General features: G+C 39.9%; 6 protein-coding genes across 15 annotated transcripts; 2 read left to right on the top strand and 4 right to left on the bottom strand.

The window, feature by feature from the left end:
• Positions 1-1738: 1738 nt before the first annotated feature.
• Positions 1739-3245, bottom strand: LOC108601473 (segmentation protein fushi tarazu). Its single transcript, XM_033294243.1, has 2 exons — positions 2390-3245; positions 1739-2289 (listed from the first exon to the last, which is right to left on the bottom strand). The coding sequence occupies exons 1-2, from the start codon at positions 3243-3245 to the stop codon at positions 1739-1741; spliced, it is 1407 nt and encodes a 468-aa protein (XP_033150134.1).
• Positions 3246-12391: 9146 nt separating this feature from the next.
• LOC108603188 (putative transcription factor capicua) lies at positions 12392-49126 on the bottom strand. Of its 8 annotated transcripts, none has more exons than XM_017991754.2 (18): positions 49030-49126; positions 23998-25348; positions 23783-23920; positions 23048-23694; positions 22735-22947; positions 22476-22600; positions 19729-20592; positions 18073-19457; positions 17793-18012; positions 17402-17710; positions 15235-15386; positions 14674-15175; positions 14275-14608; positions 14053-14216; positions 13894-13986; positions 13646-13842; positions 13416-13584; positions 12392-13284 (listed from the first exon to the last, which is right to left on the bottom strand). In XM_017991754.2, exons 2-18 carry the CDS (start codon positions 25141-25143, stop codon positions 13160-13162), a joined length of 6783 nt encoding a protein of 2260 aa, XP_017847243.1. In that variant the 5' UTR covers positions 25144-25348; positions 49030-49126; the 3' UTR covers positions 12392-13159. The 8 variants fall into 8 exon arrangements, with proteins under 8 accessions (XP_017847243.1, XP_017847244.1, XP_017847248.1 ...); XM_017991755.2 differs by having other exon boundaries at positions 13646-13830; XM_017991759.2 differs by having other exon boundaries at positions 13646-13830; positions 14674-15163.
• On the top strand, positions 43018-43616 carry LOC108601474. The gene is made up of 3 exons (XM_017989373.1): positions 43018-43032; positions 43087-43410; positions 43464-43616. The coding sequence occupies exons 2-3, from the start codon at positions 43207-43209 to the stop codon at positions 43614-43616; spliced, it is 357 nt and encodes a 118-aa protein (XP_017844862.1). The 5' UTR covers positions 43018-43032; positions 43087-43206.
• Positions 49127-55493: 6367 nt separating the features above from the next.
• Positions 55494-89890, bottom strand: LOC108603728 (neuroligin-4, X-linked). Of its 3 annotated transcripts, XM_017992771.1 has the most exons (12): positions 89541-89890; positions 85729-86139; positions 85445-85662; positions 84670-84819; positions 84146-84579; positions 83351-83710; positions 81118-81563; positions 80561-80679; positions 78035-78334; positions 70901-71908; positions 60924-61392; positions 55505-55586 (listed from the first exon to the last, which is right to left on the bottom strand). In XM_017992771.1, exons 2-11 carry the CDS (start codon positions 85956-85958, stop codon positions 60965-60967), a joined length of 3693 nt encoding a protein of 1230 aa, XP_017848260.1. In that variant the 5' UTR covers positions 85959-86139; positions 89541-89890; the 3' UTR covers positions 55505-55586; positions 60924-60964. The 3 variants fall into 3 exon arrangements, with proteins under 3 accessions (XP_017848261.1, XP_017848260.1, XP_017848262.1); XM_017992772.1 differs by lacking the exon at positions 60924-61392 and having other exon boundaries at positions 55494-55586; XM_017992773.1 differs by lacking the exons at positions 85445-85662; positions 85729-86139; positions 89541-89890 and adding an exon at positions 85000-85336.
• LOC108603730 (uncharacterized oxidoreductase YjmC) lies at positions 86328-87892 on the top strand. The gene has a single exon (XM_017992774.2). The coding sequence runs from the start codon at positions 86382-86384 to the stop codon at positions 87804-87806; it is 1425 nt and encodes a 474-aa protein (XP_017848263.1). The 5' UTR covers positions 86328-86381; the 3' UTR covers positions 87807-87892.
• Positions 89891-110818: 20928 nt separating the features above from the next.
• On the bottom strand, positions 110819-115086 carry LOC108601942 (myophilin). The gene is made up of 3 exons (XM_017989922.1): positions 114983-115086; positions 111093-111413; positions 110819-111010 (listed from the first exon to the last, which is right to left on the bottom strand). Exons 1-3 carry the CDS (start codon positions 114986-114988, stop codon positions 110828-110830), a joined length of 510 nt encoding a protein of 169 aa, XP_017845411.1. The 5' UTR covers positions 114989-115086; the 3' UTR covers positions 110819-110827.
• Positions 115087-122868: the final 7782 nt, after the last annotated feature.

Here is a 122868-nt window from a genome sequence, read left to right as displayed (position 1 = left end):
ATGATTCGCGAATGAGTTAAAAGCGACCTTTGGGATTTCAATAAAGCGAAACGCAACGTTCGTTAAAAAATAAAGGCTACACTTCTGCGAAGGATATTGAAGAGTTAACGTAACTCTTTCGCAACTTGCACGTAAACCTTTTACCACTCGCGCAGAAGTTGTAAAAAATGACGAAAGCAGATAAAAAACAAAAACTGACTTTACAAAAAATTCTTGGTTTTGATTTTAGGCATAACTCTAGGTAGTAAACGGGTAAATGCGGTACATTTTAGTGAGAAATGAATTTATATTTGTGTTGCGAAATATTGACAGGAGTTTTAAGAAAATACAGAGAAGCTTAGAATATTTTCATGAGCAGCAAACTATCCTTCATGGTCAAAGGATTCTTTTGTTTTTTGTATACTATATGAAACATAACGAACTTGTAGAAATTTTGTTGTCATAGTTTTTGTTTAGTTTGAAGTAAAGAGTCAAGCTACAAAAATTTCTTAATATATGCTTAGACTTAGTAGATAAATGTGTGTTTTGCGTCGTCCTTTGATATTCAAACACTGGCTTGGAAAATTCTAATTAAATCATCATTTTTGGTATCTGTGAAGTACGCCAGGACTAGAAAATGTGTTGTTTACAATTAATTTACAAAAGAATTTTTTTTGTAAGTCGACAGGCTTAAAAAAAAGCATAGCTCAGTATGTTTAGTATTTAAACTTTTCTGTTGCTCATAGAGCTTTTTTTTGTAATTTTTTACTAATTTAATCATCAATTTATTAAATAAGCAACAAAAGTCATAAATACTATACCAGACATTTTATTGAATCTACTTAAATGCGAATATTTTATATCGAATGTTTTTATTGTTTGAATTGAAAAGTCGATTTTAAAATGCGCAGTGTCCAGCTTTATCTAATGGGTCGTATAAATGCCAGCTGGATGGAATGTGCGTTGGGCACATGGCTCTTGGATTGCGTTACCGATAACTGTCAATGGGTGGCAATGAAAAATGACCAGTCAATGTCTCACTTGAATGGCTGAGCAAACAGCGCAAGGCGTAAAGGTTCGAACTGGTGTTGGGGTGGTGTCCTGGTGGTGGTTAAAAGCAGCCAAAAGTCAACCAAAAATGTGACGTTTTTCCACTGCGAAAATAGTGCAATTTTATAGAAAAATCTTTCAGAGAGTGGGGAGGGGAGAAACCCAAAATGCAGCTGCTTGCATTAGCCAAAGAAGAATTTATGGTGGTTGCCCGAGTGTAATTAATGAATCAAAGACAACTGTCACCAAAGAGATTATATAAAGCGTAAAAGACTTGGCTTAGATTAATATTTAATATATATGTATATTTGAAATAAATATTTTACTAGTATGTATACACTTAGAATTTAGTTTGCTTAACAAAAACGTAGAATAGATATTTGCATATTTGATTTCAGTCTAGTAAAGATCATCAGCCAACAGTTTTGCGATAATCGAGCGCTACGGGCGTAGGGCATACCCATGGCCAGCCACTGGGTTAGTTAACGTCCTCACTGCAGGAGTTGTCTCTGTCTAATGCACAGCGTGCACTCGCCTTAAGCAAGCAAAGGAGAGACAGACAGAGAGAGAGAGAGAGAGAGTGAGAGTGAGAGTTACGCTTAGCGTGGGTTTTTGGTTGTTGCCTCTCGTTAAACATTTGCGTGTTGCCGTCAAATGGTCGAGAGTGCTGTGGCGCGTTTGCTACGGTTCTCTGCCTGAGTGAGTCTGTTTAAGGCAGCGGCAGTTGGTAGAGCGCTTGGTTGGAGTTGCTGCTGAGCTCCTGCTGTTGTTGTTGTTGTTGTAGCAGTGGAAGTGGCAGCGACTGTTGCTGGTAACTGCACTGCTGCTGTGTCTGTTGATGATATTGCGGGTTGTACTGCGCCTCATACTGTTGGCCAAAGTGTGACGAGGCCGACAGCGCTGGCAGTGGCGGCGACTGCTGTGGATAATCATAGCTCGTCGGGACACTGGTGTTGCTGCTGCTGCTGATGGCGGCGGCGGGCAAGTAAGCGGGATAGGCGGAATAAGGCAGGGCAGGCTGCGGTGAGCCATAGGCATTGCTGCAGTGCTCCGGCGAGGCTTCCAGGGTGCGATCCTTCTTGGACTTCATGCGGCGGTTCTGGAACCAGATTTTGATTTGACGCTCGCTGAGGCTCAAGGCATGGGCAATGTCAATGCGACGACGGCGTGTAATGTAGCGATTGAAATGGAACTCCTTCTCCAGCTCGAGCGTCTGGTAGCGTGAGTAGGTTTGGCGTGTGCGCTTGGAGTCTTTGCAATCTGGAAATGAATAAAGCAAATAATTAGTACAAGCTATTAAATTGTAGTTGGGGTGCAGAGTCTAAGAGACAGAGAGAGAGAGCGTGAGAGGGATGCCTACCTGATGCGAGTGTTTCTTCAATGTGCGACCAATTGAATTCGTTGTTGCTGCTGGCAGCTGTCAACAGGCGTTGATTGATCTCTGGCTGCTGATTGGTTGGCTGCTCGCCGGGCGATTGGGGTGGCGTGCTAATGCCAATGTTGTCCACCAAGCTGCCGGGTGTGGGCGTTGCAGAGCTGGGCGTGCTGCTGGCTGGCGGCGGTGTGGGAATCATTTGCTTGGCATGCTTACGCGGCGTGTAGGCATCCAAGTAGTCGACATCATCGCTGTGGCTGCGCTGGGGTGACATGTGCGTCTGCTGTGTGGAGGGTGTGGGCACAGCCAGATAGTCCTGTTCATAACAGGGCGACAGCTCACCGGCGGAGCTGCTCTTGCTGGGCTTCTTCACGTGCTCGAAGGTGGTGTAGAAATAGTCGGGTGTGTACTTTAATTTCTTGACAGGATTGGTAAGCAGTGCGCGCAGTGTACTGGGGCGCTCTTCCACGGCGGCAATGATGTCAGCAGCGCTGCTGTCCTCCGCCTTGCGTTTCAACGTCTTGACAGGAGTGGGTGCGGCTGCTGGTGCTGGTGTGGGCTGTTGGTATTGAGGCACAGGCAAAGGCGCTGCCATAACTTGCTGCTGATAGCTGGCGGCGGCGGCGGAGTAGTAACAGCTCTCGCTGTAGCTCTCCTGGCTGTACTGTGTGCTGTAGTTGGTGGGTTGCCAGCTAGCCATGTTGGCCGTCTGGTAGTAGCTGCTGGCGCTGCTGCTGTCGTAGTATGTGGGTGTGGGCAGAGCGTGGTGTGGATGATGTTGATGGTACATGTTGTACATGCTGTCGGCATAGTAGTGGCTCTGGCTATTGGTGGTGGCCATCTCGTCTTCTCTCTATCGATGTGCTGCTGGGCTGCTGAGTGCGATGTGTGCGCGACGCTGTTGCGTTTGCGAATGAGCTGCTTTCGTCTATGATCCTGGCAAATATATAGGCGCAGACTGAGCGAGCTACGAGCTGAGGGTGCTGATGCGCGGCACACGCTCGTCATAGCGCATAAATATCCGCTGCGCAGGACACTTTGACACATGCTGCGAGCGCATTTACCCCTCACGTCCTTGTGAGGGGTAGTGGCAAAAGTTTATCCGGCTCTGACTGTTTATCCGGCAAGGACGTGCTGCCTACCTGCTGTGCTGCTTATTACCTAGCATCGCGCCCATCATCATCGCGAGTTGCAGCAAGTTATCCGCGAGCATTTCCCCTGCTGCCTGCTGCCGACCTTGAGACGACGTTTGCTTGAGATGCTCGCCTCTACCGAGCTCTACCTCCCACCGGTGTGTAATTAAGTCGGCTGTGCGAGCGAGATGCCAGTCGCTGCACTCCTCTAATTGCAATAATCATAAAGACATAAACAGAACTGTAAACTGCGCTGCGGCACAAAAGGCTTTTCCTAGCAGTAAATTCGGAAAAGTAAAGAAATTCTCCGTTCGCTTGCAAACTGCACTGAAGCTGCTGCCAGGCGTTCCGGGAAAACAAATTGCCAAAGGACTGGACTCGACGGTACGGGCTATGGCTCGTATAGTGAGTACAGGCAGCAAGGCTTGAGCTTGGGCCTGGCCTAAAGGAAGGCTGCGAAAGGATAACATTACGCGTGCTCACACGGCTGCTGCTATACGTAACCAGCTCAACAGTATTCAGCTATTCAACGGCCCATTGTTAGCGCTCTACTGTTCCCTCTGTTTGCGTCGCGTGTTGCGCTTTTTGTTTGCTAACTGCGGCCGAAATCCAGAGCAAGTGCCTCTCGCTCTATTTGCATAGCGCAATCCTTAAGCCGCTCAAGTTATATTGACTGTGTGTCCAGCTAAAACAGGCCTCCTTGCTATTTACACAACTTTCTCAGCCGCTTAGCCGCCGCTCAGCCACCCCCACCCACCCCTACCGATATCGATATGCCCACCCTTAGCCATTTCGCATTCTCTGGCATATGTGCGTGCCATTGTTATTGTTGCCTTTTTGTATGGCGCACGTTCGACTGTCAACTGAGCAACAAAATTTATGGCGTTTTTCAGCTTGACAGCCCGGACCCACGACCCGGCTCAACCCACTTTACAGAGTCTAAGCGTTGCATCCACTATACAGACTGTGACTTTTATTTATATTGATTAGCCGATGCGCACAAATTTATATATATTGCGATCTACTATGGCAAAACATAAAGCAGTTCGTTAGACCATACATATTTCCTACAGTTTGCCTTTTTCGCTATGAAACATCGCCTCTTTTTTTATTGGAGTTGTTACTGCTTAAAACTGTCTACTATCAACACTTTTAGAAAGTAATCTGATCAGATTTGACTAAACAAAAGAACATTATAAAATTTTGATTGCATTTATAATGATTAATTGATTTATTCGACTCATTCGACTCTAATAACGGTCTTATTCAATGCAAATAAATATTTAAAGCCTCATCATATATAAATAAATAATTCAGCAATTGCAATTGTTAAAGCTTCAATATTTATATTATCCCTTTGGCAGATTGCTTTCATAAATTTAAATTTTTTACTCGTAGCGCAATAAATCATTTTTAAATAATTATCTTCAATTTTTTGTGTATTATCAATTATCTGTAAGTGTTGAATATAAATAATACATTTTTTAGTATATTATAGTTACAATACTATTTTTATTTATTTAACAATACACACAAATTATAAAATTCAGCCAAATTTTGCTGACATATGTATAGATTTAACAATTTAATTTTCCAAAATTTGCCAACACTTGGCATTTTCAAATGAAACTAACCACAGACACTTAACTTTTAGTTTCCATGCGACTGAGTTTCGCACTCAACTGATTATCAAATGCCTTGGGCTAAAAGTTCTTTGAATTGCAGTGATATTTCTATTGTGAGATAATTTGGACTTTTTGGCAAAAATTTAATTGAGATGTAAGGCCCACATGCGATTGCCCGACCACAACACGCACCCTATGGACAGCAAAAAGGGACGCAGGATTCGTGCGATTTTATTGCCGAATTAATAAATTACCTTGACAGTGCAACGGGTCCAACCCAGACGCATCCCATTGTCGTTGTGTTGTGCGTTGTACGTCTTCCCCTCCCATTCAGCTGCGCAGACGGTAGACAGGACATCCCTTTTGCCGAGTTTTTGCACAAATGCATGAGGGTTAAGTCTGCCAGGGGAGCAGGAGGCAGGCAGCAGCCAGCAGGCTGGATATTATCCTTGCTAGGAGAAACAGGCACGCGCCTAATGTAGATCAATGTGTTAATTCCCAAAGCTGATGCCTAAATATCAACAGTCGCACATCATGATGCATCTACGAGTAGTGCAGGTGTCATTGCTGCAAAGGACATACAGCTCCAACTTGAAGCAATGAAGCAATTTACAGCTACGGCTACTAACTTTCTCAGCTCATTTTGCATGGCTCATTCGACTGTCTGTGAAATTTCACTGTCCTTGCACAAATATTTTGGCTGCGAGCTGTGCTTCGAGGTCACTTCATTGCTTGCAGCGTGGGTGAGCTGCTGTCCTTGAGCCTAACTCCTCGACGGCAGCAATCAAAGTCAAGGCAAGTCCTAAGCACGGCTCCCTGGACACTCTCAATGTGTGCAAACATGCTCAATACGTCACGCGTAGTCCTGTTGGTGACCTTGTCAACAAAATAACTAAATGCTCAATGTGCATGTCGTCACTGGCTTCTGTTCTCTTTCTTTGACTATCGTTAGCCCAAGGATCTTCTCAATGTCATTTGCCTGCGACTGCCTCGATGTTGACAATAGTTGACAATTCCTTAGCGCATTAATTGCTTCTGTCACACTTATTCGCATTGTTTGCGACTTGTAAACTTTTCTATGACGATTATGCATTTACAGTTAGCACTCCCATTATCTTTATTTATGGCCATCAATATTGAATTGTTGCGAACTGCAATCGCCAATGTCAACACCACCTTGGCCAGTAGTTGATAGAGTATTAAATATTTTATTTGATTTATTATTAATTTGAATATTCATTCATTAAATTACATAAATTCAATGAATTTAAAGTTTATTGAACTGCCAGTTTAGTTTCACTAATAAATAAAGTATGATTGCAAATATTAAAATATATTTAATGTATATTGAAACTTGTGTTGCCTATTGATTTTCAAAGAAGTTGTTTAAGTTGGCTTAACATTTTTTTTTGCTTAAAGTCCATGAAGACTGGTTTAAGGATATATGTGCATATGTAATTGTAATTTGTAAACTAAATATAACTCATGTAGCTGTGCGTATAAAAGGTTAAATGGATATAATGGTAGCTTCTAAACATGAAAATACTTAATACTTAAACTTTAATGACATTCTAGCTAGAACTTAATAAAATTAACATGCACTACATTGTTTTAAAGCGATTATGTTTATTCAAAGTATTTAGAAAGTTAGAAACAAAATTACAAACGTTGGGCTACAACTTATTATAGGTTTGCCAATAAAGATTTGGAGCAGCAACATTTGATAATCAAAGGCCTACTAAGCAGTTCTGACTTGATGCAGTACATTAACAGCTAATAGGGAATGCAAGTTTAAACAATGTTGGGACCCCTAGGAGTTCTTTATAAATGCTCAATGCAATTTCGTTGACGAGTCGTACGCCCGGGAATCGATGTCGCGCGCTCAACTGAATTCAGCGAATTTGCCGAACGGACGATCGCTGTTCGTGTACTGGAGGACTCGAACTCGGGTCCTCTACTGGACTCTTTGGTATGCTTGGGCTGTGCTGCGACCCCTGCGGACAGTTTTATAGTTTTATGACGTGGCAATAATATTTCCGCCTTGGAAACCAATTGCGCGTCGCTGACGAAGGATATGTGCGCAATTAAGACGTTTAAGGACCCATGACACGGTGCATTTACTTTCCATAAACAAATAAACAGACGAGTCGAGTCGCGCGAGTTACGTCCTTGGGAATCCATCAAGAAGACATCATTTTAATGCGAGACACACGCGTCGCCTTGCCACTCCCACCAATCAGGTAGTCCTTGATTCAAGACTCAACACTCAACAAACTCACACAGTCTTTGGGCTCTGTTTACTCTAAACAAAGTTTATGCCCGCTCCCGCCTCTGCCAAGTGCCAAGCCATGGAGGCACATTCAACACCTTCAAAAGTCCAGTTGTGCCCATTAAATTTCGATTTGTAGCTTTGAAAACAGTAAATCTAAAAAAAAATTGTTAAACAACTTTTTTAAAAGGCTAGCAGATTATTGTTTTAAAAGCTGTTTTTAATATTTATAGGATTCCATACGTTACAATCTGTAAAACTTGGTTTTGAAACTGAAAAACTTTTAATTTTTTAAAATTGGCTTTTTTACAATATTTATAGTTATATAAAAAAATTCCAATGTTGTGCCAGCTAAATAGATTTACTTAAATGCAGCTTCGATGAATTGTAAACAAGGCAAACTTCGTTCCAAGAATGTGATTCTTCTAGTGCGAGTTAAGCCACGCTTTTTGAAGATTTTCAGAACCGCTTAAGTTGGTATTCCATAGGAGGTACGTCTGTTATGTAAATATTCTTGCGAGTTGAACCAATTTAAGGTACTGTCTGTAAATAAAAGATGAAAAAAATTCGCAGAACTTTTTGCTTGCAACCATAAAAGGCGAAAGTCTTTGAAACAAAAGTGTAGCAAAAACTGGGTAAGTTTTTAGAAACCATTCAAAGAGCGCGCTCCGTCTGCTGGGCTAATTTAAATTAGAGCAAAAGGCGACAGTGCTGAGCATAATTGTTGGACGGACGTGGCAGCTAATCCTCCCGGATTTAGGCGCACGTTGTCGAATATTGTGTAAGATGTAGCACGAACTACGCACAAACAATGGTCACTGCCACCAACAATGGGCATAATGCAAACTAGAGCAATTTGGGTTCGGCGGGCGGCTTAAAGCAAATTACAAGTATTGCCATTTATTATGCAAGCCCATCCGTTGCATAGACTTGCATAACCGGGCACGTCCTTGAGCTGACGGATTTGCAAATAATGGCAGAGAGCGTCCAGTGCACAGGCCAGCATTGTAGTTGTAGTAGCCGATCCGGATGTGATCTAGAGCGCTGCCCCTGCTACAGTTTTCACGGCTACCAAATAAGGTCTACGGTCGGAAACTCGAGCACCGACGCGACCGTCAGGCAACTCAATAAAATTTTATTGGGACTGCTGGTCGTAAAGCGATAAACTCATAAAAACTTTTGTACGATTTGTCATTTTAAATGGAAGATGCGGAGAAAAAAATTAAGTCGCCGTTGAAAAAAAATGCTCAATTTTTTAACAATGGCAAAAATGCGCGGCACAATGCAAATTCGTTCTAAAACATTTTTATAACATATATTTTTTTGTTTATTGTCTGCATATTACTGTTACCATTTTTTCCTTCTTGTGCGTTTGCTGCTTTGGTTCACACAGGTTTTGTCAAAACTAAACTAGAACTGAAACATTTTTTGTCTGCTTTTTTTGTTTTCTCTTCAAAAAAGAATTTTACAACGATTTTTGTAGAAAATGTGACTTTATGGTAGTCAAGGCTAGACCTAGAAATTTAAAAATTGTCACAATATTTTTTTATTGGACTACAATATTTTTTCTTTTTTCTGCGAAGTCTAAGAAGAGCCAGGGAATTCAAGCAGCGTTGATAACCTGGAAAAAAACCTGAACAAAAAGTAGTAGAGCATTTTTATGAATAAATAATAAAATAAGTATAAGCTAGCACGAGAAACAATTTTAAGGATAAAGCTTTTGGTACTAATATAAGTACGAATACATTATAAAAAATATATTTTAGCTGTACTATTATGCTTATCAGTAAGAAAACTAAGTAGGGCACATGATCGATGCTTGTTATTAAGCAATCATATTTTTTCTTTACATACAAAATTTTCCAATAAAATAGATTTCATAACAACTTTCTATGGTAGTTAATTTAATTTGATAACTGTTTCAATATATTAAACAGATTTGTTTATTGTCTCTTCATCTGAATAGATGTTGTATTCATCTGAGTAGATGCTGTTTCAACTGTTCCACTTAGAATTTTGTTTCCAACCTAGCAAATACCGAAACCAGCAGCAATACAAGAAAAGTTTATGTGACAAGGGATATTTAGGGGAAATTTAGCAAAGCGCTGACCCATTCTTAACGCCTTTATAAATAAAATTCATTTAGTTTTTTTATTCAATCAATTTATTATATGTTATGTATGTATATATATAAACTTTGTGTGTTCTTGTGGTCAGTAAGTATATGTATATGTGTGTGTTTTGTGTATGAGATTTGTATGGGCATATGGCTGTTCAAATGTTGGCTACCCTGTGCATCTAATTATTTCAAATGGATTCGTACAAATGCGAGTATCCTGCGTCATTCTTTGTAGTATACTATATGTATATATACTATATGTATGAATATGCAATGATTTTTGAGTGAAATTTGAAAGCCTTTTCTGAAAAATACTTAGATGTATGTAACGCAGCACACATTTGTTTCTCAATATATATATATGTATGTATAAGTATATATATATATTTGTTTTGTATTTAATATTTGTAATTTGTTTCTTGTTGCTTAAAAATTACGTTCACATTAACTGCTTAGTATTTAGGTTCACAAATAAGTTTGTTTTCGTCATTATTTCATACAAAGCGTTCAGGTCGTTGGCAAACTATAGCTTAAAATCGATATCCTTTATTCGATTAACTACACTACTAGCGCAGAACTCAAACTTCAAATGATTGTGCAATAAATCATGCAAGCACAATTAACAATTAACCAAAAATTAAAAATCGTAAACAACATCATGTAACGACTTGTTGGGGACTAATCATATTCTTTGCAATAAGAGATTGCCACTAGAAATTTGTATTCAAATGTTATACGCTATGTTCATTTTAAAACAGTTTAATCTCAAAACTACTTAAGTACATACACAAATCCGAATTTTAAAAACTATAAAACTGCGATAACTTGTTATACGCGACAGTGTTTATTGTTCTTCTAACGTATTTTGCTTTCACTTTGCACAACTGAATTCTTCACTTTGTTGCTGTTGTTCTTGTTCGTTAGTTACATGCGACATTAAAAGCTTTTTGTTTAAAATTCTTTAAATTGTGTTAATATTCGTTTTGTTTTTTGAAAAAATATATTACATATTTGTGTATAGGGTTAATACCATTCAAAATGTGGTTTCTACAATAGTTTTGTAAAAGCACCTTGTAAATTTTACACAAGCTTATGCGAAATTTTACTCACATATTTTACTTACTTTACTTTTATTTTTACGGATTCTTTTTTTTTGTATTTTCGTTCTTTTTTGTATAAATACCTTATTACGTCTGCAGTTTTTAATTTTAATTCAAAAACTTTAACATTATACAACACTAACTGTTTTTTGTAATACCTGAATTTTAGAATTTTGTATCCGAAACGCCATTTTTGGTTGGATTTTGTCTGAGTGCCGAGTTTCTTTTTTGTTCTCGTTTTGTTTTATATAAAATTTTGTTTTGTCGAAATTTGTTGCAGCCAAAAGGTTTTTGTTTTGTGTCTTCTCCAGTACTTTGTATATATCAACTGTATTTTAAAAGTTGTTTTCAAGTTCGTTTGCGCAAGTCAAAAGTAAAACATTGTTACACTTAACTTAATTGACTTGATTCAATGCCGACAGAGTTATGGAAGGATATTGATTAGGTTTGCTGGAGATAGAATTCTTGCTAAATTGTATATTTACGTATGTTTATTTGTAAGTTTTCGCTTATTGATTTAAACATTGGCACAAATTCGCTTTCAAATTCGTTGCAGTCAAGTGCTACATGACTCTGCCCAAAAGTTGAAACATAAATTAATTTGTGTCTAATTTATATAATTTAGTTTTTGTTTTCGGTTTGTTGTGGTATATTCCAATGCAATAATTTCACGTTGTATTTGTTTTTCACTTATAAACTTTGTTTTATTCATTTTTATATTTTTTTTATTTAAACATTAACACGCTAAAATGTACGTTTATTATATAAAATTTTATTTTCAACTATGTATTGTAAACATAAAAGCTAAATGAAACTATACTAAGAAATTATAAGTAAGTGCGGATTTAAAAACGTTATAATCGATTCAACTAATAACTAGACATTACACAAATTAAAAGAAATTATGTTTGTATGTTTTTGAGTTGATTTGTCATTTTTATAATAATTGCAATGATCAACTAATGGAAAGCAAAAAATGGAAGAGGCATTGATTCATTTGAAATTATTGCAATTTTTAAAATACCATCATTTAATGGTATTCTTTTCATAATATTACGCATACGTCTATACTCGAAGCTTTCTTTGCTATTCACTGAGCAAATTAAATAGAATAGTGTGATAGGCAGGATACATAAAATAATACAAACAATTTCTTGAATTGTTTTTACAGAATTTCAATGCACGAGAATTGATTGTTTAAGCGCTAAGTTCATAATGTATGCATTTTTATTGTTCAAAGCAATCAATTTAAACATCCCTACATAGAAAACTAATTAAAAGTTAAATTTTATTTTTAATTATAATAATAAAAAGATGAAAACAATTTTAAACATTAATAATTCGTATATATTGCAGCAGCAGTGGAAGACAGAGTTTTGTGTTAAAAAATTTCAAATTTCTTGCTGTTCAAATTGCAACTGTGTTTCATTCTTTTTAGTTGTTGTTGTTGTGTTTTTGTTGCTCATCAATAGACAGTTTTGCATATTTACTGGAGTTCTTGTTGTTGTAGTTCATTTTGCTGTTTATAATGACATAAAAATTTATAAAAAAAAAAATATACACACAAAAACAAATGAAATTACAACAACAGTCTAGACTTAACTTAATAATTATATAAATTAAATTTGTTTATTCAAAATTAAATAGACAACAGTATAAAAAGCCAAAATAATTAACTAATGTACATACAGATTAAAATATGCTTGCTTTCACTAAAAATTTCGAATCATTTTCAAAACAAAAGGAAAATTTATAAATAAAGCAGACAATTTAAAATCAATTTCATGTGCGGTTATTCTAATTTTCTCTCAAAAACTTCTCTATAATTAAATGTACAAGTACAACTACCATTTTTGTTATTTTTCTTCTTTTCGTTTTTGTTTTTTGTTTTTTCATACAACTGACAAGCTTCGTTATGTTTGTAATTTTTTCTTGATTTGTATTTTACATTGTTGTTTTTTGTTTCTTCACCTGTGCTAAATACACTTCAAAAATTAATGTGCAATTTAGGATAAGTTTAAAGCTTAAACGCTAATTTCAATAAATTTTTGTTTTTTGTTTCGTTTTCTTTCATATTGTAGATTGTTTGTTTTTGTTTTGCCTGTAAATTAATAACTAAGCCGTTATTACAATGTTTCCATTATGTATGTACTTCAAAAATCTTCTAACTTCCAATTGCTAACTTTATCAACTATTAGACTTATTAAGCAGCTTAATAAATTCAATGGCCTACTCTGTTGCGCTTTCTTCACGCTTCTCACGCTTTCTATTGTAATTAAAAATTTAAATTATTATTACTGTTTCTCGTTTTTCTTTTTCATCAATAAAAACTATTTGTTTTGTTATATCAACATGCATCTCATGCATGTGCTAAATTTGTATGTGTGTGTGTGTGTGTGTGATTGGTAACTGCATTAATTTTAATTGTAAATGTGCGTTTTGCTGCATTTTCTATGCTTTAAGTAATTTGTCACGTCCTGTTGCTGAAGCGCCGTTGCTATCCATTCCATTACTTGTACTTGTTATCATTATCATTTGGTTTATTTAATTGTTGTTGTTGCTCTGAGTGTTGCTGCTGCTGCTGTTGTTGTTGCTGATGATGCATACCTGTCGTATAGTAATATGAAAAAACATCTGAACAATGTTTTAACAACGAAATTAAAATAAAGTTAAAAGTTGACAAAGTAGAAAAATACACTCAATGATGTTACAAAACAAAGAACTTAAACTTGAGTCAGAGAACATAATGAGATTGAGGCATTTACCTGAGGCAGCTGCAGTGGCGTTTTGAGTGTTTACATCAGAAGGTGTATTGGGCTCTGCCGATCGTGGAGTAAGCGCGGGCTTCGAATTCGAGCCCAACTTCTTTTGTCGCACTTCGCGTATCTTCAGCTGCAGATCTTGTTTGCGTGGAAACACATCAATGTGCTTTGTCTGTTAAACAATTAGCAGAACATTGGTTAAATGCTTAGCACTGCATAAGAGCGCAACGCACCTGAAAGGCAATAGTAGCCTCTGTTGTTGGGAAATTGCCATATTCGGTGAGCAGCTGCATCACCAAGTTGCGACGCGTTTCCAGCACCTTGCGATGTCCCTTCTCGCTGGCATCCGACCTGGCGCTTTGTAGCGGCGTCTTCGGTGTCGGTGGCGAGCGACCCGTTTGATCTGCGCTCTCCAATTCTGCAATACAAACTATGCACATAAATTGAAAGTTGTAAACAAATTGAATTCTCAAGTGCATACCACGCAAGTCCTTGTTGAAATCGGCGCCAAAAAAACGCTGTGTGGTGCTTGGTGGCGCCGAAGATGCTTCATCAATGAAATCATCATCGCCAGCTGCAAATAAAGTGCAATTTACAATTAGTAACGGTAGCAGTTACTTAGCTTTAGTCTATAACATACTTTGCTTTTGCACTGGCGGTGGCACAGTGTTCTTCTTGCGATAGTTGGTGCCATAGAAGCGCGGCGAGGAGTTCACAGTTATGGCGCTGGGCGATTGCCAATCCTCTGGTTTATACTGAGGCAGTGCCTTGTACTTTTTCTCGAAATCCACTTTCTTGAGCACACTACAAACACAAATAATATAAATAACATTTGATTATTTGTTAGGAGTCGCTTAATTACTTGTCAATATCATCGCTCTTCTTCTTGTTGTGCGCCACCACAGCGGGCGCTGAGGCTGGCACGCATCTGGGAGATTTGGCTAGGATCTGATTGCTGTTGTCGGCAGTGGGCGTTAACGGCTGCTGCTCATCGCTGTTGGGCGTGGTTGTCGATGAAGTCGGCGTTGGCAATGCCGAGCTAAGACTGCTGCTATTCACATGTCCAATAATGGGCGAAGCGTTGGCTCCATCGCCCATCAGCGTGGGTGAATGCAATTTATGTCCCATTTGCTGACCATTACTAGCGCCGTAGCCAGCACTCGTCACACTCATGCCGCTGTCCGATTTGCTCTGAGCTGCAAAGCATTTAAAGTTTAATAAATGGACTTAAGTTCAGAGTTAAGTTAAGACTGCTACTCACATAAATTCTTGCGCCGCTGCAGCGGTGCGCGTCCCAATTGTGCGGGTGTGGGCGCCAGCACAAATTGCTGACTATCGTTGGCATCGCCACTGACATCCACATCCGAATCGGCCTGCTCAGCATATGCAGCTGCCACCTCGCTGTTGCGCTTGGCTGCTGCCGCTGCCGCCGCCGCTTCGTTTGCCACGCTCAGTTGATATGAGACCGACTTGGGTGTGGATGGCATCGATTTGTATGAGGGCGAGCTGACGGCTTGCTGCTCCTGCGTGGCCAAGCAGCTGGGCGCATAGCCATGCAGCAGCATGGCGGTCTGTGCGCTCACTTGAGGCAGCTGCGGCTGCTGCTGCTGCTGTGGCGTCGGTGGTGCACCCTGTACACCGATGCCGACGCCATTGTGCTTCTTGAAGAAGTAGCCCTGGCCGAAGGCCTCGCGCTGTAAATGCTCCAGGCTGGAGTTGTTCTGCGGATGTGGCCGCGGCATCAACGGATACTGCAGGAAATTCTACAAGCCATAAGTAAATGCAATTCTAATTAGAAGATGCTAATGCTAGAGCTACTTACTGGATGGGGTCCCATGAAGAAGACATTTTGTGCGGAGGCTGGACCGCCGGGACCCAGTATCTGTGCCGGCGCCGAGGCTGGCGGTGTGGCAATGCTGGCCGCATGGCTCAAGCTTACGGTGGCCGGGGAGCTGGGCACACAAGCCTGATGAGCTGCATTGGATGAAGAGGAGGAGGAGGAGGAAGAGTTGGAGTTGATCATGAGTATAGTGGTGGCATCGCTTTTACTGTTGCTATTGCTATTACTATTATTATTATTATTATTATTATTATTATTATTATTATTATTATTGTTGTTATTTTTATTGCTGTTGTTGTTGTTATTGTTGAAATTGGCATCAACAGTGGCTGTTGTTGTTGTTATGGTTAGTTCATTGGCTTTATTATTTTTACTATGATTTGAGGCTGATGTTGTTGATGTTGCTGCTGCCACGCCCTTTGTGAGCACGGTCAGCGTGGGCGTATTGGCTGCCGTTGTTGTGGTCAATATACGTGCATTGGCAGGCAGCGTTATTTTGTTGCATGCATTTATGCTTATGAAGCTAACGGGACGCAATGTTGCCGCCGACGATGTTGCTGCTGCTGCTGCTGAGACAGCAACTTGTTGCTGATTGTAGCTGTTGACATCGGTAATAAGCAACATTGTTGCTGGCTGCTCAACATTCGATTGATGCTGCTGCTGTATGTTGTTGCTGCCGCCGCCGCTGCTGCTGTTGTTGTTGTTGTTGTTGTTGTCATCATCTTCATCGTTGCCATGCAGCGTGTCCAGCACAAGAGCATCGTATAAAATGGCGGCACGTCCAGTGGCCTTGCTGCCATCTTGTAGTGTCAACAATTTACGTATTATGGTGTTAGTATTGTTTGTAGTTGTTGTTGTTGATGTAGTTGTTGTTGTTGTGGTTGTTGCAGCGGCATTATTGAAATTATTGGAAAATTTAATAAGTTGTTGCTTGTTACTGTTACTGTGACTGATTCTGCTTGTTGTTGTTGTTGATGTTAATGTTGTTGATGCTTGAGCTTTGGCGCTTTTAAAAAACAATGGCGGCGGTGTATTGTGTGTAATTGTTGGTGTAACTGTTGTTGTTGTTGTTGTTTGTGATTGTTGTTGGTGTGGCTGTTGCTGTTGTGTGCGTATGATGGTGAAATGATTACGTGGCAGCGATGACGTTGCCGTCGCTATGATTGTCGTTGGCGTTGGCGTTGGTGTGGGTACGCGTGTGATAACCGTTGGCGGCGTCTCGACACGTCGCTGATGCAGATGCTTCAACTGTTGGTGTGGTGAAATTGCCGGTTGCAGCGGTGTCAGCGAGCGCACTATGGTGAACTGTTTGCGCTTTGGCGCCGGCAGCGTCTGCAGGCTGCAACTGCTGGGCGGCCTCGAGGGCGTCACTGTGCGCACGGGCGTGAGCGTGGCCATGGGCGTGGGCGTGGTTGTGGGCGTGAGAATCGCTGTTACTGCTGCTGCTGGCTGGACAACTGTATACTGAGCAATGTCATCAAAGTCATGAGCTACACTAGCCAACTCCTGCATAAACAGTTCGTCGTCCTCTTCGTCATCGTCGTCGTCGTCGTCGTCATCATCGTCGTAATCAGCGTCTTCGTCCAGTTGCTCGTTTCGTTTATGTTGCTCTTCTTTAGATTTTGTTGTACGTGTATTGTCGTTTGTATGTGTGAGATGAGCGCAAGTAGTGTATGTGTGTATGTGTTTGTTATTGAGATGAAATGCGAGCATTGTTATTTTTTTTTGTTGTTTGTTGAGAAATAGAGAGAAAGATGTTATGCATAAAGCTTTAATTAAATAAAAAACTTGTTTTCTTGATGAACGTTTGCTAAAGAAATGGAAATGCGTGGTGAGGGGCGGGGGGGTGACAGGTAGTTTTTATAATTTTGTCTGTGGTGCAACATATAAAATTAATAATTGCGAATCGCATAAGAATAAAACAAAAACATTTCGAACACAACAAATCCAAATCATAGTAAAAATAATGCCAATTGTTCAAGTATGTAAAATTATTAACATAAAAAACAGTAGTATATACATATTTATAAATATATATATATATATATATATATATAGTAGCTAATAAAAAGGCGCAAATATTATAAAACAATAGCAATAATAATTATTTACAAAAGTATATCGATTAGATCTTGGGAATCGCACATACCTCGCAGATCCGTCGGACTGCAGAGCGGATTGGGCATGGCATAGGTATATTGCTTTTGGCTCAGAGCCGTCGCAGTTGGCACATTGAAGTTGAAAATGGCACCCACAGCGCTGTTGGATGGCGGTGCGCTAATGACGCCGCCACCGCCGCCGCCACCGTTGAGCTTATATGGCGATGGTGGCTCCTGTTTAATCTCCTCCTGCTTTATCTGCTGCTGCAGCTGTTGCTCATCCGGTTTGCAACCAGTGGAGCTGCTGCTGCCGCTGCTGTTTGCCTTGGGACTAATGGGCATAGACTTAAAGGCGCCGCCTGTATAAACAAAAGAGAATTTAAGCAAAGCAATCAATGAGCAACTGCTGTTAAATTTGTGTCTGTTATGCTAGTAGCTCGCCTGTTGGTTGGAATGGTGTTACACCGGTTGGATTTTTGGGACTAGTGAAGAGCTGGTACATGGAATTCGTTGTATAGGGCAACATGGTGCTCTCCGGACCGGGATGAGCCTTAATGGCCTTGGGCTTCAGCGTTATCTCGCGCTCACCCACGCTGGAGCTGGCGCTTGGCGCCGCCATGGCCTGACCATTGCAGGCAGTTGCATGCTCCTCCTGGGAACGCTACAAATAAATAAAAATTATGATCAAAAGAAACTCTTTTTAATCAAAATGTAAGCTCACCTGTTCGGCTTCTGCCTGAGCATGTTGCTGCTGCTGCTGCTGCTTGCGATAATCATAGGGTGACTCATCTATATCCGAATCATTGACGCGTTCGCGGCATTGCAAGTCCATCTTCTTAGCTGGCTGCTCATCCTCGACCACCAGCATTTGCTCATCCTCGTCCGACTGCAGCTCGTTCTTGAGCAATTTGCCGCCTTTGTGTGCCTGGCCAGCAATAATCGTGGGCGTATCATCGCAGGCAATGTTGTACTTATCGATTGTCAACGGAATTATATCACCTTGCAGCTCGGCAGCTTGAGCGCCGCTGCTGCCGCTGCCACCAGGCGTCGAGGGACACATGTCATCCTCCAGCGAATCGGAGCCATCAACTGAAACCAGACGCTGTTTGCCGTCACCGGCGGCATTGGCAGCATTTGCTGCACTGCCTGGTGCGCCCTTGCCTGAGGTGGAGGACTTGCGTCGGTCTTTGGAGCACCATTTCCAGCCAGGATTCAGCTGGAAGTGTGCATCCTTTACCGACTTGGCCAGCTCATGGTATTGCGCCTTCTGCTCAATATCCAGCGCATACCAGAGCTCACCCAGGATCTTGCTGACCGTACGATTGTCCTGATTCGGATGCTTCTTGTGCACCATCTTGCGATGCTTTTTGGAGAATATCATAAACGCATTCATTGGTCGACGTATCTTTTTGCCCGCCGGCAGCTGGGATTGCTCCTGTTGTTGCTGCTGCTGCTGCTGCTGCTGTTGCTGTTGCAGCTGCTGCTTCTGCTGTTGCTGCTGCAGCGCGCTCAGCGACTGACTGCGCCGCTTGGCCGCCGAAGTTGTAGGCGCAGCGCCAGCTCCATCGCTGCCATCCACACAGTCGTCCAGTTTGCGTATGTTGCTGCTGTAGGTGGGCAAACGCATTGCTGCCGTGCCGCCGTGAGCTTTCTTGCCACCACCACCACCACCACCATTCGATGTTGTGGCAGTCACTACAGTTGGCTCAAACACATCGTCGTCCAGCTGCTCGTCAGGCTCATCCGACTCCTCTATGCTGGCGCTGGCTGCAGCCGCCGCAGCTGCAGCAGCAGCAGCTGCCTTTGCATCGTTCATTGAACAGTTGAGCGGCTTGCCCGGCGACGCCAGCGGCATGGGCACATGCAAATGATTGTTGTTGTGCGTGCGCGGCAACTGTTGCTGTTGCTGCTGCTGTTGTGCTGCTGCTGCTGTCATTGTTGGTGTCTGCTGTGGCGACAAGTGTTGCTGCTGCTGCTGCATTATGGTCACACTATAATTGCTGTTAGTGGTTGTCGTTGTGACTGCTGCAACTGCTGTCGATGCATCAGTCATGGGCGGCAATTGCGGCAATAGCTTATGCCATAGTGAGCTAGCCGCAATATAACCTGGAAAACGAATGAAAGTTTTAATAACAACAAAAGCGGCAAATTATTATTGCAAACAAAACCTCATCCTGTCAATTGAACATGCTGTGGTAAATTTGCATAAATTTTATTACTACTTTTTCATATCTAAACACAAGCAATCAATTTGCTTCTCTTGTGTAAAATTCTCCATAGCTAATTGATGGTTTCCCTTCAATCGATACAAAATTATCGCTAATCGATGAAAGCGATGCTTAGACACATCCCGCAAAGATTTGATTTTGCCACTCACCGTTTTTTGGCAGCGCCTTGTCCTGTGCTGTTGCCACTGTCATTGCGGCGGATGTGGGCGTCGTAGCTGACGGATGCGCATGAAATGAAACCGAAGTGGGCGGCGCTATTGGCTGCTGTTGCTGCTGTTGGGCAACGGAAACAGGCAATGAGTTTTGAATTTGAGTCGCATTCACAATAACGGGATGAAATGTCTGATGGCCAGGAGTCGACACCACAACATGTTGGTGCTGCTGCTGCTGCTGCTGATTTGGCGTTGGCTGCTGCTGCTGCTGCAACTGTTGTTGGCTGCTTGAGATGCGTATAACGCTGGTCGCATGGCCAACATTGCTGCTGGGCGGCGCTGGTGGCGCGGGCAGCGTATTTAGATGAGCGGCAGGTGGATGTTGCTGGTGTTGTTGCTGATGATGATGATGATGTTGTTGTTGCTGCTGCTGCTGCTGCTGTGGCGGCGGTGCATGCATTACCAACGAAACTGCTGCCGTTTGGGGCGGCAATGGTGGCGGTGGTTGAGGTTGACTGCTGTCCCAGCCATTGTTGTTATTGTTATTGTTGTTGTTGGTAGTGTTATTGTTGTTGGTGTTGTACAAGACCGGACTGGGTGTTGTCTTCCATTTGCTGTCCAGCGGCACTGAAGCGGTCACATGGTGGTGCAGCTGATGTAGCTGCTGCTGATGATGATGATGTTGTTGCTGTTGTTGTTGTTGTTGTTGCTGTGTTTGGTTTGCAATGGGCGTAAAGAAATTCTGCCTATGATTCGACACAGTGACCGGCGAGTGGGCAATGGCGTTAAGCGGCGAGGCGCCGGCATGATTCACGGGTGATGTATACGATGGCGTAGCAGAGCGCGAGCTGCTCAGTGACACTGCAGAAACAGAAGAGAGACAGAGAGAGAGAGAAGAGGAGAACAAGAAAGATTTAGCATAGAATTTAACAAACAATTTACGTTTATATTTTATATTATTTATTAATTACATAAGCACTGTAAATATAACTTAGCGCCCAGCTCAAAATCCTGGAACGCGTTCATGCTGCTGCTTGTGTCTGCAAGGTCTCTTTCTAAATGGGTAGAGCACTTTGATTGGCATCACTGTCTGCACATTATTTTCGTATTTAATTTGGCTGCAGCAACAACAAAAAAAGAAAAACTCTTTTTGTCGTCGTTGTCACATTCGTTTTGTCTGCTGCATTCGCATCGGTATTCACTTTTTTTTTACTCTTTTTATTTATATTTTATTTTTTTGCTTTTACGCCGCGCGTTCTGTGTTCTTGCGCTGCCTTTGACAGTTTTCAACATAAAATGCGACGACACGACGACGACGACGTCAAAAGAACGACCAAACAACTCAACGGAGAGCGCAGAGCCAAAGACAGCATAAGCTGAGCACGCCAAGCGCTCTGGCGCTCTCATCGAACTACAAAGCGCTCTCACCTCTCCGAAATTTGTTTACCTGTTGTTGGTGGCTTAGCTGTGTGGGTGCCTATACAGCGTGTGTGTGTGTCGGAGCATATGCGTGTGTGTGTTAGTGAGAACACGCTCTCTCAAGTGCATTTTTGTTTAGGTAGAAACGATTCAAGAAGCAGAGGGCAAAATAACAAGAAAAGAAGAATCTGTTGCGCTTCACACACACACACAAATCCACAAATACATAGGCAGCACGCTTTTGTTTTGGCTGCGCTGCTGCTGCTGCGGCTGCTCTGCCTGCCCATTGTTCGTTTCAAGTGGCGCAGGCGGCGATCAACGCATCATTTGCAGGTGCATTGGAATGCGTATGCGTCTGCGCCGCAGTCAGCAGCGACGTCGCTGCTTCATTCTGTTATTGCTTGTAAATCTCGTTGTTTCTGCTGCTGCTGCTGCCGCTGCTTGTTCTGCTGCTGCGGTCACACTTTCAAGTGGCTAGCTAACGTTGCTCTTTATGCTTGTCGCTGTTGTTGTTAAATGCATTATTGTTGTTGCTGTTACAGCTATTGCTGCACGCACACTTCAAAGAATAGCACCCCTCAGCGGCCATGGCCCCGACAACACCTTAACAAAACCAACGACCTTTGTCCAAAGGTGATCGAGAGTAAATATGTATGTGTGTGTGTGTCTGTGTGAAATGGTCAGCAGCGGCGCTGCCACAATAAAATTTTATGATATGCATTTTTATAGTGAATTGAAAATGCAGCCGCAGCAAATGTGAAAGTCCAAGTCATATCGATCGTTAATATACCCTACGCTAGACTAATTCGAATGAATTTCAATACCCAATTTCATTCAAAAGTGTCAATTAACAAATGCAAATGCTATAAGCTATAATTATTTAAGCATAGCTTTTAAATTTCATTCATTTTGAGCCTGTAGGGTATTTATGCAGCCTTGTAGGCTTGGTCTGAATTGAGTTTTCTAGAATCAGAGCCAGAGCTGAGAATCGAAGGTTGGTTCAGGCGCTTTTAGCCGCCGTCAGTGTAACTGTGTGGGTAATTGCGTGAACAAAGCTAGATTAACAGCTAAGGCTGGCGCTCATTCGAGGCATTGAGAAAGAGCAGACCAACCCAAGCCGAGAGTCCGTCCGTCCAGGTCAGTTGAGTTCATATCGGGCTGGAAGAGCTTAAGCGACCAGGAATATGAATTGCAGCCAAAGTATGAATAAATTTCAAATCAAATTTGTTGCTTTTATGACAGGGACAGCATAGCAACGGGGTGTCTGTCGTCCATAAGCAGTCAAGAGGTGTGAGCTGTAAGAGTTGAGAGCGAAGAGCACATACCTAACATGGCGGCCACATCGGTCTCTTCCTGATCGTAGCGGCCCGTGACACGATAGTTGGGCGATGTTTCTGAATCGCGTGAGGTATCCTCATCATTCTGCGTCTTGCTGCTCGAGCGGCTATCACTGCAAAGAGAGAACGAGAGATAAATACGATAACAGAGATTGAGGAATACATAACATAAGTGCGTGTTCAACAATGAGAGCATTGAATTTCTTCTTTCATTTATATGTATGTATGTATGTGTGTGTGTATTCACCTGAGAAAACGACTCGGCCCCGTTGATGAGGGCAGAGCATTATTGTTGCTCTTCTGATTCAAATGCCTGGAACAATAGCCGCGCCGCTGAGATTCTTTCGAGCACAGCATGCAGAGACGTCGCCATTGCTTTCCATTGTACTTCTTACGCACGCCGGATTCCGATTCTACAATATCGCCCTTCTTAAAACGATGCGGCGTCGTTGCCTGAGATCTGTCAAGCAAAAACAAAAATACAAAAATAATTGCGTGAATATCTGTATAGATCACTTGAGCTGCAGAGTGAGTGATTTGCCCAGAATCGCGAGTTTTACCTGGGAGTTGCTGGATGAGATCGTGGTGTGAGCCTCTGATCGATTAAGCTGGAGGTACTGCCGCGGCTTTGCATGCTGCTGCGCTTACTACAGGCGCTCATCTTCTCGGCATCGACATCGCCAGCAGCTGGGGAGTAGCCAATGCCAACGTGCTTCAGCTCATCATCGGAGTCATAATCGTCGTAGCCACGTTGTTGTTGCTGCTGCTGCTGCTGCTGCTGTTGATGTGCATGAATTTTCATATGCTGCTGATGATGATGATGTTGCTGCTGCTGCAGGCCATTAGTGCCCGGAGAGATCACAATATCCGGCAGACCATTGGCCTGCTGATGCTGCGACTGCTGCTGCTGCTGTTGCTGATGCTCCACATGGCCCAATGGTGGCGGCGGTGGCACCACAACGCCCTGGAACGGCGATGTTGCAGTCGCGCGATAATACTCATGTTTTTGGGGAGGCGTGGCCGTAGGCAGTTTGCCATCATAGCGTGTGGCGACAAACGCCTTGGGGTACACACTAACGACTGCATCTGGCGGCTGACGCTTAACGCTCGTGGGCGTGGGCGTTGGCGATAGCTCGTTGAGCTCATCCCACCAGGGTGGCAATAGCAGACGCAAGTCTGCACGACGCACAACTCTTTGTTTGTTGGACTGCAATTAAGATAAAAAGGCGAGTGAACAAATGTTGCTTAATTAGCTCAAAATGCAATTAATAAAATAAAGCGCTTGCTGCACTTACAGCTTCATCATTAACCAGTTGCACAGTATATTGCTTGGTGACCTGGTTAATGTCCACAATTATTCCTTCGGCGTAAACACAGTCGAGATTGCAACCCTCCAGATGTTGGCGCACACACACACGCGTCTCCAGCGTTATCTAGGCAACGGGTAAGACGTAATTGTTAATAAGCATACATATTTTAATTAATTGGCTTGCTTGTTAGTGTTACTTACTTCGGTTATGGGTGGCCTTACGTCCAGTATCACATTGCAGCGTCCAGGCTGAAACAGATCCGAATAGGATTTTGGACCAAATTCGGGTGCATCGAATTCAACGACTATTGAGTGTGTCGTCGCCGTGGGCGTGGTCGTGGCCTGATTCACTTGTCGTATTATGCCTGGTGCATAGAACTTGTCAACTTTCGCCAGGACGCGCGTATCAGTCCATTCGCTGAGATCTAGTTGCGCAACAGACTGTTGCTGTTGCTGCTCCAGCACATGCTGCTGCTGCTGCTGATTGTTGCTGTTGTGTGAGTTAAAGCTAAAACGTTGTGATTGTTGCTGTTGCTGTTGGTAGACAGACGCTACAGACGTTTGTGTTGGTGTGCGCGTATAATGATTGCTGTTAATTGCAACATGTTGTTGTTGCTTATAAGTACTGGCCGCTTGTTGCAGCGGCGATGCGATTATAATACGTTGTTGTTGCTGCTGCTGTTGTGGCCTGATATCGTTGTTGTTGCTGGCGCCTGCACCGGCACAATTAATTGTTGCGGGCGTATTCACAATCATGCTGCATGACTGTATACTTGCAACTGCAGCAGCAGCACCAGCAGCAGCAGCATTAGCAGAATTGCCATTCGACAGTGTATCGCTGTTGCCATTTGTATCGGCGGGTTTCTGTTGTTTGTGCAGCGAGTGTTGCTGATGTTGTGTTGCTTGATGTTGTTGCTGCTGCTGCTGCTGCTCAGCTTTATCCAGCTCAGCTGGATCAAATTTACGCTTCTTGGGATGCTGCCGAGGTTGAGCAGATTGTTGTTGTTGTTGTGTTGCTGCTGTTTGTAATTGTAATTGTGGCTGAAACAACACATGTTGCTGTTGTTGCTGCTGCTGCTGGGGAGACTGTGTCGTCTCGATTGAATTTGCTGTACTTGTTGCTGTTGTTGTGGTGGTTGTTGCTGTTGTTATACCGGCGACTGCTGCTGCTGTTGCTGGTATAACCATATTGTTTGCGGCAACAACAAAATGTTGCTGTTGCTGCTGTTGTTGTTGTTGATGTTGCTGATGATGTTTGTTTGTTATGACATAAGTTTCGCCAGCGGCAACTGCTGCAGTGTGTGTTGCTGTTGCTGCGGCTTGAGTTGCGTTTGCAGCGCTGAGCATTTTAGTTGCTGTTGCTCTCCTCGTTGTGGTCGTTGTTTGTGTAGCAGCAACATGTGTGTAGCTTATATTAAATTGCTTGTTGCTAGTGCTAATGGCTAATATTGGTCTCTTTACTGCTAATATTACAGTAGTTGCTGCTGTTGTTGTTGTTGATATTGTGCAACGCTAATGCCCGCAGCATCGACAACATTATTGGCATTGCCGCCTGAAATTAAAAACACAGAGATTTACATTAATCAAGTTGACAACAGAAAATCGTTTCAATTCGGCGCCCAAATGTCGTTTCATAATTAGTATAATCCGCATCCTGACAACTCTTGACATCCTGGCTGCCGCCATTGGTGGACATTGTGGCGGCGCCCAATGAATTTCAATCTCAGACCAAAAATTCATTGCACTCTATAGCAAAGTTATGTCTGTTCGGCTGTCTGCCTGCCTGCCTGCCTGTCTATCTGTTTAAGCGCTGCGACGCCAACGGAAGCATTTTAATTTACACAAGCGCCCAGGAGTGGTCTGAGCTCAGGGCCTCTCGAATGGGCTTCGGCCTCTCAGCTCTCAGCTTACTGCTCCTGGGCGCACTCTTTTAAAGTAGAATAAATGAAAAATACTTCTTTCTGTGATACTTGAAATATTTTATGCCAAAGCTGCTGCACACAGAGCTGCTGTACATAGGTAGGTACCATTTACTATATATACGTACAGTTGCATGCAAAGTCAAAATTCATCTGGCAACCACACACAGTAAATACTCCAAACAATTTGCCAGCAGCATGCCAGACACACAGACGTCTCACAGTGGAGCAAACTTTTGCGCTTACTTTACACAGTTACGTGTCAAATGAAAAGTGTCAGCTGCATACCACTGTGCAGTGCAACGCGGCCAATTTTAGCCTCTACTTTGACGTACATTGAGAGTGCCATGGCGCCCAATGGGAAAAGTCTTTATAAGTAGATTGTTGCGCAGCTCTGAGTCTGTTAAGTTGCACAGTCGGATTGTGATCGGCTTTAAGCTTTCAGAAATGCAATGCAATGTGAGATATTGAGCTGTGTCGGCGACTTAAATGAAAATTTCTTGTGACCTAAAAGTAGGCAACAGCTTTAATAACAAGCCAACATGTTCTAGCCGTGCATTAATCATAGCATACTTAGTTGAGTAACTAGTGCAACTGAATGAACAGCGGATTATTTATTCAAACTGTTTAATCACTTGCTCAATTTTATAGTCAATGCGCATGTTAGTGCTGTAATATTTCTTGCAGTCAGTTTAGTGCTGCCAAGCAGATATTTTTACACTTTTCAGCCAGCATCATAATCACGGTTATCATCATCATCAACTCATTCACTTACTCACATCACATCACAACACAACACAAACTCTCTGCGCCCATTCAATGGGTCCCGTGTGTTGTTGTTGTTGGTTCGTCGTTGTGTGTAGGCGTAATTGCGGGAAATGACTGCCACGCCCATTGTGGGCCACACAGTCATACTAGTGAAATAGCAACAACAATATGCTGAGAAAAAAATATACATTTTTCAGCAAAACGTATATATAGAAAAGGCAAATTGCAGCAACATAGCAACAGGAATAAAATCCTCGACTGCGCTGCACTCAACTCACTCATACAATTGCTGCTGTTGTATTTTTGTTGCACTGCTGCTGTTGCTGCTGCTGCTGCTGTTCGGGACAAGTGCAATGATTGCTTTATTTTTATTTTGACTTGTTTGCCGTTTTGCTTTTCACAACTCTGCTCTTCATTACTGTGGCATTTGACTTGGTTGCTAGGCTCATAGTTACATGCGAATCGAAAGCTTATCTCTCATTTTCTTTCACGCTCTCTCTCGCTCTCGCTCTCTGCGTTCTTAATTCTTTTCAGACAGTTTTACTATTGCGAAGAGAGAACGCGTAATAAAGCACATTTTATACAGTTTTTGCACTACTATTTTATATAAATAAATATTTTTTATTAACAGCATATTTTTAGCTATATCTAAATACTAATGCGAAGCATAGGACATGGCAGTGTGTTTACTCTGCTGTGCATTGTCAGCGATGCGTGCCTAAGTCAATCTGCCATACGCCCGGTTGATTTTTTGGTGTGACCCCCGCTCTCTGCCCACTCTGATTAGGCCGTGTGCATTTCACAGCTTCTAAATTTGTAACACGGCTAGTCAGCAGCGCTATGAAAATCTTTTACATTTCACTAAATCAACAAATATTGGAGTCAGAGTAAGCTATGCCTGTTTGCTGGGACGCTAGTGTAGCACACATTAAATGGAATGGGCAGCGCTATAAGCTCGTGCTTTGGCAATGCACCAAATAGTAATGTTTGTGAGCTTTATTTAACTGTTAACTGTATAATGTAGTCACCTTGCTTTGCCAATAGACACACACAAGCTTAACAGTTTGATATTAGCCTTAATTATAGTACATCATTGAATGTGTGTTGCTGGCATCTGCATTGCTATTGTCTGTCTTTATGGCTGTGGCTTGGTATGGCTTTCAATAATAGTTGCTTTTGTTGTTGTTTCTGTTTATTGGCAGTGTTTTGCTTGATGCTTAAACTCTCTCACGCTCCTTGTGCTGCCTGCGATCGATCTCAATGCAGTTGTGCTAAATATTTTACATCCATACACATTGTCTGTATGTATGTGCGTGTGTGCTGTTTGTATTAATCTGATATTATACGCTCTTCGTTTGCAGCGTAATTAGACTAAAGAGTTCTTTGAACTCTAACGGTAGTTGAGTTTTTCTATGCTGCTGTGTGTGTGTTTTTTTTTTGGCGCCAAATCAATGCAGAAGCTGCTCGCGAGTAAAATAAGCGAAGTAAAAAAGCAAAGCAGAAGCTTAAACATAGATTTTGCGCCGCCTTCATTTCTTGCCTTGCATTCACACTCACATTCATCGTCACCTGCACGCATTTGCATTGACACACACACACACACGAACATAACAGGACGGTAGCAAACTGCCCTCAGCCTGGCTGCTGTAAAGTCAGTAACCCCCACTCGTTGACAGCAGCAAAAACAACAAGAAGTGCAGCAGCACTGAGAGCGCGAGAGTGAGCAATGTATAGAAAAAGAGCGAGAAAAAGAGAGAGAGCGCGCACATTTGCGCTCAGTTCGCATGCAAATTTGTGCGCTGTGATTTTTATGTTGTTGCCAACTCGTCCAAAGTCCTCCCATTCTCCACACACACTACAACTGCAGCGGCAGCAACAACAACCACAGCCAGTCGCTTAGTCATTCAAGTCATAGCGAAAAAAACGTTTGTATAAAATTGCATCGCAGCAGCAGCAGCAGCATCATCATCAAGTGAGAGTGAGTTGTGCGCAAAGATTTGTGTGCAATGGGCTGAGGCTGGGGCGCTGGCAAGGATTTGAGAGAAGGCCAACTCGCTCCACGCCGTTTGCCTCTCCCCCCACTACGTTTTGAAAACCAAAAACGACAACAACGATGCCGCCCATTTGCGTAGAGTAAATGCAAACAAATCGTGCGTTGTTCGTACCGTACGAGAATGCAAAGCTGCAGACGCTTTTACACACACACACACATACACAAGCGTACATACATACATACGCATGAATGCAATTCGCGCCAAAAGCGTAAAGTTGAAAGTTACATACAAATGTATGTTGGGTATGGAAGTGTAACAGACATAGCTTAAAGCTTTGATATAGCAGCACTTTTAAATTTAATTATTCTATTCTAGAGCATACAGTAATATATATTTCTGTGTTTTATTTATCACTTGAAGCCCCACTGTACATATTTTTGTAGCCATCACTGTAATTCAACTCATATGCTGCAGTTGTTGTTGTTGCGGCTGCAGTTGCCTACACTCATTTTTAGCTTTTTGCCTTTGTTGCCGTGCAGGCAGCAGCAGTGCAATGCAATGTGGAAGAATGAAAAGCCTCATGGCTGCGGGCGGGGGCGTAGAGTGAGGGGCAGGCAAAGCTGAGGGAGAAGAAGAACAGATTGGGGGTCGCAGTGCACGTTTGTCTTGCTGCTGGCTGCGGCGGCGGCAGCGGCAGCGGCGATGCTGTTGAGTTGTAAAGACGAGTGAGTGCGAGTGTGTAATTGCAAGTGTGTGAGTAATCATGACTGTGCGTGCGTGTGTCTGTGTGTGTGTATGGGTGTGTATGCTGTATTGCTGATTGCACTGGCCAAAGATGAGATGACGAAGCAAAAAATTAAAAAGGAATGACAGAAAACAATGAAACAACAGCAACAGCAGCGAGTTGAAATAAAAGACAGACTGCAGGGCTGAGAGCTTAAAAGTTTGGAGAGCGCAGCGGCAGAGCTCTGCCCTGAGACTAGGCTTCCTTGACCGGCAGACACAGCACAGTTGTTGCAAACAATGATTTTTTTTTTTGCTGTAACGGTAGCCAACCCAGAGCATGGCTCCCTCACATTAACGCCGCTGCTTGATTACAATTACAACAGCAGCAGCAGTAACAACAACAACAACTACAGCATGTTTGGTGTCGGTTGTTAAGGCGCCATCAGTTCGTAGAAGATGCGCGCATCATCGCATTCACTAGCGTATTCTTTTTATTGTTGCAGTTAGTGCTGCTCGGTCGTTGGTCTAATTGGCTTTAATGCATTTCGATTAATTTGCGCTGATGTTGCTTAACTTTGAAGCGCACACACTAATTAAAAACATTTTTTCATACTCGTCGCTCGCTGGAAAGACAAAAGCTGCAAGCACACACCATCCCTCATTCTCATTCTCCAGCCACACAAACGTCGTCGTCGTCGTCACTCTAACGAATTCCACCTAATTGCAGTTAGTGGCATTTTATGCTTTAAAATCCACAAAGACTCTTAAATTATCGCACTCGAGCATGGCACACTGAACTTTTTTCATAGCTTTGTGTAGCAGTTCATTAACTATACTTTTAGTATAAATTAAGAGCTTTGATAAAGTAATTTCATTAAGTGTTTGACTTAACAATTAATTTTATACGCATTTCTTATGATTTTGGCATCCAAATTTATTGAATTACACATACAGTAGCCGATCCATCAAAATAATTTGAAACCGTTGCAAATTTATTAAAATGATGCCAAAGTCAGCGACAAAGTGAAAAAAAAAATACAGCAGCAAGCACAACAAGCGTTGATGATGAAGATAAGCGAGAGAGAAAGAGAGAGAGACTGAAAGAGCGGGAGTGATGGAAAGACAAGCGCACTGGGCAAAAGTATGGCGCATAAAATTTGCATCGAATCATTTTGTTTCATTTTTTTTACACACACACACACACAAACATAAGTTGCCCCAGCTTAAACGTCAAACGGTAGCTAAAGAACTCAACAAAATGGAATGCGTTGCAAATTTCAATGCAATATGCCCGCAGTTGGAGCTGAAAGCGAAAGAGTTGGGATAAAAGTAGCAAAAAAAAGAAAATATAAAAATAAACAAAGCAAGCTCTGCGCTACGCAAAGAACAAACAAAGTTGGAACTGCTACCGTACTTGAATGCTGGAGCTGAGCTTAATGTGAAGCAAAAGAGAGACAGAGAAAGAGAGCACAAGATAGCGTGCGTGCGAGTGGCTTCCTATGTATGTATGTGTGTGCATATTTTTTGTGCTGATGAAATTGATTTGAAATAGTAAACCACAGAGAGAGACGCAGATTAATTCTCTGTGTACTGCCCGAAGCGACAACAAACAAAAAAACGTAACAAAGTAAGTGGAATAAACCAATATTTGCGCTCAGGCATAATCAATTGGCTGGCTGTGCAATCAAAAATTTTGAGATTTAATTGCTTAAGGTAAGCTACGTAAGTTATGTCTTAATCTCTTAACTTAGTTTGTAATTTTACGATGCCATTCTTTTATGGTAATAATGCATTAGCAACAACATAAAAGTCAACAATCAAACAATTTATTAGGCGCTCTAATTACAAAATTCGAGTAGAGCGTTGCTGCTGCTCGTAAAATAAAAGCAATGTGTTATTAATTTTGTAAATTATTTGAAACAGCCGCGCTAACAGTTGTGTTTTAAATTTTATAGGCTGAGAATTATTTCTGTGTTTCAACTTATCACAATTTGTGCAATTAGTTTATAATTGGCTGCATTTATAATCAATGCACAATTCCGACGCGGCAATAGGTGACAATCTAATTGGAATTATTAACCATGCGATAGTTGTTGTCAGCTAATTGCAAATGCTGATGGCAACCCTAAAGTCAGTCCATATGCATTGTTGCAGTTTTCACAGCACTTGTGCAATGCCCCCTGCCATTAAATATTTATATTATACGCTCAAATCAAAAATACACACATACAAAATATATATAAAAATAGAAATGCGTTGCCCATATACTCTACATTGAAAACATTTTTAAATATAACGCTAAAACTAGTAAGTCAATTGAATATAACAATAAAGTATTACATAAGCACAGCATTCTATTTTTTTTATTGAACTATTGAGTTAGCAAAGCATTCCCTACTTTTTATGCTAGTTTTATTTTTTTTTCGCAATGCATATTGTATTTGATTGAGCTCTAAATGTAAATTTCATGTGCCAAGCGCTGTTTTCGATTTTCATTGTTATAAGCGCGTGTGCGATTTTAAATGAATGTGCCACAGCAGCAGCAGCAGCAGCTTTGAATTATTTTTCTTGCTTTATCGTAGTAACATATGTACATATATATGCATATATAGTTATATTTATATTTGCTGTATGTGTCAGCTGTGATAAGCACCGCTATAATGCCATGGGCATGACTAAAAGTGCTAATGTTAATTAAAGTTCAGAGGAATTATAATATTTCATAGTATAAGCAAGTAAATTTACAGCTGACTTGATTGATGAGGATGCAGCGCAGAAATTTTCGGTTGACAAGCGCTATTAATGCCTGTCTGTCTGTATGAACAGCTTAATCTTAGCAAATATAAAAGCTAAAAGCTTACAAAATGTTTTTTAAGACTTTATAAATGCTAATACAAAATATTGATTATGTAAATAGCGCGCCAGTCTATAAACAATTTAAGAAAACTCTAATACAAAAAACGCCATATGTTTATTTGTATAAAATGAATTTACTTTAATTTAAGCAAACAAAAATGTGTGTCATCCTGGCGAGTCCTGACAGCTGCTTGGCACTTTCATTTTATAAACATTCCGCTTTATTTGGAAATCTTTCATAATTGGATTTATGCAACATCTGTAAAATGTGTGTAAGAAATGAAAACAAGTCTTAAACGCCCACAGTGTATTTTCATTAATTCAAACAATATGTTTCAATTTACGCTCAATAAAAAAATCAATAAAACCCTACACAAAATTGGGAACAGTTGCTGCTGCTGCTGCTGACACGCCCCCACACATTGAATCACGGTTAAAGTTTATTATCAACTTTGACTAACAATGCTAATGAGGCTACTACGGCATCGAAAACTTTCATACTAACATTATGTGGCAGGCGTGGAAAGATGTTTTGTGTGTGGGCGTGAAGCTACGAAAAGTAATAAAATGATAAAAGTTTAGTGCATTTAGATTTGTTAAAATGTTTGCTCGAAATTCATGGAAAACTTGTGCCAGACCCATTCATAAGATTTCTTTAGAAAAATAGTAAATACTTTTAATGCGCAATAGGCGAAAGTATAAAAATCAAACCACAACGTCAATAAAAAAAGCCACATACATATTTGTATATAAGCATAAAAAAATATAACACAAGCCGATATAAAGTTCATGCGAAAGGAACATTTTTTTATGAGACGACACATACCAAAGAAAAAGAATAAATATGAAGCGAACATGTTGTTGGGGTAGCTTCGATGCAAAGAAAAGAAAAAAAGGGACCCCAGCTCTAACAACGAAACCAAATGTATGCGGAGGGGATTGAAAGAAAAGGTATCTTTAGAATTTCCTACTTATAAGTAAACCGCATGAAATGCTTACACAGCAGCTGAGGCAACGGCAAAGGCAAAGGCGGGCCTTGGGGCAGTGTTTTATGCTCTATGATGATTACGATGGGGTTCGCAGGCAGCCATTTGGGTAAACTATTATGACCAGAGCAAGTGTCAAAGGCAGTCCCCGTTTAATATTGGTGGAATGAACTGTGAACTACTTTGCAAGTTTGTTAACATTAATGCTTTGAAACTGATTTTCTCAAACCGTTTGCTATAGTTGAAGTAGGCCAAGTATTTTATACATAAAGGCATTAACTGATATTAGCAAGTAAAGACTTAGCCAGCAATTTTTGCTTACTCAATTTCAATTAACTACAGAATGTGTCACAGCAATGTTTTTATTAAAATGTTGCGTTTATAAATAATAAACAATTATGCTGAGAGCTGTGCATTGGCATTGGGGCACGTGGGCGTGCTAAAGTGGCTGCGGCTGTTGCTAGTGGGTCAACAATACAAGTGGCAAGCTAATTTGCTCAAGCGTTTAATTAATTAGAACGAATTATAATAAGCTGTGGTGGCCAACAGTGGTGCAAAAGCTATTTGCATTTGCTTAATAACCATAAAAAAAAAATCGAAACATAATATTATGCAAATATTTAACAGCACTTAGCAAGTGCGTAAGCCTATTTTTTGTTACTACCAAGAGCAGAGAGTTGAGAATAAATAAAGCAAGGCAAATGCCCTGTACTCTATTTATTTGAGAGTAGAGTAGACAATCTCTGTTGCTTCGATGCTGCTGCTCTCGTCTGTTTATGTAGCCACTAATTGTTTGTGGGTTATCTCAGGTTTCAGATCGTAGCACGAGGCAAGCTTAGAAAAACAACAAACACATTTGTGTTTGCATTTGTTGCTGCCTTTGTTGTGTTGATGAGCACAACAACAGCAGAAAGAAAAAAAAGGGTTGAGAATAGAATCTAGAGCTAGGCTTTGAAAATTATTTATTTCAACATGTAGCCTAAGCAAATACAGAGCCTTGGCTAAAAGCTAGGAAATGTGCGTGCTAACAGGCAAACAGCAGCTAACAAATAAAAAAGGGTTACAGTTTATATTTTTTTTACTTTATCTTGCAGCTGATTTGAGTCATGCAGCAGCCGTGACGATTATTTTCCAAGACATCTGGAAGTGAAAACTCGTTTAACCACTGGGTGAGTCAGTTGTCTGTTGTCTATAATGCCAAGCATTAGCTTGGCCAGGCTATTAGTCTAGGCCAGCATGCGTTTAACGCTGTAGATTTCACAATCTGTGTAATATGTGTGTGGGTCTCATAGATGGGCCACAATTTATGCAGTCTATTTATAAAACTTAATTGCCAACTGCGCAATTTGATCCTTATGCAAAAATTAAACAATAAGCTCAATTTACAAAATAATATGCAGCTCGAAAAGTCTTTTAATTAATTTCAATGAATAAAATTCCCTTCAAGCTTGTTGCAAGCTATGTCAAAGTAAAAAAGAACGCAAAGCTTGTGTAGGTTGCTGGCGCGCCTCGACTTTGGCTTGGCTTTGATCTGGGCACGGGCACGGGCACGGGCCTGAGCCGGTTCATGTGCATGCGTGGGCCGGCCGGTTTACTATATAACACACACATAGATACACACACAACTGTATGCCACACATAACTCGTTGCCATAGTACAAAGCGTAGTAGTCGTAGTCATAGTAGTAGTAAATTCAAAGTGCAATCACGAAAGCCAAGCACGCCGCTGGCAATGCTTTTGTAACTGATTAGCTCGCTAAAAAACAACATACGCCTGATGCATGGGAAGAAGACAAAAAACATAGCAAAAAAAAAAACAAAAAACGACAGCGTCAACTTAAATAAGCTTGGAAAATCAAGGTTGCACTTGAGCAACTTAAGAAACGTGCCGCAAAAAAGTTTCAGCTGCAACTAAATGTATACTTGGCATATAAATAATATATATGCGGGCTATAGCAGCCGATTAATTGATTAGCCAGCATTTGTTTCATTTTACACGTTTAGCTAAATAGCCAAGTTCTAAAAATATGCAAAGCCCTTTCAAAAATCGATTAAACCCACGTTGACTGCAGTTCTTTGTTATATTTACCAAACTCTTCGCTCAGTTGGGAGACTTACCTGTAAAATAAAGAAAATACATTTATTAATTACATATAGAATTGAGTTTTAATTTGTTTTAAATTGGCGACAGTCTGTCGTCGTTAAACAGGCCAAACCGCAAATCGCCTTTTATGGTATTTATTTAAATTTTTCGTTGCCTTTTGTGTGTGAATTTCCAAGAAATTTACCAAATTCAATTTTTTTTTAGCTCATAATTACAGTGTGTGTATTAATGTATTATTTTTGCTTTTTTGCATACTTAAGTGTGTGTGTGTGTGTGAAACTTAACACAGCTTAATGTTATTTGGTCAAAAAGCATTGGCAGGCAATAATAATAAAAACAACAACAACAACAATGTTTGTGGCTTGGCATGTATGAATTTAAGTATTTGTTGTTTAATTTATGCACACACACACACACACACACATTCGCACAGATAAACATGTAAATCAAACAAGAACTTTGACTGATGGCGACATAGCGACGCCTTCTCATAATTGTATGGCGCCAAGAGTGTGAAGGCAGCAGGGGGAGTGGCAGAGAGTTGCAGCGCCAACGAAGGGGTGACAGCCATCAAAAACAAGAGTCGTATACTTAATACACTTTGCGCATTCAAGTTACAAATAAATATGTTAACATTTAGTTTAGCGGAAAGCACACACACACATTTTAACGCATAAACCAAAAATAATATAAATATTTATACTCATTGATGTATTTATTTATGTATTTTGCTGCTTTTTACTCATACGCCTAACCGATATCAGAAGAGCACAGCACACGCGTTCGCCGCATTTATTTACGCAGTATTAAAATGTTCAAAATAATTTCTACCTCTCGCTCTAGCTCTCTCTGCTCACATGCGCTAGGTGGGCGTTTGGTTGGACGCTTAGTTGAATGGGCTGTGTGTACGAGAGTCTCTTGTAGCGGGCTGGAGTGGGTGGGGTTGGGTTGGACGCGTTGAAGTCGTGCACAGACGTCAAAAGCAGCCAAAAAGATTGCGCGTGTGTGTTTATAAGTAAATTTCAAGTCTGCATGTATTTGCCAAAGATATTAAAATACAAGGCGTTGAGGTGTGTGTGCTACGTTTAGCGAATGAATGAAAAATCATACGATCGTTTTTTCTTTTTGCAGATAGTCTTATCGTTGGACAAATACTCTGCAATCAAAAGAAAAGCGACAAGCGTAGAATATTTCAATACAATACAATGCGTATACGTAATCAATAGTTGCGCATTTAAATTGTTAAATTCAAAGTAGCGCACACATTTGTTTTGTCTGCATTTTTTGCTTAGTTTTTCGTTTAATAAGTTGCCTGATTATTTTGTTTAGGCTATAAATAAACTGTTTTCAGTATATTCTGTCTGTATGTTTAAGGTGTGGCGGAAAATTTCAAATTATTAGCAAATGAAATGCATTTTGATTCAATATGATTTCTAGTATTTCTACGCAAATAGCAAGACATCATGTGTTGGGGTAGCCGTCAACATTTTAAATATCTATACATAAATTATAGAAAATCTAAGGTCACTTCTTTAAGTGTGTGACAAAAGTTTATTGTAAGCTAGTTTATTGTTATTAAAATGAAATTTACTTAACTGTCCACTCTAATGCTAAATTTGCATTTTGCTAAAATTTATTTTGGTTTCTTTTGCTTTCGCACTTCTTTGGTTATTTTTATTTTTTTGTTGTCTTGTCTGCGTTCAAAATAATTTTCATTAATTAAAAATTAGCGAAACGTGTTGTACGTTGGCGTTCTGATCTTTTAAGTATTTTTCTTATTTTTTTTTTCTCTAAAACTGACAATGTTTCATGCTAAAAGTATTTATTTTTTGTTGACTTGACATGTCGCTTGAAGACTTATGCTAAATGGTTTTTTATTTATGTATACTTTTAATTATTTACTTACATAGCAACAAGTTTATGGCATATGCGTATATTATATTAATTAATATAGAGTTAGTGTAAATTAGTATAGCTATCATAATGCTGAAATTAATTAACGCGTCGGTTTAGAAAATTCGCAATCAATTCGTAGCTTACAACAAATTCATTATATAAGCAATATATATTTAGCAACAAATTAAGAACTGAGATGACGTTATTCTGCGTTGTCTGCACTTCAACAACAATTGTTGGCAATAACAACAAATTTTATATAAGCAGTGAAAAAACAAATTGTTTCCCATACAGACGCGTTTGTGTCTTTTCTATCAGGTTTGTTTTTTTTTTTTTGCTTTTCTTACGCGCAGTTTACTAAAAAGAATTTTTACGCATCCACGTTGGCGACGCTGACAACGATGAGGATGATGATGAGACGATGATGAAGATGACTGCAATAATAATGAAGTTGAGCAGAGCAACTCACAGTGCCAGTTCAGTTCATTGTGCTGCTCTCTGCTCTGCACATTTTACAGCCACGCCTACCTCTGGGTCACAACAAGGCGTTGTTGTGGAAATGCGTCGCGAGTCGCGACGCGCATGTATCTAGATAAGGCTCCGGTACTAGGGGCAGCGTGCCACAAAATCAAGCGCGAAAATAACGACAAGTTAACGCAGTTGAGATGGTAAGAGTCGACTTTTGAATACACTGCAGGCAAAGCTTTGTGCACAAATCTACTTGACTTTATATTTGATATATTAAAATGCCATTCCAATAAATTTTAGAGCTGCAATTAATTAGTGCAGATATTACGAATTTCTTAGTTGTTTTACTTTTATGTTTATAAGAATATTTGGTTGCCGCATTAGCAGAATCGATAGCAGCACAGAATGAATATATAGACTCTGTATTATAGATAGATAAAAATTAATGATTTTTATATATAATAAAGCAATATATATTTGCTAAAATTATAGCTAAAATTTCAATTTGCTAAAACTGCAATATTGAATTTGCTAATCTTGCGAACTTTTATTCCAATACATTATTGATGTTTGAATTTCTTAAATAGTTAGCATACATTTATATTTTTTTTAAACAGTATAGTATTTTTAAAAGCTCTCTCTTTGCCAAAATACCCATTCAGATTGCAATTTAAAGGGTATTGCAACAAAAAAAAAACCAACGGATTGTTCGCTAGTTCTTTCGACTCTGCTCTGCGCTTTGGTTTCGACTTCATGCACACACACTAACGTTGAATTTCTTGTTGTTATTTCATTAATATCTTTGTTTTTCTCTCTGCGCCTTCTTACTTTTTTCCTTCTTTATAGGCAGCCAATTTTTCGCTGCCTGTGTGTGTTTTTTACGCGCATTTGTTTACTAGAGATACACAAGCAACTGAAAAGATACAAAACACACACACACACACACACACACACACACGCACACATGGCCAGTTGTATATACATAAATGGCCAAAGTTTTTTATATATTTTTTGGTTAAGCTACGTGCTACTGTATCTTACGTATGTGTGTGTGTGTGTGTTTGTATTTTTATTTGTGTTTCTTAGCCATTAAGCTTAAATAATACCAAAAATAAATAATGAAGAAGCAAAAACCAACAACAACAGCAGCAGCAGCAGCAGCATAAAAAGCAGAACGCTTAAGAAAAGTTTAGTATAGCCACAAGAAAATGCAGCGCACTTGTTACACACACAGTGTGTGTTGTATGTCTATGTCCATTACATAAAACCGAAAGTTAAACGCGCAATGGAAGAGAAAACAAGTGGGCGCAACCAACTTTTATATACACTTTGACTATTAAGTTGCTTGCGATTTTTTTAGTAAGATTGTTTTTTTGGATTTGGTGGGGAGAAAAAATTGTTTAAGAAATAATAGCAAATTGTTTTGGTAATAAAAGAGCTTACATACCAAATTTGCTGGTATATATATTATAGTCTCTGAGTTCTTGGCGCTCATACAGACCGACGAACAGAAATTCATGGCAATATCAATTGTTTTGGTAATAAAAGAGCTTACATACCAAATTTAGTGGTATATATATTATAGTCTCTGAGTTATCGGTGCTCATACAGACGGACGTACAGAAATTCATGGCAATATCAACTCTTTATGGCTGCTGCAACGCCTGTTACATAAATTTGTACAACCTAATGCTACCCTTTTTTGTAAAAAACGTCAAAGTGTATAAATAGCAGTGGGCGGGGAGAGCAGCCACTTGGCTTTATTTGATTTTTAGACCCGCGTATGTTTATAAATGGTTTTTTTTTGGTTGTAAGTGTGCCTCACATTGTTTACTTTACGATTTAACAGGTAGCCCAAAGCAGTAAATTTTAATGCGGCGCGCTTAAATTTTCGTTGAACTGAACTCGTTGCCTAATTGGAGAGCAAAATGCTAAAGAACGATTCGATTAAGCTGCCTGCACTTAGAGAAATTGACTAAAGCTGCGTTTTAGTTGCTCATTTCTCTTAATTACAACACTTATTTCAACAGTATAAGGCTGTTATGCGTGTTTAGCCATGGACATTGGGACATACTTTGGCTTGATATATAGGAATTTATTGTATGATTTATGGGGCTATTTGATTGATGAAGTCGTTTTGGGAGTTGATTGCACGATAAGTTTTTAAAGCAATGTGTATGAAGCTTATGGTATTTTTCAATGAGAAAAGCAGAAAAGTATATTAAAGTAAATAGACAAAGTTTTAATATTTAAAAGGAAAAAATGTCTGAAATGATTGTTTAAAGTATTATTTAAATATTAATAATGTGTTAAAGTCAACATACTAGTTGTTTAAACGACTGCTGCATTATAAATAGTTAAATATACATTTGTAATAACACTATAATTTGCATAAGTTAAACTACAAAATATGTAGTTTAGTCAGCAAGCTACAAAAGCATTTCAATAGTCATTAAAATAGTTACGACTACTATATATAACGACTTTATGTGTGTGTGTTCATATGTGTGTGTATTGCAATTGACATCTAAACAACTTATTAATGAATAACTGGCTTGGATACACAACCTGACTGCAGCCAGCAGCAGCAGCAGCAGCAGCAGTCACAGTTTAAAGCTTATTATCGTGCAAAATATATATATGTTATATATTGTATGTGTGCATACTATTGCCGGCTTTATAATAGCTTTTTGTATATGAAATATACACACATACAGTATGTGCAAATGGCAAATGAATGACAACACTGCGTACAAATGTGCGCGACCAATTGACTGACTGACTAACTGACAGAGTGACCCATAGTAAGCAAACGACTGACTGACGACGATTTAGTCTTAAATCAGGCCCCTTTTCATACGCACACACACACACACACATGTAAATTTGTATGCGTGCGTGTGTGTATTTTGAATGCCCATATCAGCGAAAAGAGTAAAATGCTGATTACAAATTTATACATATACTAAAAACACGAGGGTCGCCAAACAAATTGTTAGCAATTTTCTTTGCTTGGCAACAATTATAACAGTGCAGTCCAAGTGCAAGAATTTGTTGTTAAAACTGCAGCAAACAAAGTTCAACGCACATTGTTTTTTGTATTTTATAGATAAAGTAACAGTCGTTGCTATATAGCTAACAATATATATGTATCGCTAATCGAGCAAAGTTGCTGTCAACAAGTTTACGAGTGAACCCAAGAGTGCTTTTTTTTTCTATGTGTGTGTGTGCTTGTGCTTTAAGTTCCACCTCCCCCGCTCCCACACATACACACACACACACACATGCTTGCTTATGTGTGTGTGTGTGTAGCTCTATAGGCATGTGCGAGTTTCTTTTGCTTTTTAAGCATATCTTAATTTCGAGTTTATCGTCGAGTTTCATTTGTATTTAGTTTTATTTTTTTCGATGTCGTTGCGTTTTCGTTTTGCGTTTTGTTGTTTAATATTTTATTTATAAGTATTTGTTGTGACGTGCCGTGAGTAATAACTATAGTTATCGTTGTTGTGCCCATATATACAATTATATATATATATATGTTGTTTGGTATATAAAAACGTGTAGAAAACTTTGCTGGCTCTTCGGTTTGTTCTGCGCTTTGGCTTTAAAGCACGCACAACTCGGCCGAGACGCCAGAATAGTCAAGGAAATTGCTAAACAAAATACACACACACACACACACAAGCAAACAACAATAAATATATATATGTAATCTACTATTTGTATGCACAGAGAAGTCTACGCTAAAAAAAATTAAATGCGGGTGTGTGAAAACCATAATTGAGGTTATTTAATTTAAGGTTAATGCTCAGCTGGCAATATAGAATATAAATTTAAGTAATATTATAGTCATTGATAGTTTAAAACTGTTTTGCTTTATTAAAACATAAATTTTGTGTGAAATTTTATAAAATTCCATAGCAGCTTTTAAATAGATATAATAAACAAAAAGCGAACGAACTACCGAAAGTAATAAAATTTATGAGGCAGGCACCTTTCATTCATTCGGGCTACAAAGCAGATAAAGCTTTGTAACAAATATAAATAAATGCATATGTATGTGTATGTGTATGTGTATGTGTGTGTGTGACTAAATGTTGTGCTTTCCATTAAGAATGAATTTAACGTACAATTTGTTTGTGTGTGTGTTTATTTGCACTTGTTGACACACATACATGCGCATGCACATGTGTGTGTGTGTGTGTCAGGCCATATGCATTCTATTTATCGCACATATATAGCGCCTAGATATAAGTTTATATACAGATAGCACAAACATTTAGTGTCAGTATAGCTATAAAAAAGTAAATAAATAAACAATAAAAGCTGCAAATAGTTTCGATTATAATAACGCATAAGCATTGAAATAATCATATATAATAATATTGAAAATTGCTTGAAAATGTTGCTTTTGTTGTTGATATCTTTAGCTGTCAGCTTGTCGCTATTGCCTGTCTATCGGCCAACTATATCTGTTGTCTATCTGCTGCTACAGCAACAGCTTAAAAGCCCTACAAACAAATCAAGCCAATACACAGCTTGACAAAATAAAAAAAAAGCAGCAACAAATACAAAGCCAGCAAGCACATCAATATAAAAGTATTAAAAGACTAACAAACTGATAGCGCAACTCAACTGTTTGGAATGACTGACTGACTGACTGACTGACTAACTGACAATGTGACAGCATTAACTTGAATTTTCAGTTGTATATGCCTAACGAGCAAACGAATCAATAAAATTCGTTTTTTCTGCTTTTTTTTTTTGTGTATTAAGCACAACACGCGTCACATACACATGCATATATGTATGTGTGTGTATGTCTACCTATAGACACCTTTGCATGCCTGTGCGTGTGTGTGTGTGTGTAGCTTATCAATATTAAATACAAATTTAAATTACATACATACATATGAACTTATCAGCGTGTTTTGCTCTTCATGTTCTTCGTTTGATTGTTGCTTTTATTTATTTTTTTGCTTCACCTCTTCATTTACTTTTCAACTATTGCCTGTCTGCTAAAAAGAAAACTATCAATATATACAACAACTTTGCTTATATATGTATATATGTTTGCTAATCCAACTAAAAATCTGCTAATCTATAACATTTGTCTAATGCATTATTATTGCATAATAAATTACATTGACTTTGTAATATAAACTGCTAGTAATGTCATTTATTGTTTTTGCATATCTATTGCTTCCCTTCACTCCCTTTTAACAAATGTCAGCATTTTAAAATACATTAAAAGCATTGTTGGTTAGCTGATGACAGTTATAACTGTTGCTAAAAATATAATTAAATATATTAAAATTTGATTTGTGATTTGTTCAGCCTCGTTGCACTCTTTAAGCATTTCTCTTAGTTAAAGCTGCCTATTATAATAATTGTCATTGCATTAAAAGGTCAGTAAGATTTTTAAGCCCGCGCAGCAAACGTTACCAAAAAATGAACTTAACCGCTTTTATTTTAATAATATTATTGTCTGCTTACAGACTAAGCGCGCTGCCTAAAAAAGTAAGTGCTGCTAACATTTAAATATGCTACTTATAATAGTTTTCATGCTTATAGCCCAAACTGCGAGCATTCTTTGAAAGTGTCGAGTGTCCTAGCTACTATCCTGACTTGGTGGACATCACTTGTCACATAAATCGCACAGCAAATGCTGAAAATGGCATCTATACGGACTTTATGTTTAAGCAGCGCATTACCAATCTACAGCTTACTATAAATGTAAATATAACATTTGAAAACAGAATATGGCAAAATTATGCCTCAAAGACCATCGATGTGTGTGAAGCTTTAAATGGCATTCAGGATCAGTATATATTACAAATGGTATTCATGCAAATACGACGAAAGTCAAATATTCCTTGGGAATGTCCCATCAAGGAGGTAAGATTACATTAGCTAATATTGATAACTTTATATATATTATATATTTTCAGCATATACAATATTATATCGAAGGCGTCGCTATTGATACAAGCGTCTTACCTCAATTCTTGCCACATATACGCTTTAAGGCAAATTCTGATTTTTATTTTAATAAGCTTAAAATGTTGAGTTTTAAGTCACAAGGACAAGTATTTCGTAATTAGATAACTTGTAAATATGGTTTATGTTCTTTGCTATATTACACATTCATCTGTAGTTCTAGTTTATATGTATGTAAATTTGCACCAACTGTTCAACATTTTTGTCTCTGTATCTGTTTAAGCTTAAGTACAGCTTTTGTTATCAAAACTTAATATTCTCATAGATTTCCGGTTTTTTATTTTGTGATTACAGCATTTTATAGTTGCAAACCAGTTCTAGGAAACACACCAAATTTCATAATTTATGATTTTGCTGAACAAACATTCAATGATTTTTTTTTTGGCGTGTGAGCCGGCGTTTCAAACACGTTTTTATTTTTTATAGACACATATGTAGCTTATTTAAAATTAGCTAAAAATTGCAAATGCAGCTGAGATTTCAAGTCGCTGAGAGAGAAAGTTGAGTGGAGAGCAAATGTAATGCAGCAAATGCTAATGAGGGCGCTTAGTCATCATTATGAGGGTTGGGGGCAGGCATAAGGAAAGGCGATTAAAAATAGGCGCGACGTTATTTATGTATGTACACGCTAGAAAAAGATGGCAGATAAAACAAAAACGAAAAGCCACAGCTGAGCTGATACTGAAAATATGTTGACCAGTGCCGCCTCAAAGTGTTAGAGAGTTGAAGTCGCTTTTTTTTTTTTATTTAGACAAAGAACAGCCTTTGTGCAAACACAAAACATGAGGCGATCGCATTAGAGGCAGACAGACAGCCAAAGAGCGAAAGAGAGAGACACACTCTGTGGTTTGTAGCAACTTTTTGTTTCCTTCTTGAATATTCCGGTTCTGGCCGCCTTATGGATGAAGTGAGAGCGCAAGAGCAAGAGCAAGAGCGAGATCTCCAAGCACAGACGGTGGTAATTAATGATCCCAAAAAAAGGCTGACAGAGCAGCCAGCCAAGAGCTTCGCATGTATCTGAAGTTAAAAGTTTGCTTGGCATACTAAATGCTTTACAGGTGGTGGTGGTGGGGATTAGGGTCAACTTAACATGAAGCGTAGGGAACTGAAAGATGCGTGTATAAGCAGTCACAAATTATAAGCTTAAAAACGAAAGGAAACACAAAATAGACGCAACTATTGTTGATCGAAATGCATAAGATTAAAAAATTGTTGCTCATCAATAAAAAAAAAAAGGTTTATAACTTGGCTAAGTTTCACTTTTACACATAAATTCAAATTAAATACAGCTTAAATTTATTAAATAATAAATAACAATGTTATTTAAAAAAAAAAGCTTTAAATTTAGTTAAGTTGCAGTGTAAAAAGCGAACAAACAAACTCCGCAGACTTTGCAAACTGAATGAGCATAAGCGAGCGAAAGAGAGCGCAGCAGTTTGTGTGAGCGAGAGCGCGCATAAGAAGTTGTACTACAACTCGTTGGCTGTAGTTATTTGTAGAATGCTGTGGCTGTGGCAAGTCTACAGCAGCAAGTTACATGGACTCCAACAACAGCAACAACAACAACAACAACAACAATTTAAAAATAAGAACAACAGCAGCAACTAACGCAACGTTTATATGTATTTATGTATGTGTGTGGAACCGGTTAAAACCTAGCATGTGTAAATAAATGTACATGCATGTGTATGTACGTATTGTATGTTTGTATGTGTGCAGCACAAAAATAAATACAAACAAAATGACCAAAAGGCAACACAACAGGCAGACGAAACGTAGAAGAAAAGCCTACAGCCCCCGCTAGCAACAACAACAACAACAAAATAATCGCTGCCAGCGTCACACACACACACATGCGCCAGCATACCTTAGCAACATGCATATATGTATATATACATACATATAGTATTTAATCGCGCTACCTCTTTTTTTTTGTTGTTCATATTCTTGAACTTCAAAAATAAGAAATTGAACAAAAAACCAACATAAAATAATAAAAAACAATATGTATATATGTATGTATAAGCGGCGAGACATTGTCGGCAGCCAAGCTGTCAGACAGCTACTGGTGTTAAACGTAGTACATACTATAGTCTGTGTAGTAACACACACACACATGCAAGTATATATACAATGCTGCGTATACGCGACGCTGCTGCTTATCGAGTTGAGTTTTTTGTTGTTGTTGTTATTGCTGCTGCTGCTGCTGCAGCTAATGCTCAATAACAGAGTCTTGCCATCCTGTGTTGATTATTTGATGAGAGATCCAAAGCTACGCTGCTGCTGCTGCACTTGAGTCCCCACCCCAAGAGCTGGAGCGCTCGTTTTGCTAAAGAAATTGCCAATGATATACAACAGGCAAGAGAGCCAGACATACAAACATGTGACGACTTATCAGATACACTTTATGCAGCTTATGGCTTTAAAGCTGTGCTGTAGTGTTGAGCCATCAAATAAGCAAAAAAGCTAAATTAAGTTAGCTGCTACTTCAGCTTGCAACTTGCTAGCCCAAGCGTATGAATTTTGTTTATTTATAAAGAGCTAACAATTAATTTTTATTAAGAGCCAAGCATATGAAAGCATACTAAATTGTATGTAATATTTGATATATTTTTGAAACTGCAGTTTTATTTGATTTCACGTTATACGTTACTTTATACGAAAAAAGTTCGAAATCGAAATAAAACAAAACTTTTATATGCTTGTGCTTATAAAATATTTTATTAAAATTGCAAATAGTTTTATATATTAGAATAAGCTTTATTTATATGCTAGATTTAAAGTTGAAAGCTATTTGCAAATTTTTTAAGCTATGCGTCAACACTGCTTCATTTGGGCCTTGGCTGTAGCTCAAATTGCTTTCAATATTAAGTGTACCCCATTTAGTTAGCTCACTGATTCTTTAAGAATGCATCATTTAGTTGATTTACTGTCTGTCGCGTTGCCGTCTGTTGCTCTTGTCTCTTGTCTACGCTTTGCAGTGATCTTCGCTGCTGTTGGCCATATGATGCCCCGTTGGGCATTTGGACAACAAGCGCATTGAAGTTTTTATTTTTTCCTGCTATACAAAACACAGACACATGTATATATCTATATGTGTGTTTGTGTTTGTAACTAAGACCATTACAAATGCTTTTCTTTTCATTTTGTGTTTATATTTCGATCTTGGCAACGCTGTCTGTCTGGCATGCTCCACATGATCTTGGTTTGCTGCGGATTTAGGCAATTTCAAGTTTTTTTTTCGTTTTTGTTTTTGATGGATTGCTATTGAAGTTGTGTGTGTCTGCATATACAAACATATATATGTACATATATACAGCCATATGTTTATGTGTTAGCCGCTTATAAACAATGTGGCTATGCTTATGTAAAGACAAGTATTTAAAATCAGCTTTAAGCACACATTGTTTTCTATAATTTTTGTTTTCTTACAGTGCTTGCAATTGAGAAACTTACACCAAGCCAAAACTAAACGCACTTGTCCTACCATAAAAGGCTCAGCTTACTACACAAGCTACAAAAAATGCTAGAGAAACGTGCCTCGTATAATCATCAAGTTAATGAAAACTATATACGCTATATGTACATACAGTACTTTTTGTTAATAAATATTATGAATGTATTTATTAAATTTCATTTTCAAATTGTTGTTATTTTTAATCTCAATTAGTTGTTGTTTTATATAGGCAGCCAACGACATCGGCGATTGCGCCGAATGTCGCTATCGTGTCTAGCAATGTTATAGATGTACATACATATATATTCTTATGTATGTATGTCCATGTATAATCTTTCAGTGCATGTGCGCCAATTGTGTTTATGTGAAACAAACAGTTCAGATTTTGTTTGACGACGAGCTTCATTAAAAATTCCGAGAAACTCAACCATTGTTGAACGTTCTCCAATTACAATAAAATTACAAATGCAGTCAGAATGGAAAATAAAAAAATCCAATGGCAAAAATTAAATTCATAGCCATACATTTGAGGCTACAGAGAGAGCGAGAGCGCAACTTTTAGTTGATCAATTCATAGACAAGCTTTATTGTTTGTCAAACAATAACGCCTACACACACACATACATATATAGACAGCCACACAAGAGACTCAATCAACATAATTAATATAAAACGAGTAAACGAGACAAAAATAAACTTAAATAATAAATGTCAATTGAGCACGCTTTATTTTATGGCTGTTTTTGCATAAGTATTGTGTGTGTATATGTGTCTGTGTGACGAGTCTGTAAAGTGCGTTTAGTAATTTGCTGGTAATTATCACTCACACATACATACCCTTAAATGTAAATTAGGCAGCTTTTGCCTAGCTGAGGGGCAACTGTGAGGCCAGTGAAAGAGAGCAAGAGCGAGAGAGCGAACGTAAGCTGAAGTTGCGCTGAGCTGCAGTTGCAGCGCAGTAAGAGCGTGCTAATTACACAAGCAGTCACACACACACACACACACACATAAAGAATAGAACGAGCGTGTCGCACAGTGATGCGTGGGTGTGCGTTTCAATGATAATCGCACACTGTGACAGGAAATGCATTTTCTGATAATTTTTTTTTTACATTTTGTCTATTGTTTTTGTTGATGGCTTTGTTAAGCTAATTAATTTGATATTTATTATAATTTATCAATGAAAACTACTGAAAGTTTAAAATGACACTCCTAAAGTAGCTGGAAACTGCTGATATGATCAACACATATTACATATTCAATAATTTTAACAATAACTTGTCATATTAATTTAATAGTTAGTATTTCGGTAGCTGCTGGCGCTGCTCCTAAGCCTCATTTGCAATTCAGCAAATACGTGGTATGCGGTTTTATTATTTTTTTATTGTCACGGCAAAGTAGTCAAGCCGCTGTGGCTTTTGTCTTGTGCACAATATGTTGTGAAAATTCTATACTATAGTTTGCAGTAACAAAAGAGGCAAAAATTAGTATTGTCGGTATAATTTGTGTGTTAATACTGTAGTGGTCTTCACAACAGCAACAATAACAATACCATTGAGCAAAAAAAAATAAATAAAGGCTAGAACAGTCGAGTTCAAGCGGTGTCTCTCTCTCTCTCTCTCTCGCTCTTTCTAGTGGCCTGACCAGCAGCAACAACACAAAGTAGCTGGTGATATGGTCACTCTAATTTAGCCTGAGAGCAAAAGAGAGCACATCGCTTTGCACACATGCACAGCCAGCACACCACACATACACATAGATACATGAGTATGTCGCGTTATAGAGATGAATGAAGCGGGCTCTTGCCGTAAGAGCAAGTGGAAGTTAGAATACAAGTATGTGAGAGAGTGTGAGTGAGTGTGTGAGTAAGTGCGGTCTCTGTGTGTTGGTGAGTAAGAATTTTTGCTTTTTGAAAAACAAAGCGCAAGAAAATTTCCAATTGGCAAGCATACAACAAGAACAGGACACAGCAGCAGCAGCAACAGAACCATCAGCGAGAGTAAAAGAGAGCGCAACATACAAAAGAGAATAAAATGTAAATGAGAATTTGCACTGCTTACCGTTTTGCTTATTGACGTAGGCGTCCCGTATTTGTGTGTGTAGAATTTTTTGTTGTTGTTTCTTTTATTTTATTTTTTTTTTGTCACTTGTGTTATTATTTTTGCCCAGGGGCTGTTTGCGTTTTGATTTTTGTTATGCAAAATGGCATAGAATTATATATATATGTATGTTTTTGTACACACGCAGTACAAAATTTGTTATAAATTATTCTACTCTAAACACACCAGAGACTGCATACAAAACATGTGATAAATAAAATAGACTCGGTTGTATTAGTGATGTTTGTACACACATTTTAGTAATTTAAAATCAGCAGGCTCGTGAGTTTTTTTTATTTCCATGAAATTTTCTTGACTTGTCTCTGAATGCGCTGCGTGCTATTGCTGCTCGCGTAAACGGGAAAACAACACGGTTGCGACTGGCGCAGCGACCACTTTACCGTGAAAATTTTCATTCATTGAGGAAAATTCGAACGAACGACGAGCAAGCGAGCGACAACGACTGCGACGGCTACGACTCCATGTGACTATGTATATGTTTCTGATTGTGTGTGTGTGTGTGTTGGTGTGGCGGTCTCAAAACAGCGTTGCCAACTCAGCAGCGGCTAAATAAAATACTCCCGAAATGAGACAAACATTTCACTTGGCAATGTATGCAATTTGTTTTAAAATTAAATGTTGATCGTTTGATTGCTGAGCAGCGCCGCTGCTGTTTGCTCCCCCGCCCCACCTACAATTCACACACATACAACGACTATGCACATCATCATATACAGACGGCGCGACGACGGCACGTGTATGTGAGTTACGTTAATATGAGTGTATGTGTATGTATGTGCGTGTATATTTGTGCGCTTGTCGTTGGCACGCTCTCTTGCTCTCTCACACGCGCATTTAATATTTTTTCTCTGCCTCAATTCGTTTTTCTTGTTATTATTAAAACTATTTATTTATTCAATATTCTGAAATTACCCACTGTATTTAAATTTACAAGTCGGCTGTTTTTGCCCATTCACATTCACACATACACAACCGCAAATTACACATGAACCAAAAGCGTGTTACATTTTTCACTTGTTTTTCTCTTCTTCTCTCTTTATTATTGTCATTTATTCACGCTGGCTTTTGTTGCCAATACGCCTGCCAGCTATTAAATAATTGCTCAAGCAACTTGGCCAACACGAAAAATTAAATTGTTGCTAACGCCAACTCCACTCCCACACAAGCACACGCACGCATGTTCTTGTTTCACAGCTCGAACGTCTTTCCACTTTGACTACTCGACAAGAAAATGCACGTCCGCACGCTTCGACAACAAATTTTACAATAAAAAATAAAAATAAAAGATAAAAAACAAAAATAATACAGATTTACTGGCCAGTGTGCGAGGAGAAGTTCGAACAGTGTTAGAGCGAGAGATTCGAGTTCGAGTTCGCCTCACATGTATTATTACGAGGTGCGAGTGAATAGAGGCGATGTTCGAACTCTGTTAGAGCGCAAGGTCCGTGTTCGATTCCAGATTTTACTCGAGTTTCGTGAGATTTTGTGCCACTGCTATGAGCTTTTTTTCCGACATAATCATTTGTTATCGAAATGTAGAGCTACCAACCTGCTTGATTATGTTGTTATTCGGCGAACATATTGATATGATTTTAACTGGAAGCTTTTGTTGAATATAAACAACAATTTGTTGTTCAACTTTGGTAGATGCATAAGTTCAATGTAAATGAGCTTAATTGAAGAATACGTCTACTCAATTTAGCAAGGCGTTATATTGATATTTCACCAACAACAGGGCATAACATATATTTTATTTGACTAATAAATAGTTTGAATTGCTGGCTATGTGGTTTGTCCTTTTTTTAAACAACAATGTCCTTACATTATTGTAAAAGTCCGAAGGTGGAAAGCTTACATTTTGAAAGTTTTAGGAGTTGCCACTAAATCCAAGTATAAATCAGCTGTCTTTTAAATTTGCAGGTAAGGTAACACTGAAGCAAGAGTGCGGCAATTTTCAAATCAGAGTCAAATGGATTACCTACATTCTGATGACAAATGCTGTACAAACTTTTAAGTAAAATTTACTTTCTTTCTATTGATTATAAAAAGGATATACAATATATGAAGTTGTCGTATGCGTGCGGTTGCAGCACAGCATCAATCTCTTAACTTTCATAAAATTTTCACACATGATTCATGCAACTCATAAAAACCAATGTACATATATCAAATTTGCGCAAGAGTTTAGAAATATTAAACCGCTTATGTGACCCATACACCTGCTGCCAACGCATATATATTTCACACCACACACACACATACAGAAACTCCTATAACATAAATTACGCATACGTCATGTTAGCACATGACTGTTGTTACACTTGTTGTTCTGCTGTGTGCAATAACTTTTGACTTTTATGAGACTGAAAGTCAAAACAGCAAAAAAGTGGCTAGCCAAAGTCTATATGGAAAAGCCAGGTAAATGAATGGTTGCGGAAAGGTTTAATGAGTCTGAGAAAGTAAATTGAACGCATGTAACTGTAAATTGGATGAGACGAAGCGTATATGACAAATATTGTGCAGCATTTGGAGCACTCAAAGCAAAATATTTAAAGCCAAATGTGGTCATTTAATTGTTGAGCTACTAGCTGTTGCTATTTAATATAATAATCATAATTTGTTACACCTGTCATCAACTTTTTATGGGCTCTCGTTTACATAGCCAATGACAATATTCTGCTGCATAAAAAGTAATTTGTAAAATTTGCAACAATAAAACATTTAGCATACAAACAGGCAGCAAGTGTCACCCAGCGACACCTCCCCCACCCCCACCCCCACCCCATTTGACAAACCAGCGTTACACCCTTATGTATGTAACTAACGCCTTGGCCAAACACATTTTTCGCATTTAGTTTGCTATAAAAAGCGCACATTAAAAACTTATATGCTGCAGAACCGCAGCGGAGTGTGTAGGGGATGCGAATGGAAGAGGACGGAGGGTTGAACTCTTAGGGGTTTGCATTCGTACTTGGGGACTGAGCATTGTGTGTGGGTGGGTCTTGTGCTTATTAGTCGTAGTTGCCAGTGCTAATTTCATAGATTTAATGTGCGATATATTTACTAATTACTAACAGTTACGCCAGGTGGGGTGGGGGAGTAAACCAAGTTGAGCTATGCAAGCATTTAACTTAATTAGTTTTAGCTGTGTATCGTACAAATGGAATTTATTTTTCATCATAGCCAAATGCGAGCGGTGAGAAAAATAATGCACCTGTTACAAAGCTGTAAATTTAAAGCACTTGCAAGTAAGCGTAGGTTTTAGCTATTAAAATATTAAAAATAAATATATAAATCTTTTTGTACTGGCCACGCGTTTTTTCTACAATTTAAATAAAAGCATTTCTGCTACATTAAATATTCAGTTGTATTTTGATTTGATGCGAGCACACAAAACAGTAAAATTAAAATATATTGGTGATAATCCAAGGGTATTGGTTAGTCCAGCTGTTCTTCTGCTTTAAATTGCAATTATTTTTATGTTTTTAAAGCAGAAGTAATCAAGCTAATTAATGACTATAAAATAAGAGAGAAAACCAAATAAATGTACATATAATTTAATGATGTTGCTGAGAGGCAACAGCAGCATTAAAAATAGCAAAAACAACTTGAAAGTTGTTGCCAGTGCGTACGAGAATGGTTTAACATTTTTCAAGTGTGTTTAATTTTAAATTAATTATGCCTGCAAGGAGCGTTCTACGTGCGTGTGAACCACACACATACACAGACTAACACACACAAACACACACACTGTTACACAATTTAAATAATGAAATTTGCGCATAAAACTTTTGCTTTGGTAAAAGCCAAAGTTTGTCAAAAAAAAAGAGAAACAACAACAACAAGAAGCAAAAAACACAATGTTACAACAAAATGTTTGTCGTCTCTTTAGTCGCGTTGCATGCAACAGCAACAGCAACAGCAATAGTAACAGCAACAACAACAACTCAAACAAGCAAGCGGATAACGTGCAACGGGGTGGCAAAGACATCAGGCAACGGCCAGAGCAATAACAACAACAACAACAACAACAACGAAAACAACAACAACAACACCAACAGTTGATGCTGCTGTTGGCCAGCGGGCTTTTTTTGTATGCTGTTGTATTGCATATTTTTTATTTTTATTTTGTTTTATTTGTTGGCAAGTTAATTGGAATAGTTTTTGCCCAGAGCAAAGGACGTGTGGTGTAGTGTGGTGCTGTGTGGTGTGGGCGTGGTGTGTGCAGCTTGATAGTTAATATATGCAAATGCATTTTCATGCCACTGTTGTTTTCGTTGCCCTTGTTGTTGCTGAGCCGCGAGCAAGGCTGTGTGCTCAGCAAGCAGCTCAATAATAATTTTAGTGCCCCAACGCGCAACAGCCTTGAAATAGCGCGCTGTTGAGCTTTTAAACTATCCGAAAGAGAGAGAGAAAGAGAGCTCCACCCCCACCGAAAAATCACTCCAAGCTTCAGCTGAACGCTGAGCTGGAACGCATGTGAGCAAATACAGCCTGACAGCATTTTATTGGGCGCATAAAATTTTATTTAATAACCGCTGCATGCTGAGTACGAACCGCTGCGAGTCCGACCATAAAAAGCAGCCATTAAAATTGCAAAAACCCAAAAGTGTGGCAGAATTATAACTGCAAATGAACGCCGGTTGTACTGAAGCTGAAATACTCTCTCAATGGCAACAGTTAGCAATTAAATCGAAATTGTTAAACAAAATTTTATGCTTGTTGTTGTACTTTTAGCTAAAAAGCAAATCTTTTTGTTTTTATTTTAGCCATGTTCATAGAACTTTAAGCTAGAGTATTTAAGCTTATAATCACAGACATTTAGATTGAAATAAAGCGGCAGCTCTCTCTCTCTCTCTCTCTCCAGCATCAGCCTATGTTTGGGATAAAGTCTTTATTAGCTGTTCATTGCATCGCTCTGAGCCATAAATTGATGCAAATAAAGACATCACAGCCTAAAATTTATATAATGATTTATGCTAATTAAATTGAAATTAAAGAGTTTGAGTTTCCATTTAATAAATTTGTTTGTTTTATTTTCGTTTTAGTCAGTTTTGCTGTTTTATATTCGGTTTGTTTCACTTTGTTATATATTTTTATTATTATTATATTTAGCTTAATATTAATTTTTATTTATTTATTTTTTAACTAGACGATTATAAATTTGTTTGTCTTAAATATTCTCAATATGTTTTCAATTTGATCATTAACAACTCAGCTGAAATCAAAAACAAATTAAGCTCGACTGAAACTTTTGTCAAACAATTAAATAACTTTGTTCAAACAATTATTGTGTGGCATTTACATAAAGTAAATTTAACATAGATATAAATAATAAATATATTAAGTGTTGATTTATAATTAATTCACAATGCTTTAGTTTTTCCTTTTTATTTGAGCATACATTTTGAGTATTGAAATGTTTTTACTTGAAGTAAATAATACCACATTGTTTAAAGTTTTTTGTTTAATTTTTTATTAAGCTTAAGTGCTCGTTTCTTTATAGTTCAATGCTTAACTAATGCGTGTGTGTGTGTATATACAAAATGCCAATTGATTTAACACTTGCAATTCGTTTTTATAGATATTTCTTCACTGGATTAAATATTCTTACTTATAGTACAACTTTAGAATTCCATTTATGAACTATGGCTTGCTAAATGCTTAGAAAAAATCTGTGTGCTACACTTAACATACAATATGCTTAAATGCTTTGCTATTTATATATATGTATATATATTTACTATATAGTTCACAACAGATCTAGATATTAATAACTAAACGCTGACATTCAACTAACCATTTTATGTACAGAGAGGCTTAAGAGTCTACCGAGAATTTGTTCACTACCATGCGCTGCTAAATATTTGAAATATTTCTTTCTCAATTATTAAATGTTTAATGCTTAAGTCTAGAACAGAGATTAGGTGCAGTCTAGTAGTTTACGAGTACGAGTACTTTCGGGGGCTCAATCCGAGAAGTTCTTCTCGTCCGAGAAGCGCACATGATGCTGCTGTTTAAGGCGAGAACCAGAACCAGAACCAGAACCATTTGGTTTTGCATTTGCATTTGCATTGCGTTGTTTCAACGCCGCCATTTTCACAATTCCGTTGCCGTTGCCACTGTTGCCACTTCCGCTGGCATTGGCATTTCCGTTTGGCAGCGTTGGCGACATTGTTGCCGATGTCGTCGTGGATGTGGGCGACGATGAGTTCGTCCATTGCTCATCACAGGAGCAATAGCCGCGCGCCCCATCGCCGCCCTCCAGCGCTAGTGCGTGCATTTCCCGCCTGAATTTCAGTTTCTTTAGCTGCAGCTTGTGGTCAGTGGGCGCGGCAGCAACTTGACCAACAAGCTGGCTGCTGTTGCTGCTGCTGCTGCATCTGGTTTCATCTATGGCATTGAGTTGGCTGTCATCGTGGACACTCTGCTGCTGCTGTAATTGCTTCAGTGCATAGAATTCCTCGGGCATTTCAGCGCGAAGCGTTTCTATGGAGCTGTAAAACAAGAAATTTAAATAAATTATAAATAACAAACTTTAAAGTATACGACAAATGTAAAGTTTTGAGTTATCGACTGAGCAGCTGCTAAGCTAATTTCGCGCGGTTTTAGCTTAAGCTGCTGCCCATCAAAGTTTACGATGCGTGTTTATGCAGCAAAGTTGCCTGCCACGCCCACTTACGAGGCGCCTGTGTGCATCTGTATCTGCCAACTAGCCCATTTGGCATTGCCGTTTTGCATTGCATACTTCATTGCGCTCTGTTGGCATTTTCCATTATGCTATTGTGCTTAGTTTTAAAACTCAGTGCACTGCTCACACTATATACGATATATATGTATGTGAAAGCTTTAGCTTTCGCGCTGCTTGCCACCTGCCACCCATCAGCTGTATGCATATAATATATAACTTTGTGTTGCATTTTCTTCATTTTTTTTTGTATGTGCGTGCTCATTTTTGCTCTACTGTAAACTCGGTTTGTGCTTGGTCGCGAGAAATTTATGCAAAGAAAGCGAAAAGTGCAAACTAAAGTGCAGCTGCAAAATGCGCGTCTGCCTTTTGTTTTGCCACGCTGTCAGAGTCTCTGGCATCTTGGCAGGCGGTGCCACCAACAGCAGCAGCAGCAGCAGCAGCAACGCAACACTAACCCCGCCAGGCGTACAGTTGAGCGCGCAATTTCGGCGCAGATTGCCAGCAGGGGAGAGCGTAAGGCAAGGCAGGGCAAGGCAACATAATGTGGTCGCGCTTAGACTTGACTGCCTGCCTGCCTGCCAAGGGCTCAGCAATGTTTTTAATGCAAATCGCAGCTACAATGTGTGCAAACTTGCTAGAAACCTCGCTCACCAATCTAGCCTTGCACATGTGTATGTGTGTGTGTGCTTGTGTGTGTGTGTGGGCCAACATTAGCGTATTACGCGCATGTTTGTGCTGCCACTTTGCATATCTGAGACGAAAAGTTGGCAAATCCAAGTTTTTTTTTCCAAGCCAATCTTGACAATTGTATACAAAACTTATTAATTAACAATACACATGTATTCAAAGCAATTAAAGTGCAAAGCGTGCAACGCCTGCTTTAATTTTTAAGCTCAACTGGCTTTAACTATGTTTGTTTGCCATTGATAACAGTTAAAGTTTTAAATTACAAACATTGCACGCTGCATTAAAAGCTTAAACATGTAAATCATTTAAATATAGTGTTGGCTGTTTATTTTTATTTTAAGGGTGAGCTGCACTTCTGATTAAATTACAATTATTTTCGGCTGTACTCAATAAGTAATACGATTACAAATAATTAAAAAATAATGCGGATTTATGTGCGATTATTTAAAGGCAATAAGCTTTGCTGAAAGTGTTCTACATAGTGCTCTAAATCTGTTTAATGATAAAAAAAACTAAATTACTAACATTAAATCTGAACAATTTGTTGCTAAGCCAGTTGGCAAAATATAATTCTAATCTAATTACTTACACTCAATCAATTTATTAAACTAGTTTAACCAAGTGAGTGTATAAAAGATTATTATTTAATTATTTAAAATGCAACTTGCCTGAAATTTGTATTCAAACCTTTGCCTTAAAATTTCTTTTAATGTTTTGAATACAAAAAGTCAATAATAATTAGTTACTGAAAATTTATCCCTTAGGCATCATTACGATTTCTATTACTATTGCCAAAATTAAATTAAATGATAATTAAACTAAGCTTAAGAGCTATGATTAAATTACAATTTAACTAATATAAATTCCACGTTAACTGCACAAAATTTTCGCACAGTGTGGTGGGCTATCAATTACTTTGAATGCAAAATATGTCGCCATATTTTCTAAACATCCTCAAATAAATTTTGCAGCATTTTGACGGTATTTTAAGCTGAAATATGAGTGGCAAGCAAAAGTTGACAAGTTTTGAGCTGGAAATGCGGTGAAAACTTTATGTAATTTAGTTAAAAATACATGAGCATGCACACACAGATACGAACACACACACACACACACACATACAGACAAACTGCATACATAGTTAAACACACACTTGTGTAATAAACGTGTTGTGTAATTAGTGCAAAAGTTTCTGCAGCATATTTGCCAACACGCGAGGCATTAAAGTGTGTGGAGGAGATTAAGAAAACTGTTGCTGGGTTTTACAACTGGACTTTTTGGCTTAGTTATATAATTAAAGTGGGCACTTAAAGTTTACAACAAAATGTGTTAATAAATTATAAGCTACGGCCCGAAGCGCTTTAAACAATATCATATAACAATTTAGCAAAGGCAGCAGTCAAGGCATTTAAGCTGCACAAACAAATTTTAATTAGTTTCTTGCCATTCCAATCAGCAAGTTTTATACACTTGTAAATCTTTTGTTATATAACACAATGAATGTTTTTGACCTATTTTGCTGTAGCCAAACATAAAAAAAGAGGAAATATTACTTTGCTGTTGCTGCTGCTGCTGAGATTCAGTAAGCTTTTGATCATAATTTTAAACTGTGTAAAAAGAAAAAAATATCAGGGACCGTAATCATTATAAGTTTTATTTTAAAAATTACGTTATACTGATTATATGTTGATTTTTAAGATTTTTCTCACCAATAATGATTAATTTTGATTAATTTTACTAACTTATAAAATTATTATTTATTGGCCTTGCATGACCAAACAGATTATTTATGATTTTTATTTTTTTTCGTCAAAATAAATGTGTCAACCAGTTTACTTATTATTCTTTGTCACATGTCTTTTATACACATCTAAAGGATAATTTTTTTTAATTTTTGCCCACTAAGCTGTTTAGCTCTTAAAATTAGAAAAAATCAATTATTAGGCGTTATTTAGCTTGCGCTCGAAATGCCATACAGGATGTTGTCCTTGTTTGCATGTTCTTGCAATTTTATCCCTTCGGAATGCAACAAAGGAATATATCAGATAATTTTATGAAATACAGAGTGTAGTAGTTGCAATTTTAAGCGAGAATTACAGTTTAGTTATCATAAATGGTATTTTATGAATATTCTGTTTGCATCCAGGGATAAGATAGCAAGGACATGCAAACAAGGACATACATCCTGTATGTGGGCATTTGAGTCGCTAGCCTGAGATGCCTAATAATTGATTTTTTCTAATTTTCAGAGGGGCGGAAGGTGGGCGTGGCAAAATTATAAAAAAATTGATCCTTTAGATGTGTTATAAAAGGACATGTGACAAAGATTGGAAAAGCTTTAATAATTAGGCTGTAATCAAACAGTGAGTTTTATTTTGGAAAATAAACTCGATTTTTTTCAATTGAATTGCAATTTACAAGCTGCGCCGCAATTTAACTGTGATTGTCAAGTAAATTAATCAAAATTACATCATTATTGTGAGGAAATCATAAAATCGAAAGAGTTGCAAATCATGGTGAATATGCATAGATTATACAAAAAGGATTAATATGACGTTATCCTTTTTTTTCTATGTCGATTTCAAGTGAATGATTTTTTCATTTGAAATTCGCGACAGTAATCATTATTTACGGTCCCTGAAAAATATGCAAAATTATTGTTCATTGCGCTTTTAACACATATACACTTCGGCAGCCAGCCAGCTCACTACTATAGCCTGTATCTTATGTTATATATGTGTATGTGTATGTGAAGCAGGTGTACATTTACATAAAGGTTGCCACTTGCCACTTGCTGCTGTTGCTGCTGCTTTTGCCTTTTACTTTTAGTGGCGAAAATTGCATTTTTTTGTACACACAGCGCCACGAGCGCACAAATGTTAATCAGCTAAAAGTCAGCAAGGTGTTGGGCAGCAGCAACAAAAAAATGATAAAAAAAATGAAAGAAATGCAAATTTAATTGTATGCCAACTGAATTAATGTGCTGCCCACACATACTATGGGACGCAACCCGCAAAAACTTTTCCAACCCGTAGCCGTAGCCGTAGTACTTTACTTAACTCAAAGTGGCTACAAGTGGACAGCGGGCGGTTTGTCTTGGCCATAGAGCAGCTATCGCTAGCTGCATGAGTTCACATTTCAAATCTGTTGCCACTTTGAACGCTACAAGTTTGTTGCGGTTACAGTTGTTGTTGTTGTTGCTGCTGCTGCTGTTTGAGGTTTGTGTGCTTAGGTAAATTTTCGTCTTTGACAACATATGCTTGGGGGCTTAGTTATTAACTCTGGGGCAAATCGTGACTGTCCAGCAGCAAATTTAATTACTTTTTACACTATGTATTGTGCTGCAAACAAAATTACATTACACCAAATTATGCAGCGCTGCAGCTGAAAATTTGCGCACATAAATTAGCAAACTCATTGTTTAAGAGCTGCGCTTAAAGTCGCAGCTGTGTATTTGTCTAAAGCGCTGGGGCTTTGTGCATTTTTTCATGTCAGCAGCGCACACAAGTCCTTTATATCATTTTGTCGCACACATTTTTTATGGCCACATGTTTGACATGCCGTTTATTATTTGTGATCAGCAATGTGCGGACATATTTCATTTTTTACCTTTTTTGATGACCTTCTTTTCTGAAGCGAAGGCTTGACATTTTTGTCATGTTAAGTTATTTAAAGCAAGCATACATTTTTAAATTATTATTAAATTGTAAATATGGCGACGCATGCCACTTATGCAACATATTTGGTGGCGGCTTTAAAGAAGTTGCAGCCACCAAGCAGCTGGTGCGATATACTGGAGTTGGCATTGCAGCAAATTAACTGCAATTGGCGTTATAAGTATTGCTCTAAACAATTGCTGAAAGCGCTGCAAGTGGGTCTTAGATTTGGCATAATACGCAACCAGGCTGACAAATATTATCTGTACGAATATGCGCAGCTAAATGCGCAAGGCGAGCTGAGCTATGAGTTCAAAGCGTTGTCGTCGTCGAGCTGTGAGGCAAGCGAAAGTGACACAGCAACAGACTCGCAGCTCACAAGCTGCAGCAGCGAATCAGAGCAGTTGCAACAAGCTACGTATGCCACATATTTAGTTGCTGCTATGGAAAAACTGGCAGAGCCCAGCTGTAGTGATGAAATCATTGAGCTGGCATTGCAGCTAATGAACTGCAAGTGGAGACTAAAATATTGCACACAGCAGTTGTACAAAGCTTTGGAGCTGGGACTGCGTTTTGGCATAATACGTCAAGTAAATGGTTTGTTTTATCTTTATGAGCATGCCAGCAAGCATTCAACCAACCTAGTGTGCTCAACTCCTATTAAAGCAAGCAACTTTCATTAAATAGCAGTTGCATATGTCAAAGGGACTGATTGACAAGCAATAAAGTCGAAACTTTCATTTTGTTGGGCTGCCAATTTTGTTTTTTTTAATTAATTTAAGCAATTTGCTTGCACCTACCCTGTTGATGACTATAAGTCCAACTCAAAGACCGATACCTATCAGACACGCATCTCATCAATGGCCGCCTGTGGCACTTGCTGTTGTTGCTGCTGCTGCTGCTGCTGTTGATGTTGCACTGCAGTTGAGCTCATGCTTAGGCTTTCGCCATGAGCGTGCGTTATATGGCCATGGGCATGGGCAGCATGTGTATGGCCCTTGGATGAGCTGGGGGCGCTGCTGACACCGCTGCTGCTGCTGCCGCCCGATGGTGTCTGATCCAGCAGCATGTTGCCGCCGCCGGGCATGGAGCTGTTGCTGCTGTTCGTCGCTGATGTTGTCGACGAGGCTGTGCGCAGCGGTGGGCGTGGTCCGCGTATATGATGAGACTGCATGCCAGTCAAAACAGCGCCATTGGCTTGATGTTTGCTATTCTGTTGCTGTTGTTGCTGCTGCTGCTGCTGCTGATGCTGTTGATATTGTTGTAGCTCTGCAATGAGTATGAAGATATAAGTATGTTTAAGTAGTTGTATATACATAAGCTACTTATAACAATATGCATATGTCGGCATATTAACAACAGGCAAAAGTTTATTGACAGCAACCACAACAAAAGTCAATTGGTAAACAGCAATGCCAAACATTAAGCAGCCAACAGCAGCATCAGCAGCAGCATCAGCAACAGCAGCATCATCAACAGCAACAATATTTGTGCTCATTTTTTATGCTATTGCCATACAATATGCATTGTTGCTGCTGCAGTTGCTGTCGCGCTGTCGCTATTACGACTTTCAATGTTCATCCTTCAAAATAGCGCAACTGCGCGCAGTTATTGACGCAACTAATATTTTGATGTTTTCGCTTGCCCTACAACCGCAAACGACACATAATATGACAAACCGCATGTGCATTGTTGTTGTTGTTCTTGTTGTTGTCATAAGTTAGCTTGTTTTGTAAATAAAATGCTGCGTTATTGCCTGTGAAAGTGTCAGGCCATATGACACATCGTTTATTATAAATGTAAATAGTTTGACTAAGCTTATAGAGAGACTGTAGTCAAAGCAAAAATTATAGCACTGCACTTGACCTTTGAGCTTGCTTTCATAGCAAGCTACTTAGCTTTATGCTGGGTAAAGTCTTTTCAAATTTGTTCAGTTGCTAAGCTCAAAGGCAGCTCTAGTGGTGGCTTAAATGCATAATAAAGTGGTTGAGCTGGTCAAAAGGAAGTGCTCATGTGTAATTTGGGCCTCACAGCACAATGGCTGCATATGAAATTAACAACGTTGCGTATGCGTAATGTGATCCTTGTGTGTGTGTCTCTCTCTCTCTCTCTCTCTCTCTCTCTGAATGTGGATGCAATAAATTTGCAATTTCCATGCAATTTACGTTAGTTTTTAACTTATTTTTGGGCATTGGCTGCAGCATAGAAATCTAATTTATATGCACATCACTTATACGCAATGTTGTACAAATGCATAAGCGACCACCCGCATGCAATTACAATGCAAATGCTGTAACAAATGCCCCTAATAGTGAAATGCACAAATATTATGCTACTCACTGCATACACACACACACGCACACACATAGACACACACACGCAGACACTATTGAATGCAAATCAAATGCAGCTGTAAGCGCTACAGATTGAAAGAAAAAAAGTAAAAATTGCTAGAAATTATGTGCTTACATTTTAGCCAAATCCGTTGAACGGATGTTGATTAGTATGAAATGACAAGGCCGGAAATGCAGCTATATAACGCATAACGCTGCAGCGACGGCGGCAGCAGCAGCAGCAGCAAAATTATGGGCTTTGTGGCAAGTTGCAGTTGCAGGCAGCGGCGGCTTGACCACAACCCACAGCACTGAGGCAATAGCCATGTGGCATTTGCGGATTTGCTCGACTGTCCGCAGCTAAGTGGCCCAACACAAGTGCACTCAATTGTGCACTGACTGCCACTGGGACTCTATATGTGTTTGTGTGTGTGCGTGCGTAGTGCATTAATGAGTTTTGTCGAGTTTATTGCACAATTGTGCAGGCGCCTGTTTTTTATACGTTGACATTTGCTGCTGTTGTTGCTGCTGCTGCTGCTGCTGCTATCATCTGATCACAAAAAGCAAAGCGTTGAGTCAATGCAGCTTCAATTGCCTGTACGTGCAATTTATGGTCGAGTGTGGGGTTCGCAGCTGTGCTTAATGAGCAAGCATTTAATCGCATTAATTTAATAGTTTTTGCAACACAAGTCGAGCAGCTAATGCTTAACAAATTAAGTCACATTTAAATAAACTGCCAAAGCGCAAGCAAAGCAAATTTAACTCGTAATTTGTTTAAGCAAATGGTTATAAATGTGTTTATGCCACGCCAGATTTGCATGCAATTTAAAGCATTTCAATCAAACATAAATCACAGCCAGGTAAACTGTTAGTTAAGCTGACCTTAGACTCGAGCTCAATCGCAAAAGGCTGCAGACAAAATTGTGCGTTGTAAATCAGCAAAGGATAGCGAAGCAGCAACAGCATAAAAAGTCTATTTTTCAGAATTGCACTGCGAGCGAGCAAGCAAGCAGTTAAATTTATGTGCGTCTATTTAGCATTGAGCGTGCACGAGCGAGCAAAAATTAAGTATACGCAGCATAAGCACTGCCAAAACACTCACGTGTGTGTGTGGGCAGCACAATTAAATTGGATTTATGGCGCGCGTGATTGCAAAATAAAGTCAGCATGCATACAAATCCAAAATAGTCAGAGATCAAGCTTGCTGTACATACACTGAGAGGATATAAGAAAAATGGTTGTTCAACTTTTTTGTGAGCATACGGAAATCGTACCTTGTTTGTCATGTCATCAATAAGCGCAGCGCCCGTTTGCTTGCCGCCCCCCCCAGAGCAGTTGGAGTAAAAGCAAATTGAATGAGCATATTAAAAAAAAAAAAAAACAGAACGCAGCAGCAAGTGGAGAAATAATAAAGTAAAGCAAACCAAAGTAAAGTAAAGCAAAGTAAAGTAAAGCGTAAGCTGAGCGAAAATAATATAACGTATACGTTGTTGCAAGCAAGCATGTGCCAAGAGGAAATGATGATGGCAGTCAGCACGCCCAGCTGGACATATATTTCAGCTAAAAGCAGAGTGAGAGCACTGAGGCGCATCAATGAAATATTTATGGGTGCGACCAACTCGATTTATGTACGCTGGCTCTACAACTACAACTACAACTCGGGCGAGAATTGAAAAAATATATTTATTAGCTGTATTAGCTGCGCGCGTGTAGCAGCAGCAGCAGCAGCAGCAGCAGCTCGCTGTCTTTAAGTTATGCGCTTATTAAAGCTTAAATCACAGCCAATACAAAGTGCCTCTTGTGTAGTTTTATTTGCCTTGACGAAAGGATTTACTATCGTAAGCTTTGCGCTAAGCAAACCAATTTTATTTGTCAGCCCATGTTAAAGCTGACCCCAACACGCCAGCGAAAGTGACCACATAGCCAAGGCAATAAAATAATATTGTCTTATCTAACTAGCTGCGCAATGCACAACAACAAAAGGGGCCAAGTGACATTTGTATGCCCGCCTGGCTGCTGGTTGCGAAATCATCAAAGCGAAGTCCAAATAATAAAACTAAAGAAAGCGGCGAGTGCTAACAACAGCAGCCACAATGCGACAGCAACACAACTACAGTATCGATGTGGTAACCCCCCCACCACTCCGCTACCAACAAAAAGAAAAAAAAGAAAACAGCAAGAAAATTTGTTCATGTTGGGCCCACAGGATTGAAGGCAAACATATGCTGTTGTCATAGCCATAAATAAAGCCAAGTTGCTGCGCCTGAATGAAACAGCGATAGTTTATCTCTTTGTCTGTCTGCCTGTCTGTCTGTCTGTCTGTGGGCAAATAGATTTTTCATCATTTTTGGTTAGTCTAGTACAAATATACAAACAAAGTCGCATACATGGCGTATGTGTAATAAACGCTGTGTGCTGAAATTTCAATAATAACATTTGTATGAAGCTGTTTATGTTCAGTTGCTGGTTGTCTGTTTTTGGTCCTGTGGTTGCTGCTGCTGCTACCCATGGTGACAATGTGGATGACAATCACGTCACGTCAAGCGCTCTCTCGCTCTCTTGCTCTCTTGCTCTCTCGCTCTCTCGCTCTCTTGCTCTCTTGCTCTCTCGCTCTCTCGCTCTCTCAGTTGTACTTGCTTGTACTTGGGCTTAGCAGGCGAGTCGCGTTTGCCTTTTGTTTGCTGCTTTATTTTTATTATATTCAACGGCCCACACACACACACATGCGAGCACACAGACATATACACATGTCAGCAAAAATCGTTTACGCTTCATTGTTTTACTCAATTTGGTTGATTTTTGCTGTTGGCTTTGCCTTTTTTGAGACTTTTTGCTGCTTTTTTTGAAACGTATTAGCTGTATTTTTTGCGCTGTTGTGTGTGTTGCCACGTTTCAAATGAATTGAAAAATAGCGCAATACAAATATGAAATAGCCTGATAGATCCCCGCTTTGTGTGCTTAACTCGAACTGGCGGCTGCCTCCGCATTGGCCAAAATGATTAAAGGCCAAACGGCTGACTGCAGCATTATATCGATTTTGTGGGGCTTTGTATTAAGTCTCTAATCAACAAGGCTTGCCAAAAAAAATTCGAACAAATTTCGCTGGCATAATGCAGCAGCAGCAGCAGCACCAAATGTTCAATGGCCCCAAAAATGAAAGTAGGTAATATTTGTCGAACGATTTGCTTATGCATATGTTGTGTGTGTTGAGATATTTGTCTGTTTGGCAACAGCATTCAATCAATCAATCAAATATTGACAGACAGCAAGTCTATGAATGCATTGTCAATCCGCTCTGCTAAGATTGTCTGCCCTGCTGACAGGGTTATAAGCCTCGACAAATGTACAAGAGTGCAAAAGGTAAATCAGCTTTGCTGCTCAATCTGCCATCAAATTGTTTAAATTATTAACAAATTTAGCTACAGTTTTGCACTTGTACATTAAATACATTTTATTAAAGCGTCTTACAAAAGGCTGAACAACTAAACCTAATGAGGCATTAAACTGCTCTTAAACAATGTAAGCATTTATTATTATCCACAAGCGTCAGACAGCAACAACAACAACAAATATTAATGTGCCACTTGAGTGCACAGCAGCTTAAAAATGAAGTAAAGTCGAACAAGCCTTCAACTGCAATTTGGAATTCAATAACTAACAAAGCTAATAAATAGCGTTTGCCAAGTTACACATTTCCAGTGCACACTGTACAACTTTTCAGAGTATAAGAGTATGCGAGGTCCGAAAATCTCAGCACATACATTAATTACGAGCGGATTTTCGCACAGACATAAACAGTAGTTGACTTTAATATTTATAGTCTGTGTGAGTAAGAAAAATGGTGCTGCTTAAATAAATAACTGAATTGCTGTCGTTGCTCTGTTGCTGTCGACTGGCAACAGCAATAGCAGCAGCAGCTGGGCGTTTGCCTTTAAGTATGCCCACGCATAATTATATGAAAATTCGCAATAATTATAAATAATGCAAAGAGCGCTGACAATGCCAACGACAGCGAAAAACGAAACACTCTGCGCTTCCGGCAATGCCTGGCACCTGAAGCGAGGACAACAACGTCCTCGTTCTTATGCTCATCGTGGCAACGACAGCGGCAATGCGATAATGTCGTCGAGTGATGAAGCGCTGCTGCTTGCCACGCCCTCTCTACTTAACCACTACAAAATTTCCGCTTCCTTTAAGACATACCGCCCGCCCGCCCGTCTGCCCAGCACGTCACGTCAGCCCAAGACGCGTAAAATTAAATCAGCTACAGCGTGAGCAACAACAAATTCTATATAAGTGAAAAATACGCTGATTACACTACCCCTCACCAACCAGCCAACGTCTAACGCCTGCTAAGCTCAGCGTGTTGCAGCATGGATAAAATTCTATTTTGACTTGACAATTTGCCGCCAACTCCAGTTAGTGCAAGCGCTATTGAACAGCAATTAGAGCTGACGCATAAAGTGCATAAACCTGCTCAAGTAGCTGACAAATTTGTGACAATTCCTTTGACACAAGCATAACAGCAGCAAATGCAATGCAAAATTTATCACACAGATAATTGCACTTACTCGAGCTGGAGCAATGCACTGCCACAAATCTATTTTGTATGTGTTTGGGTAAGGGTTAATTGGTTGAAGCCAACGCCAATCTCATTGATGTGGGATACACGCAACTCTCATCAATCGCTTTATAGTAAATTTTAGTTACAAATTGAGTGTAAAGTTAAGCATACGCAATGGTGCACAGCTGAATGTGAAGCGAAAATGTAATGGAGCCCATTATGATATTTATATAAAGTATACTAACTTGTAATCAAGTGCAGAAACAATTTCAAATGTTAAATACTTTAGCGTGTATATTGAATTGAATCGATGCTTATTAAGATTTATGAGCGTAAGTGATCAACCTTTAACGATTCTTATGTGTTTATGGACGATTTCGTTTCTAATGCTACTTTTTAGCAAATGTAGTCAAGTATGTGCTGGCATATCTATTTATAGGTATATACAGTTATGGGCAATAGTAATGGGGGAGATAGAAAGATGCAGTTAGTGAGAATTTAATATCTTAATATAGTTAACTTGCAAAGAAGTTGTGTGCTAAGCATTTGCTGGAACTGCGAGTTCCAGCCACTGATATATGTAGAGAGACTTAAAAAACAGTCGGTCGTCAGCGATCATGAGAGCTGATGCTGATGCTCTCATTTGTCAACAGAGCTCACTCTTGCTCCACTGTCGCCTATCTGCAGACAAAGAACGATGCTAATCGGGAGCGTCGCTCTCGTGTCTTTGCGCCTAAGCAGCGCTGCTGAGCGGGAGAAAAAGTGAGAGAGCATGCAGGGCTAAGCGTATGTAGTCACTAATTGCAAGATATAAAGAAAGTTCAGTCTGACTTTGGCAGCCGAGCTGACATGACGTGCTTGACTAAGAAAATGCTGGCTAGCAATATTTTCCATATTTAATCATTTTATGTCTGCAACAAAATCTATTGTAATAATAAAATATTAAAAAGACAACAAGTAAATTTAATTGCTATCTACAATTGTTAATTATTTAATGCCCTTTAAAGCTTAAGCAGTAAGTCTAATGGTTAATCTTGCCGACACACAATATGCATCAAGAAATATGTACAAGTAATTTTAGCAAGTAACCCAACTTGTAATCCAAGTTCCAACATAATTTGGTTGCTATTCCACTTGAATTATTATTTATGCAGTTATTCATGTGTTGCCTACATAGCGGTGTTGGTGTTAAAGAAGTAAAAGCAAGTTGAGCTCTATATAAATTATAAACTATCATCAATGTGTTTCGGAGCTAATCGATTCAGATTTCAACATTTGCGCCACTAAGCCCAGCAGACATGGCTTTGATTGCTTTCACCCTTACCATAAAAAAGGCACATATCATAAAGAATTATTGTACGTGACTCATTTGGCTTTGCTGATCAAGAATAACTCAATGTTAACTGTTTGCCTGCATTTGCAAAAAGTTACGCGTTTAAATTTCTCTAACAAAACAATGACAAATTGCATGGGAAAAAAACGTAAATAAATGTTTTGCCGTTAACAATGTAACAATTTGTGCACAGTTTTAATAAAATTTCACGCAACAGTGCGCTGAATGCAGCTGATATTTTACAATAATTCAATAACAAAGTAACAAGCCAATTGGCAGCGAACTGAACTGACAATGGCAGCAGTGGCAGCAGCAGCAACAGTGTATGAAAAACTGTTATTTAGTTTACTGTTTTGCTTATCAAAACATAAAAACAAATTAGCAAAAAAACACGTTGGGCTGGCTGCACGTTGTTAACCTGTTTTGTTTGTTTATGTGTGTGTGTTTGTCGTCCGTCCCTATCGATTGCTAAAAAATGTTATTTATGAATGGAAATGTCAGCGACAGTTGGCCCGGCCCGCCCGGCTCAGCGCTAAACACAAACTCAATTGAACTTACTCAACCTGGCTGGTTGGGGCGCTGCGGGTGCTGCAATAAAAATAACATAATTCCGTTGAGCCCAGAATGCCCTTTGACCCCCAACCATGGGGACCAGCGACCACGCACGCCGCAGGCGGCGGCAACAGCAGCAGCAGCAGCAGCAGCGGGTAAGCTTTAGTTAATGTTTTCATTTTATTATGCAAGTTTCCGCGGCGCATTGGACCAGCAATAACAGTTTTATGCCATTTTTATTGTTCTTATGCGAAATACGTAATAACTAGCAAACTGTAAACGTTTTATGGCCAACTGCAAGACATTCGATTTATTTGGTAGCACAATAGTCTGTGGCAAATTATAGTTTATGCCAATTGTTTTGGAAATTGAAAATCTTATCGCATAAATCATATCGTGACTTGCGACTGACTCAACATATTTATCGTTACAATCAAATTCACTCAAGATATGACAACTCAACTGAAAATTTATTATTGTGGGCTTGAAGTGGCCTTTTATAGCGTGTGCTGGCTAAAACTGTCAATAGCTTGTCACAGCAACAGCAACAGCAACAGCAAAAACAACTGCAACAACTTGAGATTCACATTTGCCATTTAACAGCTCATCAAGCAGCAGCAGCGGCTAAAAAGGAAATCGAAGCTCAATGGTCACTTGACTCGAAGTTATGACTGCCTCTTCTATTGACACTCGAAACACACAGACTTTGCCTATATAGAATAGTATACCCGATGCGCGCTTTCAGTACAGCGCATAAATTTCGTTAAAACCTTGGCAATCAGTGAAGCATAATTTGTAAAACAATTTCCGTTTTGCTCGCCAGCGAGAGGGACTTTTGTATTGGACATGGCTTGAGCGAGAGCAGACCGGATGCGTAGCTGGAACTGTTGGCTTTTGGCATTTGGCATTTGGCATTTGGATTTGCCGTCTGCTGTCTGCGGTCAAAAGTCACAGCGAGCGTTGAACTTCTAACGAAGCGTAAATGTTATTTCAACCTCGTTTTGATTTTTGTTTCCAAAAACCGAGCCAAAGCAAACCTAAGTCCTGCGCCTATGGCCAGCTGTGTGGCTGATTAGTGCAGTTTCAATTTTCACGCGGACATATTTTCCGGCGCCAGTTCGCTCGCATATGCTGTGTAGTGTTTGCTGTCAGACTTGGGGTTGTGGGTTTACAATATTTTTGGCCATGTCAGGCACAGCACGAAGGTGCTTCAGTTTGATTGAGCAATATTTTTTTTGGCTTGCCTGGGGGTGATTTGGCATTAAATTTTGGGCATTGCTAACGTTGTTTGACAATGTTGCCTTGTCATTTAATTTTGTTTTTCTGTGTGTTTATTTTAGTCAAAGATTTCTGATTGTTTGGCAACCTAACAAGCCAGTCAGGCAGCCAGCCAGCCAGCCAGCCAGCACTACCAGCTGTGTTACCAATAGATACAAATATTAAATATACTATATATAGATTTATGTGTGTGTAGTTTAGGCAAGTCATTTGTTTTCCAGCTGCAATTTCAATACAATATTAAAGCCATGCAAAACTCGCATGTGAAGCTTTTAATGCAATTGCCAACCTTTTGATTTTCAGTTGGATTTAGCTGCAAGTGAATCTAGAGCCAAGCTGAGTGCTATTCACACGAGCAGCAAATGAAAGAGACAGAGAGAGCAGCGTACGATGGGAAAACTCAATTCATAATGAAATGAAATCTTATCATATTTCAGCTTGATTGCTACCTGCCCACAATATTGTTTCCTTCCCAGAGCAAGCTCTGCAGCTTGCACTCGCTATTCGGAGCCATATTTTTTGCACAGCATATGTAGCAGAGAGAGCAGATAAATCAACAGAAAAGCAACAAAGCAGCATAACACTTTCAACTTTCATCTTGCTTTTACTGTTTGGCTGGCTGGCTAGCAAAAAGCAATCCGTTCAATTGGATTTTGACTGCAAATTTGTGGTGAGAGCTGTTCATGCTTTAAAGCATGCTTTTGATTTTGCACTTACCTGTTGTTGGATTGTGGCGAGCGGCAGCTGCCACATTGAGATTGCGTGGCAGGGTCATGCAGTCGCCACTGCTGCCTGCTGCGCTCGTGAGCAGTACATTGCCACGACTATCGACGAGGGCGGTGCCACCACCCGCCAAATTCAAGGCGGCTGTGTTGCGCGCATAATTCAGCGTGGCCGCATGATGAAGTTGGCTTGCCTTGGGCAAAGTCATTAGGCCGGGATTGTAGCTGACGCTGCTGCCTGAGACAACAACCGAGCCAGCGCCACCTGCTGCTGTGCCTGGCATTGGCGCATTGCCGGCATTGTTGCCACGTCCAAAGGACTGTGCGCCTTTTATTTGCATATGCTCGCGCTGCTGTTGTTGTTGTTGCTGCTGCTGCTTGCTGCTGGTGCTATAAGTGACATTGGCCATGTTATCTGGCGCTTTGTTCACATCCATGACACTGCCAGAGCCACCCGCCTGCTGTGACTGCATGCCACTGTTGCCGCCGCCGCCGCAAATGTGCGACGGCGGTGGCGCCGCCTTGGATGCCTCATTGGCGGCGGCTGCGGCAGCAGCGGCTGCCTGCAACAGCATTGCCGCCTGACCTGCCTGATCCTGGCCATGACTCTCAACATCCACAATGACATTGGCGCTCTGCGAGTGGCCCATGTGATAGTGGGCATGCTTGATGGGCTCCGGCGGATACGGCACCTGCTGATGCATGCTGCGCTGCTGATACTGTTTCTGCAGCGTCTTCACCTCCAGCCGCGTCTTGTCGCGCTGATAATACACGCCCGCGAATATGAGCACATTCAATATGAGCAGACTGCAGCCGATGGCAATTGTTACGCTCAGTGCGGTGGAGTAGGCTGCATAGCCCGCGGCCTCGAATCCGGATGCCAGCGTGTCTGTGGAGGCGTTCGCGAGTGTTGTGGGCGCAAATACGCCGCCGCCGCCATTCGCCGTGTAGTTGCCGCCAATTGGTATGCAGGTCGTATACATGTTTGGCTCCACGGTGGTAACTGCAACAAAAGAAAACAACAAAAGTGAGTTAGTGGGCTGTCAAAAACTGTGGCAAGGGGTTAGGCAATTACAAATTGCTTGGGTGCTGCGCTACGCTACGTATGAGTAATATGTCAACTGTGTGTGTATATTACTCATACGACGCGTGTGCTTTGTAACTGCAAATTTGATTCATATGCCAGCGTGTGTGCACAACTGTCCAAAATGGCTTGAAAAAGGCTTGAAAGCTTTTTTGCCTCTAAAACCTACAACAATTAGTTTTCCATTGTTCAGCGTGCGCTTTTTAAAAACTTTTTTTGAAAACTATATACTTAGCTTTATTTACTTTACGGCGCGTGTTGTGTGTTGCATACAAAGCGTAGCGTAACATGCAAATGTGTAACAAAAACAAATGCTTTGATGCTCACTGAATTCAACATGTATTTGTCAATGCGCTCAAGTGTCTGTTGTATACTTTGCTGTTGCTTTGTCTGTTTTACTGCTGCTGTGCCTCAAGTGCTACCTACTCTTGGCATTGTTTTATGCCAAGTACACACGTTGAGTGCGTAACTGTCTGTCTGTCTGTGTGTGTGTGTGTGAGTCGCATGTCTGTAAAGTTTTGCTTTTCAATTTTCTGCATATCAAGCAATTCAGTAAACTTCTGCACAAGATTAAAGACTTTGGCTACGTATTTTGAATACATATTTGTATAAAAGCCGTGCAACAATAAATTTCAGTGCTCATTGTCATATTGCTGCTGCTTTGTGTGTGTCTTTTTCTTTGGAATTCGCCTTGTTCTCTGCCATATTGTGTGAAAAGCCGCAGCTGGCCAGTGACGACTTAGAGCTTTATTTTATTTCCATTTTAGTCTAATGCTAAAAATATTTCGAAAGTTTTTGCTTAGCTCAAGGCGTTGAAGCATAGCAGTCAATCCTATTATCAAATTTACGTTGTCCTTTTATACCCTTCATTACATTTAATTGGGTATGCAAAAAGAAAGGGCAATTGTAGCAATTAAAAGTGTTGTATAAATTATCAAGTTTAAGTTAGTCTAGAGCAAAGCGGAGTTTGTAGCAATATTCGTGGAAAATTCATTTAACAACTAATTTTCCAAGAATCCATACTACAACTAATGAAGCACACATTGGCTTTGATTTCTATAAATTTCAAAATTGCTGGAGTTTCATGCTCATAAAGTGAAACAGTAGTGTTTAGAATTCATTTCTATTTCAAATTAATTTTCACATGAATTTTTGGCAAAGGGTGCTGCATAGTCAACTTAGCCTTTCCTTGCTTTGCTTGCCAATTAAGTTCTGAGCATATTTTAGCTATCAACTTGGTTATGCTTGAAGAGCCTGTTGATAATCACCACGTTGGAATAAGCATGCCACAAGCTGTCCACTTAAACGCACCAAGTTTAGTTATGAGTGCTCACAGATTTATTTCTTAGTTACTTACACCACGCATAAGTGGTCGCGTCCGGCTGTCTATGGGAAATTGATGGTGCTTGACGGCGGCCTGAAGTAGCAAATACTCAAGACCCTCGCATATGATAGCGCACACACAGTCGACGTTATGCTAAAATGCCAGCAGGCAGATAAGTTGTTGCCCCTTTGGGTAATGGAAAGTTACCCGCAGCCATGTTGTTCAGCTGTTCGGCTGGGTTGAGCTATTTGCTAAAATATAAGCGCTTTATCAAAACGCTCCATTTTGGCATTTACTGAAGAATACGTTATATTCATGTCCTACCTCTCGTACTCGTTGAATCCGCTCTTAATTTTAATTTCGTTTTCATTTTATTGCAAAAGGCGAGCAAGCGCTTGAGTTAAGGCCAACGACAACAGCAACAAGAACAACAAAATGTTTGGCCCGCATGCGTTCAAGGACCCTAGATAATTATGTACGAGGACACATGGCCAAAAGCAGAGCCAAATAACCAACAGCACAGCGCAGAGCAAAAAGGAAAATGAGCTTGCCTTGGCCTGGTCGAGTACCTAGCGTGCCCCCGAATCTCGTAGCCTACTGCTACTGCTGCTTAATGTGCCTTTAATTAGTGGAATGACAAAAAACCCAACCATAAAATCAACTTAGCTTGCAAATGCTCATGCTGCCTGCTCTGCCACTGTCTGTCTACGTCTTTTCGAATGCTTGGCATGCAAAATGTTTTGCAATGTTGGGCAGCCCTCAATTAAATGACCTTGCATAAATTAGATATCAGCGCAAGCAGCAGCAACAGCAGCTGATGCTACCTTCCCCAACCCATCCAAGCTTTATGACAGAGCTGCCAAATAGCCAAGCATTTAATAAGTGATTACCCAGCAAAGCTAACTGACTGCCTGGCTAGGGGCTTGGGGGCTGGTGGTATTTCAATTTGCCCTCGACTTATTTGTGGCTTATAGTTTATAACATTCCATCACCGGTGACTGTTTAAAGCTACTTGCACCTAACTTTATGTAAATTTTCGAAGCAAAAAATGTTGCCTGAGCTGCCTTGAGTTACGAGCAGAGTCCACGTGTTGACTTAGCATAGCTGCAAGCTTTTCATTTTCAACCAAATTCAGGTCAGTTTAAGCTTTAAGTTATGAGCTGCATCAAAGGCATTTGCTGTTAATATTGGCAGCTTTAGAGACTTGCAAAGAAACAAGACTGCGTTAATTGTTAGAAAACTTTAAACGTGTCGCAGCTGCTAGCAAACTGTGCGTTAAAATAATTTGTAGCAAGTGCTGTTCGTTTTTTTTTTTAATTTGAAAGAAAATAGTTGTAGCTTTTATTGATTTTCTTGCAAAATGCAGAGCAAAAATTTCATTTTAATTGCAGAGCCAGCAAACTGATTTCCCATTGAAACTAACTCATTAGAATTTCCACTCTTTTGGCTTCACGCTCACACACATAGACAGACAGACAGACAGGCAGACAGACAGTGGAGCACAAGCTGTTTGAGGCATACAATAAACAATGAGTAGTAGCTGTTGTATATCTACTACTGGCAGCCGCCACGCCCTTCAATAAACAACTTGAGCGATTTACCAAAAACCAAACGAGCACAACAACCCAACAGCAACAACACTTCAAAGTGGGAAATAAGTTAGCGTGGGTATCATACAAAGGCAAACGAAATCAACAACAACAACAAGAGCAGGAACAAAAAGTTGAAAGTTTCTGCAAGGCTGCACGACTTTTTAATGCTCTTTGGCAACAACAGGCAGTGAGTTGCATGCAACATCAAACTGTTAGTGTGGCATACCTCGCTGCCTCTGTATTTTTAACTAGATAAACTCAAGCTAAGCACTTGAACAGTTTTTCCTCTGCTGACCGACTTTAACTGCAGTCTTTCAACGCTTTTTGCTCTGCTTCGCTTTGTGCTGTGGGTTGCGTCTTCAGCTTCGATTTCTGTGGTTGCTTTGTTTACATAGACTTGGCTTTTGTATGGTTTTTTTTTCGGCTTTTAGTTGCATACTTTTGTGCGTTTGGCTTGCTTTTTACTTATTTTCGAGCTTACAGACTTTTATTCTTTTACTTGGCTCGTCTCGGCACTACGAGGTGACAACAGCGCCCAGAGAGTTCCAATGGCGCACAGTTGGCAAAGTCAACGCCAAAATGAAAAACATGCCAAAGTGTGTCGAGTTCATATGACACGAGGACGCAAAGTCGGTCTGACTGGCTGCCTGCCTGGCCTCGACTGTCGTCGGCATGACAGCTGTTTGTCGCATCTCAGCTCGCTCGCTCGCAGTGCTGCGCTTCCTTTCACAGTGGTTTCCTTTCAAAATTTGCTACCCAACTCGCAGCTCGCACTTGTCGCCCAACTCGATGCCCTTTGCCTGAGTTTTGTTTTTTGATGGGCGCTCTGCTCTTAGTTTTGTAACATTGCTGGCTGGCGGACTAATTGAAATGAGCAGATTGTTTGCTCTCCCGACAGCTTTGCTCAGCTGTTTAACTTGCTCAGCTATGCCGCTTGTGTATGACTTGGCTAACAGCAATGATTAGTTGGGAGTTCATTGGCTTGGCGGCAACTTCAACTTGGCGCTAGCATAAGTGCATGTATTTTATAAATATTGCATTGCAGTTCAATTTCCAACTATGAACTTTCGTAATGGCATTTACTTTCGTAATACTTCGAAACTTTAGCTTTAAATTGACAATTTTCCAGCACTTTGTGTGAAACACCTGCAAGCTGCTTTCATGTGCTCTCTCACACAAGTACTTTGGATTGCAGCAAAGCCAACACTTCAATAACTTTTAATTTACACTACTTGCGCCTGCCATACCCCCGCCCCCACTAAAGCAAAGCCACGCCCTCACTGCTGCCCATAGCTAATGCATTTTGCATTGACCAACTGCAACTGCTCTGTGCGCTGTGTGCTCTGCTCAGCGCTGAGCTGAGTGCAAGCTAAAAGTTTCGCTATGAAATTGACTGTCTTACTTTTGACTTTGAGATAAGCGCAATGTTAGCTGAGGGTTCGGCGCTTTTACAAGCATTTGGTGTTTGTGTTGCATGCAACGCGCTAAGGGGACGACTAGCGACTAGCAGCTGTGTGTGGGACAGTTTATGAAAAAATTACAGAAGGCAGCAGCAGCAGCATCAAAGTTTGCTGTTAATTTAGGGTAAGTGTTGAAAAACTTCTACAACGAGCTTTATATAAACTGGCTTAATGAGTTTTTTGAAGCTCTGCTTAAGTGCATGAAAAAAAAATAATAATAATGCTAAGAATGTGTAGAGTTGTCATTTGTGTTAAAGCCCCAAATGCGTCTTAAGATGAGAGCTCAAAGGCAAAAAGCAAAAAGTGAACGACACATGGAGCATATGAGCATTAAGTTAAAGCAAAAAGGTTACACACAAACGTACACACACACACATGCGAAGAGAGACAGACTACAGTTGAGTGCATTTTCAAAAGTCAGCACTCGACACAATATAAATTCAAAAGCCAAAAGCAGCACGAAATTTCAATAAGCTGAAGCTAAAAGCGAGCTGCGGCACAGCTGGGGGCTCAACTTAAGGTCAGTTGGTCACACAAAATGGAAACGTCATGGACCCGGGACCCCGGACCCGAGCACAAAATGCCAACTTTGCAATTTGCAATTTAACTTGAAAGACCACTAACTGTAACTGTAGCAAACAGCAAAGCAAAGCTCAAGTAAAGCGCAGGCCCATAGCCAACGCCAAAGCCAAAGCGAAAGCCAAAGCAGCTGCCAAGCATAAGTAAACAAATATTTTGCAAGGCGCAAAGCCCAGCCCCAGCCCGTTCCTCCTCAAACTCAAGCCTACCACACACTGAGCCAAAGTGTTGATTTGGAGCGTAGTCTATGTGCTTAAGCCAACAAGAAAAAACCCCTAAAAATATATATATATAAATAAAAAGTAAAGAAAAGCAAATGTACTTGGCAACAGCATTTGTAGTTTTTGAATTGGCAGCCCTTTTTCGAGCGAACATGGCGTATGTGTTATATTTTCTATTTGTTGCCTTGTACCAAATTTATTTGCTGGTTGCACATGTGCGTGCTTAAATAACTAGACTTTGATTAACATTATTTGTATGCATAAACAAAAGCATTTCACACACACACACAAGCAAAATTTATAATTTAATTAGAGCTGCAAAAACTTTTCAGCACTGCATTGATCTAATTTTCATATTCAGCACATTACAAATTTTGCAATTAAGGCAAACTCTGACTGCTTGGCCGTAGGGTCTGACTGCCCAAAAGGGAAATCAGCAGTGGTTAACGAAAACAAATTTCAGCTGTATGCTGCTGCTAAGGTGAATGTTAAATTGCTGAGTCTGTCCTGAGCTTATGTACCTTTGTCAAAAACACAAGCACATAAGCCGACAGCGACTCAAGAAAATGTAATTAGAACTTGCTACACAAATGATGAACGACTTGCAAATACACTATAGTAAATAAATAAAGCGCACAAAGTAAATCAAGTCAGTTAAGGTCAAACCTAAAGCTGGGCGCCACTGTCTGTTTGTCTCTCTCAGCACCCTGGGGCGCGCTCACTCGATGTGAGCTTACAATTTGAGCATTCTGACGTTGCCTGTGCCTGTGCCTGGCAACTTTGACTGTTGGCCTTTTGGCATTTGCCACTGTCAGCTACGCATTTTGGCATTTGTTGCATTTGAATTGTTTAAATATTGTGCTACTTACCACCCAGTATGCCATTCAAATAGGCCGAGGCGTTCAGGCCGCGTCCCTTCATCAATTGCTCGTCGATAAGCAGCAGACGCGACGAACTGGATGAGGTGGAGCCCGTAGCGCCGCCTGCTGCGAGACCGAACGGGTCTGGCTTAACGGGTCCCTCGTACAAGTCCATATCATCATGATTGCGAAATAGATTGTGCCGTGCTATAACATCCTCCATCCCAGCACGATGTAGCTCGGGTATCAGGCGCAGCCAAATCGACAGTTGATGTGCTCGAAAGTGATTCTTAATGCGCGGCTTCATGCCTTTTAGATATATACAACATTTTTTTTTCGTTGTTGTTCAGTTCGTCGTCAATGTGAGTAGGATTTTTATGTTGGAAAATATACATGCAAAGAAGTAAACAAAAGCGTTAATGTAAACATATTTATCTATATATGTGTGACAGGCGGCATTCAAGCATGCAAATTGCCACCTTGCCAACTATTTTAGCTGTTGCTGCTGCTACTGCTGCTGCTGGTTGACTATCATAGCTCTTGCTGCTGTTGATGTTGTTGTTGTGCTGAAACGCTTTTCAGTTATTTGCATGCCAAAAAAGGTGAAACACTTGTCGCAATTGAGTAGGGGCTAGCAAATCCCCATACCCAAGTGCTTTATGCTTGAATTCTCACTTTGCCAGCTTGTCTAGTCTAGTCTTGATGTCTTGTTTGCTTAAGTGACAGAGCGATACACAACTGTTTAATATTTGATGCCATTAGCTGGGTCACGTTGGGTGGCGCTTCGTTTACTTAGGGCTGAAACAATGAGGCCAAGCCTTTGCTTGCTCAAAATGTGAAATAGATTTAAGGCCAGCAACAAGTATACGACATGTAAAATGCACACTAAGAAAAAATTGAACTGAAAGGCAGCAAATCAATTGAAACCTGCCAAGCGCTCAATGACAACACGTCGCTTGAAAATAATTCACAGCTTATTATAGCTAACTACTAACTACAATATAAATATGAGCTTGTCATGTATTTACTGCTTTAAGTCTATTTTATAAAATTGCCAAGTAGCTTTATCAAAAACATTAGCTGCGCTGCAAGGTATCGCTTTGAACTCTCAGGCACGCACAAATACGCTTAAATATGGATTCCAATTCTGAGAACTCAGCTAAGCTTTGCTGTGTGCGTTCGAAAGTCAAGTGAATACATAATCATTGCATTCACTTGAGAGCTGCATAATTTACGCAACAGAACTTTTTGAATTCAATCTATCTAAAGAGCCTTAACTTGCATATTTATGTGTTAGTTATGCTTTAGTATGTGTGGTGTACTTCAACTGCAAGTACGAACCTTTTGTGCGCACAGATGTGTGTGGCTGAGATTCTGATATAATTTGATTCGTTTCATTTCAATTTTGATTTCAAATCAAAGCATATACGAGCGTATACAATGCCTTTTACAACTACAAGCAAATATGCGTGTATTGCGTGTCAATGGCGCGTGTGTGTGTGTGTGTGTGGGCGTCAGCTGTCCCTATTGCCTCTGTGTGAATCTTTTCAATTAAAATCAAACAAAAAGCACTTTACATAGCAGTTATATACACATAACTGTATTCTCTCAATATGTGCGGCTGCTGCTGCTCACGTGTGCGTTAAGTGCGTGCTGTCAGTCGGTTTATGGCTTACTCAGAATCAGTCAAGAAATTCGTGCCCGAATATCCATTGGCCTCCAAAGGCAAACAGCAGCCCAACAGGGGCTGCAGAACTTATTCTAAATACTCTACTTTAAACAGCAATATTACGCATACGCATTGTTCTCAAGTAAACAGTCATGTTTTTGCAGAGCATACGCGCATCTCGTTCCTTCTTTTTGGCATTTTCTGTTATTGTTAATGCCTGTCGCTGAGCACAAAAGGTGTGCAAAATGTGAAATTAATAACATTTGTATACATTACAGACGACACAATGGCATCATAAAGTTTAATGCATATGCGTATAACATTGGCTGGCTATTGCCTGTAAAATCAAAGACGAAGTGGTGTATGCACGACTAATTTGTATAGCAAAATGACTGAGCGTAAGTTAACCGTTGAGCATACTCTTTTGTAGCTGATAGCCACTTGTCTGTGCGTTAGCTAACCTTCAAAAGTCACTGGAGGGTAACCTGTGCTTACCTCTCACTCACTCACTCACACTTTGCCACACTTCAGTTGTATATAATTTTTTATGCTACTTCAATTTCACAAAATCTACAACCCTCGATGTTGGCTTTGCATATAAGCCTTGTGCCGCCTGCCTGTTGTACAAAAAGCTAAAACATATACAGTCATATACAGTTCATACATATATTTTTGACTTGTTTAAAATTTAAATTAAATTTGTTGCTGCCCTTTTTAAAGCAGCAGCAGCATTCTGTGAAATTGTTGTTACTGTTTGTGTAAGCTAATGCTGTGAATGGCTTTTAACAAAGTGTTTTTTTATGTATGCAGCAGCGGCAGCATTTTAGCCAACTTTTAGCTGTACACAAAACTTGTTTTCAACTCACCTATTTCAATATACTTTTGATGCAATGGATCATAATTCTCCCAGGTGATGCTGCGAAAACGATTGCGCTCCTTTGAAATTGGCAGCACCGAGTCCTGGCGATGATGTTCGTTAGGATTGCTGTGCAGCGAAAAAAGAAGAAGCAGAAAAAAACGTGAACGAGAGACAAGTTAGCTGACAGTTGAGTCTAAAATGCATTTCAAAACAGTTTGCTTTGGCTGCAATTTGTTGTTAGTTTTTGTGCCTGCGCAAATAGAAAATGCTTAAAAAGCAAAAACTTTTGCTTGCTTTATGACAGCTGTGTGAGTGTGGCGCAGGTGTTGTAAGTCTGTTGTACTCACACACAGAGATACAAACAAAAACACTTTACTTGTCGCATTCTCTGGGCGAACAATCAGGCATAAGTGTTGCACACGAGAGAATGGCACAAGAAGAAGAGTCGCTTGGTCGCTTCGTCGCTTGGCTGGCAAATTAGCCAAAGTGGCTTAAAGCAGCGTTGGTGACTCTGAACAATGGGGCGTATGCGTCATGCGCACTCAACCAACCCACTCAACTTACCCAGTGCGCGCAAAATTCGTCCAGTATATCATCACAGCCTCGGACAATGCGGTCTCCGATTTGGTGTAGTTTTGCGGAAAGTGACTAAAGCCCTCGACAAGCGGCGCTCCAAATATATAGGGCAAATCCTCGCCATGCACCGTACCCATGCGCTGTGGATAATCTCCATCCTTGGTCTGATAATCGAACACATAGAAATAACAACGACCCGACGGCTGCATCGAGCCCGCTGAAGTGGATGCAGCCGCATTAACGCCGCTAGGCGTCGCTGAGCCGCCGCCGCCGCTGCTGCTGCTGCTCGCTGGCGGCGAATTGGCGGCCAATATATCTCCAGTGCGCACAATTGGCGCCACAAATTGGGCATCGGATAGCGCCGCTACGGCCGTGTCGCGTGTGTTGATTGGATGCTGCGAGGTGCGATCCCAGTCGGTGTACTCGTTGACAATCTAAACGAAAAGGCAACTTATAAGTTACATATATATTTTTATTTAATTTTACAAAACTTTGGGCTTAGTACGTTTTTTCGTGCTGTGTGCACATGTTTTATGCATGTTCGTGTGTGCAGCAGTCTGCGCATGTATATGTGTCAACGCAAATCCTGGCAGGATTACAAGCGGATTTTTGCGGCTGTTTTCTCGTTTTGCATGCAGCAGCTTTTATTATTATTTTTACGTACTTCAGTGTGGTGGTGGCGGCGGCTACAAAATCGATGCCATGCATATTTTTAAACGCCGCAAACCACTAAACTGACTGCACTGCTAGCTTTATTAAATGACAAAACAAACTACTATAAGCTGTGAAATGTGCATAACATTTAAGGCTCAGCTAGATTAGTCGAGATATTACAGGCAGTAACTACTCGATGTGGCTGCACTTCTTAAGATTACGAGCAACTATAGAAATGCTTGGCGTAATACTATATGACATTACTGAATGCATTATAAACCTCATTACAGTGAGCTTGACTTTTCTCTGTATGTGTGTGTGCACTGAGAGATATTGCTAAGGGCTCGCATAATGAAGTAAAATAAATACGAATGTATGTGTATGCGTAATAATCGTGATATATATGCGTTGGCAATTTACGACTTTCTTCACAAATACGTCGCATGTGTGTATGTGTGTGTGCACTTAAAACACACACACACACACAAATGCACGTATACTTGCGTTTTAATATGGCAAATGGTGACAACGTCGAGCGACGAATAAAGATGAGACCAAGTACGAAACTGAATGTTCTGACTGTTCACAGTTGTTGCTGCTGCTGCTGCTGTTGCTGCTGTTGCTGTGATTTGGGTTAAGTGTAGCCTGTGCGCATTTAAGTAGGTGTGTGTGCCACATGCATATATAGAGAGATCTATGTATATGCAAGTCGCATATATAAGCAACACATACATACATACAAACAAATATGTAAATGCTTGTTTATATGCCTGCGCCAGTGTCCTTGCCAATGCAAACACTGCCACACACTCCTACACAATTATAACACACACACACACACACACATGCAGAGTCACACATTTGCCAAATAAAGCGTGTTAATGTTTTGGCTGCAATGGCGTGTTAACTGCCTTCCATTTTGCTCGCTTGCGCATTACAGCAAAACACAGAGACAGCGCCAACATAAATGGAAAGTATATGCCATATAATAAAATGTGAAAAAACAACATGAAATTCGCAGGACCTTGCAAGCGTTGATCATACGCATACAATTTATAATTACGAGCACAGTTACATATGTATGTGTGTGCCTGTTTGTGTGTGTGGCAACATTTTAATTGACTTTTTCTTCTTTCTATTTGCTGCTTACACTTTAAGACTTGCCTCACTTTCTTTCATGTCTTTTTTTGTTTGCATATCTCAGTGTAAATTTAACTTGGCTTAATTACATAACGTATAAATTTATAGCAGCAGCTTGTTTGCAATTTATTTATTTAAAGTGTTTATGAGCCAGACACGTTTGCCTGTACTGTCTGCAAAGTTTTGCGCGCACATATTGCCTTAAAATTAAATAATAAAAGTTTGGCCAAAGCCCATGACATTTTGCACAGTTATAAAGTAGCCTGACGATAAGACAATCATTGAGGTCGGCATTTTACAATTTATTACTTGCTAAAAAAAGTAACTATAACTCTGTATGCCAATGGTAATCTGATCTAACCAAGATTTATGGCTGGCCAAAGCCACAGACTTGCTATTGTTGTTGCTTTTATATATACATACTTACCGTATAGAATATCTCATTGAGGTGGTAATTGTAAGCGTTGCGCACATAAGTGCGTATTATTTTATCGCGTCTATCGCCCTCGAAGCCATTCTGTATATCGTGTGCGCTGAAGCGCCAAATCGATTCGCCCGTAACGACGCCAAAGAGCACGTCATAGTGTCCGCCAATGTTTGCCGTTGCGGCGGCGCCAGCAAAGTAGCCACTGCCACCGTTGAATGCTGAACCACTGCCAGAGCCACCGCCGCCGTTGCCAGCAGCTGACTGGGCGCCAGCATCGGCTGACGAGCGCTTCGAGTTGCGCGTCATTAAATCATCGATATCGAGATTGGAATGTCCGGGTCGTATGACAACGCCATCAACCTAAATTGAAATTGAGAGCCGCCAGCAAAATGGACAACAGACACACACAAAAGACAGTCGACAAAGACGACGAAGACGACCAGACCAAGAGCGAGAGCGAGAGCGAGAGCATGTAAAAGAGCAAAAAGTGTAACATTAAATTGTTGTTGAAGTACACAGCGCACAAAGACTACTGAAGTAAGTAATAAAGTCCGTTGGAGCGAAAGCCTTAAGAGCCAAAGACAACAACACAACAAAAAAATATATAGCTGATGAACAAGAAGAAATTGTAAAAAAAAAACTCAGACGAACAACAACACAAAACGAAAAGTACACAGAAATTGCTTAAACCTTTGCCCATAGACATTATGAGAAAGCGCACAAAATGAGGATAAGTCTAAGGATAAGCGTAAAATACGCAACAAAGCAATTTCGTTTTTGCTTTCAACTACTCACCGATGGTCCGAAGGATGTTAAAAAATTTGGCGCCTGTATATCGGCAGCATACAAATCCTCCAACGGCACATCCCTTAGACAGTCGACGATTTGCTCATGATTTCGATTTAGATCCTCGGGTATGCTGCAATTAACCTCGCGGGCCAACTTAATGGCAAACAGCACTGGATCTTCGACCAGCGCCCATGAGGAGTATGCCGATCCGGACATGAGTATGGCGCGATGAAATAAACCACGCACCATCGTGGGCGTTGTCATCAGATAATTAATGCAGGCAGCACCTGTGCCATGACCCGCCAGCGTTACCAAATTCGGATCGCCTCCAAACTTTTGTATATTCTGTTGTATCCAGTGAAGTGCCGCCATCTGATCCATTAGGCCATAATTAGCCACACGTGCGTGTGCATGCGGACTGGGATTTGCATTGAGGAAGCCTACGTGTATGTGTGTGTGTGTGTGTGTGTGTGTGTGTAAGGCATAATTATGTATTTGTATTGCGTGCGTGTATTTGAGATGCTGCTTACCCAATATGCCCAGACGGTAATTAAGCGTTACGACCACGACTTCGCCGTAGCTGGCCAGAACGCTGCCGTCGTAGGGATTGCCACTGCTCCACTCAAAGGATTCACCATGTATGAATACAATAACTGGCAATTTCTTCTCGTTGGCACCAGCTGCAAGTAATTAATTCAATTATTTTCGAGACGGCCTTAAACAAATAAAGGAATGTTTCTTTAATAAATATTTATATTTTTTATGTTTGCTTTTAATCTCTTAAGCTCTATGAATTTTATGCTTCGCAATAAAAATTAGAGCTGTTGCTAAAAAAAAAAAGGCAGCAAGTTGCCACGCACCTTTGCGGATTAACACTGCACATGGCATTTTAGAGCAATGTACCACCTTTCTTTACTTTCTACATTCCGCACTCATTATGCCATTGCTAGGGCCTCAAGTCGCTAAAGCTCTTAAGCACCATTAAATGTTTCCGTTTCGCGTGTAAAGCTGATTTTCACTTTAGTGTTTCCTCGCTCTCGCACTGGCACTCGCTTTCCGCCCTGGAGGGCAGCAGGCACTCTGCAGCATTGCTTTAGATTACTAATCTGCTGCTATTTTCTTATATTTTCTTTTAGCCCATGCCCTAATGTGGCCACATTGCTTAGCCATTGGCGCGTGCTTAAGAGTATTTCATGTATATAGCATAGTATATTGTTTTAAGCTTAAGTTATGGCCGCTACGTGGGGTATGATTAGGACTAATTAATTGATTTTATGCCGCTGCTCTTTGGCATTTTACACTTACCATTTACGGGGGAAAATATATTTAGATATAAGCAATCCTCCGATTGATTCTGCAGAAATGGCAACAACCTCTTCAAGTACTCCAGCCGACCTTTGGGCATCTTCTCCAGCGCTGCCGTCTCATTCTGTATGTTGGGTAAGCGCTGCGGGCACACCGGACTGTATTTATCAGAGATGCGTATGCCCTCCCAGGGCGCTGGTGCTCGCGTCGGACTAAATCTGCAAGTCAAGCTCGTATGTTATTAAGGCTAATCGTTGACTTGCTAAAAAGCAAGCATGACGCACCTATTTTGTTTGGTGGGTGGCGTTGCATAAGGCACACCAAGAAAAACCTCCACAGAGCGCAGCACTCGAATGTTATCCAGCGGCAGTATGAGCCCATGTAGGCGTCCGTATCTTGTCTGCACTATGCGATGCCCCAGGCGCGCGCCCTTGTAGATGTCCTGCGTCGCTGCCTGGGCGCAGCTGATCAGCACGGCCAAGAGCATAAGACACAGCAGCTGGCATTGGCACATCGTCAACCTGTTCCACTAGCCGCGCACCAAAACTTAATTATACTTATTCTTCTGGTTTTTTTCAATGCGGCGACTGCTGTGGCAGAGTTCCTTGCCGATTCCACTATCTGTTTATGCAAGTAATGCCAGCTTCACATTGATAGTTACTTCTCAATGGCGTCGAGCTCATCTTGATGTGGCCCTGCAAGTTGCAAAATAAAATATGCTTAATAAAAATGCTCAAAACTTGACAACGTTTTGTAACTTGCTTAATTTGAAAGAGAAAATGAATATAATAAATTAAATTTAAGTAAAGAATCAACTGTACACCTTTATTAAAATGTAAACAAAAATCTTGAATGACAGTTACATAGAAAGTGTCAACATAGCAAACTGCTTAAGTAATTTAATATACTAATACACTTTATATTTTGTTGTTTGAACATGCGCCGCATAATCAAATTCTTAAACAAACTAAGGAAATTTCGTCCGAAACTGGGTAGCCAGCAACAGTTTGAAGAGCCGTGTCGAACCTCAGCCCAGCAATTCAAGAAACGCAGTTTAAATGTTTCATGTACAAAACCCGGCGACAATACAAGAAAAAGAACTCAATGCAGCGAGCAGCTCGAAACTGATTGGAAAAAATCAAACTGCCAATTAGAGAAGCCCTGCGAAGAAGAAGAGGAAAAAGCTGAAGCTGAAGCTGGCAATGAAGCCGTTTGGCCAATATTGAAAAAAGTCCTTTTGATGTGCGCTGGTCAGCAAAAACCGCTCTACAGTCAAGCGGACAATATTGAGGGCAGCCTGGTGGATGTGCTGGAAGTGCAGCGTTTTGTAAGCGATGTATTCATGGCTTTGGAAGTGCCACCAAAGGCGGCCAGCGAAATGTCTGATGTGCTAATTGCTGCTGATTATATGGGACAACGTCATATGGGCATACATCGACTGCCAGCAATAGCAGCGGATCTGCTTAATCTTACAGTCGATCCGCGCATGCAGCCCAAGATTATTTGTGAACGCAAAGCGCTGGCTTTGGTGGATGGGCAGAATGCACCGGGTCCGGTGGTGGCCAACTTTTGCATGGACCTGGCCATGCGCAAGGCGCGTGATGAAGCCATTGGCTTTGTAGCTGCCAGACATTCCAACAACATTGGCATGGCTAGCTGGTATGCCTGCCAGGCTTTGGCACAGCGTTTGATTGGACTATGCATGACGAATGCGCCGCCAGTGCTGGTGCCCAGTGGTGGCATTGAGCCGCTGCTGGGCGGCAATCCCATTTCCTTTGCCGCCTCTAGCACTTGCGAACAATTTCTGGTTGACTTGGGCATGGGTGCGCAAACGATTGAGCAACTGGAGCTGGACTACTGCAATGGGCACTTAACCGAGCTGCCCTCAGCGCAGTTGGCACTGGATTGCCAGGGAGTGCCAACTACTTGTGCGGCCGAAGCGTTGCGTGCGCAGCGACTGCACGCTTTTCAGCCAGAGTACAAGGGCTTTGGCTTAGCTGCCATGGTGGATGTGCTGTGTGGCGTCTTGACTGGCGCCAGCTATGCAACACAGCTGCGACGTCGCGGCATTTACAGCACTCACAGCCAAAGCGCTGATCTAGGTCAGATTTTTGTAGCCATAGATCCCATGCACTTCTCGGCGAGATTCGACGAGCGACTGGCGGATTTTCATCAGCTACTGCGCCAAGGCAGCAGCTGCAATGCGCCACTTGTGCCTGGCGATCAGGAGATGCTGCATATGCAACAGGTGGACAATCAAGGAGGCCTCATCATATCACCTTGTACGCTCAGCGTGCTGCAGGAGCTGGGCGACAGTTTCAATATTGATGCGCTCTGTGTTAAAACTTGTGACAAGCAGTAAGCGTACAAAATAAAAGTGCAAACACTTCATCAAATCAAGTAGTTGCTCCGCTTTGTGCTCTTGCAAAGCTTTGCAATAAAGAAACAAATTTGTCTAAAAATAAAATGCTTTTTACTCATTTGTTTACTTTGCAAACTCACAGAGTTAAGCTAAATGTAATAAAAACTCATACTTTCCAACTCAAATAACAGGAACACAAGTGCAATGCCAGTGGGGATTTTTGAGCCCCAACGAAGCATATTTTATTAATATAGAAACAAATAAAAGAACATGTATAAAATACTTCAAAAATAAGTTTGCACTTTAAAGTTGAAGCTACTCTGTTATTAAAATACAAATTTAGCATCAAGCTGTGATTTGCTTATGCATCGATTTAAGATTGCAATTCGAATATTTTACTACATTTTATGGTTGCAACTGTCCAATCGATAATAAGCGTTATAGTGAATACTAAGAATTGAGCAATAAACAGCAAAGTTTATTAAAGCGCACTGAAAATCAATGCTTTATGGCAAATATCGTGAGTTTAGCATTCAATATAGAGCGCTTCAACATAAATTTTGTTTGTTCGCGTGTTCCTCATAAATAAATACATAGCTAATTTAATGCAGAGCTACCTAAATTTCAAGGTAAATTTACAGAATTTATTCAAAGAGTTGTAAACAAAAAAAAAAAAAAATATAAGCAATTGCCTAATCGCCGTTTTTATGCCATACGCCATAATGAGAATAGCACAAAGAAACGCAAAATATTATGGGGTTAATTTATGCGACTCTATTGTAACTTTGCCACAAGTGAATTCAAGTGAAAGCAAACACCTGGGCCCAACTAAAAATAGCACACACTTCTCTGCTGTCAGTTACAGCAAAGATAGAGAAATCGATAAGGCAAAAAGAAAAGTGTTCGTCGGTGGGCGGTGGGTGAGAGGGAAAAAAAGGCATCTAAATCATTGGCATTATGATTAATTTGATTTCGACACAAGCTCGACTCATCAGCGTTAGTTGTGTGGGCCCCAAGCCCACATGCCAGGCCAGGCCAGCCAACACGGCGTATGAGTAATAAGCGTAAACTTTTTTGACAGCCGCCAACGTGCGCTGGTAAATTATAGCGCCCACCTTGTGACAGTTGCTATTATGTTGTATCAACGAATAGTACTCTAGGCAGCCGAAGTAGCATTGGCAGCAGCTTTGGCGCCTGTGCACGTGACTGAAGCGATAGCAGCAGTTGTATTTATGTATAGACAGATTTACGGCATTATAATCGCTTATTACTTGTGGCGCTGGCAGACGGAAGTGGCAAGGTCTATGTTATTCTCTGAACGCTCATTTATCTTCATTGCATTGATTTTTGTCTTTTGACAGAGTGTCATTTAAAATTTGTGTGATAGCTCGGCTTGAACTGAAATGATTGTTAAATTACGTGGACGACTGACACGGAATTGAAATTAGAGAATTTACTTAGCTAATGAAGGTTGCATTGGCTCTAAAACCAGTCAAAAAAAAAAGGGCTTGTCTTTAAATAAATCACGCACACCTCTACACAAAGTCACACACAGCAGCAGCAAAAGGGTCAAAAATAACAAAAAAAAAGAATAGAAAGCCAATGGTCTTCGACTCCAATCAGTAACGATATGTTTTCTGTTTGTCAGCTTGTTGTAGACATTTCTTTGCTTTTGCAATTGACAAGTTAAGCGCATTTTGTGCTGTTTTATGTTGTTATTTCTACTTGATTTACCTTTTGTAAAAACTCCCCAAGCGTTGATGGAGACGCGTGTGTAATGCGCTCTCACTTTACGCCGCCTTGATGGCCATAGCTGAAGCTGATGTCAGAGTATTTATTTTTATTTGTATTTTTATGATTGCTGGCAGTTGTTGTTGTTGTTGCTGTTGTGTTTGTTAATAATCCTTAGCTTAGATTTGTGGCTGCTGTAGCGTGTTTGACCTTCAGCAGTGGCAGTGGAAATCCTTTATATAAGTGTATATCCCTTTTTTAAACAGCTTGTCATGCTTTTATAAAGACATACAAGCACGTTTCAGCACACACACACACACACATATACACACAACTAAAAACATTAGCTTGTATTTTTGAAACCGTTTTTATACTACATATATGTAATAACTTTTTTTATTTGCTTTTCTTTCACTTAAAGCAATTTAATATTCTGTTTAAGCTTGGCACTTTTTTATTTAACTAATGGGCGCTCGTTGGCTAGCATCGCATATATGTATATTATATTTTGTACACTTTTATTGTTTAACATACAAAGCCTGGGATAACGAATAGCGACATTTATTTAAGCTTGCAGCATTTCGATTTCAGCATTTGCATATGTAAATATTTTTTCTAAAACTTATGTTTAGCACAATGCATGTCATTTAGAGCTAAAACTTTTATGCATTTGCATATGAATGTAACTGACACTAAGTTGGCAAAGCATTTAACACGAAATCTATGCACAAATTTACACGAATTTGAATTAAGTTGCATTTATGGTTGCCCAAAATTTGTTGCACTTGCAGTTGCGAGACGTTTTGGCCGCGGCGTTCAAAATTATAGGCGCGTAATTGCATGCGAGTGCTAACATGCAAGCGTTTGAAATCAAAAACGCAAAACGTCAATGACCGTTAAGTGGAGTATGTGTGAGCTGTTGGCATTGGTATTAGTTGGTAGTTGGCTCTACGCTGAACACAATTTATTGCATACTTTTAAGCGCCACCGACACGTCAAGCCAAAGAAATCGACAACGACAGCCGCCGACAACGCGCCCGGCTGCCAATTACAAAAGGCAGCAGCAGCAGCAGCAGTAGCTACGAGTTAACTGCCGATATGTTATATTTTGCCGGGGCTAGATAAACTTTTGAATGAGCTTAGCAGGCATCTTACGCCTTGATATTAATTACACTTTACTATTGGGTGTTTGGTTACTTTTGATTGCTTTAACCACACACACACACACACACAATCACATGAAGTTATATGCACACACAATCACAATACATATACATTGGGATATATATGCACTAGCCACGTGCACGGCAAATGTTGCGTTGTTTTGTCTGTGTCCACGACGCACGAATGTATTCCAACGACTGAAGCTGACTTTCGTTGTTGGCCAAGCTCTTGGGCTTGCTGCCAATGTCTTCGTTAACAGCACTGGCTGTCGTTATATGTGGGTTAAGCTTTTCCGTACGAGTAACGAGGCGAGAGCCAGAGCGACGAGCCTGGAAGTGGAACGTATTCAGTGGAAAGAGCTTTCGCTCTTGCAAGCGTCTCTTTTGTATGCCAACAGCTGTTTACCCGGTTAACTGCAGGTTACTACATATTTTGTTATTGTTTTTTTATTTGCAACAATGTGCTTACGCTCAGTTTATTTTATTGATAAACCAAAGCGCAGCAGATACTTTGTGTTATTTTGTGTGTTTGTTGTTAGAACTTGTTAGCGGCAACCTTAATTTTTTTTTGTGTTTTTGTGTGATAAAAGTTCAGAGACTGTCGACGACAAATCAACTGCATAGATGGCTGGCTAAGCGTGCGTGTGATTTGACCACAATTTCATTTAAAGGAAACGAAAGCACAAAAAGCGTCGGATAAAATCACAAAAAATGATATATTGTCGAAGAAAAAACTAAAGAGAAATAATTGTGCGACATACATCAAGGCGTGCCGAATTATGGCTGTAATTTAATGATTAATGCGCGATAAATAAATATAATGTATAAATATTAGTAGATGACTGCTGGTTGACTAACAAGCGTCGTCAAAGACAGATAGACAGCTAAAGAGACAGAGAGAGAGAGCGAGAGAGTGAGCGCTAGCTGGCGACAGTGTGACTTGTATAATGAAGACGAAATGTCAGAGAAAGAAAGATAACAACAGCTGTGTCTTAGAAAATGACTTAAGATTACGCATACGCCTTGCTGGACACAGTATGGCTAATGGAATTAGATGATGATGCGACGATTATTGAACTTGCATATTTTGTGCATAAATTTAATGTGCTTAAATATTGTTAAGCAGTGCGACTAATGCATAGGCATAAATCAAATTCTTTTTCTATTTAATTTAAGGCTTTGCTCTCTGTACAGCAAAAAGCCAAGCAGCTTACTAAAGTCTAAAAATGTTGCGACGCATGCACGACTTGGTGTATATGGTTGTGTGTGTGATTTTTATAAGCCTGTATGCGGCATGGCCTTAATTTATGGGCTTATAGAGCAAACATAGATTAAAACTGTGGCATGCCTCAAAAACTGAAACGAAAGGAAAATCAAGCTGCCTTTAACATCGCCATTAAACTTAAAGCTGTATTTGAAGTTTAAGGCATGCACATTTTAGAATCCTCTTATGATGATGATAAATGTATATAAAAACAAACCCAAGGCGCTGAGACTTTGAAGTAAGCTTTGCTTGAACGTTTGATTTATGGCGGCCGAAATTTAAATTGTGCACGCAAATGGAAACAAAATCAGAGCACAAGTAACATAGCAAGCATAACGGGTTTGTATTACAAATTAAATTTTTAATTAATGCCATTAACGAAAAGTTGCCAACACGACAATCAGCCAGACAATCAGAGCCTGACCGCAAAATGGCGACATGGAAAATTAAACGCGCAATTGAAGTTTACAGCTGGAAATTGTAACCAGCCTACAGACTATTTGTTGCTATAAAAGCGTCTCTGTGTATCTCTGTGCGTGTGTGTGTGTGTGAGCCGCAAAACAAAACTTTGCAATTTGCTACAATTTGTAAAATATTTGGCGACTTCTTTATTTTTTGGTTGTTGTCAAACAATATGCACTTAATGCATAGCGACGACTGCCACAAATGGAGACACGCGCGGCGCTTTAATTGTTGATAATACAATTTATTTACTGCCATAAAATATTCAACTTGAAGCGCTTAACGCGTATGCAGCAACCGCAAGCCAGACACCCAGCCAGCCAGCCAGACAGCCAACCAGCCAGAGAACAATACAGGAGGCTCAACAGTTGCTGGCTAACAAACAAGAATCTGACGCATTTTTGCAATTTGCCAGTTGCCACATGAAAGTGTAATTAAGTTCGCGTGTCACCCAAAATTTAATTGTTTTTTAATGAATAGCAGGCAAAAATGATTTTATTTTATATATGACAGCACACAAGGAGCAACCAACAGCTGCAAAGTTGTGTTCGTTGTGTGTCTCCTGCAGATTGCAGGCTCCACTCCTAGTACGTGGTGCGTGTAATCGTCCAATTGAATTATTTGTGCTGACAGCGTTCAGTGCTTTTTCAAGCTGAAATCATGCATTCAATTGCTCATCAGGCTTTTAGTTGGCGCACAATTAATATGTCAGGTTTGCCAGATCAATGTGAGAAATTGAAATGCAACAATCAATTGCAACAGCAACATCATTTTTAAGTTTATGCAGCGCAGCTTAAATATTAATTAGTCATTGACAAATGCATAAAACTGCATAATTGAATTCGTAGATTAGATGTGTCCATAAAGCATGATAAACATCAAATTTATTGACAACAATTTCCTGCAACTATTTAAAAATGTGTAATAAATCAACAGCCAGCAAACATATATATTGGCAATATTAGATGATTTACGAGCTAGACACACAAACATGGGACTTAAGCATATAAACATATATATGTATATATATACAGCGACATGTGTAATTTCCAGCCAGCGCGCTGGCAAATACAAAATTTATGTAAATGCTGTGGATGTAGTGAAGTAAACGTTACTCGAAGGCGTTTGGTGACAAACACTAAAAGAAGTTTCGCTTGGCCAACAAAAAGCAAAAAAAAAAGTCAAAAGGGCAACGTATTTCAGCTTTCAATGCCAACATGACTCCACTCCACTCCACTCCACTCGGCTGCTGCTTCCGTTTGTAGCATTTGGCATTGGTTTTGCTTATTGGGGCACTTTGCTTCTTTTACGGTTGCATGAATTTTTGAGCAGCTTCACTTCCGCTTATAGTAGCCGGAAATTGCAACAGAAAACTTCATATACTATATACGTACGTATGCGTGTGTGTGTGTGTGTAGATAGACGAACTAACACATTGACATTTTGGCGTATGTATGGAATTTGCATGCAAATTCTACGCTTTTTGTCAATAATTTTGCATATGCTTGTGCTCAGCGTAGTAGTCGCTGTAGTAGCATTATTTGTACCACGTTGCGTATGCGCTATGCTTTCAATGCGTTGCCAAAAGCGCTTTTAGTTAGAGATATCTTGGCTTTGCGCTTGCATACCAAATTCTGTGTTGGACCATACACATAGTTGACTTTGTGTCCCCGAGGTATTCACTCAGCTACGTATTGATGTTTATTATTATATTCTTTTTGTGTTTATACTTGCCATAAAAATGCCAAAATTTGTTGGCATGACTTTGAGGGACTTACGTTTGTGGTCACGTGTGCCCTAGAGACACTGAAAACCAGCAAACAGTTGAAGCTAAGCTTAAATTTTAAAATCTTCAATTGCTTGCAATTGTACAAACTGTAATACAGCTGATCAGGCTAGACGACAAATGCTTTCGATAAATAAATAATACGAGCTTACAAATTGCAATTTCTTTTTCACATGCCTTAATTAATACGCCTCCGCCCCAATTCGGGGACGTGGCCTGTTCATCAAGTTCAACTCGATTAACAGACAATCAGCTTAAGCGACAAGTACCGCTGTGTCAGCATTTTTAAACAGCCCTACAAAGCCTTGTATACTCAGCATAATGTTCAAAAAGAAAATTGACACAATTTAAAATGTGATGCCAGCAAGACAATACCCAGGCAGACAGACAGAGACAGAGACAAAGACAGAGGCTAATAAGTGTCCCTCGCCTGTCGACAGAGAGCCAAAACGCCAACGAAATGACAGCGCAAAGCAAAATGCGACAAAGAAAACAAAAGTAATGGCCGAGTATGCGCCTACTAGAGAAGCAAGAAGCGTGAGCCTAAAATGTATGTGGAGTTGTTGGCTGTCAGCATAAAAGTTTTATTAAATGATTAAGCTAAGGCGTCGGTTAGCAGCCAGCACAGGATATTTGTCAAAAATTTGCTTTGCGGGCACACACACTGCCCCAAGTGCGTTTGAATGCTTGATAGTCCTGCCTGCCTGCCCCCATCGCCTCCACCCCCCACCAAGTGTTAGATTTTTTATGCGCTACGCCAGCTAATTAAATATAACACTAGCAGCTAGCAGCGTACCCAAAACGCCGGCGTATGTTGCCGCCGACAATGGTGACACTCATGAATTATTCAGTGGCTCCGTTCGTTGCTTGCTTTTGTCTTTTCGTGTGGGCCACTTGTACTTGCTTTGACTGTGGCTCTTAATTTTTCACGTAAAAAACTGCACTGTAATTTATTTTAATAGGCTTTCTTTTTAAAGTAACAATGGCAATGTCAATGGCAATAGCTTTGCCGGCTTTGTTGTTGTGCTGCTCATAATCTTTGGCTGCTGCTGTGTCCTTTAAATGCATTAAAAATTAACACCAGCCACTTCAATATTGTGAGGCAAGGCCAAGCACGTTTAATTACCTTAAAAGCATCGCATTTAATGCCACATTTTGTGTTATGTCGCATAATTTTTATTGTTAATGTGCCAGATTTTGGTCTTAAAAATGCTTAAGTACATATCATAAGGCCTGCAATTGATTGGCTGTAATTAACTTTGCAACGCCTGCACTCAATTAAGCTTTATTATAAATATAGGCATTATGTAAGCTTGCTAGGTCTTGAATAAGTTAAAGATAAAATGAATAAACATGAATTCTTATTTAACTATTATCTGCATGCGAAACTTTGTGGCTTGAGCTTCGTAGCGTGGGGTGCACCACCCAAAATGCTTGGCTGAGCACACGCAATACCTGAGGTTACAAATTTGAACAGCCATAAATTTTATAGACGCTGGCACGCCTAGTAAATTAGGCGTCTAAAAACTAATACGCTAACGCAGTTAGGAGGCAAGTTGCTGGCTTGAATTAGAAACGATGACTGCATGAAAATAATTCGGCAAACAAATTTCTATGGCACAGTCGAAACAATAAAGCTAAACAATAATTTCCGCAGCGCGCTGAAACTTCCGTTTCCTGTTGGGCCTGGCCAACAACAGCAACAAAAAGCCTAAATACAACAACAAACTGCTCAAGACAAAACAACCACACACATGTGTGAGTGTTGTGCATGTTTTTGGGTTGGGGCGTCGTTTGTGTTTAGTGTGCTTTTGACATTGCTTGTATGCCACTTTTTTTTTACAGATAACCAATGTGTGTGTGACTGGCTGTGGGTGTGGCAACTTAAGAGCTGCAGCAATTGCAGCAGCAGATTGCATTTGTCGCTGGCTACGAGCATTTGATAATTTATCACGTTTATCTGTTGAGGCGGCTCATAATTTATGCAAAGGCTTTTGTGTGTGCATCCCACTAGCTCCCAGTGGGCGTGGCCGTCGAAAACAAACGCTAGGGCGCACGTTAATTGTATTCAGAAAGTGGCCGGAAACGGAAATAAGTTCAAGTTGTGTGCGTCGCGGCCATCGCGACGCTAATCTTGGCAAACGAAACGAGACCAGAAACCCGTTATGTTACACACACACACACACACACACACACACACACAGAGAGAAGCGAGCAACAACAGCGACGCTCTAGTGTCGCATTGACTCTGGCGGAAGTTTGTGAGTTGTGCCGGGCTGGGTTTCCGCTCAGCCAGAGCTGCTTACAACTGTCGCCAACATGTAAAATTAATGCGCATGCCAGAGATTTGTGGACAGACTTTTAAAGTAATTTATAACGCCAGCTTAGAGCACAACTACTACGCTATTTAATAAATAAAACTAAAGTATGTCTTACTTAAATAGACAATGCTGGCTATACTCCGCTTGCCAAGTTTCAATTCTGTTCAAGCAGCTCGACAGCTAGACGTACTGCAATTGAAATGTGTCTCAAACAGTTGGGGACAGCGTTGTACCCAATATGCTTTTTGGGCTAAAAGAGAAGAGCGCACAAGTGAGCCACACGCAGAGCCATTGCCAATTGCTGATGTCCATCGAGGGCTTTAATTTGATTGCCATTACTGAAAACTGAAACTGAAGCTGAAGCAGAACATTGACAGGCAATGGGCGCTGTCTCGCTTTGTGCTGCACAAAATTAATGAACGCTGTGACTGGCGCAACTACTATTAAAAACAATCATGTGCAGAAGCGTACGCTTTACAATATTACGCATACGCAATGTTAAGCCAATGTTAAGCATTGCTTTAAAAGCTTGAGCGCTACTTATTGCACATTTATTTAGCTGGGGAATTCGTTTTCAATTTGCTGTATCACGTTTGTCTTTTTGCTGTGCGTTGTCGTCTTGGCTGTCCAAGTAAAACTGCACTAAATGTGACAAGATGTCCGCTTCTATTTCAATCTGAGACACACGAACTACGTCTCTGGTCCAACAACGAAATTGGCCCACAGTCAACTTGACATTTGCTTCGTGTACACACTGAGCAGCCTGCAATGCTGTTATGTCTCGCTCTCGCACTCGCACTCTCTGCCAGTCAGTCAGTCAGCCAGTCAGCCAAGCCATGCAATTTTACAGGACTTGACATTTAAGCTCGGCACGGCGCAGTTTCTTTCAAGTTGATTTTTTGCTCAGTACGCTGGCCTAAGCCAAGACTGCGCGTGTTTGCTTTACAAGTTAACTTGAAATTGTCTTTTCAAATTTACTTGGCTTTACAATTAGCTTAAGCAACATACACATACAGTTACATAATCTAAAGCTTAGCTCAATTAAAAGCTTAAATCAAATATAAATATTTATTTACTTTAATTCTGGTATGCAGCAACTTATTTATTTATTCAACAATTTTATTTTGCAGTTAGCTCAAGCAACAAGATAAACACACATATTGTGTGGCAGCTGTAGTAACAACATGAAGCGCGCAACAACAAACGCAACACTAAGCTACGAACAGCAAGAGCAACAGCAATCTATTTATATCAAAGCACAAATAAGTATTAACGTTGATATTTGCAACACATAAGCGCATTTGAGTGCGCGTGTGTGGTAAAGTTTAAAATGTCTGCCATTTATTTTGTTTGCCGCACATAGCGTGTGTGTGTGTGTGTGTGGCACACTTTATGGGATTTACCTGCGTCTAAGCTGCAGCGTAAATTCAACAATGCAGCTGCTGACATACAACGATAGATCAACTGCCAGCGCCAGCGCCAGTTGGACAATTTTTATGCAGTACTAGCTATAGATAGATAATTTATGCTGCAAACGCGTGCCCATCATGCTGTTATTAACTATATATGTATGTGTGTGTGTGACCTAAGCTGTGTGTTTGCTTTGGCCAACGACAAATATTGCTTTAGTCGTGTTACAACAACAGCATGAGCTGCCACATTTTAAAATATTGTAAAAATATGAATCTAACCTGGGTAAGCTTGAGCAATAAATTCCAATTTACATGTTAGCTATGCTATGTTAGTTGCCATGACTCTCGAGCTACTGCCGCCGCCAGTCTGTCTTTGCCACGCGCGGCCGCAACACATTCTAACAGCTTACAGGCATGCTGCATACCAATGAGAGCGCACAAACATTTGTTATACATTATCAAGAATGTTAAATTTCTAAATGCTGCGCATTTGTTACCTGGCCTGGCCAGCATGATGTTTCCACCCCAAACAATGTTGCGGTACATGCCTAATCGAGCCACAAAAAATGCTCCAGGGCAATGTGGGAAATACGCAAATTTTATTTCGAGTTGTGTCCGATCGATATGTATAGAATATTTAACATGTTGCATTGATGCTGCTGCTGCTGATGCACATTGAATAGCTTGCCAAACGATTGACCTCTAAACAACACTCTGCTCTACTTTGTTTGCCCCCATGCTCACACATGTGTGCGTGTGTATTTCATTATGTTTATCGTCCCTAAAAAACAAAACACACACATACAAGTTGAAATATTTATTTGCTTGTGCGCTACAGAATGTAACGTAGTATGATTTATGCATTTCTTCAACGTTTTGTGTGCGTGTGTGCCACATTGTTGAAAGCGTCTGATCCATACACACACACACACACACATAGTTGCATGCCAATGTAAATTTATGTGCTGCCTTGGCAACTGTTAATACGTGCTACGCTTGCAACTTTGCAGCTTCACAAAAAAGTCCTGAAATTATTATATTAGCTCAGCTTGCCAAAGTTGAGCTGCCCAGTCATTGATTTGCAAAGTTTGCAGCGAGTTTAATTGCCAATCAGCTGGCTGGGCTATTCTTACGCCTTTTTAAGCTTAACATTTAACTTTTAATTTGAATTAGAGAAGCCATAAATTCAATGCTTTAACTGAATTAAGCGCAGCTTCTTACATATCGCTGTGCAAATGTATGGGCAACGAGGCATCGAGGCAGGCAAGCAATCAAACAAACCAACCGCGTAACTACAGCAGCTGCAGCAACTTTGCCAAATGCTAAACGCAACATGCAACATGCCACTTGGGGGCATGGCATGTAACTATGCGTTGGTTGTGTAGCTACGAGTACGAATGAAATTAAAAGCGAATGTCAGTGCAGGACATAAGCGCTGAATTCAATTTATTTAGTTTTAGCTCTAGCTTAGCTGGCTGCACTAACAATTATAGCAACAGCAACAGCAACAGCCACAGCAACTACTACGAGTTGTAACAGCAGTCGCCTTGCATTTACTGCTGCTCTGCTGCTCAGCTGTCCGCCATTTTGAAGCTAGACGCAAAAGGAAACGATATGGAATAGAATGGGACAGCGAAACGAGACGCAAAAGCGTTTCCATCTACATAATGGGATCAATTCAATTATAAAACGAGCTGTGCACCACGTGCAACACACACACACGCACACACATACACTCTCGGTTATACAGACATACCTACCATACATAGCCCATTTATTTGGGCTACACTCTGTGCGTTGACATTTGATGAATGGCTTGCAATGGATTTGATTCATTTAACTGTTGGCGTTACCAACGCTGTTGTCTGCAATTTGCTAGCAGCAAATCACAAAACATGCATCAACAACAATAGCTTGAGCAACAAAACAAAAGCAGCAAGAGTTGGCAGATAACAATGCTCCAGCTGCTTATGACAATCATTGTGTGTGTGTGTGTGTTCCCTTTATATTGCATATTATTAGCTTATATTGCAGCTGCAGCAATAATTGCAATACACTTTGCATTGTTAGAGCTTTGTGCTAAATACTACTTGCCAATGAATTATGTCTTATGGCTCGATTGGCAACAGTGTTAAGATTAATTAACTTAGTGTCATGCTGTGTTTTCGCTTGTATTGCTAGTTATTGAAATACTGCTTTGAACTGCTAGCAAAATGACATATTGCTCTTGCATAAAAATGTCTGCTGCAGGCAACGCACACACACACACAAGTCGAAGCTCACTATATAAATACACATACATGCATGCTTTAATGTTGCTTGTTCAAACTTAGTCTGCAAGTCTTTTCAGGCAGCAAAAGTTTCTTTTTTGTGTGGTTCTCCAACAACAACAGCAACAACAACAAAAACAGCGTGGGCTGCTTAGAAGCAGTTTTCAACTCAAGCTGCCATTTTAATTGATATAGCTTTGGCACTGTTGTTGCTGCACACACACACACACATACATACATACGCTTACATACTTACATTGTCGCCAGTCAGCTTCATTGTGTGCAGACAGGGCGTATGCGTGTTTTTGATTGCTGACTTGTTTATTGTACAAATTTTTCAGGTTTTCTTTTCTTTTTAGCCTAAGTTTGCCTGCAAACTAAGTTGCAAATTAATTTTGAAAGTTTTTGACCACATTATGGCGCATGCTTTTCCAGCTGTAAGGCTGTGTGGGCGTGGCAGCTTTTGTGCTCTAAAGAAAATACAGTTTGTTGCTGTTTACAGTCTGGTGCGTTTAGCAATATCAATAATAATTGGAAATCATTTAGCTTGAAGCACTTTAAGAAGTGTTGGAGTTAACACTATATTATTATAAGGTTACCCTATATATATTTTAATTTGAATAATTTTATTTAAATCAGCAGTGTCTGCTCTCAGTGCTGCCAGCGTATAAATAAAAATAAATGTATATGAGTTGTATGTCATTCCTTTGAGCTCAATATTTAAATACAACCAACTCCAGCTTGTTTGATTGTTTAATAAAAAGAGCATGCCAGCGCTAAGAGTCAACAAGTAAGACACTTTGACTTGATCTATCAACCAGGCAAGGCAGCCATCCGCAGCTAATAGAAGCGAGCGCCTTACTGGTGGCTTTTGCCACTGCAACCGCTGACAATTTGCTGCCTGGCATTGAAAAGCAATACAAAGAAACTGCCGTACAAGGCAATTAGCGTAGACTTGTCAATCGCCAGTGCGATCCGCACCTGAAGCGCATATTGGACATGCTGGCAAAATGGGAAAAGTTGCCAAAGGGCATTATACGGTGTGACTGACGGGGCTGCTGCCCAATTTCGGATTCCGCAAAGCCAGACGCACTGCCTGCTGACCTGCCGCAAGTCAGTGCTTTGTTTTTGAATGTGGGGGGCGTACATGCAGCGTGTTGCATACAATTGCGACAATTTCAATAGGTCGCCTCCCCGCCCATAACAAACCCAATAGCCCAAAAGGCTGCTGCCTGATTGCCTAAGCCTAAAGGTGCCTGCAAATAGTGAAGCGCGTGTGCGGTCGCTAAAATGCATAAGCGCCAGCTGCGCGTAGTTGCCAAAATGCGGGCTATCATGTTGAACTGTAAGCCGAGCGAGTTGGGCACTAATTTGGTAGTTGCCGCAGAAGTTTGAAGTTTAAATGCAGAGTCTATGCAAAGTGATAATTTAAAGAAAGATCTTAGCATATTAATCAATGAAATGTCAGGCGACCCAACTCAATGCCATTTACGGTGGATTAGCTTGGTTTGTTTAGCTAATCGAAGTCCAGGTTATAGTTGAGCTGACCCGAAGCTGACCTCATTTTTGGTGGCCGGCCCAGCCTGTCGACTAACGAAGCCAATTGTCAGCTCCATGAGAGCGGACTTTTTACACACAAATTCCCACAGGTGCGCTGGGGTTGGAAACGGCTTGATTGTTGAACTAAATGTAGTGCGGGGTGGTGCGTATAGCAACTGCAGTCAGTTGGAAGAGCGCTTGGGTCTCATTGGGCAGCTGGCACATTGTTTGATATGCTACGACCTGCACAGCTACGGGCTGATTTTGATTAATTTGTTTGCTTTCACTAAGCAATTTGCACGGGCTAGAGCTAAAAGCTGCTGGTGCAGACCCACACAAAGACGCACGCAGAGCAGCTGTTGGGAGATAGAGCCATTGCCAGGTGACAGCAATGGACCATAAACGTTGTATGCTTAACACATTTGCTCGAACTGCGATGCGTTTGTTTGCATATTGCGTGCTGGGGCGAACTAGAGAGTTCAGCTCAGTTGGCAGTTGACAACTTTGGAGCGTTTTGTCTATGTGCTTAAGCTAAAGCTTTGGGGTCAGTGTGGTTGAAATACGAATGTGCGTACATTTGTTAACTGCCAGCGCAGCGAATAAACAAGCAAAGCTTTTGCATTAACGCTGCCTTAAGATTGCAACGCTGAGCGCTTTGAATTGCTTAGCCGTCCTGCTGGCCAACTGCCAGGGAAATCACGCTCTGGCTCTGCATATTGTCTAAGCTAACTTTATTAAATGTACCACAAATTAATTACATTTTATAATTTTTTAATAAATACAATTATAACAAAAAGTCACGTTATTATGGCTTGCACATATTTATTGCCAAAGTTAATTACCAACATAAAAACAACAACAAGCTGAAATAAAAAAGTTGTCGCACAAGTTTAAAAGCTAAAAAAGTTTAAGCTTAGTCAGCCAGCTCGACTTTTCACTACCCTGCAGCAAATTCTGAGCAGCCATTTATAATTTTACAGCGCATTTAAAATTGTTAATTGCCTGCTTTTGGGCGTGCTGACATTTTGTTGCTGCTGCGGCTGCTGCTGCTGTTGTTGTTGTTGGCCCCGCTCAAATTGCCAGTCAATTAATTTTGCGCCCATCAATTGCTTGCAACACCTTTTCTATGTTAAATTAAAAATTTTGCTGAAACTTTGACAGGCACAGAAAGTTTGTTTTTTTTTTTTTTTGCTGTATGCCTTTAGCTTAATTTGATTTTGTTTCCTGGGAACAGCTTTTCGTAGCAACTTGTTAAAGTTAATTAAATATATTTAACGAGCGCGCCAGAATAACAAATCAATTAATAAATACAAGCAAATTAAAAATGTGCCTGAATCGCTTTCGCATATTAAATAGCCTTCACTCAAGCTGATCGAAAAAATATATAAATAATCCAACCTTTTATGCTATAAAGCTTACTCTAACATGCACATATGTACTTATCCCTTTGCTTACACACCAGCTGCCCTCCAAATTGTTAGTTTAGCTCCCCCGAGTCTAGCTCAGAGCGCAGAGCATTTGCGCAACCTTTTGTATTGATAGCTACTCAAGTGCCTTGTGGCTTATTCAATTCGCTTCTAATCAGCCGCATAACACAACCCAACTATGCTACAAGCTGTGGCACACACACGCACACACACACAAAAACTAATACTTATGTATGAAGCGTGCAACGTGGCGCAATATTTTTGTTATGGCCAACAACAAATCGAGCGCTAAAATCAATGCAATCAATAAATGTGAGGCGTACCTACGCGCTTCAGCTGTTACACGTGTATTCCCTGCCAATGTTTTGCCAGCAGCAGCACACACACACACACACACACGCAACTGCAGTGCGCTGGCAATTTACACAAGCTGCAGCTCATTTGGCGCCAGCTATGGCAAAGGCTTAGGCTGACGAGCCTGCGGCAAACGAGGCAACGAACTGCGTGTTAGCCTTCGGTTTGGCAAGCCCTATTATAAATGCAGGTGAGACCCTGAATTTGTGTATGTGTGCGCGCGTGTGTGTGTGTGTGTGTGTGAAACACACACATGAGACAAATTTAAGGTAAACACACTTCAGTTGCCTGGCGGCTCTATGGGTTGGCTGCCGTAAAAGCCATTACCTCAGCTGGCGTCTCATTGTGTGCATGCCAAGGACACGTGAAGGATTCAGATTCATTTATACCCGCCGCCAGGAGTCTGTAATGTGTATGCGAGACACCATTAGTAGCTGGCTACATACAGAGAAACGTCAACCAGTTGCCAGTTCATCTATGCGCCTGTTTCCTGCCACAGGTCGCTTGCAACGGCATCTAAATTAAGATAAATGAAACCTTGCCTAGCAGCGACAGCCCCGACAGTCCCGACAGTCCCGCCAGCTCCAGCTCCAGCTCCACTGCTTTGCCATGCGTGAGCTATTGTAAGTGGCACGTGGGAAAAATGAAAATGCTGGCGTGAAATATTTGACGCCAATTTTTCTTAGAACCCCGCAGCTACAGCTCTACACATAGCACCCATTCCCAGCTCCCGGTGCTCATCACAGTCCATACAAATGTTGTCTATTTGCAGCGTAATTTATTTTGTGGTTTAAGTGCCAAGCAACACATTCACACCAAACTAGAAAAATGCCCATAACTGCGCATCTCGATGCAACCTTAAAGGCATTGTGCAATGCCATTTAAGAGGCGACGGCAACACCAGCGCTGGCAGCAGTGGCAGCAGTGGCAGCGTGGCAGCTTCGTACATTCAATTTGCATTTTGCATGTGCAGCGTGGCAAATTGTGCTCTAAGGATTATTTAAATATTTGTTGATTTGCATAGGAAGGAAAATGGCATGCCAACCAACAGCAGCAGCAGCAGCAGCGTAGGTAGCTGGCAGTAGGAGCAGCAGATGGGCATTACTTGCCACAGCGTGGCAGCAAACTAAATATAAATATTTAAAATGTTAAAAAAACTTAATGATGAAAATGGCAGCAAGTGAAAAACAAACCCTTGAGCACACACGTCAATCACACACAACTCAAACTAGCCACGTCTTGTGCTCGATTCCATTCCGTATTTGAAGGCTTAACTTGTTGGCTGACAATACAGTTGACCTCAACTGAGAACTGAGAATCTATATGTAGTATATACACAACAGCCACATGCTGATGATGTTGCAGCAGCAGCTCTTTATTGACTCGGCAAAGATGCTGTGGCATGCAGCAAACTATCAGCAGCGACATAGAAACGTGCACTGGACATTCTATGCAGACGTCCGTATATTTGTATGTGTGTGTGTGCGTGTGTGTGTGTGTGTTAGTGTCTGTCACTCAGCTTTGTTCGATTTTGCATCTAGAATGCAATTTCACAAATATTTTGCATATTTTAAAGTAATTGCAAAATCGTTTTTCTGCAGCAGTGTCCATGGATACGCCAGATTTTTTAATCCTGTCATTTAACAGATTGATTCCTGTTTTTGTATGAGCAAGTTCAAGAGAGAAACAGAGAGAGAGAGCGAGCGAGCGTGTCCCGAAACTCATTTCCCCACAACAATCAACGTCAGTCCCATGAGTTGCGCTTTCAAACATTTCAAACGTAACTCGTTTCGCCGTCAAATGCAAATTGGATATGGGTGTGAATACGAAACTAGAGACAATTCAAGCAATAGTCAGCAGCTTAAACTTAAGCGAGGGTTGCCTAAATCGTTGAGTGTTAACTTCAATTTTCAATTGCAATAACAACGTGTATTAAACTATTAGTAAAGTCAACAACTTGTCGAGCTACCCGCGCTTATATAAAGATGGCCACTTACACATGCAGTTAGCTGTACACCAAATCCTGACAGAAACACACACACAGATACACGCACGCACGCACACATACAAAGACACTTATACGAATGAACAACAAATTTTTGGCATGCCAAACGACTTGCACTGAGCAATTTTGACAGCTGTCATTGCGCCAGACGTCTGAATGAAAAGTCGTGCTGCTTGTGCTATTTTTGTTGTGGTTGTTGCTGCCGTCTCGAGACGCAGACAATTCATTTAAAGCTCCAACACAGCATAGCTGCCCATACAGCTACCTAGGCGCCATGTGTGCGCTTGAGCGGTAAGCTTATGAGACATCAGAGCATGAGGGAGCTGACGTGATGAGTATTGTTGATGTTTTAAGCAAACTGTAGGTGAACGATTTAAAATTGTGTAAAAGCTAAAATCGAAATATACAAAAATGTTGTTTAATTGTTTACCAAAATTGTACTTAACTGAGCAATAAACGCCCGAGCCATGCCCTTAAGCTTATGCAAATGGCGTCAGTACAGCGGCTGCTGCTATGAACTGTTTGAAAATGCGCAACGCATAACGAAATTGCTGATAATGATTGCAATAAAGATATTTGCGCCAGTCCAAAGAATGTCTGTGAGGTCAGAACTTTTCGCAGCCGCAAGTCAGCGCGCGAAAATCAGCGAAAAATATTCGCATGAAGCGCGCAAATGAAATGAGTTCGCGTCTGCTCTCCAGAGGCATTGCAGGTGTAGCAACGCAGTCAGAGTGGGTGGCGCGGCTGGTTGCAGGTAAGCGAGTTTGATTTGTGCATTATGCGGTCTTTAGTCGCACGCCTTCGTTGCCTTTTGCCTTTTGGTGCAGGAGCTGGCGCTTTGATCATAATTGTGATATCGTGCTGCTGATGATGGCGTTGGGCGATGACGATGACGTTGATGTTACAGCCCAGGCGCAGAGAGTGCACGCGCAATTGTGGCATGATGATGTGGCAGCTTGTCTATCGTGGTGGTGGTGGTGCTGCTGCCAGTGCAGTTTGTTGACTGGCGCTAGTGCCGCGCATATTAAATGAGTAAATAGCGCAGTTGAGAACATGACAGCGGCATAGCTGACCCTAATATGCAGCTGGGCAAAGCAATTCAATTGACAGCGCAGGAGAAATGCATTTGAACACGTTGATACCAATTTCCCAGCGGTATATTGCAATGCTTTAGGCTGAGCATAAGAAATTTTAATTAAACAAAAAGTGGCTTACATTTGTTTGCACTCAAGGGTGCAAAGTTCAGGGTGTACGCCCGCTGTGTTATCTATGATGTGGCATGAAAATGCCATCAACGCTTAATGCAAATTACACTTAAGTATTCATTAGCTGCAGCATTGTGCTCACATGCATTTACATATATTATATAGTGTAGCATACACCTTGGCGCTTTCGCTTAAGCCGCCAACATGCAGTGAAAATCCTTTAGCGCACTCATGTCACAAATGCTATTACAATTGGAAATATATGAGCACACACACACACACACACAGGCAAACAGTCACGCCCACAATTGGCAAGCGCTTAGCGCTAATTGCAAAATTTATTGACTGCAATAAATGTCGGCGCTGTCATCATGTTGCATTAAAATGAGCCAAGCATTGCGGCAACAACTATTGCCACTTGCCATGCAATCGGATTTGAGGCGATTAGTTTACTGCGCGGTTGCTCGCTGGCTTTCTTGAACAATTGCTGTGTAATTTGTCACCACACACATGAGCACATACCATTGAGAGTCTAAGCATTGCAGTTGAATTAAATAGCATTGAAGCCATTGCAGTCTGTTATGAAAACCACAAAATGCAGTCTCTGTTGTGAATTGCAGTTGCTGTCAATAATAATAACAATTAACCGAATTGCAACAACAATTGAATTTAATTAAATTGTTACACAGGCCGCATGAATGAAATGTTATTTTTTTTTTGCTTGTGTTCTCTTGGCTTAAACAGCATTTAAAGCAATTTAGTTAGCTTTAAGCGCTTATAACAGATTTGCATTTGATTTATTCCTTTACCTATGCCAAACACACACAGTACTTACCTCTCTAATACATATTAATGAAACCTACCCAGATAAAAAATATCACATGCGGTTGACCAACTGAGAGAGAGCCAAACCAACAGCAAATCTTAGCTAAAAAGCGAGAATATTGCAATGCGCCAGCGCATAAATCAAGCTCTGTGCTATTAATATGCTCAGGTAAAAGTATTTTTCGATGATTTATTGGACCACAAAAAATAGAATTGGCAACGGCAGCAGGCATTGCTCGATAGCACTGCAGATTACGTATTCGACTGGCAGATAGAATTAGTATAGAGTGCTGCTTAAGCCAATCCGCTCAAAGAAATTTGAATTCATGCATAACTTTACTTAACTTTCTCCACAGAGAGTATCTTGTAGTTAGGCTTGAACTTGAACAATTTGCTGTGTACACTTGTAACACGCTTTGCCTGAGGTCATGACAACAACGCTTGCAACTTGTTGTTTAGTTCCGGTTTGGGGTTATGACTCTTGGTTTTTGGCAGTGCTGTAAACTGCTAACAGCTCAGGGCCTTAGCTTGGTTTATGATTGCAGTTGCCAGTTGCCGTTATGGCGGCAATAATTGCAACAGTTGTTGTGGCCAGCAGTCTGCTTTTGCTGCCATTGCTGCTCTTGACTAAATGCATTGGGCTTTAGTGTCATTTGTGCATTGTTTACTGAGCATGAAATATGTCCAAAGTGTTTGTCCAAGAACTTAAGCTGCAATGTGGCTAACACCTGCAGCACTTTAAGCTGTCTTCTAGTTGCTGCTCAATATCAACTGCGTTCGTGGCGGCAACTAAACCACTGCATTGCAGCTATAAATTGTTACAAAGTTTCAGCAATTAGCTAGAAATATGTTGTGCAAGTTTGGCTGCTAACCGCAGTGCTCAGCAAACAAGAACAACAAAATAAATGCCCTTGCATGTTAAAGTCAAATAATAATAAAGCAAACAGCTGTAGCTCTAGCTCTATGCGAGCACGTGTTTGTTATTGTTGTTGCTATTGCTATTGTTGTTGTCTGCAAAAACTGCTTTAGACTATGCTCACTCGCCGGCTATTTGTATTTGAGCATAGCATGCTTAGTTTTTCTATTTGTGGTCCGTTGCTTTTCTATACTTTTCTATTTGTATGTATATCAGTTGCTTGCCTTCCTGCGGAATGTTGTTAGAAATTATGGCGAACGTATAAAGCTCGAGCTTAGAGTTGGCAAACGATATGGCAAAAGGAACTCAAATTAGTGAAACTATTTAGATAAGGAATTTGTGCACAAGCTTGAAAGCAATTACTTAATATGAGGCAACGTTTTTGCTAGATAAATTTTATGATAGCTTCAATTTAAAATATTAACCGCTTGCCAATAGCAGCATCGATAGCTAATTGCTATAGCTGCTGCATGACAAAAGCTCACGTATTTTATTTTAAATGGCGGCCAAAGAATTTAAGCAGAAAACATTGGCAACTGCTTTTTTTTTGTTAAATGCTTGAAAACAAAAACTTGCATACCACAACAAATTGTGAAATAAATCACAACATGATAAAAACTCAACAATTGTATGCTGCACAATAAATTTTCTAAACTAACAAAATAAAAATAACAATGATTTATAAGCATATACCATTCATTCGATAATTACAACAAATTAGTAGACACAATGCCGTAGTATTCACTTTTTGTTGCTTGAAATAAATAATTAAATGTGTAGTCGATAAAATGCAAAAAAAGAGACAAAAGAGAAGGAATTTTTAGACATAGAGACAGCATAAATACAAATAACAATAAATAATCATTTTGACCACCAATAAATATAAATAAAATAAATTCAATGAAAGGCACAAGTGTGTACGCCCCTATTGACCTCGACTGTAATAGCATGGCAAACAATGTGGGAGAGAGAGAGAGAGACCGAGCGAGCAAGAAAAACTCAGCAATGGAGAAAGTCAACAATTGTCATTGTCAACTATGGCTGACAATAAATTACACTATTAGAGCATAGTTTTGCAATGAGGGAGGTGAGAGGCGAAACTATTTGTAATACAATCAGCAGACCCCATGTGTGCGTTTATTTATATCTGTGTGTGTGTGTGAGTGCCTTTGTCTGAGTGTGAACTTGCGTGCGTATTTGTTACAACAATTGTCAACATAAATAAAATTAAATGTGTGTGGCTTTAGCATAGAGCTAAATATACATATACATATACATATGTATGTTATATATAGTGAATTGCACACACACAGAGACATTTAAGGCACCTGTCACTGACTGTCAAAGTGACCATTTCGCTTAATATAATTGAAGCGTTTGCGTTTGTTGTTGCCCACGGCAAGTGCAAATTAAACACATTCTTCGCACATACACACACACACGCAATCGCATCCTATTGTCGTCCTTTTGGGGCTAGGAGCAGCTTTTCGCCAATTTGGCAGCTCATTGAATGAGAGCATTCCACACAGATACACACAGACCACACTAAGAGACAATGAACCCAAATCCAAAACCAAATCCAACATATGACAACGTTTTCCGTTTTCATTCAGTTTGACAGACTAAATTCGTATTTTGCGTTTTGTTTTGTCACCTATGTATATTATGTTTGTAGTTTTGCGGTCTCTCTGTGCGGGCAAATAAACGTTGACAAAGGTGCAAATATGCACAGCGAGAAAAAATCACATCACATGATTTAGATTTGTTGCTTAGTTTATGTGCAAATAATTTTGCACTGTGTAGCAGCACAAAGCGTCTTTCTATGCGGCTCTTTGTGTCTTGTGTCAACATACACACAGAGACAGAGAGAAAGCCAAAGCGTATAAACAAATAGAAATGTCCTTGACATTTCTTATGCTTATCGCTGTCTGTGCAGGCGCTGAAATTGTAATTTGTGTAATCTCAGGTGGGCAGTCGATGTCGTCGACAACAAAACGATGAAGGTAAGCCAAGCGATTGTGTCTTTATTGTGTCCTTGTCTGTGTGTTAACCGCATAATTCGGCTAGCAGCTGCGCCAGTCTGCGGCACGTTGCTTGCCAATTAACAGTTTGATAATGCTAATCCAAGTGCCAAGTTCATGGTGCGTTTGTATTAAAATTAATTAATTTATTTTTTCATATTATATAAATTACATTTAGAGTGGCCTGCGCTTAGCAAAACATAAATATCAAATTATAATGAAATCGATTACAATTAGAAACAAATCAAAATATAATCAGAATTGCTTTGAACTTATTTGCTTTGGTGTTGTTTGTGTGTGTGCGTATGTGTGTGTGTGGTTTACATGTGGCGCGTGTTGCCCATGCCGCCATGACCCGACTGAGAGGCACCCTTGTTGAAGCCCATCTGCAGGTTGAGCTCACCCTCATGGGCGCGCAGCTGCTCTTCGGTGAAGGTGCGCTCGTTCTTGTCGGCCATTTTGGGGCCCAGAGCGGGGCCAGTGAACTCTGGATGCTTTTGCGTCTACAATAGTCAATGCGATGAGTTAATTGTATGTGTGTGTGTGTGTGTGTGGGCGAGTGACATGCCACAAATGATTACTTACAATTCGGCCCAGCGCATAAAGCGACAATGTGACTTGTGGAATATTGCGACGCTCAAAGAGATCGGCAGTTTGGAATATTTCCTCCTCGGGCACGCCGTACTTCTTGACCGCAGCCTGGAAGCGCTGAATGTTCTCCATGAGCTGGAAGTTGGTGCCGCGCTCCTGGATCTTCTTCACAGAGCCTGGGGCCAGCTTATTGGCCAGCTTGCATAGCCAAATGCCGTCCTTCAAAATATCCTCATACTGGCCGCTGGGCACCTTTTCGCCAATCACGGCAAACACCCAGTTGAGCACCTCCTGTTCCTGTTCCTTGTTGCGTGGCTACAAACAAATAAATCCACAAGCAAGGAAATTAGTAATGTGATATCAACAGCTAAGTGCCATAAAAAAAGTAATTTGCTGTAATTGTAGCCGGACCCTCATTGCTTTCGAGTTCGAGTCGAGTCGAGTCGAGTTGTCTAAATATAAACAAGCAAAATCTTACAGATTGTACGCGTTCGGGCAAAGGTCATTTAACGGCGCGGGCCTAATTTGTTATTTATAATTTTGCTATCCCGCAGCAGTGCCAAAGGAAAGCAACAAGGTAAGCTGGTCACAGTTGGTCTTAAATGCGAGTGAAATGTGCTAAGAAAATGAATTCATTTTCCAATTAATTAATTTCGATTTTAAAAGCGCAGCACGTGAAGCTCAGCGCCAGTCTCTGTGTCCCAGCCTCAGGTCGCGGTCAGGCTTCGAACAGGCGTCGCATTTACTGTGACAGTTGACAGCTCGAAAGCCACAAACTGTTTAATTGAAATTCACTTTGGCACTGGCTAACCGACTGGAAGTTGTTGCCCGTCTGTATTTTGGGTCAATTTGTGTCCATTTTAGGTAATGCGACGATTTTGGATACATTTGCTGCGTAATTTAAATGTAATTGGAATGTCTGGCAATATTTCACATTGATGTACTGTTAAATAGCTTAACTCACATGTGCCTTAAAATAATATTATCCCTTTAATGCGTTTGAATTATGTATAATTGTAATTTCATGTGCTTTAGGCAAATATGGCATATTTAGCCAAATATTAATTCTAATTTAGTCAGTAAGTTGTGCTAATTAAAAGCGTTGATATTTTATTTAGAGCGTTTCGCAAAACGCGGCGTATACGCAATCATTGTATGCGCAAACAATGCACATACATATAGTTTGTGATTGAAATCGCCTCAGAGCAATTAATATTTTGGCATACAAAATTTTACTGCGCGGCTTTTGTTTATACATGCGCAAATTAAAACGTGCATCTATTACATGTAGTAAAGCTAAAAATAAATGCGGTTGCCACAAATATGCTTAAAACTTTTATATTCGGTTATGCTTGCAAATAAAAAATATACTTTTGTATATCACACAGCATGTATTTTGTCCTGCTAGATAGTCATTTTATTTGTTTTTCTTATTTATTGTTCAATGCACGCTTCAGTAGCAGCTAATGGTGCAAACTTTTTTAATGAATTATGCATCGTATTGCATTCGCAATGTTTTCATTTTAAATCTCATGCTTGCCATGATGTGCAATCGCATATAAAGTATTGCTACTTATATAATTATATGTAAATGACAGATCAACAATTGTTATTGCCATGGCAATCGAATTGAATTCAATGGCTGTTGTTGCGCTGAAGTTGCGACTATTTATATTACATGGCACTGCTTTAAATATTGCTTAATTACCAATGCATATGCTGCAGAATACATAAAAACAAACACCTGGAGTTATACAGGTTTGTCGAACTGTTGAGCATGCAATTGACTTTGTGACATTTTAAATGCAAAATTATAGTGCATACAAAAAAATTAATAATAAGATAAGGATTTAACTTGTAATTGCAAAAGTTAGAAAAGAATGAAATAAAAGGATAATTAAATTGACTAATAAAATTGTGTATTAATTTTAAAAATTTCTACGCTTATTTAGCGCTTAACTGATCGTTAATTGGCAGCTTCAAAATCTGTATAACCTGCACTTTATACGCCCTGTGTGTTGGCCTCAATAATTTTGTTGCTTATGTTGGCGCTTTCTGGACAGCCGTGACCTTCAAATAACCCACAATTCTAGATGCGGCTGGCGCCCTCTTTTTCAGTTGTCTGAGCAGTTTTTCTGCTTTTTTGAACAGTTTTCTTTTTATACTTTCAGCTGTTTGCCTTTTTCCGGCTGCGCGCATAAATAAAAATTTTCATTTGTACATAAAGATAAAAGTTCATTTTGCGCACATTTTCAGTGTTTCCTTTTTCATACTGTAGCGCAGCAAAGAAAAAAAAAATAGAGTGTTGGCGTTGTCTGTTGTTGTTATTATTATTTCAATTTGTCATTTGGAATACTGCCAATTGGCGGCTGCCGGCTGCCAACATTAACCCGCAAATGAAATGAAAATGAAAATATGCAGGCGGCGGCGCCCACCCGACAAGCATTGGGCAAAGAGCGAACAAAAAATATTAACTGATCAAGTAAACTCAAGTAAGCTAAACATTCTACAAATGTAAAGCTATAAAGTCTAGCAGATCTGCATTACTTTGGCAACTCAACACATCATAAAAATGCAACTAAGCTAATAGCATTTGCCTGTTGCCAAGAATAAGAAATGCTGCTGTTTTTGTTTGTGCTTGAAATGAAAACAAAAGTACAGTTCATGCTATGCAATATTTAAAATAATGATGTCATGTATACAAAGTTGTTTTATTATTTCCATTAAAAATGCAATGCCCATGAAAGCAGCTTAAAAAAAAATGAAAATGTTTTAATTGACGGCAATAAGGTTATGTGGAATGTTGGCAAAAAAAAAACTATTTTTTTTAAATAAAATTTTGCCGCCTATAAAAAGTCACATAAATCAAAGTTTTTATAACTTTTAAAATTTAAATGTGTGGCATGCAAAAAATTTAATGCTATTCAGATTAATTAAAAATTAAAGTGCAATATATATTGGTTATAGCAAATTTACAAAAGTTAAAGCTAACAACAACGTTTGCATATAAAATAGTTGGGCTCAGCATTGCATTTAAACTATTGAATGTGTGCATATATTTCAATATAAGCTAATAATGATGAACAGTATCTATTTTTTCATCTAACGACTGTCTACTGTACTTTTGGGCACACGTTTTTAATTTATTTCAAGTGCGCACGCAGCTATTCAACGAATTAATTCTATAATATGATCGAAATGCTTGAAATAAATTAAGGACAGCTCAAATTTGCTATTAATGCAATAGAAAAAAATCTTTTTATAAATCAGCATTGAGTTATATGCTAAATGTAGCCATAATCAACGCCATGTCGACTGACAAATCGAAATTTATGATGCTCGCTCTTGGTGTGGGGGCAGGGGTATGTGTTTGCTTGTGTGGGTACCCCAAATGTCAACAAAGTGATTTTTTATTTTAATTTACAAAAGTGAAAAAGTAATGTGACTGCAAATACATAGATACATATGCATATATTTGTATATGTTTATGTCGGTGAATGAATTATGACACGAACAGCTGCGAAAAAATCGTACAAGGCCACAGTGCGTATGCGCTATATGTAAATAGATTTGTGCTTCAATTGTTAATTGACTGTTTAAATATTTAATCAATTAAGAATTTTGTAATTAAATTGGCAAGCGTTGTATACTTCATAATTAAATGCTTTGTTCCTTAATTGCTTATTTGATAATAACCAACTGCACAGCGCTTATGAATATCAAAGTTTGTTGGAATTCAATTAATACTATTGACACAATGCCGTCTGCGATAATGTAATGTTGAACAAATAACACGAAAAGTAACACTTTAAATTCGTTTTTGCACTTTACATTTTTTATACGTTCGCCCCATTAATAATTATTATTTCACTTTTTACACTTACAGCCATTTTGTGTTATATTTTTTGAAAAGCTGCTAAGCTGCTTGTGTTGAGCGATCAAAATTCAAATTTCGACTGACGCAAGTTGTTGAAACAGTTTTCCATTTATCCTAAGAGCCCACATAATGTTCTATGAAAATTGCTGAAAATTTGTATTTTAGGTTAACAGCTAATGCCGCTGCTAGCGCTGACGTCGACAGCGAAACGCCAACGCAGCCAGCACATGCGAAAATCGCCAAAAATATCAACAACAAACAAAATTTAGCTGTGGGTAGCCAACGGAAGTCCACAGTGACGTCACTAAAGCCAAAAAACTAAAAACAAATAAAAGAAAATACTTAATAGTGAAAATCTATGATTTCAAAGTGAATATGCGTAGAGAAGTGTGCCTTATGTCAATGCCACTGAATTTAACAAAATGTGTGGAGCACTACAACAATTTACCAGCTACAAATTGTGCGCAGATTTGTATCTTAAAGATACTTATGCATACGGTGTTTAGCTGCCAAGTACAACTAATTGCATTCTGTTAATTAGTTTTGCACGCTTGCAGCTAATTTTACAAATGACGTTGTGCGTCTTCCCATTTCATAAATAATATTTTTTTATATATTTTTTGCACTTCAAATTTTATGCTCGTTGATTTTGTGGGAAATTTGAAGGTCACTACGCTAAATTAAATTGTAATTTCAATTAAAAGTTTTGCTGACATTTTTGAAAAATGTCAACTTGGCAAGCAAACAATTTGTTAAAAGCACAAAATTTCCCACACACACACACAGCGCTACACGTTGCCAGGTAGGGCGTGGGTAAAGTTTGACATTGCTCTTGTTTATTTTCAAGTAATTTAATTATCTAGCAAAAACATTTTGATCAAGTTCAAGTTTAAGTGTTGCCATTGAGCATATTTTGAATTGCTTTGCACAAATAAACAAAAACACAAACACACAAAATGTTGCTGTTGAGGGGCAAGAATGCGTTTGCTTTTTTTCACACCTGAAGCCCATAAATTTCTTCACCTCTGCTGTGTGTACTGCGGACCGCATTTGTTTTTGTTTGACTTGGCCATTGAAATATAAACTAATGAATATTGAAACTTTATCAAGTAAAAAGAGCTTCAAAAAACTTTTCGCTAAAATAACATATTGATAACTTGCTATATCGAAATATTATGCTAACAGCTTAGCATGCTTAACGTCCTTCCATTTGCCAGCTGTAATCTATCAAAACATTTACCCAACTGCCACTTGAAGTTTTTGTAAAATTCTGTCATAAGTATTCCAACAAAATACTAGCAGCGTATGAACTTTACAGTGAACTGCAATAAATTCTTAAATGTAGTATACATTTAGCATAGGCCACTATATATATTAAAAGCAAAAAATGAAAACAAATTTTTATAAAGCTTATGAGGCAAACAGCTGCCAAGGCTGCAATCAAAATTAATTGAGCGACTCTGAGCTCAGTGTCAGCATGTCTTCTCGCTCTATGTGTGCGTGTGTGTGTGTTTGTGTGTCTATGGCCGTGTGTTTTTGGTGTGTGTCAAAGTGAAGGCGTTGGCGTGGGCGTTCCACATATAGCGACCTAGAAAAAAACACGACGCTCTGACAAGTGGCGCAGCGTCTATATACATATATTTATATATATATTTTCATATTCCCAGTCAGCGTCGGCCGAAACGTTTTGTAAAAAGCAACAGATTTATGAAAAACCTAATGGCCTATACATTATTTGCTCTCACATCACAACGAATATATAATGCTCTATCGAAAAAGCAAATTACAGGCAATACCAATGATTTGTCTAATAAAAATTTTTGCTTGGATTTTGTCAATCAAAAATTCATAGAGCATATGAAAAGCCAGCAACTGTTATTTGTGCTTTCAAATGTTTGTCCAGCATAAACAACTGTTGCTCATAAATATAATAAAAATACATGCAATGCATAGAATTTGAGAAAACAAAAATATATTTTTGTTATTTTGGACCAGCCACTCTTAAAGTTGTAGCCAAGCATACAAGTATTAAATTATTTTTATATAAACCACATTTAAGATATGTAAGAAAATTGATGTTTCAGCTGCTGCTGTAATTGTTTTATTTAATGATATTTTAGTTTGTGTATCTACAGCAATTGTATTTTAAGTATATTTGCACTTAGTCTAACTCAGTTGTCTTTACTTTAAGTAGCGTTGCTTCTAACCATGAATGTCCTTGCACTGTGCTAACCACCCCATGGCTTTTTGTGTTTCTGCTCCACGCCATGGGCGTACCAAAGCTGTAATTTAAGTGGAGAGGGTTTACATTTATTTACTTACATTTGCAACAGGCAGCTCGCTGTTCATTCAACTGAAAGTGCTGGTCGCTGCTCTCTTCAAATGAGAAATTACTCACCTTTTATAAGTGTTGTCAGTTGCCCCTCTTTATACTTAGCGCATTACGTCTATGCTCTACTCTGCTCTCTGCTGCTATCTGCTGACTTATGCAGTGTGGTCTTTTCTTTTATGCTGCCACTAAATAATCCCACTCTACTCCCCGCTTTGCTTCTGGGATTGTTGCTGCAAAAACTTATCTCAGCTTGGCGCCAACAACTACTAGACAAACAATTTTCAATTTAAATAATATTGCGCGCATATCTTGAACGCGTTTTATTTTATTTATTATTATCGTTTGCTCGTTCGCTAGCGCCAGCGTCCAGCAAAATTGTTGTTTAAATATTAAAATACAAATAAAACAAAAGAAAGCAGTGAAAACAACAACAAAAAATAGATATGCAAGCTACGGGCAATATGCAAGAAATTTGTAATAAAAACTTATAAAAACCCCAAAAGAAATATATGTATGTATATATATGTTTAAAATTATGCAATTTTCTTTAGCTGTGTGGCACGTTTAACTGTATCTGGCTGCAGTGCGAAACATATTTTGTACCTCAGGCTGTTTTGCTAATAAGTCGCTGCATTTGAATTGTAAATTTGCTGTCTCTTCCTCTTGCTCAGTCTTTGGCTGCAGTGGATAAACAATTTTGTTTTTCGGCTTTATTAGTAAACATTTTTATTGTTTATGTTGAGCAGTTTTAACAACATTTGCGGTGGCTACAAATACAGTAAATTTGTGTGTTATAAAATGTTAGTTCATACATTTAATATACTTTATAAATTGGCAATATCGCGTGTAAACTGCGGCCTGCTCGTTTTTTATGCTCTCATGACAGCTAGCATTTGTTGCTCTAATTGGCATCAGATTAAACAAGTTTTATATACATACATATGTTGCTAATTTTTTGGCACAACATGTTTCATTTTTACGTTCTTTTGTTTTGCTGCTACACCGACATTTATTATGTGGCGCTGTCCATCAATTTATTTTTTTGTTTATAAATAATCCATGCGTGTACATTGTTCCGTTGCTATGCCCCGCAGTCTACGAAGCAGCTACGAAAGACTGCAACATACACTTTAACTACAAACTAGATCGAACTACTATTTAATCCTTGAGGATTAGCTATAAATCCTATGAGCTATGTCTCAGCTTTGAAGTAAATATTGTATAAGCATAATTCCAAACTGAGTAACGTACACAAAGCTGCCAGCATATGTGTTACAATATGTCAAAATATCGTTTAATGTTCATGTCAACAGCAACGAGAGCAAAAACAAAAATAAAGTATAGAGCTTGCTGTGTTTTATGAAATAATATGCGTAAATATTTGACTCCAGCCTCCACTGACATGAGAGAGTATACACAATAAATCGAATAAAGTATAGTACACACACACACACACAAGCAAGGACATATGTATGTCCCATATAAGCTATACATGTGTAAGTATGTAAATGCAAATGAAGTTTGCTTTGCGCCATGCAGGAAAGTGCATTAAAACATAAACATGCATGAGTTGCCCTTTCACCTAAAATACACACACATACCCACACATACGTATAGGTGTTGTTGACTGGGGCCAATGTGCTGCATGTGTGTGAGTGTTTGGGTGAGTTTGCGTCTTTGTAATCACTTTATTTTGCATATGTGAACACAGTTTGAGTTTGAGAGTATGTGCGTGTCATGGTCTACTCAGACGCACTCACACTCACACACTCGCACTCACATGCATACAAGAGTGTGTGCAAATAAATTGCAAAAATATTTTAAAGGTTGCCACAGCCACAGGCCACGTCGCACTCAACATCTTAGCTCTGGCAAATAAAATGCAACGGGACACAAGACAAGCGCTGCATAAGCTCGCTCAAGGATTTGTAAAATTTATCGTAGACATCATTATGCGACAATTTCTCTCTAGCATACGCTCGCAACCCACACACATCTCAACATCACTCGCTTGCCACAGCAGCAGCAGCTGCAACATGCAGCAGCTGCAACATGCAGCAGCAGCAGCTAAGAATTTTGCATTTCACGTTTTACATTGGCAAAATCGTTTTTAAAGTGCTAAAAAAGACTGCTCTAAATTATTCAAAACATAAGCAAGCCATGATGTATGATAACGAAACTGTTGCGATATGTTCAACGTCAGCTGCAGCTTATGCCTGTATATGGAGCAAGGACAAGTGCTTACTCGACATACTTATAATGCTAATTGGCTTAAGCTCAGATTCGGTTAACTAAGTATCTAATTAGTAAACAATGCTGAGAGAGTAATGTGGGTAAACACACATTGAGCCAAAGCGAAGACCTGGCTTATAGTTGTAAAATATAACGCAACATTTGCTTGAGCATGTCCCACCCCAGATGGCCATAAAAAACGTGCAAAATGTATCATTATAAATAACAATAAGCGAGACGTAGGCCATATTTTAGGCATAATAGCTAATAAAACACAACAAAAAATGACCGAACTATGTAGTGGTAGTAGGCCTGATAATCAGGCAAGCGTAACAGCAGCGACAAGTCCCTGTCCGACAACATTTCAAATGATAAAAGCCAGTAGAAAATGAGTTGGCAAAACGAACAAACAAACCAACACACACTGAACAGACAGCAAACAAATGCCGCTGGCTCGAATTGAAGCGAATATGCGTAACGTTGAACGGTAAGATTCGTTCTGATTCATTGAGGTACACGGCGTACGACGTCTTCTGGCCATGTGGCCTTTGGTCAGCGAGTTGGCAACTGTAACTGTGACTGAGACTCCGAGACTCTGTGACTCGGTGACTGTTGCTCATATATTTTATGCTCGAGCGTCTTTGGGGTCACACAAATCCGATTTACATGCAAATAAATAAAATTCATGTCGAACTTCGAGTTTGAGTGCGCTTCAGCAAGCCCACCCCGACCGCATGCTGAAGGCCATTGCCAAGTGAAGCAGCCAAGCATACAAAGTGCAAAAAAAAAAAAAGAAAACCCCTCAGGGCTCAGCAGGGCTTTCACTTTGTTCGCTTTCGCTTATGCTCTACCCATTTCCATGTTTGGTCAGCAGCCGCAACTACGGCGCTGTGAAATTGTATTTATAATGAATCAAATGTGACCAAGCGATTTTCCACTTGCTCAACTGCATAAAGAGCAGTGCCAAAAGATACTACTTTGACTATGGTTCACCTATGAGGGATGCTAAGTAATGACAGCAGCCAAGAGTTGCTTTCGTTTTATAAAACATATTTGAATGACCACTTCAGGAGCCCCTCATAAAGCGCTGAGAGTGCCATAAACGCAAGCAGCAAAATAATAAAAATGACAAAATGCTTAGCTACGCGACAACTAAAACCGAACTGCAAAATAACGAGCACAAGATATAAGTAACGATTATATTTTTATTATTTCAAAATTGTCTAAAAGGTGGCTGCAGTAAAAGGTTTTGTTGTTGTTGTTGTTGTTGTTGTTGTTGCGGCTGCTGTTGTTTTCTTTTCATGCTCGACTGTGTATGTTGTGATGGGAATGTAAATTACCCGGAAAATGCGACACATACAACAACAAGCAACAAGCACATAGCATCAACAGTAACAGCAACAGCAACAGCAAAGGCAACGGCAATGGCAACTAGCTATGTCTGCTGCCAAAGAAGGAGGTGAGTGTAGGGCTGTGTTTTGCCACAAATGGCTGCCGTTGTCAACTAAAGTGTAAAAAAATGGCAGCTTGAGCGTTGAAAGCACCGGAAGCAGTCCACACTGACAAGTCGAGGTCGAGGTCTTGCTCCGGCTTCCTGCCGCCTTCCACCCCCAAACTTCTCCATTCACTGAGCAGGCAACAATGCAAGCATAATGGCGGTAACATTGAGTGCCTACATAAGTCCTTTTAATTTAAATATTTTACGCTCGCAACTTAGGCGCTACACCTGTGCATGTGTGTGTGTGTGTGATTTAAGATGACATTGAAGTGATAAAAAATGTTGTCGCCAGTAGCTGCGCCCAAAATGCGGTAAGTTGCCGAGCACGTGTTGTAATTGTCGAGTGTCAAACTAGATGGCAGGGCGTCTAAGTTCCAACTGCGTGCTCCTTAATATGTGTGACTGTGCGTGTGACAAACGGAAGCGGAAATGGCGGCAATGTGCGCGAATGGCGTCTGGTAATCATCAACAAAAAAAAAAGGACGAAAAAAATAAACTTAACAAGTGGACAGGTTAAAGTGGTGGGGTTAAAGTGGGCCACCAACATTTAAATACACTTTGACTAGCGTATCGCAGCAAACACAAACACACGCATTGCACTACACCCCCCCCCCCACCCCCACCCTCCCCCCAACCCCCCCCACCAACACCTTTTCTTTTCAATTACACACAAAACAGCCAAAACGCGTCACAGCTCGGTTTTTCGCTGTTTAGCGTCAAGCCACGACGCCGCCGCTGCGTCGGCAGCGACGTTGTATGGCGCGTCAGCACGTGCACCCAAAATATTTTTTGGAAAATTAAATGTAAAATGATTCCTAAGTTATTTATCCGATTGTTTTGAAATTTCCACAATCGGTCAAAAACATGACTAGGCAATTTTGTGATTTATTTCAGATTTTTAAAGATTTGTTTTTGCTTATATATCGTTTTTTCGATTTGCGGGGAGGGGGGGGGAATTAAAAAAAATAAAATAAAACGTAGTGTCCTGGATATAGGGGCACCTACATACCAAATTTGGTTGTTCTAGCTCTTTATAGTTGCCCTGAGCAACACGCACTCATACAGACGGACAGACGGACCGGACGACAGGCAGACGGACATGGTATATCGCCTCAGGTTGTCTTGAGCTGATTTCAAGATATATATACTTTATTGGGTCTGCCACGCCTCCCTTCTCCTGTTACATACATTTTGCACAACTTCATGATACCCTTTTCCATTTTTACAAAAATGTCAAAGTGTATAAAAAGAAATTGAAGTTATCGTTGCCACACATTAATGTCATGTCGCTTGGGTTTATTTAAAGTTGTGACAACAGTGCTTATCCAACAGCCCTATGAGGCAGTGCGCTGTTCTATTAAATGTCAAGAGTATACTTTACTTTAAGTTATGTGAAATTAAAAATGTTTATTTTGCTTTTAACCAACTCTCGACATTTTCCGCGATCGATAAGTCGGTGGCATTGGTATTGCCCTAAATTTATTTAAATAAGATTAACAACATAATAAGCTGTTTTTATACTTTCACAAGTCTAAAAAGTCAAAGCTCTAATTAATATGAATTTTAGGTTTATACATTAACAATTGTTTCTTTACCTTGTTGTCTATAAATCTGCTGAATCTTATTCGAGCCTATTTAAAGTCATCAATGCTACAGTGAGATTCAATATAATTTCGCTGAACTTAACAAACTTTGAAATTAAAACACAATTAAGTTGCAACATAGAATTGTAAGTAACTTGATATTTTAAAAACTTTGATATTTTGTTTCTAAATATAATACGCTTTATGGCTATAGTAATTTGCCACAAAAAGCGCACATATGCTAATAG

This window comes from Drosophila busckii, chromosome 3R (assembly GCF_011750605.1).
Source record: "Drosophila busckii strain San Diego stock center, stock number 13000-0081.31 chromosome 3R, ASM1175060v1, whole genome shotgun sequence".
Taxonomy (NCBI): domain Eukaryota; kingdom Metazoa; phylum Arthropoda; class Insecta; order Diptera; family Drosophilidae; genus Drosophila; species Drosophila busckii.
The sequence above is the reverse complement of the archived record's forward strand: the minus strand, read 5'-3'. Positions and strand labels throughout refer to the sequence as shown.

Excerpts from the sequence above, each read along its gene's own strand:
- LOC108601942 (XM_017989922.1), bottom strand. Across the intron at positions 111,011-111,092 it reads TTTATGCGCTGGGCCGAATT|ACGCAAAAGCATCCAGAGTT; the intron begins GTAAGTAATCAT and ends TGACTATTGTAG.
- LOC108603730 (XM_017992774.2), top strand. The coding sequence starts at position 86,382 with ATGCGCCGCATAATCAAATTCTTAAACAAACTAAGGAAATTTCGTCCG.
- LOC108603188 (XM_033294144.1), bottom strand. The coding sequence starts at position 25,143 with ATGCTCAGCGCTGCAAACGCAACTCAAGCCGCAGCAACAGCAACACAC. Across the intron at positions 22,601-22,734 it reads GGGCCGAGTCGTTTTCTCAG|TGATAGCCGCTCGAGCAGCA; the intron begins GTGAATACACAC and ends CTCTCTTTGCAG. Across the intron at positions 17,711-17,792 it reads AACACCATTCCAACCAACAG|GCGGCGCCTTTAAGTCTATG; the intron begins GCGAGCTACTAG and ends TTGTTTATACAG.
- LOC108603728 (XM_017992771.1), bottom strand. The coding sequence starts at position 85,958 with ATGTGCCAATGCCAGCTGCTGTGTCTTATGCTCTTGGCCGTGCTGATC. Across the intron at positions 80,680-81,117 it reads ACGAATTTTGCGCGCACTGG|CAATCCTAACGAACATCATC; the intron begins GTAAGTTGAGTG and ends TTCGCTGCACAG. Across the intron at positions 61,393-70,900 it reads TCGCCACAATCCAACAACAG|AGCTACAACAATATCAACAG; the intron begins GTAAGTGCAAAA and ends TACTCATTGCAG.
- LOC108601473 (XM_033294243.1), bottom strand. The coding sequence starts at position 3,245 with ATGGCCACCACCAATAGCCAGAGCCACTACTATGCCGACAGCATGTAC. Across the intron at positions 2,290-2,389 it reads TGAAGAAACACTCGCATCAG|ATTGCAAAGACTCCAAGCGC; the intron begins GTAGGCATCCCT and ends ATTCATTTCCAG.
- LOC108601474 (XM_017989373.1), top strand. The coding sequence starts at position 43,207 with ATGTTTAAGCAGCGCATTACCAATCTACAGCTTACTATAAATGTAAAT. Across the intron at positions 43,411-43,463 it reads GGGAATGTCCCATCAAGGAG|CATATACAATATTATATCGA; the intron begins GTAAGATTACAT and ends ATATATTTTCAG.